General features: G+C 39.8%; 12 protein-coding genes across 20 annotated transcripts in view; 8 read left to right on the top strand and 4 right to left on the bottom strand.

Annotated features, from left to right (window-relative positions):
- Nucleotides 1-318, bottom strand: part of LOC120111726 — a 4594-nt gene extending 4276 nt beyond the window's left edge. Inside the window, exon 1 of the mRNA XM_039129595.1 lies at nucleotides 1-318. This exon is cut by the window's left edge and continues 2889 nt beyond it. Coding sequence (XP_038985523.1) covers nucleotides 1-318 — 318 coding nt within the window.
- A 2393-nt stretch (nucleotides 319-2711) lies between these two features.
- Nucleotides 2712-22467, bottom strand: LOC103702467 (guanylate-binding protein 2-like). Of its 3 annotated transcripts, none has more exons than XR_603313.3 (15): nucleotides 21923-22467; nucleotides 18625-18786; nucleotides 17723-17788; nucleotides 17398-17541; nucleotides 17153-17266; nucleotides 16899-17000; nucleotides 16612-16797; nucleotides 12196-12285; nucleotides 11986-12120; nucleotides 7880-8002; nucleotides 5393-5478; nucleotides 4510-5122; nucleotides 4357-4434; nucleotides 3038-4230; nucleotides 2712-2932 (listed from the first exon to the last, which is right to left on the bottom strand). XR_603313.3 is itself a non-coding variant. In XM_008784906.3 (14 exons), the coding sequence occupies exons 1-14, from the start codon at nucleotides 22250-22252 to the stop codon at nucleotides 3181-3183; spliced, it is 3279 nt and encodes a 1092-aa protein (XP_008783128.1). In that variant the 5' UTR covers nucleotides 22253-22467; the 3' UTR covers nucleotides 2988-3180. The 3 variants fall into 3 exon arrangements, 1 of the variants encoding a protein (XP_008783128.1); XR_003384752.2 differs by having other exon boundaries at nucleotides 2824-2943; XM_008784906.3 differs by lacking the exon at nucleotides 2712-2932 and having other exon boundaries at nucleotides 2988-4230.
- A 5414-nt stretch (nucleotides 22468-27881) lies between these two features.
- Nucleotides 27882-30839, top strand: LOC103702466. Its single transcript, XM_026802743.2, has one exon. It carries the CDS (start codon nucleotides 28214-28216, stop codon nucleotides 30629-30631), a length of 2418 nt encoding a protein of 805 aa, XP_026658544.1. The 5' UTR covers nucleotides 27882-28213; the 3' UTR covers nucleotides 30632-30839.
- A 947-nt stretch (nucleotides 30840-31786) lies between these two features.
- On the bottom strand, nucleotides 31787-39487 carry LOC103702571. Its single transcript, XM_026802742.1, has 4 exons — nucleotides 39037-39487; nucleotides 38701-38934; nucleotides 33707-33732; nucleotides 31787-33620 (listed from the first exon to the last, which is right to left on the bottom strand). Exons 1-4 carry the CDS (start codon nucleotides 39400-39402, stop codon nucleotides 33377-33379), a joined length of 870 nt encoding a protein of 289 aa, XP_026658543.1. The 5' UTR covers nucleotides 39403-39487; the 3' UTR covers nucleotides 31787-33376.
- Nucleotides 39488-55742: 16255 nt separating this feature from the next.
- LOC103702465 (auxin response factor 3-like) lies at nucleotides 55743-69721 on the top strand. 2 transcript variants are annotated; one of them, XR_603311.4, is made up of 12 exons: nucleotides 55743-57043; nucleotides 57149-57205; nucleotides 57681-57860; nucleotides 58092-58176; nucleotides 58751-58841; nucleotides 58926-59084; nucleotides 64246-64365; nucleotides 64444-64519; nucleotides 67842-67998; nucleotides 68085-68962; nucleotides 69068-69233; nucleotides 69325-69721. XR_603311.4 is itself a non-coding variant. In XM_008784904.4 (12 exons), exons 1-12 carry the CDS (start codon nucleotides 56678-56680, stop codon nucleotides 69395-69397), a joined length of 2433 nt encoding a protein of 810 aa, XP_008783126.1. In that variant the 5' UTR covers nucleotides 55743-56677; the 3' UTR covers nucleotides 69398-69721. The 2 variants fall into 2 exon arrangements, 1 of the variants encoding a protein (XP_008783126.1); XM_008784904.4 differs by having other exon boundaries at nucleotides 69043-69233.
- A 1263-nt stretch (nucleotides 69722-70984) lies between these two features.
- On the top strand, nucleotides 70985-72368 carry LOC103702463. Its single transcript, XM_008784903.4, has 2 exons — nucleotides 70985-71620; nucleotides 71814-72368. Exons 1-2 carry the CDS (start codon nucleotides 71093-71095, stop codon nucleotides 72255-72257), a joined length of 972 nt encoding a protein of 323 aa, XP_008783125.3. The 5' UTR covers nucleotides 70985-71092; the 3' UTR covers nucleotides 72258-72368.
- Nucleotides 72369-77087: 4719 nt separating this feature from the next.
- LOC103702570 (MLO-like protein 12) lies at nucleotides 77088-87437 on the top strand. Its single transcript, XM_039129594.1, has 14 exons — nucleotides 77088-77201; nucleotides 78037-78094; nucleotides 78203-78348; nucleotides 78456-78572; nucleotides 78881-78941; nucleotides 84836-84924; nucleotides 85021-85095; nucleotides 85215-85321; nucleotides 85383-85432; nucleotides 85509-85549; nucleotides 85634-85807; nucleotides 86556-86591; nucleotides 86664-86792; nucleotides 86903-87437. The coding sequence occupies exons 1-14, from the start codon at nucleotides 77088-77090 to the stop codon at nucleotides 87221-87223; spliced, it is 1518 nt and encodes a 505-aa protein (XP_038985522.1). The 3' UTR covers nucleotides 87224-87437.
- Nucleotides 87438-101920: 14483 nt separating this feature from the next.
- Nucleotides 101921-103014, top strand: LOC120111725 (MLO protein homolog 1-like). The gene is made up of 5 exons (XM_039129593.1): nucleotides 101921-102185; nucleotides 102264-102321; nucleotides 102552-102709; nucleotides 102806-102922; nucleotides 103003-103014. The coding sequence occupies exons 1-5, from the start codon at nucleotides 102072-102074 to the stop codon at nucleotides 103012-103014; spliced, it is 459 nt and encodes a 152-aa protein (XP_038985521.1). The 5' UTR covers nucleotides 101921-102071.
- Nucleotides 103015-103295: 281 nt separating this feature from the next.
- LOC103702569 (MLO-like protein 2) lies at nucleotides 103296-106283 on the top strand. Its single transcript, XM_039129035.1, has 7 exons — nucleotides 103296-103405; nucleotides 103774-103862; nucleotides 103960-104034; nucleotides 104138-104229; nucleotides 104321-104370; nucleotides 104567-104607; nucleotides 104687-106283. Exons 1-7 carry the CDS (start codon nucleotides 103345-103347, stop codon nucleotides 104927-104929), a joined length of 651 nt encoding a protein of 216 aa, XP_038984963.1. The 5' UTR covers nucleotides 103296-103344; the 3' UTR covers nucleotides 104930-106283.
- Nucleotides 104873-124914, bottom strand: LOC113462437. Of its 6 annotated transcripts, XR_005512853.1 has the most exons (5): nucleotides 124658-124885; nucleotides 123877-124584; nucleotides 113773-113845; nucleotides 109890-110013; nucleotides 104873-107109 (listed from the first exon to the last, which is right to left on the bottom strand). XR_005512853.1 is itself a non-coding variant. In XM_026802741.2 (4 exons), the coding sequence occupies exons 1-4, from the start codon at nucleotides 124146-124148 to the stop codon at nucleotides 107028-107030; spliced, it is 528 nt and encodes a 175-aa protein (XP_026658542.2). In that variant the 5' UTR covers nucleotides 124149-124914; the 3' UTR covers nucleotides 104873-107027. The 6 variants fall into 6 exon arrangements, 1 of the variants encoding a protein (XP_026658542.2); XR_005512850.1 differs by having other exon boundaries at nucleotides 123877-124912; XM_026802741.2 differs by having other exon boundaries at nucleotides 113773-113822; nucleotides 123877-124914.
- Nucleotides 124915-134681: 9767 nt separating this feature from the next.
- Nucleotides 134682-135806, top strand: LOC103702460 (fasciclin-like arabinogalactan protein 6). Its single transcript, XM_008784902.4, has one exon. The coding sequence runs from the start codon at nucleotides 134822-134824 to the stop codon at nucleotides 135581-135583; it is 762 nt and encodes a 253-aa protein (XP_008783124.2). The 5' UTR covers nucleotides 134682-134821; the 3' UTR covers nucleotides 135584-135806.
- Nucleotides 135807-142161: 6355 nt separating this feature from the next.
- The window catches only part of LOC103702459 (monothiol glutaredoxin-S3-like), a 1091-nt gene continuing 307 nt past the window's right edge, over nucleotides 142162-142945 (top strand). The window contains exon 1 of the mRNA XM_008784901.4: nucleotides 142162-142945. This exon is cut by the window's right edge and continues 307 nt beyond it. Within this exon, the coding sequence (XP_008783123.1) occupies nucleotides 142477-142945 (469 nt within the window). The 5' untranslated portion in view covers nucleotides 142162-142476.

Below are 142945 nucleotides of genomic sequence, written 5' to 3'. Positions count from 1 at the left end.
ACTCGGTCTAGTGGCAATTCGGGGCTCTTCATCGGACTCCCTCACACTATAAGTCTCTTCATACTCCACACCTCTTCCAAACCGGTCCACACAAACCCCAAATCCTTCCACTCTACTCCCTCTTCTTACTCTTTCACTCCTTCTCTCCCTCACTCGGCAACCACTATGGTTGCTTGCTAACTCTTCCTCACTTCCCCTCTCTTGGTCCTGCCCATTGGCATGCGGCCAAGTCTCCTTGTTCATATTTTTTTCTCCACTCGAAATCCTCCTTTCCAACCTCTCCAAACTATGATTGGTATCCCTCCTCATTTCAGCCATGGAATGGGAGATTTCTTCCAAGGCTTTGCTGATTCGGTTGGACTGAATTTCAAGGGCTTCAAGCCTTTGGTTACCCTCGGCTTCTATGATAATTTTGATGTAGATTCAGAACAATCCTTCAAAGGTATTCAAAGGCAATGGCGCTACCTTCAAGATGATCTTCTTGTTGAAGTGATCTCTCAACGAAAGCACCAAATTGGTGGGGACCAAGTGTCGGTCATGCACTTCCCACACCAAGGGATTTCCTCTTAGCCTTTGGCGTTGGCCTAATCAAGGTGTGCCGCCTTGACCGAATGTAGATAGCGCCAATGCAAAGGAAATAATCGGCACTTTGCTCCTCCAAACTCCAAGTATGCTCGGCTATGGATGGAGTCTTGCACTCCTCTTCGGAATCTAAAGTCTTGCTTGCCAATGAAGACAACTCATTTGAGAATGCAGAGGCATCAAAGGCAACTTTGATTCAGTTGAAAAGGAAATACAATATCTAAGGAGGGATTGATGGTTCCCTTCCTTAGCCAAATCCAAGGGGGGTTGATTTACCCTGCCTTGGCCCAAGTCCCTTAGGACCGAAATTAGGCAATAATGCCTACCCAAGCCTATGGCCGAATGCACTTACAAGTGGCTAACTATTCAATGGTTCAAAAGTCCCTCCCCCCACTTCATTTGGCCCTATTTGTAGACTCCCTACAATGGCCTACAAAGGCTTCCATCCGGCTGGCTGTTTGCATGCTGTGGCAACTCCTTGGGAACTTCCCTTGCTTGGTTTGCTGTCTTGATTCGGTTGCCATTTGGTTGGCTGCTTGCTTGGCTTGGCGGTGGTTGCTGGCGGTTTCTGGCTGTTGTTGGCAATGGCCTGCAACTTTGGATGTTGGCAGTTTCTTGCTGTTGGCCAAGCTGTGGCCACTGCAGAGACTTGAGTTGGCTGCTGTTGGCACTCCTCTGTGCTTGTCTCTGCAGAAGGATAATCCTGCTGTCATGGCCCGGCGCACTGGTTTTGCCCGTGCCGCGCGCGGTCTGGCGGGCTGCGCGTGGGCATGGGCAGACCAGGCGCTGCCTTGGTTTTCCTGCGCCTGACCCTTTTGTCGGTGGTTGGATCCTTTGGCTCTGTCGGTCTGGGCGCTGGGCGTTCCGTCGTTGGGCGCTCTGCCGCTGGGCGCTCGGTCGCTGGGCGTCTGGGCGCTGGGCGCCTGGCCGCTGGCCGTCTGGGCGCTCGGTCGCCCGCCGGTTGCTGGATGTTGGTTCCCGCGCGCGCATGGACTCGGTCGGTTGGTGGTTGGCGCGCTCGGGCGGTTGCTGTCTGCGGCGCATGGCACGCGCGCGCGCTGGCGCTGGCGGCCACGCGCCTGCGCGTGCCAGCGGTTGCCTGCCGTTGCCACTGGCGCGTGCGCGCGCCGGTCTTGGGCGCCAAGGGCCCGCGCGCGCTGGCGGTTGCCGGCCGTTGCTCCAGGCCTGTGCGCGCGGCGGTCTTTGGCGCCAAGGGCCCGTGCGCACGGTGCTCCTTGGGCGCGCCTGGGCGGTTGCCGCCCGTTGGTTCCCTCTAGCCCGCGCGCCTGCTGTGCCTTGGCGCGCGCCCCGTTGCTGTCGGTTGGCCCTCTGTGGCTTGCGCGTGCCTTGGCCTGTGCTGGGCTTGCCTTGGCCGCGCCTGTGCCCGTCCGGATATTGTTGGCTTGCTGGTGTGCGCGCGCAATGGCTTGGACCCGGGGCGTCCAATCCTTGCGCGCGGCTGGAATTTTGGCTTGGCCCTCCCGGCCAATGGCTTTGCCTTGTGTTTGGTCCTTGTGGCCTGTCGGATGCCTCGGTTGCAGTGGCGCCCCAGCCAAAGGTCTGCGGCCTTGGGCGCGCCGCTGCTGTGCCCGGTCGGTGTTGCCAATGACTCGGCCCTTGCTTGCCAAGGATGGCCGAACCTCGGTTGTGCCCCAAGGAATGAAAGAAGACCTTTGGGCGGACATGAGCCTTGCTCTTGCTCCGCCTTGGCCTTCGTGATTTGGCTGATTTGGTGAGGTGAATTAGGAGGAACCTCACCAAACAGCTGCTACTAAGTATATACTTAATTGTTGATCAAACAAGCAGATGATTAGAAGTAATTATAAGCCTGAAAGATGGCATGATTAACCAGGCCACTGATTATTAGCCAAAGAAGCCAAGGATCCACCTTCAGTTGAAGGAAGAATAGCATATCCATTGGTTGAGCACCACTAAATGCTCCATAAATTTATAATAATTCTATGGATCACTAAAAATATAATACAACATGAGGAATGCAGGGCCAAAGAATCTCATCATTTAAGCTCAAATCAAACTATTTAAAGGAGTGACTAGCGAGATTATCACATGGTGCTAATACAGCAGAACATTTAGTGACTAGGGTGTCGCTGCACCAAGACTTTCACTCATGGGAGCGAGAAAGCTGTTATAAATCTCATTTCAAAGGTGAATCTTCTCTCCCCTGACAATGCACCCTCTTTTTACACGGATCATGTCATTGTTCCATGTATCAAACCGGACTAGCTGAAATTTTAACATGGCCATAGATGGAAAAAATATGTACTAAAACCAACAGACTATTCCCTTTCGGATGCACAGAAACCAACTGGGAGAATACACAAGCATACTTCTGTACAGTTGCTTAAACAAAAATGAACCATCAATCAACAGTGTGAAAGTCAATATGAACCCAATGATGACATAATTGCATTAAAAACATGAAAATGGCACTTACCTTAAAATATAGAAGGCTCTGTAATTACAGAACATCTGTATATGGAGCAATTTGCGCAAGTTTAGATGATTCCACACCCTGTGAACAAACCATGCACAGCTTTTATGCTCTCGTAAGTCGCCAGATGGTTACATGATAAATAGCTACTTTTGAAGGACATGCTTCTCATAAAGAGCAACAATCTCCTTTTTGTTAGGATTCCTCAGCTGCAGCAGTTGTCCACCAAACCCATGCTTGGTGAGCTCCTGCTTCAGTTTCAGAATTGTGAACTTTGTATGGTCATCGGATTCAGTTTCTTGACGTTCCTGGCTCCGGGTTTCAATTTCTTCTCCTTTATAAACAGAACCACCATCTTCTGTCTGAGTATTCTTTAAGGGGCTTGTAGTACTCTTGGATCTCTTTCTACCCCTCACCAACCCCTCATCAACCTCCATATCTTGGACAGATCCTGTGCCCGGATAATTATCTACTCTTAACCGTTTCCCATGAGAAGCAGTCCTAAGCTTACTATCAAGTGCGGTCTCATTTAGACGAACAGATGTCAGTTCCTGATGGAGTGCATCTAGTCTGCCTTGAGTAGCTTGTAGCTGCAAGGACAAGGCCTCTGCTCTGCTGTTGGCCTCAGTTCGAGCTGAACGTTCTGTTGCCAGAAGACTCTCAAGGACTTGGACTGTGTTGGACCTTTGTTCATTGCTCCGACTCAATAGATCCTCAATCTCTCTCTCTCTCTCACCAACTCTCCTCTCAAGTAGTGTAACCTTGGACACGGCATCCATTTCAGATTGACGCAACCTCTCTACTTCATCCATCAGCTTCACTTTCTCTTGCTCCATTCTATCAACTTGCCGTTCAACTCTTTCAATTATTGCTAGTCTTTCCATTGCCAAGTGCTGCATTTCACTCTTCTCCTTCTGAGCAGCAACTACTTCTGCCCGAGCAGTATCAGCCAACTCAGTAGCTCTCTTTGCATCCCTTTCAGCGACCTTGAGCCTCTCTTCTGCATCATCAAATTTCTTGCACTCAGCAATGTACCTTTCTTGGAGATGGTTCTTTTCTTGTTCCAGTATTTTGGCTTCCCTCTCATAGGGCTGAACTTTAGCTTTCACAGAATCTAAGTTTGAATTTAACTTCTTTACTTCATCCTTCAGGGCCAAAGTTTCCAACTCGTGATTCTCCAGCTTTGTCTGAGCAGCCTATAGATAAAATTGGATGAAATTGCAATCATCATCATATACTTGCATGTCATAAAAGAAACACGGATTTCATTTAAAAGAAAAATGAAAGAACACACAAAAGTTCTCTGAAGATCTAAATTTTACCTCCAGGCGTGAAACCAAAGTACTTGCATGGTTCTCAGAAGAATCAAGCTTTGCATTTAAGTTCTTGATTTCCTCTCCCTATCATCAACAGCAATATATAAGGATTGAACGTAATATGTAGGATGGATGAAAGGCGAAGAAACAATGACCGACCTTTTCCACCAACTGGGCAGAGAATTCTGCCCTTACTGCATCTTCCCTTTCTTGTGCTTTTTTATTAGTGCGCTCCTGCACTAATGCTGCTCTCTCCAAGGCTGTTTTGGCTTCTCCAGCAGCAACAGCATACTTCCGCTTCCACTCTGATGCCTCTTCCTGAGCAGATTCTGCCTGTTCACGAGCAGCAGCCAGTCTTCCTTCAGCAGCACTTAACCTTGACTCCAGAGCTGAAAATTTAGCTTTAAACCTATCTTCCTCGGCCTTCAGCTCTAAACTGCTTTCGTCATACTTAATTTTCCAATCAGTGGATTCCTGTCTTGCAAGATCAAGAGCTTTTTCGATACTCATACAACGCTCCTCCAATGTGCTGCATTTGCTCAGCAAATTTGCAATACGACTGTTGTACTCCTCAGAAAATTTTTGCTTATCACTGATAGCTTCCTCATATCGCTTCAAATATTCAGCTCTATGCTTTTCATTTGCCTCAAGCTGCTTCTTAAGCAGCCCCAGTTTGTCTTCATTTGACCGGCATTTCAATGTGAGAGCACTCCGTTCAGATTCAGTTTGATCTAATTGCTTTTTAAAGAGGTCCAGTATGGGCCCCTCCAAACTACAAAACACAATTAGAATAACAATAAAAGCTTATAAAACTTAAAAGTTCAATAAAATTATCAAGAGCTTATAAGATTAATTAAAACTTGGGAAACCCAAAGTTTATGAGCCATCTAGCAATGCAAATGTATGAAATTAAAACTATGGAACCATCAGATCAGTGTCAGGTTTAAAAGTTGGACATGCAAATACAATTGTGTCATCTTTCCCAATCAACATTAACTTCATTCAGCCAACATAATTGTGAAACAAAAAGGCAGAGACATACCACTGTCGTAAAAAGGCAGCCAACATTTTCCATTTGCCTGGACCATGAGAAGATGACTCGAACTCAGAAAGCAGATCTTCCAGAACCTGCAAAGATAATGCTATATCATAATCTTTCAATCACACAACATAATTCATTAGACACTTGGATGATGCAACCATCCATCAATAAAGCCAGCAATTTTGATCATGTGGAGCTTGGGACTAATTGCATGACTAAAAAGCCAAGAGTGATGTATATTTAACTCCAAAGTGGACACTAAAGAGAATGAAGCAGTCAGGTGCAGGTGTCCACATGTGCTTATGGTATTGGACACATGATGACAGTCACCAAATTAGTGTTGCATTGAGTCAAAGAATTCACTAATACACCTAAACTATAACATAAAACAGACATCAAGTTTTTAGTCACATGATTCAACAGAGTAGTTGTGTCTAAAATATTTGAATGAAAAGGCATGGAGATATTAAGAAGAAAGATATTTGTAGCTGAAAAATACTGAGATTAATTGGAAGTTTTACTCTTATTGTATCTAATCACACTCACAAGACAGCACCCATAAACAACCCATAATTTAACGCCTTAATGCTCACAAATTTTCATCCAAATGTCTTCATATTTCCAAACATTGGCCTACATGGTACCATGTAACACACAATAAGCTATGTCAAACCTGACGTGGTAATATCGTAAAAAGAGGTTGGATGAAGTTTCTAGGAAATGCAGAGACATCCATGGGTGACCAGCACAAAAATTGACAAATCATCACCAACCTAGGTAAAATATCTAATGGGCATTCATTGATATCTGGTTATCCATTATTGAATCAGCCCCGCAACTCACCTCCTACAGCTATTTGCATTTGATAAAATCCTTCCCATGCTACAACAACTGGTGTCATATAATCTAATCCACTTGGTTTGATGATAAAATAATGGGTAATGCACCTGACTAATAGGTCAAACACCAAATATACGTTTCCTAATTAAGGATGTTCACCAAACAGAATGAAACTCACAGCCATGAATAAGACAAAATACTAGAACAAGTTTCATAAACATGACTTCTCTTAAATGCTGCATTTCTTTGTTTGCGGTGGAACATGATCACCAACTGCATTTTTCTTGCTTAAAAAAATAACTTTTTACCCAATCTAGTATCTTTTATCGGAATCAAAACATCAGCTCTCCAGAAAACATTTTTGGTTGAAGAATGAGACAACCATCAGCTGCCCCAAAGCTGGGGATGCTGGTTTCTCTGATGTTGAATGGTAGCAGACAGGCTGTTTCCATCTATGATTTGCAAGAAGTTTATAAATTTGAAATATAGGCATTCAATTAACATTTTGTTCTTTATTATAACATTTTTCTATAATAAAAGCATTTAAGCTGTAGCCGTGTAAAAGATGACATCATTCACCAGATCCCCACCAGAATAGCAAATTTGCTAAAAAGAATGAACATAGACCATATGATTATGATATAATGAGTTCAAATGATTGGATAAGTATTTCTATCAGCCTTTGATGAAAATGAAAATATTTCTAGCTCACGTTAACCTTCAAGCAGCTAAACTGTAAGCTGGTGAATTGGGGCTGGTCCTAGTGGTCACACCCCTTTGCTTAGCAAGAAAAGTTTCTGGGTTCAATTCTTGGATGTGCATGTCCAAAAATCTATAGCTGGATAGGTAGGGGTGATGGTACAGTGCTGATGAAAATATTATAATTTTAAGAATAACTTATGCCATGAAGGCCAACATTAAAAGTTATTTTTCGTAAAAAAAGGCAACTGATGAAATATTTAGAGCAATTATATGACTACCTCAATAGAAAGTATCAGTGAACTGACAGATGGTACAAACATATGAAACAAAGAAAAAGACACCAAGGAAGAGAGATCTAGAAAGTGTTTGAGGCTTACGGAAGAGGAGGGATACCATGGGTTGAATATTTAAGAAAAGGCTTGCAAAAGTTCATGTAAATATTTACAAGTTTTTTAACAGGAAAGACTAGTGAAAAAGGATGTACAAAATAGAGCCAAAATAGCTGGGTAAGGCTTGATCGTTATGCATATGATTAAAGCCAAATGCATTTGAGAGAAAATGTAAAAGGAAATTTCTACAGAACAAGGTACTAGAAATCTCAGGATCAAAAGAAATGGGTTTTGCAGCATCCTATTTAACACATATTATTAGTGTTTGCAGTATCTTCCTATACCAGCCAGTTCAGGGTGTATCATGCCAACAGCATACCATGTTTTAGTAGAGGGTGTACCAGATCAACCCAACCCCTATCTATAACTACCTAAACTGAAAACATTGCACATTATTCCTTAATAATTATAGTGTAATGTCCTGTAATGTCCTATGATAACAAGAACGCTTATTCTATGCTGCAGCTTTGTTATAACTACTTATGTGAATAATATGCACATATAGGCACATGCATATACAACCAGATGCGTGCTGCCACAATAAAACTGTTCGTACCTGAATCACACTATCAAGTTTCACATTTGGAACATGACAAGCTGCTCGTAGCTTCTTTTCCATGCTCTGTATGGTGTTCGAACATTGCAAATCAGCCTCCAAAAAGGCATTCCTTTTGTAGCCCTGCATCAGCATCCAAACAACAATGAGAAATATACAACAAAAATCCCTAGAAGCAAAACTTGATCATTTATATGGATATGACCTTGTAGTCAGAAACAGATGACACCAGTACCAAGGAAAAAAAATGAGTGTTACAAACCCTGATGACCAATCAGTAACCTAGTTGACCTTAGGAAAACTTGTAGTAGCACTCCGATTCTTCTTTAGAACCATCTGGCAGCCAGCTATGGTTCTGATTAATTCAAAGATTGGTGGGACCAATTAATTTAGGAACAGTGTGATATCAAAGTCAGTGCCCTCCATTCAGTTTGTCTCTTAGTCTTCCTAGTCTCTTCATACTCCACATTGATCTCCATAGCTTTGAGCTTCCACATGGTTGTTGCCAGAGCTAAAGGCAAGAAAGTAAATACTGATACTAATATCATATCTAATGACCAGCAAACCCCTAGATTTCTCATGACATGATTTAAGCTTTTAAGGTTGATCTCACTCCATCAAAGTTGATCTGATATACTCCTTGAATTAGAGAATCACATAACATCAGCATAAGAGAATCAGTCTGCTCATGATTCACAAGGACTAGATGAGTGTTCTGTTATGTTCCCATAGCATGAGTAGCATTTATGGTCGTCCTAAAGACAAGAAAAGGAGGGCATCAATATCATCGATACAAGTTCAGAAATCAAACAGTTATGCTTTTCTTTTCCAGGTGACATATCTTGGGAGGCAATGACATCAATAGTGGTAAGCTTAATTCTATGAAGAACAATGCTTGTAGGTGTCAAAAAAAGGTGGTCATTGGAGGCAGCTGAATGGTGGTCAATTTTTTGGGAGGTGAAGAGATGAAAAAAATGCTGACTTGCAGAAATGGGCAAATAGGCAAGAGACCATATAGCGCGCATTAATGTCAATTTAGGGAAGCAGAAGGGAGAGAGCAGGCCAACTAAAAAATTTGAGTTTCAAGCTTATCCCAAAACATACATAGCTACATATAGACAGATGCACATCTTACCAATTTGTATGTGCCTCTGTCTCACAAATGTACAAGAAATACCAGAAAAAGGACAGATAAGAACAGCAAGAATAGAAGTTGCTGCATGAAACAAAAAAATAGTAATATTGAACAAAGAAATTGATGGATGATAGGAAGCATGATACTCTTACTGATACATACTCAAGGGTTACCCAGGTTATATTAAGCTAACTTGATGGACTTGCACCAGCAAAAGGATTGAAATCATACAAAGACATTTAAATAAAAAATTGGAAGTACACCAAAAATATTCACAATGATCTTCAGTAAATTACAAAACCCTAATAAACTTTATTTTTGCATGAAGCAACTAAGAAAGTTCAGATCTCAATATAGCTGCATCTAGTTCAAACACTATTTGAACAAATAAGACAACATGAGACAAAGCTATAGAGATTACTCAGTATCCATTACAAAAACAGTTAACAGCCCCATATATACACAATTATGAGCTTACCTCTCAGCAATACAGAGACTATCCCCCCAAGTAACAATAGACATGTAAAATATACATTTCATTTCATGTACACCACACAAAGTTGGAATTTGAGGTTAATTTGCCAAATAGCAAAAATTGTAATTCCACAAAAGCTCAGGAGAGTTGGGAAAACGTTTATTTCAAAAAAAACAAATAAATAATTTTTAAATATGATAATAGGAAAATAAAATTAAGTTAATTATTTGAAAATACCTGAAAAGTACACAAAAGCATGTTATTGTAAGAAGTCAAGGAACACCACTGAAAATAGGTTTTGGCGAAAATTCGTAAGACTAATTGGCAAAGTTTTCAGTAAGTTGGATAATCTAGCCATTGAGACACAAAGCAAAAGTTGTACCTACTAATTTGAGGGGTTCCTGCAGATATCTGGATGGCTGTCTTTCAGAAACAATAACAGGTTCTGGTGTTTATTAGCTTAAGTTCTAGTTGGACTATGGCTAGTCCAATAGAATTAGAAATAAAGATAGGTGCTTAAGTCAGTGACATCATGGGAATTACCTTGGAATTCTAACAAAAACCCAAATCTATATTATTGGCAGCTTTCAGTGCATAACCAAGTAGAATCAACTTGCACTGCCTGACCAGAGCATGTGGTTCCCAATTAAATTCTGCAGAAATAAGGTTCAGCTATGCAGCTTATTCCATTATTTTTTTCATCCTTTATTCATTTATTAAACTACAGTGTATCAGACAGGTTTAAGAGAATATTAGATTATTATCATTGCAGAATCAATCAACCAACAAAGATTAGTGCTGTCAAAGGCATGCAGCAAGGTTCGCCCAAGGCGCAACTTCGGTGCCTTACCTTCCACAAGGCAAAGATAACTTCATCAAGGTGCTCAAAAAGCACACCTTATGTACACCTTGTTACGGTGTGCCAATGCACAGAAAAGGATCACCTTTATGACTGTTTGTGTTCTCTGTGTATATGAAAGTGGATGGATGCAAGCATGTTATGTGTGTGGTCTGCTGGGTTTGTGTATATACTGTGTGTGTCTATGCAGCGCATCAAGAAATTATTCCGAAGCATCAATGGTTACAATAGCAGCCACCTCTAACTACTGCGGTCAAGACTCAAAACACAGATAAATATGGTCATAAGATCCTGCTATAGGATGAAACAAAACGCTGGGCTTGTCTCACCAACTGGACCATAGTTTAAGTCGCCAAGTTGGGCATCAAAGAAGGTTATTTGATAGACTGAGCTGTATATATAATAGTCAAAAAGAAGGGGAAAAAGATGTGGGCTATCAAAAAAACTGGAAATAAAACAAGCCCAAGATGACCAACAGCCCCCAAGAGAACCTAATATATGCGGAAGCATTTAATACACTCTGGTTCTTTAAGCATCTAAACATGAAAGATTACAAATTGTCAACAATTTAAGCGTTTCAACTGTGGAGAGTTGAATTGAGCTTTTCTCCTACATCAAAGAGAGAATATCTATCAGAATTACACAGAGCAATGCAAGAAAGATGAAACACACTAGTTATGACAAGGTAGAAGAATGTGAAAAAACATTACACATGGAGATGAATAAGTTTGATGAACAAAGTATTCTATAATTCAGGGAAACACTAGAAATTTTATACAACATTAAAGTAAACAATATGACTCAAACTTCAAAGTTAGATAAAAAAGACAGCTTGCAGAAAGTGTGAAATTTCAGTAGCATAGCCTTGCAGATTATATCATCACAAGTATGGTTTCAAAAAACCAACAGAATGGGATGGTACAGGGATGGTATGACCAGTACCGTAAGGTTCCAGCAGGAAACTGGCACCATTACAGGTGCCGGGATGTCGAAACAGCTGCATCCGTACATACTAGACGTATCAATGTGTACTGGTGCACATTGGCAGGGTGCCATACTGACCATGCCAATTGGCACCGATGGTTTTTTCCATTTTCTGGAAGTTGTCAGTTACAGCACATACTATCAGCACCGGTACTGCACCGATGCTGTACTGTTCTAATGAAACAATAATATGGGATTCAATATCGGTATTTAAAATCTTGATCACAAGCATGAAATGCTCATAGTAGATGGAGCAAAATGTGCTGATATAATATAGCTGGAATATGTTTTCAGGTAAAAATAAAAGATTCCGACATGTGCTTCACCTAAACCAGAAATCCATGCAATTTTGGGATCGCAATCAAGGTTAAGCTAAAAATGTTAAGCCCATTGTTCCTCAGATCTTGAAACACACAGATTACAGAAGTAGTTCCGCAGATGTGCCAACAAAGTGAGACCATAAAGAGGACACTTGCCATTTTATTCTTGCTCGAGTTACAGAATTAAGTTGGTAGGCGACAGATGTCAACAAGACCATACTGCAAGGATCTCAGTAGAGATAAATTTCCATCATAGTTTGTTTGCAGTAAATGAAGGAAGTGAACAGATGAAACGGTTTATTATGATGGCCAAAGAACAGAGTTGACCCTTACTTCATATGCCTTTCTGAAGAAGTTGTGAAGTAGCTTTTCATAGTTCATACGTGCTGAGCCAGATCCCACGGCAGTTTCCTTAAATACAGCCAGTGATTTTTGAACAGCATCTTCATGCGCTTCTCTTAAGAAAGCCTAAACCATATAAGTTAGTAATGACTCATGTCCACCAGCAAGTTCAATGCCTATCTGGTATTGATGTAACTTTACCTCCTCAGCTGGCTTTGTGCGATCAAAAGATGACATGTAAACCTCAACAGCAGAATCATATGCCCTACGACATTCCGCTTCTTCGACACACTGCAAGATATCAAATAGATACACTTCAAATAATGCGGTGGATCTATGCTCATATCATTTGATTACCTATTAGTTTCCCATTTTGGATACCAGGTCTGCCTCGTTGAGAAGCACAACTTTAACATCATAAACACAATAAAATATATAAGACAATGAAACTAAGGGCACAAATGTTGCCATATAAGCTACTACCATATCAGATTAAATAACTCACTCATGCTCACTTTTTGCACTTAAAACTAGAATTTCCTCAAAAAACAGAAGGAGAAGGGGTAGCCAGTATAGTTCTCATATGCAAAGCATTGATATAGCCTTCTCTCCCAAAACTATGAGAGCTTCATGAATGGATTAACATCAAAAAGCATGTCTACCTTTTTGATTAAGGAAACAACAAACTTTATACCGAAAAGATGGTTCACAAGTCCTTCCATAGGGGCTAAAATGAAAAATTTTGGTGATGGCTATTGACATCGATATGTACATACATAGATACATGCATACATAAATATACATACATATACAAACATATATACAATATATATGTTTATATATGTTATGTGGGTATGCATGAACACAAGCGTACATGCTTGCACACATATGCATTAATGTTGGCATCTTCAAATTATACTAGCATGAAAGAATTTTTGACAAACTGCTTGAAAATTTATCATGCAGTGATAGTTTGCAATGTGCAAGATTTGTGCAACCATATTGTGATAGTTTGCAATGTGCAAGATTTGTGCAACCATATATACAAGGAAAGGGCAGAAAAATGATATGATGTCAAATCGAACATCCTTAGAACTACATCCTACAGCAAGTAAAAAACCTGGGAGTTTTTTTAATTATATATTAAAACAACTACAATAGGAAATACCTTCCCTTCATTTTAGAAAGATCATCACATTATGACCTTAAGTCATCTGCCTAGGAAAAGAGATAGCACTGTAACTAAAAAAACACCCTAATAGCACTATAACTAAGAAAACACACTAACACCACCAAAAGATTGTTCAATTGAGTATATTGCCAATATTACCATCGATACTTTGTTTCCTCTTGAAGTTGGAAGGGTTACAAAAACTCATCTCACAGTGTTCACAAAACTTGCATGCAAACCATCTTCACTCCGCTATATATTAACTTCAAAAGTTAAAACAAGGTACAACCACTTCACATCCCAATTCCAAGTTTACTAGTTTCCATGCTTATCTCAAAAATTGGTACATTAAGTTGAGTTCAAAAAAAAAAAAAGGTACGAGCACTTAACACCTGAATTCCAAGTTCGCTTGTTTCCATGCTCCATCTCAAAGATTGGTGAAGTGCTTTCTTTTATGTGTGTTATATATCTTCCTCAATCATCCATTAAGTTCACTTACTTTTATTCTCATATACTGGTTGAAACTTATCCATAAGAGATAAACAATTTCCTCAGTAATGAGCAGTGACATACTGGAGTTTGCACCCATTCTAAGTGGCAAATTTGCAGCCTGTTTGGTGGATAATAGCCATCATGCATCAACAAGATGTTACAGCCAAAAAAAAACTTAAAATCCAGGCTTGACACCAATGGTTTTATTATGCAGACACAGTTTGGAGCCAATGTTAAAAAATTAAACAAGACAAACAACAATTAACTAGACTTTAGCCAAAAAATGAAGCCACTCAATTGACTAAAGAAATATCATGAAACAATGAGAATTATCCAGAATAATCCAACAGCATGCATGTGGATTGGTGTGAAAAGTGAAGTCTAAGGCCGAAGCTATAGGCAATGTACTTAAATAAGAGCTGCTAGATTGATGGGGAAGATGGTCGACCTAGCAATATACTACTCTATGTATTATAAGTAACTTCGCAAGCTACAGCCTAATAGAAGCACAATCTAGATACCAAATGACATTTGCTGCGCTACATTAAAAAGGTAAACACCAAATAATTGACAAAATTACAATTATCGTTTTGCTAATTTATATATATATAAAAAGATGATGCTAAAGAATGTCAAATTTACCTCTTGTGTGTCAATTGGAAACCTACAAATTTCATATTTAAATTTGTCAAAGAAGAAGTGTATCAAAGGGGTTTGTTACTTGTTTTTTAAAGAATAAATGGCGAGTTAATTGCTGAGAAAAAGCTGACTCCTCATCATGGATGAATGCTCAAGTGGTATAAGTAGCAATATGGGTTAGAACATTTACTTTTTTGAGAAACAAAGTGTGTCAAGGGTAGATAACAGCAAAATGAATTTCAACAATAGTACAATATCTAAGTACATGATAAAACTTTGCTTGAATTAAATGTAATCAACAAGTTAACTACAACTATAAAAGTTTAGGATGGAAGCCACTTTCAGAGGGATGCCTAGTGAGGAAGAGACTAACAATGTTGCACATCATAGTCAGCCAAAACTAAACAATTCAACCCATGGGCAGAGTCGCCTTCATCCCCATTGCTCAGTGCTCCCTGCAGCTTACCCGCATGACGCAGGCTTCTATAAGAGAATGAGAAGCTCTCTCTTAACAATAAAATGCAAATTGCACCGAGCCCACCTGAATTCATTTTCCATTGCCACTGGGTGGCCGCTGGGGAAACACAACCAAGAACCCTTGCTCGGCAAATTGGTTCATAGAGTCGTTGAATTGTTGCTTTGGTGAGAAATGAGCCATGTTAGGGAATCTTTCTCTCTCTCCTAGAAATCATATAGCAGCATACAGAACTTTTTTTGGTTTCATTTTTCTTCCAAATCACAAAGGAAATAGTAGCCCAGATGCTTATCTTAATAATTAGTAACAAATGACAATGAAAATTTTAGCTCTTCAATCCTTGTAACAAACCCCACAATTCTTCCAATAAGGCAGGCTTCTCAACTTGCATATTGGTCTTCTGGGCCATCTCTTACCGAAAATTGATGGATTGTACTTGGATCTATAAGATGGCAATTGCACAAGTGTTGGCAGTTTATGTAAGATTGTGGACAAGTTTATTTCTTTATGAGTTCAAAAGGTTAACATGTGGGGGCAAACTGTTAATTTACAAACAATACATTTAATAACTTCTTACTTCCCCATTTCCTTTTTATTTTTTCAAACTAAAAGTTCTAATAGTTGATGCTAGTCAACCTGTCGCAAACAAGGTTCTTGGCCACAGTTCACAAGCAGCTGAAAGATTGCATAGTGCCTAGGTGCTAGACAGGTGCCAGACTGATAAGAAAGAAGGGAAAACAAAATATTAAGCATGAGATACAAAAATTGAGGTAAAGGAAGGAGAGGAGATCAAGAAGAGGAAAAGAGGAGACAGGAAATGAGGTAGAGGAGTAAAGGAAGAAACTGAGGCCAGGAGTAAAAACACAGCCATCTCCTGCTGTCTGGCACCACCTCCTTGTGTCGTTGAAAACCACCCACCATCAACCAGGCCGTGGTCCTCCTTTCTGGTGCTTGATCTCAATCAAGATTGTCTCTGAACCTTCGAAGTAAAGCCCAAGGGGCTTTACAACCTGCACTGACATCACAAACAGCCAGACCCACAGACAATGAACCTATGACCCAACCAGCCCGAACTGACTTGCATATGCCTGCCCCCTTATGTGGAAACCGAAGTTTATACAGTTGTCCAGCTGCCTATTATGCGGCCCAGCTGCATTTTCAAGCCATAAGGACTTACATGAAGTGCTCAGGGGGCTGCCTCCACCTAAGTCAATGTAGACCTTTCAACATAAATATATTCTTGGAATGATCTAATAATTGCTAAGAAGATCACTTGAGGTTATATCATAGTATGCCGTACCGGCCCAAACCGTACAGTACGACCATACCGGTTCAATACCGGTACTCGGTATGGGTGGCATACTGACACTCGATGCGCTAAAAAAAATCTGTACCGTACTGACACTATATTAGTGTGACACCAGTACGGTGTTCGCCTGTTTGGTACCGAGACAGCGAACCTTAGGTCATATTGATGCTTCAGGCCAATCCTATTGTTTTGATCCTATTGTTACCTCCTAGCTGCTTCAAGAACAATCCTACGTAATCTTATGCTTAATTACTTATATGAAAGCATCAGGATTCAGTTAACAAGATATGCAATAATAGATGTGCTTAGGAACAGTTATACTCTTGTTTTAGAATCAAACAGGCAAAGAATCAAAGCATCCATGCCCCCCTTCCCCCAACCCCCCCAAAAAAAAGAAAAAAGGAAAAAGAAAATAAGCATAGCAGTACACCATTCCCCTTGACCAATTTGATATAAATAGAATTACATAATGACAAGAGCCATAAAAAGAGCAGAAAACAGCAAAAGTAAAACCCTAACAGTTGCACAAACCTGCCATGAGGAGGATATTGTAGGCACGGCTCCATTGTTGATGGCATCCAAGAATGACTGTGTGACACCAGCAACAATTGGACCAGTCATAACAGTAGACCCTATTTGTTTAGGTCTAGTTCGCTCGAGAACAAACTTTGTCAATGCATCCAAACCTGATCTAAATTCTGGCCTTAATCTGTTTAGCTGCACAATGAGCAGAGAGCAAAAATATGATAGAGGTTGGAGACAGGCAATCTACAGAGAACATAAAATGAAACATAAGCAAAACAAAGGATAAGACTCACGGGGATTTGATCAAGGCGTTGGAGATCGTTTTCATCATTCAATGGCCGCACAAGTGTGAAACATTCCCTATCAGGGAAAAGAGATCGAATGGACTCCCGAATCTATTAAATGGTGTTTATTGAATGAATCAGCATACCAACTCCAAAAAGAAAACAGTGAATGGAACAGCATATAGAACTGCACCCAATGGCAGGCTATCATTTCGCCTAACCCAACACATTTTAGTGAATGTAAAATGACACACGCATGATACCTCATTCCTCGCAGATAAATCTTTCCCTCCACCTTGCATGGGTCTCAAAGCTAACTCTAGGTAATCACGTGGAGTAATTCTTCTGTTATCCTCAACCAAATCTAAGTAGAAGTCCTACAAGTCACAAAACAACAATATGCATCATTTATTGGACAGGAAAACAATCATGCAAGCTGTCAAATAAACTGATTATCAACAAGTATGGAAACTGTCAGCTTAATACGATAAACATCAAATACAATTACCCTCAGCAGCCAGATAAAGACTGGTGAAAATTGCCCAAGCTCAGCTGTTGCAGACCTTCCTCCAGTCGCCCTAACACGAATATGCTTAGTCATTTCTGTAACCAGAGAAAGACGATCAAGTGCAGCTTCATCTATACCACCCATCTGAAGAAATCAAGAAAATCAAAAAGCAGATAAGCAAGTAATTACTAAACACCTGGTTGGAAAACTAACCTAATTGCTTCATCATGAAGTAGAAAAGAATTGAAATAAGTAAAAAGACCTCCAGCTTCAGTTAAGCCAATTGGGTCCCACTTGAATCTTTTTCACATAAGTAAATCTTTACCTGGTTATAAATAAACATGCTTGATAACAGAACAGCAAGGGAAAATATCTGGGTGCTGTAAGTTCCCTGTCAAAGAGAGTGGAAAACTTAAATGAAGTCAATGAGACCAAAATCACTATCATAAAAAAAGAAGAATCCCACAACAGTACTGCAAAAATTCAACCACCATGTTATAAAACAAAGAATTAATCGAAGATAATATCCATTGGGTACTTTAACCTGAAACATCAGACATATGGTGCTGAAAAAGTTACCACCAAGGCAATATGCATATCATGCACCAGCCTCATTGCTGGGTGTCGGACAGGTCAATATAGGTTGATGCCTTATTAGAATGAGAACTCATCTTGATGGATTATCTATAGATATCCAGACAGTATTTAATTTTCAAATAAATATTGATTATTAATCTTTTATTGAGTTAGAATTAATATATAGTTAGTGTTAGTAACTTCTTACTACCTATATATACACTTACTACATATACATACAGAAAATGCATATTTATGTGTATCAGTGTGTGCATGCACACGTGCTGAATGCTGATAGAAGTGAGAAAGTCAAGAAAATGATGCCATTTCAGTGTAGGTTCAAGACATCGACCAACAACAAAAGCAGCAGCCTTAAAACATTAAGCTACAGTGACAGCATAAACATCCAGCAGTCGTGTTCCAAACACTTGTGTGTTCAAAAGGCTGACATGCACCAATATTACAAATTAAATATCCACATATCAAATGTAAGGAGAATTTACTGGAAGGAAACACAAAATGATGTGTCATCTTGGAATGAATAAGATATTTGCAGAGCCCATGTGTGGAAACAACATCTAATTACATATACATAATCCAAGACCAAGTGTAATCATCTACTGGATAATACTAAAAAGAATCAATTCTAACCGTTTGATCATAGGCATCAATTCCTTCACTATCCAGCAACAAAAGATTGTATTCACTTCCATCAAGAGCAGTTCGCTTTATTGGGGCACTCCACATCCAAAGCCCCTTAGTGCATGGTCGGTGAGTGGAAGCCACCTGAAATCCACTGCTCCTACCTAACAGCTATGACATATAACAGATGTAAATGTTGGTTAAAGACAATAATTCCCAAGCATAACAAGCTAATGCGAAATATATATTTGTCGAATTGATTTTATAGTTGGCAAGTAGATAACAGGATGAGAAAAAATCCAGATAGAGAAATTTGATATATCAATCAAATAAGGGTCTAGAAAGAATCAGATGATAATAATAGAACACATAATAACTGAGATAGACATGGAAAGGAGAAATATGTGTAAAGAAATTTCTGGTAATACTGAATACCTAAGAGACAGCCAAGCAGACATCCACAGTTCTGGTGTCAAGTTAAAAGGTATTCCTAGTTAATAAAGAGAAGATTTGGCCGTGACTAAGGGTGGGAGAGCATGATGTCAAGAAGAGTTGCATAGGCATACTCTACAATATTGATTATACATTTTTACACATTTATTCCATTTATTTTGGTGAGGGATATTAGCAAGGTTTTTTATGTCTTAATATAGAATTTTTGAAAGCCAGGAGTTTGAATCTAGGTTTAGAAATAGTTTTGTATGAGTAAAGTAAGTATCTAATCTAATCAGCAGCCTACTTTATTGGCTAGTGACAGCAATAACCTAGTCTGGCAACAAGTATGATGACAAAAATTCTGAGTTGACTATAACGGTCATCAGTGCCTTCTAAGTGTTCAATATATAAAAGGCAAAGATTACCTTTTCTTTTCAGCTAGAATGACATTTATGTTCTTCCCATCAATGAGATAATAGACAACATAATATTTCCTTTGGACATCTTCAATATTTTGTAGCACCTTCATTCCTTGCACCAAATTAAAGCACGATTATCGTTACAACGGTACAGATGTCATGCTCCATTTAATAATTATACCATATCCATATGGTATATCGGCTGAGGAAAGGAGGAAGGGAACTCCCTCCCATGTTTCCATTCTTTATGTTATTTCTAACTGTGAACAAAATAAAACTCATCACACTCTCATTGAATCTCATTTCTGCTCCAAGATTTTAAGGACAGAACCAAATCACCCTCTTACGACAAATTTCTTGATAACTGGATCAGCAAATTATAGCTAGACTATTTCTACAGGTTGTCTCATTCCATATAGGCAAAGTTTCAATCAACTTACTTAAACATGATTATAGCAACATTATCTCCTACCCTCCTGTAAAGTGCAGACAAAAGTATCCTCAAGATCTTGCCTGAAGCAAAAATCACCAACCACTTGGTCAAACCTCTTCATGCATCTCCAAGAGGCTTGCCACATGTCAGAGATCGATGTGGTGAGCATGGACATCATTCACTCACTGAATTTCCTTGCCCGGCATATATAGAAGTCATCATCCAATAATCCACTAAAAGATATTATTTTACCTTGACTTGCCACACCTTGTCATATGGTCAATAGACATCATCATGACAACGAACAAGTTTTACTTGTGACCTACTACCATAACTTAAGTGTAACCTTTTGCCATAACTCTAGACTAAAACATTCACCTTCCCATATATAGATTTGTTTTCTCTTAAGATCTTTTAGCACCAAACAAGTTTTATTTTGTCCGATGTAAGTACCAATCCACAACAAATCCTCTGGTACATGCTTTGTCGGTAGTTCATAAGCACCTATTTGCATTGACCACAGTGGCTGATATCATTGCATATCAACTTGTGTGGTCTGTAACTTAAGTAGGCTATCTGAAAGTACAATCATATACCCCGTTTTCTGTTTCTAAATCCATGTTCAACTATTACAAGTAGCATATTTTCTATTGAGGACAGTCCAAAGCTCTTCCAACTGTACTTCTTAAATTCATCTTCTAAGGATTTGAAAGCTTGATATATGAATCATGTAAGGTAACAATGCAAAATCATCAGGCTACATAAGACAAATGATAAGAACTAAGTCACTCAATCCATAATTTCACAATTTTCTATAGAATATTAATTAACTCATGATGTTCTTCTTACTTTAAACTCACATTGAATTTTGGAAATCAAAGAAGCTATGATGTCGGAGACATCATGCAGCAAGGTCCCCTAAGAGACATCATGGATGCTAGCGAGGACCTTTAGATCATTCAAACAGGAAGAATATGGGTTCATGATAAAAATAATCCCAAGTAAAAAAAAAAAAAGTTATACATATATAGTGTTTTTTTTTTCACAAAAGGAAGTCTAACAACTACTCCACAAATATTTCATAGTTATAGAAAAAGTAGTGTAATTTGGTGTGCCAATTGCTTTCGATACGCTTACATATCTAGCCATGCCCATGCATCCCAAGTTTTAGCATCTTGTGACTCGTGCATAATAGTTATAGAAAAAGTAGTGTAATTTGGTGTGCCAATTGCTTTTGATGCACTTACATACCTGGCTATGCCCATCCATCCCAAGTTTTAGCATCTTGTGACTTGTGCATAATAGTTATAGAAAAAGCAGTGTAATTTGGTGTGCCAATTGCTTTTGATACACTTACATATCTAGCTATGCCCATGCATCCCAAGTGCATGTTGACTTGTGCATACAAGTGCACAATAAACAGAAGAATCCAATGGCTAAGAAAGGGTTTTAGAGATCTCCTTTGATTGGCCAGAGTCTTTTTCTTTTTTTTCCTGTGGCCCGTAATGGGTTAAACCTCATTCTTTGAGAGAAATTGTGTTAAAACTTCCAAGGGCTTGGCCCAAGATAAGAGTTACTAGCTTCCAAGATTGCTACTAGATGATCATGAACATGGAAGGGTGAAGGCTGTGCCGAGTTGTCTTGGTCTGTTCCAAAATAATCAAAGGATTCTATCTTCCATGACATTGGTCGGTCATTAGAGGGCCTGCTAAGTAGTTCGAATTTCATCCTCAAGAAAGGAAAATAGCATACATGAGAAAAAAAATGCTGCACTGAACCCAACGACAAAAAGTAACTTGAACTCGCAAAACCCTAACTTTTCGAGAAAAGGGCTCAAAATTATTATTTTTCATAGAAACTGCAAATTCTTACCTAAATCTCCCGTCAGATTAAAATAGAGCCATCCCAACAACAACATTAACCATAATTTAGATAAAAAGAAGAACAAGAACAACCCTAGAATCAAGAAAATAACACAAATAGGAAGAAAGGTGGAGAAAGAAGGGGAGGAGGATGCAACCTGGTTGAGGATGAAGCTCTTGCCCTGGCGAGCGCGGCCACAGACGGAGACGATGCCGATGGGGCCTTTGACGAGATGGAGGGTGGCGACGGCCTCGGGATCCATCCGAAACTTGCCCTTCTCGTCGCAGTACACCAGCCGCAGCGGCCTCGCCGGGCCCACGGATCCCGGGGTGATGGAAGAAACAGGAGAAGAAGAAGTACCCGGGCTACGGCTAGGGACAGGGCTAGGGTTCCGGGTATCGGATATCGGAGGCGCATCCCGGCCCTTGGCTGGCGACGAGGACGAGGAGGCGGCCGAGCCCCCTCGGAATCGAAGAATTTGCATCATCTTTCTTTCTCTTTCTGTGCCCTATCCCTTTCTCTTTATCTATCGTTTGTAATTTTCTTCCCCTTTCTCCGAAATCAAGAAGAGAGAGCGGAGGCGGTGGTGGCGAGGGGATGGGGGCAAGGAAGCTTCGCTTCCGAATTGGGTGCGGGCGAGTGGGATTTGAAATAGGAGTGAAGTGGCGCAGTCGGGGTGGTCGGAAGTCTAGCAGCGATCGTTCCCTGATTCAACGACTGGCTTCTCGAACACGACACGAGGTTTTCTTTTGACAAGTATGCCCCTGCAGATCGGCGGACTATTTGGCTGGTGGGAAGGGTAGGTCATGTCATTTTGGGTTGGTTTAACGGAACCGGTTGGTCATAGACTCGTAGCGGCCAACGAAGGATCCTATGTGAGAACTGAGAAGCTCTTTTTAGGGCTAATGAAATTTTATGGAAGTTTTATAGGGGCACTGGATCTGCTTTTTGGAAGTTAACCTTCTTGTTACATGCCAGTGAGGATAGCAATTGGGTCGGAGAGCCATATATGGATCTGGTCATAATTAGCTAGTTTCAAATTTAATTTAAGCTCAAGTTTGGCCCACATTATAGTTGACGGGAACTTTGCTTGTCAGTTGACAGTTCTATACCCAGTCACCACTGCTTGGTCTTATTCCTTTGTCCTTTTCTTTACAGTATATATATACTTTTTTACTCCTGAGGGGTCTTGGTAAGAATTTTAACTTTTAATTTTTTGAACACATTGCAGTTGGTGAATATCTTCTTGAAACCTAACCTGTTAGTTTTTGTGAGCTGGTGAATCTGAGGATGCTAGAAGCCATGAACCCGCTCAAAAAGGAATTCTCAATTCAAAGAGTATCATGCCAAGGCTCTGGAATTGTTTGGAATATTTAAGTGTAGGGAGTAACATGAATTTTCTCAAGTTAGATGGCAAGTCCCTTCTTGTTGGAGTCATTTATTGGCACTGATGATTTTGGACTTGGAACTTTTGGATCAACTAAGCTCACAGCGTCCTTAACTGCGACTGTGAAGAAGGTTTAGTCAGCATGGGGCCATGGGCCAAGGCATTGCAAAGTCTCACCATGGACCGAAACCCAAGGGTTTATGCATGGGCTCGGCTGGAAACTGGCCCAGAGGTTAGCAATTTGTATGGCCGAACCCATCAAGATAGAGTACAAGGTGGGAGAAATCCTAGATCAGTTTGGTACTCCTTTGATAAGTCCACAACATTCAATATATTAGATTGTCTTATAAAAAAAAACTTATTGAAATGATTATAAAACTATAGAGTTACAACTTATGACGGACAGCAGCCTAAAATATCTTTTTTTTTTAAAAAAAAAAAACGATGGTGGTCACCACCACTCGTATTTAAACCTAAAACCTCTCAGGCAATGAGAAAGGTATCAATCAGCTGAGCTAACACTTGTTTGCTCAACAACAAGAGAGGAGCTAGAAGGCTATATCTGTTGAGATCTCCAGCTCTAACGAACTTGCCATCACTTTTTATTTAAATACCATTCAATTTTTGGAAGACATGAGGCCCATTAAAGAGCTTTGCATGGGCCCAATAATATTCCTGACGCTTTATGGATCCCCATGCTACAAGTACCAAGTTCACTTGTACCACGAAGAAGTTGGAGGCCTGGTGAGATTGGATTCATATTTTGATTTTAGAAAGCAAATCCAAGAGTCGTATCGATTTCCAATGTACCTTGGGAGCGGAAAAGGAGGTGGTCAGCGCGGGGGATGGAATGGCGACAGTGATGCGTTGCTGTCGCGGCGGAGGCCAAAGCCAGCGCCGTGTCTGGTCTCGCCTCAAAGAACGTGCCACTCACGTGCGCCGGTGCAGGACCACCGCACCCACGCCTGCCTCTTCTCGGCTTCTCGAGCTCCTTCCATGGAAGGTACCCGCCGATCAGCTGTACCATCAGATGTACGAATACGTGTCCGCCAATGGAATCAGAGCGGGCTAAGGCTTGACACGTAGCCTTATAAAAGAAGTCTGCTTGCTGTTGTACTTGTGGCAGCTAATCGAGCCTCTCCATGGCATGTTTTTGGTCAAGCAGAAATAAGTACCTTTCCGTTGATAAATTTTCGGAAAAAAAAAATTTGTGGGCGTGAACGGGCCTCAGGTCCTTTGCTACGTAGTTCCCTTTGCTTGCTCTCTAGGTTTTTTTTATTTTTTTGACAGAAAAATAAAAAAAAACGTATTGTGCAACAGTTTCATGTCGGTGTCTCACATTTGTTGTTAATTAAAACTATCTCCTAAATAGAGAGTGGTTCACCTACCAATATACTTACCACATAAAATGGTTTGCTGGATTCTTTTTTTTAAATTAATGTATCTAGTCTTTGTGAGAATTTTCTATACCCAGTGATGACACAGAGAACCGGATATCACTTGAATGTAGTAAAACAGCCGGATATCAGATGTTTTTATTGTTAATAAGTAATAATTGTTGTGCAATAAGATAGTAATCGAGTAATGATTATTATTTAAGATTAAAAAGATTGTCGCACTAACCATCATAATACAATGACATGCTGCATTTTGATGTTGCACAACTCATTATTAAGCCATGATTATTTAGATATCCAGCCAAACACTATCATTTTTTGAAATGATAATTTTACCCAATCAATGCCATTTTAGCTAATTAACCTGGGTAAATTTGTTCTGGGGAGGAGGTGAAATAACCACTACAACCAACTCATGCCACTTCTCTAATTTTACCTATCTCTTTTGTCCTTCTTTCCTCCTTTTTAGATTAGTGTACTTTGCATTTTTGTCCTTATAGCCCAACCCCAGTCCATGACTGCTTAACTCATGGCTTCTCAACCAAATAATATATATATATATATATATATATATATATGATTTAGTAGATTAGTGGTTGTTAAACTTGGTTCAAGTTATCAACTTTAATTACTTCAGGAATAATATTACATCAAAACAAGAGTAAAAGTAACTTGCGAGGACTCGCAAGTTATTTTCACCTTGGTGAGGTGCCTTTCTTGAATAATAAGTTGCTGACTCTGAGATGGCCATCCAATAAGCACAACCTGTTTGGCTCCTGTTTTATTTACTTCAGCATTAAAGTGTGGCAGAAGACGAAGTAGAGCGAGGGAAGGGTAGAAGAGTTAGAAGAGGAAGGGAGACGGGCTCATCATCAATCGGCTATAAAGGATCAGCTTATTTTCTGGCTTTGAGCTGGGTCCCTCACAAATGTGGTGTCCTTTCTCAGTCTTTTGTCGGCACTTGTAAAGGACCCGGTCAAAGTCCCAAAAGGAGAAACCCATATCATAGTTAATTGAAGAAGGGAAGATTGCTGTCATTAGCTCTCCTCTTGTGGGAGTAAGGGCTGTACTGTAAGCATCTTTTATAATTTAGAGATGGAGGGCCGCAGATCGGGGAGACCGCACCCAGTTTCCGCTCTAATGTCACCTCTCTATCCCTCCCCCAATGCACACATTTCCTTTCTCATTATAGTTTTTTTATGAACATCGTATGTTGCATTCATTAGCCTTCCGCTCGCTCTCTTTTCTCCCAGCCTCCCTCATGTGCGAGTCCACAGGCGTACAGCCTTTTTGGAACTCTCTGCTGGTCCTTTCCTCATGGCACGCGCCCTTATGTTAATTATCTTAACCCATCATGCATGTAATTGTATTTTCTTATCCTAATACATTTTAATGCACTCTAATCTTTGCTTGCAGGCCATCTAAGAGTGAGTATCGGCCTAGACCAACTCATTTGTTTAGATTGGCGGCGTTGTTGGTAATGCCCAAGAACGACGAAGCAAGCAGTCAGAGCCGATCCAACTCTTAGGTAACTGAGATGGTCGTCCAAGGCTCCGGCCCAAAAAAGGCCTATCATGGAAAAGACATTAAAGACAAAATAGAAAGGAAAAAGACTTCCTTAGTGAATTCACCTTAGGCTGACCCACTGCTAGAAAAGCCTGAAAGACAAAACGGAAAAAAAAAAAAAGCTCCTCTTAGTAAGTTCGTCTTAGCCCCTAAATGCATTAAACCGCTCCTGCAAGTAGTGCCATGCACTTAGCTACGTACCACCACCAGAGCCTAGTTGTATAATTTATATGGGCAATCAGGATTTATCATTTCTTTGACTAGCAATATTGTTGGAATCCATGAAAAGAGAGAGCTACGACTGGATATGAAATTTTTAGTTGGATCAAATTCATTGTAGAGCTGGTGAACCAATTCAACTGTAAAGTAGCATCCACAAAGATGGATTAAAAAAAAAAACGATACACATGTTTTTATAAGTTTTGCTTCGTGGTTGGACTGATCCCTCTAATAACCATTTCTACTAGGTAGGTCATATTTCCAAATTGGAATGAAGAGCGCTCTCTCTCTCTCTCTCCCCCCTCTGTTGGGAGTGATTGCTATGCATTGATACAATTGTCTAGAAAGAAAGTTGAACGTACACAACCAAACCTACCCCTTCTCGCTCCAAATCAAAGATTCCATTCCGTCATTTCGAGTCAATGACTTACTTACATGCATGGGACGACCCAAGCTGTTCGATGGAACGTTGCATTAACCATGCCAGGACCATCCGTTTGGTGGCTTTCTTTTTTATATTTTTTGGTGTCCTCCACACGCTCTCGCTTGATTGGATCCTCTTCTTTCTTCAGGTCAAAACGTAACGCAGTTGGGACCCTTCATACTCCCATCAACCGTCTCCGCCTTGTGCGCTCGTAACGTGGGCTGTTGGGCAGCTGGAAAGGATGCATCCATTATTTGCCGGTTGGACTATCAGACAAGAAAAGCCGTGGTTCCCATTTTAACCCCGGTCATGGGGTACCGATTGAAACCTTTAAGACTGCCAAAATAAGCGATGCATTCGGACTTCCAACGCCTTTGCCCGTCTCATACATTTGTGGCAAGAGAGAATTTTAGTAGGATTAACAGCAGATATTATTTTCTTATTGCGGGGAATGATTGATTCTGACTAAGACTCCAATTAACATGAGTATTTGTGTATTTGTGTAGGAAGCAAAATACTCACTACTACTGAAGGTAGATCTAATGCTGCTGCAAAAAGCAAAAGAAGCTCGCAGATACTAAGAGTAGTCATACCATCTACATCTCCGGTCAAAATCGCCTAATCTTTTAGAATAGTAATAACTCATCATTCTGATATCTCTCGTGTTGTTTTTTATTTCAGGTTCTACCATTTCTCATTAAATTAATTATAAAACTAAAGTAAAAGTATAAAAATTAAGGGTCCTTTTGCATTGATTTTGATTTTTAAAAAGCAGAAAGATATGAAAATATTTTTATTTTTTTAATTTATTTGTAAAACTTTAGGGTTTTTAGGAAAAAAAGTTTTATTGCTTTCAAAAAAAAATGAAAACAAAATGAAGGGATAGGATAAGTATTATGTAAATGCCATCTCCAACATCAAGTTTTATATAGTATTCCACTATTGTAGGAAAAAAAAATCAAAAACAACAATAATACCAAACAAAATATCTTTACTGATTGATTAAAAAATAATAGGTATATGTAAGTATTCTTTTGGACTCATTTGAGAGGCTAGCCAGCATCTAACAAATACTTGCTCATCAAACATGTTTAATAAGGTAGGGTCATAATTATTAATTATGTGTATTGCTTGATAGGGCCATAATCATTCATCCAGTACTACTTTCCTCTTGGATCAATCATGATAATTTCACCCGCCTAATGCTAGAAAGTTAACTTATAAAAGAACATTGCATACAAGGTTGCTCTAGTAGCAAGCATTTAGAAAAGGTGGTGGCCTTGGTCATGCACAATTTTCTTCTTTCCTCTCGCTGTGCCCTAGCTCCATCTAATACAGCTCCGCCGGCATCCAGCGCCCTAAAAAAGGCAGATAAACCCTAGTCTTTTATGCTCGCTTGCTTGGTCCCAAGAAGGTCTCACACTCTTCTCTAATGGTCAGATAAATGCGAGATAAATGAGGAAGAAAAAGACAACGGAAGCAGGAGAGAGGGCGCAGTCCCACCGGAGCGGCGGCGGAGGCGGGAGCGAGCTCTTCATCTGCTTCACCGCACGTCATTCGTCCTCCGCCACATCCGCCTGCGCCGCCACTGCCATGAGAGTCCCCTCGTCCAAGTCCCTCCTCAGCCCCGGCCGCGGCCGGGAACCGCCGGCGCCGTCGCTGTCCGCGTCGCTGAGCAGACGCCTTCGGAGCAGCGGGAGCCTCAAGGGCGGCCAGTCCCCGATGTTCCCCGCCGGAGTGGCGACCGGCGGCGGCGGGGGGAGGAGGAAAGGGTGCGCGTTCGAGGCCGCGGAGCCGTCGTCCCCCAAGGTAACGTGCATCGGCCAGGTGAGGGTGAAGAGCAAGAAGAAGAAGGCCAAGGCGAAAGCGGCGGCGGCGATGGCGAGGTCGAGATCGAAGAGGGGAAGCGGAAAAGAGGCGAGCTTTAGGAGGACGGAGGAGTGCCTGCCGAGAAAGAACGAGAGGTGGATGCATCAGCTGCCGGCGAGCATCTGCGGGGCGCTGCGGTCGTTGGGATCGGAGCTCAATTGCTTCTTCCCTTGCGGAAGCTCTCCCTGCTCTTCCTCGAGAACAGGGGAAGAGAAGAGAAGGGAATGCGAAGAGAAGAGGACCGCGAGCTCTTGTGGGCAAGTGCTCGCGAGGTGGCTGATGGCGATGCAGGAGGGGGAGGGGAAGAGGGGGAAGGTGGTGGGTTTGGTGCTCGAAGGAAGGGGGAAAGGAGAGCTGGATCTGGTGATTGGAGAGAGGGAGAAGATAGGAGTGGCGGGTTTGGAGCTGGAAGTGGCGAATGGAAATGGGGGGGAAAAGAAAGATGAGGTTTTGGTGGTGACAGATGAGGAGGAGGTGGAGGAGGTGGCGGCGGCGAGGGATAGTGTGTGCATTCCGCCGAGGAATGCTCTGCTGCTGATGAGGTGCAGGTCCGATCCGGTCCGAATGGCAGCACTGGCTAACCGGTTTTGGGGTTCTCCAGCTGCGAAGGTCGAAGAAGCGGAGGAGGAGCAAGAGGAAGAAGATGGCGTTGAAGTTGGGCAGCATCTCTTCGGTCGTGTAGAAGTGGACAGAGAAGAGGTTGGAGCGGAGCGAGATGAAGAAGCCGGCGCTGCTGCTAAAGTTATTCCAGAAACAGGGGAAGTAGGTGAAGAGGAGGCAGAAGAAGAGAAAATTTCTCCGGGCGCGACCTTGGATGGAGCTCTTGTAGAAATGGGAAGCTCAGCAGAGGAGGAGAAACAACAGAGATCTTGTGAGGGGAAGCAAGAAAAGGAAGGGTCTTCTGCTGACTGGGTTAATGTGCAGAGGAACTCGCCAAGAGAAGAAGCAGTGGATGCTCATTTGCCGCCGAAGTCGGAGGAGATAGTGTTGAAAGAGGTGACCTTTTCGCCGGAAAGAGAAGAAGAAAAGGAAGGGGAAGAGGAGAAAGGCAGAAGGTCCAGTAGCTGCTCTTCTTCCATGGGCAAGGCAGAGAGGAGATCCCACAACCACAAATGGCTTTCGAAAGCAAAGGAAGGAGCGGGGCGCAGCTCCTCTTCCAAAAACAAGGAAAGGAGGCGGCACAGCTTTTCCACGGAGAGGGATGTAAGGAGTCACAGCTACTCCAGCGAGAAAGAAGCGAGGAGAGCCAGTTTCTCCGTGGAACGTAGGAGAAGATGGAGCTTCTCCGTTGACAAAGGAGGCCTCATTCCCGAAGAAGAGAATGCCTTTCGTGAAGGGGAGGAGGAGAAGAAAGAAGAAGACAGCTCAGCGGAGGGAGAGGAAGCGAGAGAGACCGAGGCAATAGAAAAGCCAGAGGCTACAGAAGTGGGAGAAACCGAAGTAAATGGAGAAGAAGGAAGAATAGAAGAGGCGGACGGCAAGGGAGAGGAAGGAGTTGAAGGTGAGGAGGCGGGGAAGAGAAGAGAGCTGCCGGACTGCCTTCTACTAATGATGTACGAGCCCAAGCTTTCAATGGAGGTCTCCAAGGAGACGTGGGTCTGCAGCACCGATTTCCTCCGGTGGCGCCCTCACCACCACCGCCGGCACCACCCAAAAGGTGGCGGGGGCGGCAACGGCGGAGGAGGTGCAGGAGAGCGAGCAAAGACCGAAAAGGTAGAGAGAAGCAAGGACATGGGCGGTGACAAGAAGGAGGCGACCGCACCCGCTGAGCCGGCGCTCCTCCAGGCCTCGCCGCCGCCTCCGCCACCGGCGCCGCCCACCGCGACGGCCGTCGAGCAGAAGTTGATGAGCGCCGCCGCCGTGCGGAAGCCGGCGGCCTACGGGCCGTTCGTGCTGACGCGGTGCAAGTCGGAGCCGATGAGGTCGTCGGCCAGGCTGGCGCCGGACGCCTGCTTCTGGAAGGACCGGCATCGGCCCATCGGCGCGGCCGGCATCGGCTTCTGAGCCGAGTCGCCAAGCCTCGGGATATTTTGTCGGTTTGTGTGTATACGGAACTATGAACGCTGGTGTTGTTGCGTGTTGCTTTAATTGTGTGATACAGTGAAATCGGCTTCCTGTCCTTGTTGTTGCTCTTTGCGTAGAACTTGAACAGCAATAATAGTTTGTTTGCCATTGGAGATCCCTTGTAGTTAAGCAATGTTTTAGCTCCTCATGATCATTGTTTGTGCTGGAAAAGTGAAGGAAAAGAAACGAAAACAAGATATATTTTGGCAGTCTATGCGCAAAATATTTTTACTTCATTCTTCTCTTTGCTCTCCAAGCATGGAAATTTTAATTTATTTGAGGACTACAAAACCCAGCTAGTATTTTCCTACCTAAGAAAAATATGATTTTCATCCTATTTTACCATCTGTTCTAACTTTCTTATGAACTATAACTCTATGAGAGCGTAAATAAGCCTAATTCCAGCCAGCCAAGCTAATCTTAAGCATGGATCATGACAAACTTGAGCCATTAACTTTTGTGAGAGGTTGATTCAAACTTGCATTTTGAGCAAATTTCTGCTGTCGTAACACAACTTTATAAGACATCATTCCTCATGTAATGTATGCCATAACTTATGGATAATAATTTTTTATTTGAAAATAACAATCAAGATGATATTAATGTCATTAATTATCATTTTGTATTTTGAAATGAAATGAGATGAACAAAAGTAATACTCTTGGACGAACTGCAAATTTGATAGCCCTAATAAGCTCTCTTTGGTATGCCTCTTATGATGATCAAGCTACCGTGAAGGACGGTATGGTTGATTGATGCTTCATTGAACTTGTGTTTGTAGACCTCGTTGCAGCATACCCTAGGCTATTTGGTTATAAGTTTGCATCATTCATAGAATACCCTATGACCAAAGAACCTAATTTTGCTCTCAATTCTCAAACAAGCTCGACGTTTAGGAATAAGAGTGTCAGTCTACCGGCCTTTGGAACTTTCATAGGCAAACTAAACTATCTTCTGCTAAAGCCTGCTTCACTTATGCAAAAGCACAGCATTGACAACCAAGAAAGCTTGTGGAATCTTTGGTGAAACTGTCTTTTTTCAAAGGATTAATCACATTAAACTCAAGTAACTTGAAATTTCATGCCAAATTGCACATATCATCTAACTTTGCTAAAGTTCTATATCATTTTTAAAGCATTGTACAGGAATCGGGTTTACAGAGATGTAAAACAACCGATCGTATCTGAATTTAGAGGTAACTATTCTAACAGCCATTACAGCAAGCAACTTCGAGTTGTCAATCAATAATAATAATAATAAAATCTTATCCGCAACCCCACTGTACACAAGTACACTAATTCAAAACTAATGCCCTTTCTTTCACAAACAGTGTGACCCATTTAAGCCACAACTAGTACAATAATGGCGTAATCTTGCCCAAGATCTTCCCAGAAGGATGTGACTTTAGCCACTAAACGAAATATCCGCTCGCCTATGGCTGTCCCCTGCCGGCCACTGAATAAAGGGCCAAACAAAAGAAGTTGGAGGGACCTGTGACTGACATCCATGATTGGGAGGTGATGCATAGTATCCTTCTCTACCATCGTCATCACCCTTCTCCCACATCCATCCCCCTTTACCAGCTTTCTTAACATGATTTGAAGTGTTTCTTGCCCATAACCAGTTTCCTATGGCCCATGCATCTCAGCAGCAAGTCAAAAGAAAAGGAACCCATACCAAACAATGCAGTGCAGTGATTCAACAGCGTCTGTCTTCCCAGGATGGCTACGGCTAAGCTACCTGTTGGATGCTTAGATCTGCTTTTAAGGCTTTGGACAGCATTATTTGGACCCACCACTGCACGGATCCAAGCTCTGCTAGGTCCCATGCCAATGCCAAGTCCAACTCAGCGGTGCCGATTGCTGTCCTATAGATTTTGATTAATTGTGTCAGAAAGCCAGCACTTAACATCATCCACCCAGTAATTAGTATGCAGCTGAAACTTTGAAACGAGGCCCTGCTTCATTCGGTGCTGAAGGTAAAGATGTGCAAGTTTCCAATACGAAGTTAGAAGGGTCGATAGCTAGACAAAATTTGCAAACTTGAGAAGGGGGCTCTACTAGGGGAATTTTCCAAGCCAATGCTCCCTGGAAAAGCAACATATAAGGGTGGAGAAAATTCGCCTACTACTGTTTTATTGAGATATTTAGGCATCTGAGGCTACAAAAAGCCCTCGGTCCTACCAAGGTAACGTGACTCCATGACATGACTCCATGGCCCTAGGCACAGCCCGCATAGCTTCATAAGCCTTCATGGCCATGCGCATCATGCCATGAGCTCCTGCAGGAGCACTTACAGCTGCAGTAATCTGAAAATCCTGGATCACCCTCTCTCAGTATTTGGACCATGACATCCTCTGAACAATAGAGAGGTAACAATCACTCGATTTCCTATGATCACCCTCTTTCTATACGAGGATGGCACCATAACTTGATACTGTACTTCGTTGCATGCCCTGTCTGCAAGTATGAGAGGGTCTTAGAGAACCGGTCTTATTGCTGTACGATCTGATGAATTATACCCGTTAGCATTTGAAGCATTGGTGCAAGCTACTTCGAAAGTCAAAACTTGCATTTGTTTTTATTTATCTAAGCAAAGGCTATGACAACCAGAAGGGAACAAGAACGGATTCTGCACAGGGGAGAAAGAAATCAAACCTCCCGCCAATCATATTCTCTTGCTGTACTAATCTTTATTTTCACCTGAATTTTGCTGCATGTCATTGCTTCCAGATTCCAAATCAGCTGTGGAGCTCTCTGCAGGAGCCATCGTGTTTGGCTGTCCACCTTCTTTCTTAGCAGATGGTGAGTCACCAGAAAAAGTTTCCATGAGAGAACTGATGGTAAGCTGAATGGAGTAGAGCAGCAAACCGATGGAATTAATTCCAAAAACACAAGTTGCAAGGTAGCACAAACCATTCACGATGGTCCTGAAGAAAGAAGGTGAGAAGTTTGTGAGAACTCTAAAGGAGTCCGATGTGAACAAGTTGCCCAATGGAAAATGATGAGGGCACACCTTATTGTTATGGTGATTTGTCGAACCTGAAAAATAACAAAAATAAAATCTATTAGGCAAATAGGAAAAAATTCAGACAATCTGATTGTTTGTTCTCGATCATTAAATGATAACTTAACAATGGATTACTCCTAATAGGCAAAATGAATATGCTAGTTGAAACAATGTTGCATGGACACGGAGATGAGAGTTGAATTTGGATGTCTTAAGTGTTTGAATCGGCAAGGAAGGAAAAAAAAAAGGAGATATAGGGATATGTGTAAAATAATTATAATTAAATTATTTATTTTTCAATATTGTATAAAAAATATTAGAATATATATTATTTGTTATGGTCTTTCACTACATGTATTCTTCAAACTTTCTTCTTTGTTGAGAGATACAAGAAAAGGGATATTTTACAAAGTTATTTCAATATCTATAACCTCGACGAATCTTTAAAAAGGAAAAAAAAGATCACTTCCAACATTATTATAGTGGGTTGAACTCATTATTGGACGAGTCAGACTATCCATCCATCTATAAAAGCTGGAAAACAAAAGAACTGTTTGACATGAACCCGGTTCGGATATGCATGCCGCATGTATTGATGGAGCCGTACATGAGTGTGTAACACAAGTTGAAAGGGCATATGCCCCATATAGAACATAATATCAAGATATAGGCATGGAGCTGACTGAAGTTCACAGTATGGCAAAGGGCACAGTGAATGGTGGCCTGTACTAAAGGATAAATCCAATGAACTATTAAGATCTGCATTTTGACATTACAGGAAGTGTCGGTATTCACATTATCATGCTAGCAGTGAATGGATGAAGCAGCAGATATTATTTTGTTTGCCCTGAAATTGTATCTATTTTATGTCAAATTATCAGGACTACTTAATTGATTTCTTTGAAAACAGGCCTCTTTCTCTTTACTTCTATTTTGTGTGACGAAAAAGTGTGAAGTTCCAGGCAGGATATAAATGATGTCACCACAAGAAAAGTTAAATAGAAGAACATTGTACAGGCTAACAACATAACTTACGGCCTCAGTGGAAGATTAAAGGATTCTATCTCAGAGCTTGCAAAAAAAAACTATTCAAGTTCAACCTTTAATATTCTAGTGAAGACTAGCGTTCAACCAAATCAAGATTATCTATTTAAACGTGAAAGAGGCTCCTTTTGCCGTTTATTGGTTTTCTTGCTTGTCATGACACTCTGCCTTTATGTTTTTATTCTCATATATACTAACCAAAAGAAATATTATGACTAAAAATCATCACGCAATGGAGAATACCAGTTTTCTTTTTAGTTCTTCCCATTTTGCAGTTCTTTTTGTTCTTGTTAAAAATTACACTACTCAATTTTAACCCCTTCCTTAATATATTGGAAGTGGAAACTGATAAATAATATTCCAGATATACATCATATCATTGTGAAGTCCATTCATGAGTAACAGTATAAATGCTTGATAAGTCATCACCCACCCTTAATGTTCATTTCCTGAGTTTCCAGCTATTTAAGAACACTCTTTTGCCTCTACGTCTGAAGACATGCCTTTTGCCTTCATGAAATTACTGCGTCATTTGTCTGCCAAGTTCTCATGCATGGTAGTAGAAGCATGCCACGCTGCGTGCAGCTACATTCTGAACCTTTGGTTATGTATAATTCTTTTACCTACATGGACGTGGATGCTAATCCAATCCAAAAGGAATTGATTACCGCTCATTTGGACCTAGTCTCGCTACTCATTAGTCTTGTTTAAGATCAACAACTAATTTCATCATACCTGCTAACAATTTGATCTTATTAGTTGTTATTTTTATTTATTGATCTGTAAAGTAACAATTCAATAGTTAGAGTTATATTTGTTTTCCTCATCATTGAACAAAAAAAAAAAACATGGTTTAGCTTCAGTATTGGTATCTATCATGAGGGCAAGAAGCCCTTCACTTGCTTGTAGATCAGACAACTTGATAACAAAGCTCAATCAGTTGCTTACTGAGTAAAAGAGCAACGATCGCGAAGAAAAATAAACTTAGATATGCCAAAATGACTTTGAATCAGGTCATTGCCATTTCGCATCCTCATAGATTAGGTAAAATAATTCATTTCTTTGGAGTGACATGTGAATGCTCCAATATCTAGGCTTTCCTTCCTGTCAACTGTCTTCTAGATTTAAGATCATCTTTTTCTGATACAAACAAATAATACTGTGAAATACATGAAGCAATTTTCAACTACTGATTAAGATCTTGCAAGACCATCAAAAAAAGCATGCAGATCTTAAAGTTATTTACAAAAAAAAATTTAGCATGATATCATATTAGTCATCAAAATTGAAGTACAGCACCCTGTGCAGAAAAGACATCTCTTTGAGGGGGATATGAAAGGTGTATTATCTACAACAGCTAAAGATCTACTTGGTTAAGGAAAGTTGAAGATGATTGGCATAATAAAACAGATGCAGCAGCACCGAAATATACTTAAACATTGCCACTTCTGAGACACAAGATTCATGCACCGAAAGATGAAATTAGTAGTAACATGTCAGGTTACCTAAAGCCAAGGGCTACTCAAGTCATAATTTTGCTATTAGAGAAAATTGATCAAGGGACCAAGAATACTCATAAAGTCACCAATTCGCATGCGAGTTTTCTTTAGATAGAGAAACTGCACTATAAAGTCGTCAAATTCGTCAACAAGCGAAAAAAATTAGCAGGATATCAATTTGAGCATATGATGTGTCAGAAATAGGTAGTGGTCTTTTCATCAGAGTCAGTCAAAATGCAAAAAATTGGCTAACAAAATTTCATGAGCTAAATTTTCCAGTGAAGATGCTTTGTTAAGATTAGCAGTAAGGAGTTTTAAGGTTTTGTACAAGTGTGATGCCCATTTTTTCAGAGATTGCCAGTTTGGGTCCACTGTGATAGGATTTCATGTTGAATGACAACTCATCAAATGAAAGAAAAAAAGAAAGGAAAAAGAATAAAAGCATGGGGCCCAGCTACTGTAGAGCTCGAAAGGGAGTTATTGTGGCAACACGTTGGAAGATACATGGAAGATGTCCTCCCAATTTGACAGGATTAATGTATTCCGATGAAACAAACATATACCCTGTATTTCTGTGCTTGCCAAATTTTTGTGACATAATAGCCCCTGATTCCCTTACAAAAATTTTATTTAGATTACAAGTGTTGATAGAATAACATAATCATTTTTTGATGTTCATGATATTTGCCTCTCCAATCACAAGGTCAAGCTCATTAAACAATCTATAAAGCTCTTCCACAAAGAATTCTTCATATCCAACTTTTCTCCCTCAACCTCAATGTGGCCCCTCCCCATGGTAATATTTTATCCCATGCTAAATACGTTTGACCTCACTGTCCACATGGTTCTTTGACAAAGTCAGATGATTATAATTTTCATGTCATGGAATTTCTACTCCTCACTCAGTGTCTGTAATCTCTATACAACATTACTTGGAGTTTCAAATCCAATTAAAGATGACCAATCAACATGTCTACATGAGCCAAAACATGCTATCGTGTGAATTGTTTCGAAATACTGAAAGCACAATGTAAAGATTGAAGCTATAAGGCTGGCAAACTATTGTAGAATAACAAGATTTTTACAGAAAAATTGCAGTTGCATTCTTTTCATATTTATGAACTTACCTCATGATCATTTACCAATAATATTTACATAAAGATGGGAGATACTTTATCCTTGAAGCCCATCCATCTAGTTGAAATATGAATTATAAATGACTATATTCTTAAGGACAAGCTTCTAGATGTAAATATTGGTTTATAGTTTTAATCTTCAAAAGTGCTGTACTCCATATCCCATCCACATCCATGCAAATACCATCCATGGGTCTTCCCTTTATCATTTCCTCCATGTGCTTTACAGAACATATCAGTTCGACATAAATTGGATGTGATGATTTTGATTTGACTTACTTTGAAGTTTGAGCTGATAAATTATGTTAGGCATAAGGAAAAAAGGATAAAAAGAAGTTCCATGGATAGCATTTGGATGGACATGTGATCCAAATCATAATGCCTTGGAAGTTGAATCACAAAAAAACAAAATCCAATTTACTTTAAGCCACAATTGTTCGAAGCCAATCGCAAAACATTTTCTCGCAAAAATATTATTGTAACCCGAAACTGCTTTAGTTGTTTTGTAGAATAAATCAGTGATCCTATGGGTTCTAATGATGACATAACAGTACATGCTTTGGGCACCTTTACTATGAACTACTAATAGATTTACTAAGATCAACTTGATCCAAAAAGTAAGATTTAGTAAACTATGGCATCAAACATAAACCATAATGTAAGTTGCTCCCATAATACTGGAACTCTACAGCAAAAGAGTTCTCTAATAACATGCTGACCAGTTTGAACTGAAAGAACCAAAGAGTCAAACATTTTGTCTTCTCTTATTATTCCTTCTTGTTCTCTTATTATTACCTAATTTTCCATTACATTCTTCCGGATCTCTTCCTCGTTTTATCACTCTATGCACATGTTTATGCCACTATAACTTAATTAACATGACATCATCATGTTAATTTTTCTCACTAGAGCAAACTACTACAGAGGCAGTGATTATTGAGCAAGCAACCCATGGTTGTTACAAGGTTAAGCCTATGCATATGGTCACTTTGGTTCCTAACAAAATAAGTTATCTTGCAAAACACACATGAAATGGAAGCCAAATGAAAGACTCTAATTTAGCTAATGCAATGTATAATACTATTTTCCCGCTCTCCATTTTCCAGGGTACGTGTCTCTGTTTGGTGGGAAAAACATATCACAAGTTGGAGCATCATAGAAGATTCTAGCTGAACTAATAAAGGCCCAATTCAAAGAAAAAAAGGCCAACGAAATAACTTTGGAATTGATTCTAATTATTAATCAAATCAGCAAAATGGCACAGAACAGAACAAATTCAAACACTAGAGAAGCTCATAAAACATGCAAACGCGGCACTGACCGAGAAGCTATCCGAGACTGCCTGGCGATTGAGAGCAGCCTCTATGGTGGTGGTGAACTTGTAGAGGATGACAGCAATGACGCCAGCTGCAATGGAACCTAAAAAGGCCTGCACAGGGGAGGGCGGGGCCCCAGCCTCCACCGGAGCCACCGGAGCCACCCCAATGGCCTTCAAGTTATCCAAAGCCTCCTCCTTAAGATCCTTCGTCTTCTTCATCCCAGTCGACCTCACCCTCTAGACCACCAAGCAAGTACCCCCTCAGATAAGAGTGTAATCAAACATACGCACACACAGAGAGAGAGAGGGAGAGAGCAAGGGAGGAGGGAAAAGGGGTACCAGTTCCTTGGCGCGCTTGGCGCGGCGGCGGAGGGAGCGGTAGAGGAAGACGGAGATGGCGCCGGTGAGGAGGATGCTGGTGGCGGTCTGGAGAGAGGAAGGGTTGTCGCCAACGGCAAAGAGGGTGGAGGTTGACGAGGGCGGGAGCTCGACGGGGCCGCCACCATCGTCGGAACCTTGCGGCGGAGGGGCCACGGCCTCGGGAAGCTCGGCGAGCCACCGGCGGGGCCCCGCGGCGCGGACGGCCGTCCGGCCGGCGGGGGCGGGGCGGAGGCAAAAGAGAGGTGGGGAATGGGGCGGTTGGGGTTGGTGGCGGGACGGAGGGAGAGGGGAGAAGCGGGAGAGGAGGTGATGAGAATGGAGCATGTCTCGCTGCTTTGGAACCGCGGGGCGCGTGCGGAGGGGAAATGGGAAGAGGTGGATAAAGGAGGAGTCGGCTGATGCCTAAACGTTGGGCCGGAAAATTTTCTCCGTGTTTTCTTGGGCACGGTTTTTCTCGGCAAGCCGGTGCGAACTTTGATCTCAATACACGGCAGGTTTTGAGATTTGCGCGTCCCTCTGATCATTTTAGCTCAAACTCGGAACATCCAAACTAGGATCATCTCACAACTTGTCTACGTGTGTATTGCGGCAAGGCCGGCTTATGGAAGTAACAAATTCTGACCTAGACTTGCCAGCCAGAGCCAGTTTGCCTTCATTCTGATAAGATATGAATAAATTTGGCTGAGAATTTTTATACTTAATTTAAATTTATACTACGTAATTAAGATTTATTCGATTATAATTGGGTTAGATTTGGCTATTTAACTTGGATAGATCATTATGTATTAATTAAATTATTAACATCCATCATGCAATCTGATTATTGTTATGCGATGAACCATGGCTTAAACTAAAGATCTATTTAGATGATAAGAAAGTCTGTGCAAATAATGACCAAAAAATAGAACAAAATAAAATAGAGCGAAGAGAAGGTGGTCTAGCCAATGTCTTTTTTGGATTTATGATTTTTTTCCCATTTAAATTAATTTTCTATTTTAGTCTATGGACTATGGCTAAGATAAAAAAAATATATGGATTTATTCTTTACAACACATATAAATATGATGGGTTTTTTTAAAAAAAAAATTATATAAATGGGATGGGTATGAGCAAAAGAGTTCTTGATTCAAACTTGACATGATCTAATCTGAATCCAACTTAACCTGCCCAATTACCACCCCAACTGACATGCACGGAAATCGTGTATAGAGCCATGATTGGTTGGAAATGCTAATTGTTGCTTAGTGGGAGATTTTATATCTAAAACCAACATAAATTATTTTCTAAATTAGAATAATAATATAAATGAGATTTGGCTTGTATACCATTGTATAATTCCCAATTGTATATTTACCATTGCAAAATTATAATTTATAAAATTATTCCTAGATCAAGTTCTTTTTACATAGTTAGTTTTGCCATCACTCACATTAGACAACATTATTAAATTACAAATAAAATGTTAATAGATTTATGAAATGATATTTTTACCCTCACATGAATGACTCTGGAAAAATTAAATTTAAAACAATACAAAACTCTAAACTACTAAGACAACACTCAATGACACCTTAAAGTAACGGTTCATTAGAAAAAAATATCATAAATCATGTAATTTTTAAAAGAAAAACTTTCATGGAAAATAATATATGATGTAGAAAAACACATAGAACTAACAGTACTTTTTAATATCTTTTGATTATTTTAAATAACAAAGTTTTGAAAAAAAATCCAAAAAGACAATGAAGTTTGTATTGCATCAGTTTTCATAAGCTAGTAGAGATAATTTCATTCATGGCAAGTAAAATGAATCAGCATTTTAAGTTATTACCAAATATTATCTTGGTGGTTAAAAGTTTTATGCTTTACTAGATGGTAAGGGTATGATTCAGCTTTTAAACAACATCTTAATTTTAATTTTAATATTTAGAGTCAGATTTGAGAGAGTAAAGGATTATTTCATAAATTTAATAACAATTTAACCACATCATCTTTTGAATAATGTTTTAATGTTAATGTTTAGAGCTTCTTCTATGAAAGCAAAAATAACATTTCATAAATTTAATAACACTCTGATGGTTATTTAACAACACCATTTGACGTTAAGTTACTGCAGGAATAGATATGCAAAAAGAACTCGATCTAGGAGTAAATATGCAGATTTCAACTTTATAAGAATGAATATGCAATTGAGTATTTTCAAGTGTTATATATGCAAAAATCCTAATATAAATTAAATGTACATGATCCATTATGCTATCTAACATTTTGATTTAGGGTTCAGGTTTGATCGAAAGACCATCTAGTCTTTCACAGCAACGGGGGACCTTAGATCTCGTAAATGCTTTAAGATGGATACATCGGATGGATTAAAGGAGCTAAGCAACAACTATGATGGTGCCTACATGGCTATCGCAATGTCTTGGTAAATTACTATGCCTAAAATGAGGTTTGTAAGGTTAATGAGATCCTTGTTGGCTAATAAGAATACTAATTTTTGTTGTCAAAAGATGCTACTCTAGATGCCTGCTAAGTAGCTTGGCTATGCTTGCCGGTTCTTAGTTATAGTAATCATGGATCTCAAAGTAGGTAGTGTGAGCGAATTTCTTCTTAATGGTTAATAATTTTGTTTTTAGGTTAGACATCCTGTCTAACAATTATTAGACAACAGTGCAATGTCTTGGTAAATTACTATGCCTAAAATGAGGTTTGTAGGGTTAATGAGATCCTTGTTGGCTAATAAGAATACTAATTTTTGTTGTCAAAAGATGCTACTCTAGATGCCTGCTAAGTGGCTTAGCTATGCTTGCCGGTTCTTAGTTGCAGTAATTATGGATCTCAAAGTAGGCAGTGTGAGCGGATTTCTTCTTAATGGTTAATAACTTTGTTTTTAGGTCAGACATCCTGTCTAACAATTATTAGACAACAGTGCCGATGTGGATAGGCAAAGGCGAGGGTGTTAGTGTTGCCCAGAGATGGTCACCCAAGAGGGGGGGTGAATTGGGTGTTTTAAAACTTTTGTCTAATTAAAAAATAAAACACACAAATGTATGAGCTAAAGCTAAAATAAAGCTATGAAGACAAACAATCGCAAACACAAGCTTTTATAGTGGTTCGGAGCCTCCACTGCTCCTACATCCACTCCCCAAAGCACCTTTGGGAATTTCCACTATAATCCACGATTACAGTACGGTAGTTTTGCGAGTTCACTACCCAACTCGTTGTTTTACACCGGACTAACAACAAACCCTAAAACCCCCAATTTTACTTAGGCTTGGGACGCCTTTCCCTTGTTCCAAGTCCCTTGACTGGAACAAGCACCACAATGAAAGGTTTTACAAAGGATTGAAAAGCTCTAAATAAGCAAATATGACAATGATAAACAATAGAACCCGGAAGAATCCTTTTGCCGTTGGAAGCGTGGGAAATGATGATTCTTCCGATGTGGATCGCGTAGGCTTGAGTATGAGCTTTGAATCCCGAGCGAAAGAGAGTGGTTGAGCTTGAAATCACTTGGGAAGCTTGAAAGCACTTGATTTCTTCACTTGAATGCACTCACTCCCTTGAACTTCTCTCTCTTGCTTCTCTCTTAAATGATCTAGCTTTGGGTTGGTGAAGAGTTGTTGAGAAGCACTTAAGAGGTCCCTTTTATAGCCCAAAAAGCAAATATAGCCGTTAGAGATAAAGTAAAAGAGATTTGAAATTCAAACCAAACCTGCAAAAGTTGTCAGTCGCGTCCCAGGCGCTCCGGAGACGTCTCCGCTTCAACGCGAGACGTCTCGGCTGTATAAATTTACTTTTCACTTTGTTTGGGGTCGACTCGGCACTTTACGGGGACGACTCTGGAATTGTATCATTTGAATCCTTGTTTTTCTGTTTTTCTGAGAGGGTCGTCTCTGTACTTTACGGGGACGTCTCGGCTTGTTTGCACTTTTTGCATGGGGACGACTCCGCTGCCTTGGGGACGACTCCGCTGTTATAACTCCGAAAAACATGTCTTCTGGAATTCTCTGAGAGAGTCGACTCCGCTCTTTCAGGGGACGTCTCCGCTGCCTTATCACCGAAAATGACATCCTCTGGAAAACCCTGAGAGAGCCAACTCCGCTACTTCGGGGATGACTCGGGAAGTCTGCTTTTTACGTGCGGGGACGACTCCGCGTACGGTGGGGACGTCTCGCGCATATCTCTTGAAAACTGCCTTTCTGCCGCCACTGAGAGAGTCGACTCCGCTACTGAGAGAGTCGACTCCGCTATTGCGGGGACGACTCGGCAGGTGCCGGGGACGTCTCCAGACGTGCCAGTTCTTCCTGTTTGTGCCAGAGACGTCTCTGAGACAACCCGGAGACGTCTCGGCTGTCCCTGAACTTTTTCTTTCATCTCAAAAATTCTTCAATAAGTCCTTAAAAAAATCATGGGAACTTGCCTAGACATTTCTTAACAATATTCTTAATAAAATACATGAAATCCTCAATTAAATTGTTAAGATAAATGGAATTATACTCTAGTGTTTTGTATTCATCAAAAATCCATTAGGGGGTCAACAATCTCCCCCTTTTTGATGATGACAAAACACTGAGTATATGCAAAATTTGAAATTTAAACATATACACAGTATTTGATCAGATGTACAAGCATAATGTTTTGATTAGAGCTAGATACAGTGTGCATAATTCAAAATAGTCAATTTTCAGTTCTATCATTATACATAAGATTGATCTTTATAGCTCTTAAGCAATTTTAGCATATCAACTGAATTTGAATTAAGTTAAAATTTGAAAGCTAAGTTCTTTTTGACTCCCCCTTTCTTTTCCAGAAGGGCAATTATCTAAAAGCCAATATTTTTCAATTTTATCTTTTCTAATTCAACTTTGGAGTATGAATTTCGTATTTTGCATTCCAATGTATCCAATATCCATATTGGTTCTACTCCCCCTTCTATATATCTACTCCCCCTTTTTGTCATCAACAATGAAGGGGACAAATTATCCTTCTATGAACTACTCAAGGAGATTCAAGTTGTGCTCCCCCTGTCCAAGTTATTTCTATTAAAGAATTTTAGTCATTCATATCTCTCCCCCTTTGTTTTGGAATTCATTTCAGACTCCTCTTTTTGTTTAACATAGTTATCACAAGATGTGCTCCCCCTGTGTCATATGCATGGATAAGTTGTGTTGAATTTGAATACTTAAGGTATGTTATGAGATTTTTATGGCACATCACAAGAAACACATACACAGTCACAGAATCACATACACAGTAGCACATACACAAGGTTTCAAAAGAAATTGTATTCATGTATCATTGTAAAACTTTGAAGTCAGTACATAGTTAAAAGAAGAAATCATTACAAGTATTGATTTCTACTACAAAAAGTGTTTCAAAATAGCCTAGGGTATACAAAAAGAAGATCCCTAGATGTCTACAAAAAGTCCCTTATCGGCGACGTTGCTCATAAGCCCTACAAGCTGCATCTATAAATGCATTGATTGAATCCATTAGGGTCTTGAACTGATCTCCCTGTGACTTATGGAAGGCTGCCATGAGTGCTTCAAATTCTATGGTTGCCATTTCAATTCTTCCTCTAAGTTGGGCAACCAAGGTGCCCACATTTCCTCCTGGGCTTGTCAACTCTTTAAGACTCTTTGAAATGGTCTTCAAGCTGTCCTTTAGCTCAATTGATCTGATTGTTTGGGTGGCACCCACACCAACTATTTCTTGCGTTGTAGCTTCAATTTGAGCTCTAATTTCCTTCAGCTCTTGTAGAAGTTCTTCATGTGAAGCTCTGATGGGGGCCAACTCAGTAGAGATCATGGATCTCATTTCCTCCCTCATCTGCTGGCAAATGACAGATGCTAAGGTACGCATCTGGTCTTCTGATAGGAAGGAGGGCCCACTGACTGGAGGAGGTGGTGGCATGGATGTGGAAGGTCCAGCTGAGCTGGAGGGTATATCAGGGAAATCCATGTGGCTGGGTGGAGGAGAGTGGTGGTCAGACTCCTGATGTGGGATCTCAGGCTCTAGGGTTTGAGCTTTTCTTTTTGGTACCTTGACCCAAGACCCATCTACCTTTTGAAACTCCATTCTTCGCATTGTGCCCTCATTATAGTAGTCGGTGTTTCTCAAGGGTTTTGCAGGTTCATTTTCGGGAATGTGAACCTTAAAGTGTTTAAATACTAGGGTAAATATCATGCCATAGGGTATACTAAACCTAGAATACCTATGACATAGAGCAATGTAGTTTAACATAAGTCTAGGGAGGTTTAGAGGAATCCCTAGTAGGATATGGTGCATGATAACTAAATCTCGCTTCGAAACAAAATCGAAGCGACCGGTTTTAGGAAACAAGACCCGGTTGACAATACTTAAAAGTAATCTCATCTCGGCATTTAGGTCTTGTGAGTTCACTACATCAAGAGGGCCGCAGTCCTCTCGTCCTAAAAGTAAGTTTAGGGCTATTTTCCTTTGGGGATGTGAGGTTGGAGCCTCACCGTCCTTAGGGATTTGCAAAACAGTGGATAAGATGTCCTCATTAATTTCTACTAATGTCCCCCGGACATATGCAGTGTACCCTAAGTCCCCTAAAGCCATATTACTAAACATTTCTCTAACAAGGCCGGGGTAGGTCGAGGTATTGAGGGTACAAAGGTGCTCCCACCCTTGGGCTCGGAGTCTCTCTCCAATAGAGAACCCCTCATTATCTAGAAAATGAAAATCTATGTACCTCCCGGTTGTCACTGTGCGATTTGCACAGGAAATGGTTGTGGTCGGCGGAGCAACCGGAGGAGACGGCGCGGAAGGTTCTTCCCTCCGTTCCTCACCGTCGGCCGCTGCCCTAGGACGCCTCCCACCAGTCCTCCTAGCTCTTTTGGGTGCCATTGAATGGAAATCCTAGGGAAATGAGGAGAAAGAGGCTAGGGTTTGTGTTGGAGAAAAATGGAGGCTAGGGTTTTTGTTTTTGTCGGGAATGAAAGGGAAAGCTCGGGTCGGCTCGAGCTGTTTCGACCTATTTAAAAACCCTCGTTCGGTCCCCGAGACGTCTCCGCGACTAAGGCGAGACGTCTCGCCTGGAGGGACGTCTCTGCGATTTGCCAGAGACGTCTCCGGCACTGAAAAATTTCAGACTGAATTCTATCTTTTCCCAATTTTTTTATTTAATCACCTTAATCAACATGATTTCTTTCGATAAACACAGAGTGAATTTGTTTGTGATCTTCCCTCTTAATAATACATCCTATAATAATTTGATAATGATTTTTGAATTATTAATATTGAAATGAGGAATGTTTGACCAAATTTCGAATACCTATGAAATAGGCTCTGAAAATATCTCCATGAAGAGTCCAAGGGAGGGTAACCATCCTCCGGAAAGTCAAACAGTTCGTCATTTAGCTTAGATGAATTCATGCTTTCACTTATGTTTACCTTGAGGTGGATTACTAGTTTGAGTAGCAAGGCAATGCAATACAAGTTCAATTTATTTGCTAGGATCATACAAGCTCAAAGCATTCCTTAAGAAGTTGAATCTATCTTTACAAAGGGGCTTTGTAAAGATATCGGCCAATTGATTTTCAGTACATACATATTCAATCATCACATCATTTTTCAGCACATGATCCCTAATAAAATGATGCCTAATCTCTATATGCTTTGACTTAGAGTGTTGGACAGGATTTTTTGTTAAATTAATTGCACTTGTATTATCACATTTAATTGGTATATTATCCATTTTGATACCGAAGTCTTCAAGTTGTTGCTTAATCCAAAGAACTTGGGCACAACAGCTTCCAGCTGCAATGTACTCAGCCTCAGCTGTGGACAAGGCAACTGAATTTTGTTTCTTGCTAAACCAGGAAACCAAATTAGCACCTAAGAATTGACATGTGCCACTTGTGCTTTTTCTGTCGAGTTTGCACCCGACAAAATCAGCATCGGAATAAGCAATTAAATTTATGTCAGATTGTTTAGAATACCATAAGCCTACATTAGATGTCCCTACCAGATATCTAAAAATTCTTTTAACGGCTTGCAAGTGTGATTCCTTAGGACATGCTTGGTATCTAGCACACATACAAACACTGAATAATATATCTGGTCTACTAGCAGTAAGGTAAAGTAATGAGCCTATCATACCTCTGTACAATTTGCAGTCTATATTTTTACCTTTTTCATCTTTGTCAAGCTTGCAACTTGAGCCCATGGGTGTGCTGATTTCCTTTGCATCCTTCATCTTGAATTTTTCCAACATTTCCTTGATGTATTTGGACTGACTGATGAAGATGCCTTCCTCTGATTGTTTTATTTGTAGCCCAAGGAAGAAGTTGAGCTCACCCATCATGCTCATTTCAAATTCTCCCTGCATAAGCTTGGCAAACTCTTGACAAAGACTATCGTTAGTAGCACCAAAAATTATATCATCCACATAAATTTGCACAAGCAATAAGTCATTTCCTTTTCTTTTAATGAAGAGGGTTTTGTCTACATTTTCTCTCTTAAATTTATTTTCAATTAGGAAATTACTTAATCTTTCATACCATGCCCTAGGAGCTTGCTTAAGTCCATACAATGCTTTATGCAATTTATAAACGTAATCTGGATGTAAGTGGTTTTCAAAGCCTGGAGGTTGTCCTACATAAACTTCCTCCATTATATAACCATTTAAAAATGCACTTTTTACATCCATTTGATAGAGTTTAAAATCCATGAAGCATGCATATGCCAAAAGTAGTCTAATAGCTTCTAATCTAGCAACAGGAGCAAAAGTTTCATCAAAGTCTATTCCTTCCTCCTGATTATAACCTTTGGCAACTAGTCTAGCTTTGTTTCTTATGACTATTCCATCTTCATCTAGTTTATTTCTATACACCCACTTAGTGCCTATAATTGTAACATTAGGGGGTCTTTTCATTAGAGTCCAAACTTCATTTCTTTCAAATTGGTTTAATTCCTCTTGCATAGCATTCATCCAATTATCATCTTTTTCGGCTTCTTCTAGTGATTTAGGTTCTATTTGTGAAACGAAAGCAAGATAATTACTGGTATTTCTTAGAGAGGATCTTGTCCTTACCCCTTGCGAAGGATCACCAAGGATTAGATCCCTTGAATGACCATGTGCATACCTCCATTCCTTAGGAAGATCTTGATTTCTTGATGGAGGTTGATCTTCTTCATCTTGCTGAATTGTATCTTCTTTGATCTCATCCTCATGTTGTTTGTCTTGTATGGAGAATTCCTTCATTCGGTCTTCAAGTATACCTGCATCACCATCTTCTTCTTTTCTAGAAGAATCTCCGTTAGCTTCATCAAAAACAACATGAATGGATTCTTCAACAACAAGAGTTCTCTTGTTGAAGACCCTGTATGCTCTACTAGATGAGGAATAACCTAAGAAGATCCCCTCATCTGATTTAGCACTAAATTTGCTTAGATTGTCCTTTCCATTATTTAAAATAAAGCATCGACAACCGAAAACATGAAAATAGCTTATATTTGGTTTCTTACCTTTTATTAACTCATAAGGTGTTTTCTTCAAGATGGATCTAACTAATGCACGGTTTAAAATGTGACATGCAGTATTTATTGCTTCAGCCCAAAAATATTTTGGTAGATCCGATTCGCACAACATGGTACGAGCCATATCTGCTAGTGTGCGATTCTTCCTTTCTATCACCCCATTTTGTTGGGGTGTCCTAGGTGCCGAGAAATTGTGATTGATACCATTTTCGTCACAAAACTTTTCAAAGTGCTGATTTTCAAACTCAGTACCATGATCACTCCTAATTGCTTTTAGTTTAAGATTGAGTTCATTCGAAACTCTATTATGAAACTTGATAAAAGCGGGAAAGGACTCATCTTTATGTGCAAGAAATGAAACCCATGTAAAACGTGAAAAATCATCAACAATTATAAGACCAAATTTCTTACCCCCTAGACTAGCAGTTCTAGTGGGTCCAAACAAATCCATGTGGATTAGTTCTAAGGGTTTTGTCGTTGAGACTATGTTTTTAGACTTGAAAGAGCTTCTCGTTTGTTTCCCTAATTGACATGCAGCACAAATTTTGTTCTTTTCAAAATCTATCTTTGGTAGTCCTTTGACTAGATCTTTTGTAATCAATTTAGAAATTAAATCCATGCTAGCATGTCCTAACCTACGATGCCATAACCAACTAGTCTCATTGACTTTGGGACTCATGGCTACAAAACATTGGCCATCCTTCATGGTGAGATCATCAAGATCAACCATGTAAACATTTCCATGCCTATGTCCTGTGAGTATGATCTCATTGTCAATTGGACTACTAATTATGCATAGTGATGATTCAAATGACACTTTAAATTCCTTGTCACAAAATTGACTTATACTTAATAGATTATGTTTTAATCCATTAACTAATAATACATTGTCAATAAAAGAGGAGGGTGAAATGGAGATTTTACCAACACCAATGATTTGACCTTTAGCATTGTCTCCAAATGTGACTACTCCTCCTTCTTTTGATTTCAAAGTGACGAAGAGACTCTTGTCACCGGTCATATGCCTTGAGCAACCACTATCAAGATACCACATTCTCCTTTTATTCCCGGCTGTAAGGCATACCTGCAAAATGATCATGTGAAGCTCTTAGGTACCCAAGTTTTCTTGGGTCCTTCGTGGTTAGTGTAGTTGGTTCCCTTAGGCACCCATACTTTAGTTATGTTTTTAGCTTTCACAAATGTACTCTTGTTAGTTTGGATCTTTCTTTGAATACAAGAGTAGGCTTTATGTCCATTCTTTCCGCAATGAAAGCATGTAGGTTTTTCAGTTTTTACATCTTTTGCTTTTACAAAGAAATTCTTTAGATACTTTTGTTGTTTGTTAGTTTTATATCCTAATCCGGTTTTATTAAAAACAGCTCTTTGATTTGAAAGAATAAGATTTAATTTTTCAGAGCTTTGTGTGAATTTTTCAACAATTGGTTTGTATTTATGTACCTCATTCTTAAGATTTAAATTTTCTTTAACTAGTTCTTCCTTATCCTTTTTAAGGGATTCAACATTTTGTGCAAGTGAGGTATTATTATCGAGTACAGATTTTACTTTTAGATTTAATTCCTTAATTAGTGTTTTTTCCGTTTTATTTTCAATGCTAAGTTTTAAGTTTCTATTTTCTAGGTCAATGGTGTTAATATTTTTAACGCTCTCCTTCTCAATCAATAGGTTTTCAATATCTTCTTTCAGTTTTTGATTGGAGGCTTTTAACTCTTTATTCTTTGCTCCTAACATACTACAATCACCCATAAGTTCTTGAAAAGCTTCATACAATTCTTCTAAAGTAAAATTTATAGTTGAGTTTTGACATACCTCGTCGTCTTCGAATGCCATGAAGCACAAATTGGCGGTCTCTTCCTTCTCTTCCTCAGAGGATGATGTGTCACTATCATCCCATGTTGCCTTCAATGCCTTCTTCTTCTTCTTTCCAAAAAACTTCTTTTGTTGAGGGCATTCGGAACGAATGTGTCCCGGTCTCTTGCAATCGTAGCATATGATTGGGTCTCTTTCTTTTTTTTTTTCTTTTTTCCAATCATTTCTCCCTCCAAACTTTTTCCTTGGAAAGGGTTTCTTTTTCCTCATGAATTTTTTAAACTTCCTAACTATCAAACCCAAGTCCTCGTCCTCACTTTCTTCCTCACTCTCACTATTTTCTTCTTCACACATACTTGAAGTAGCCTTGAGTGCAATTGTCTTCTTCTTTGGCAAATCATCTTCATGTTGCTTCATCGTGAGCTCATGCGTCATCAATGAGCCCAAAAGTTGTTCTAGCCCCAAGGTGTTGAGGTCTTTGGCTTCTACGATCGCCGTGACCTTTGCTTCCCATGCTTTCGGCAAAGACCTGAGAATTTTACTTACAAGTTCCGGATTAGTATAAGATTTACCCAAACTCTTTAGACCATTAATTATATCGGTAAAGCATGTAAACATGCATGTGATGGTTTCATTGGGTTCCATCTTAAACAACTCATATTTGTGAACTAGAATGTTCACTTTGGACTCTTTGACTTGATTTGTACCCTCGTGGGTAACTTCAAGCCTATCCCATATTTCCTTAGCGGAACTACATGTGGAGACTCTATTAAACTCATTTACATCTAGAGCACAAAATAATGAGTTCATGGCTCTTGAATTGAGTTGAGCCATCCTATCATCATTCTCATCCCAATCCTCCTCAGGTTTGGAAACTTGAATGTCATTAACCATGTGTGATGGTTCTTGTGGTCCCTTGACTATAACCCTCCACAAGGCATAGTCTTGTGCTTGAATGAAGATTCTCATTCTAGTCTTCCAATAGGTATAATTTGTCCCATTGAAGAGTGGAGGTCTATTGGTTGCTTGCCCCTCAGCAGGAACATTGTTAAAGGGTGTTGCCATCTAGATCTTTGGCTAAGACGGTTAGGTCTTTCAAGAAATACACAGAGCACCTGCTCTGATACCACTTGTTGCCCAGAGATGGTCACCCAAGAGGGGGGGTGAATTGGGTGTTTTAAAACTTTTGTCTAATTAAAAAATAAAACACACAAATGTATGAGCTAAAGCTAAAATAAAGCTATGAAGACAAACAATCGCAAACACAAGCTTTTATAGTGGTTCGGAGCCTCCACTGCTCCTACATCCACTCCCCAAAGCACCTTTGGAAATTTTTACTATAATCCACGATTACAGTACGGTAGTTTTGCGAGTTCACTACCCAACTCGTTGTTTTACACCGGGCTAACAACAAACCCTAAAACCCCCAATTTTACTTAGGCTTGGGACGCCTTTCCCTTGTTCCAAGTCCCTTGACTGGAACAAGCACCACAATGAAAGGTTTTACAAAGGATTGAAAAGCTCTAAATAAGCAAATATGACAATGATAAACAATAGAACCCGGAAGAATCCTTTTGCCGTTGGAAGCGTGGAAAATGATGATTCTTCCGATGTGGATCGCGTAGGCTTGAGTATGAGCTTTGAATCCCGAGCGGAAGAGAGTGGTTGAGCTTGAAATCACTTGGGAAGCTTGAAAGCACTTGATTTCTTCACTTGAATGCACTCACTCCCTTGAACTTCTCTCTCTTGCTTCTCTCTTAAATGATCTAGCTTTGGGTTGGTGAAGAGTTGTTGAGAAGCACTTAAGAGGTCCCTTTTATAGCCCAAAAAGCAAATATAGCCGTTAGAGATAAAGTAAAAGAGATTTGAAATTCAAACCAAACCTGCAAAAGTTGTCAGTCGCGTCCCAGGCGCTCCGGAGACGTCTCCGCTTCAACGCGAGACGTCTCGGCTGTATAAATTTACTTTTCATTTTGTTTGGGGTCGACTCGGCACTTTACGGGGACGACTCTGGAATTGTATCGTTTGAATCCTTGTTTTTCTGTTTTTCTGAGAGGGTCGTCTCTGTACTTTACGGGGACGTCTCGGCTTGTTTGCACTTTTTGCATGGGGACGACTCCGCTGCCTTGGGGACGACTCCGCTGTTATAACTCCGAAAAACATGTCTTCTGGAATTCTCTGAGAGAGTCGACTCCGCTCTTTCAGGGGACGTCTCCGCTGCCTTATCACCGAAAATGACATCCTCTGGAAAACCCTGAGAGAGCCGACTCCGCTACCTCGGGGACGACTCGGGAAGTCTGCTTTTTACGTGCGGGGACGACTCCGCATACGGTGGGGACGTCTCGCGCATATCTCTTGAAAACTGCTTTTCTGCCGCCACTGAGAGAGTCGACTCCGCTATCGCGGGGACGACTCGGCAGGTGCCGGGGACGTCTCCAGACGTGCCAGTTCTTCCTGTTTGTGCCAGAGACGTCTCTGAGACAACCCGGAGACGTCTCGGCTGTCCCTGAACTTTTTCTTTCATCTCAAAAATTCTTCAATAAGTCCTTAAAAAAATCATGCGAACTTGCCTAGACATTTCTTAACAATATTCTTAATAAAATACATGCAATCCTCAATTAAATTGTTAAGATAAATGGAATTATACTCTAGTGTTTTGTATTCATCAAAAATTCATTAGGGGGTCAACAGTTAGCATGGGGCATAGCGGGCTAGACGGGAGCAACGACTAGGAGGGCAATGGTGTTGAAAGAGATGGCCCCATGGTAGATGGGCAGACGAGAGTGAGGGTCGGGGAAAGGAAGGGGATGAGGGTGTTGAAGTAGATGAGACATGGTGCGGCTGCGGTAAAGGGGTCAGTTAAAATTATATCAAAGAATTTTAGATTAGGAGGATAAGAGAAGAGGGCGTGCATTCGCAGAGATAAACATTGAAAATCTATATTAAATTTTATTAATTTTGAAATCGACCTCAAATTGTTTCTCTATCAACCCACACAATGCATCCATTTTAAAGTATTTACGAAATCCAAGGGCCCCCCATTGCTATGAGACCAGATGGTCTTTCGCCTCAAAGGCCTTTTCCAAACCCTTTGATCCGTTGCAAGGTGGAAGTTAAGATTCACCTAATATTTTCTGAGGTGAAGATTCACCTAATATGTATGATAGATTTTCAATTCGAAAATAATTAGCCATCAGCTTATCAAGTAATGTACTAAAAGAATCACAAGAAAGTTGCTTCCCAAGCTTGATATCTGCCATTTAGAACAAGCAAGTCCAAATCAGCAACTCACAACAAACTTAAACTGTATCTCAATAGTCAATAGATAAGCTTGATTCTACAATAAGGCCTTAAAAAGTAAGAGTTCTACTCCAAGCAGGACAAAAGAACATGATCTAAATCATATAGGGGAAGAAAGTGAAAGCAGAAGAGAATTAATTGCTTGTAGATATACATATACAACATTTATAAATAGAAGAAAGTTTTAATCAAATTGTATTTTATGAGCTTATAAAAGAATGACCTTTTATTACAAATCATAAAAAGGGTGATAACTTGGTGAAGCGATGGCGAACGACGAGTTTTAGGGTAGGAGATGGAGTGAATGATTTTTTTTGTATGCCTTCATTAATATTCTCGTATTCTTCTTGGATTCTATTTATTATCAATATTCCCATATATCTTCTAGTCCTCTCTTATTTTAATTTTTTTTTGAAAGTTTTTTTAATTAAAGTTCTATTTATTACTCTAAATAGATATACTTTCAATCTATGCGGTATAGAGAACGATAGTGTTTGGAGCTTCTTAATTTTTCCAAAATACTTATACATAGAATTTTCAAAAAGATGATTAATAGGTAGTTTCATCTTCAGAATTTTTTGCTAAATAAATAGCATGTTTTTAAAAAATTTTAGAAGTCTTTCAATAAAAATTCTATTATTATATTAAATAGATATTTTTTCAATCTTTGAGGTATAGAAGACAAATATATTTGAAACTTTTTAACTTTGCTAACACTCATATGAAATTTTCTAGTAAAATATTAATATATGTGGTTTTATTTTAAGAATTCTTTACTATATAGGAGTTAGACTTTTATTATGTATACTCGACAATTTCTATAAAAAAGCCAATTTTTTATATATATTATATATATATTTATTTAACTCTCTCTCTCTCTCTTTCTATCTATCTATCTATCCATCTTTCTAATAAGTCCTAGCACACTAAAAGGAAAGTTATATTACTGGTAATCACGACGTACATGTATAAGCTCTTCCATTAGCTTCGTAGTCGCGCCTTCTCATTGAAAAGCAATTGACATCGTGTTCTACGGCCATGTTTGGCCTCTTCTCTAAGACCATCTCCTCAATTTCTGGAGCAACAAAATGTTAAAGAACTCCGCTCAACTACTCCTCTTAACGCTCCACGTTTTGGAGATCGAACTGCTGAATCCGAAGCCTATTGCTGTCTTGATATCATAAACTTGGGGCAGCGGCTGGCGAGGGAGTGGAGTGCGAGAATTCGTGGTTATTTAGTGCAGACAAACCCACACTTTTCCTTAAATACAGGAAAAACGGAAGAAAGGATTTTTCCAACATGCTTCTTTTCGGTTCTCCCAAACTTACATGAAAAGATCGGAATGGGCCTAGCTGTCTTTGGCTCTCCATCCTTTGCTCCAAGTCATATTGCTATTTGACAGGATGCTCCATTCACGGAGCTTGCAGCCCTGCACCATGACACATCCCCCATATGCGCCCAAGAGGCAGCAATGACCAAGTTCTTGAATTACTGAAAACCCAAGGAGGCCAACCCGGGATTTCAGAATTGGATGACTAGCTTAGCCCCAAAACAAAGACATCTATTATCTCATGGTAAACCTAACACCCAACTACAGGAGTTGAGATCCAAAATTACCAATTAAACATTTAAAATTTAAAAATATCTCCAAAAATTTAACCTTTCTTGGTGAGGATGGAGGTAGGCTTTAATATTTTGCAGAATGTAACCTCCTAAAACTCTCCCAAGTCCGAAGCAACAAACCGCAATCAATTAACCTGCGATCGTGAAGGGAACCTCGGCAACACGCCGAGAAAGCCTACGAGCCTACAAGGGACGCCCTACTCCGACCCTCACGAGCACTGCTGGCCTCCAGGGCACGACCGTAATTTCCTGCCCCTCTCCGTACAATCCAAACATATCCATGCCGCCATGCCATGCCATGCCATGCCATGCCATGCCATGATGAACACAGGCAATGGCGAGACACGGCATCCGGAAAAAAAGCAGAACGGCTTCACGTCTTGTCATCTGTACTCCATTAAATAATCCCGCATCACAGGTTTACAGTACGCACTACACAAAAGCACCCGCACAAATACAAAATTAAACAGAAGTAAAGAGCCCCAGCAACAGCAGCAGGAGGGTACGGCGACAGCAGCAGGCCACTGCAGCACCAGCAGAGACTCACCAATGAGAATAAGAGAGAGAGAGAGAGAGCGAGCGAGCGAGCGAGAAAGTGGGGTTCCATCGCCTAACCCAACCCATCTCAACCCGCTTCTCTTTCCCTCATTCTAATCTCATTTGCTGATTCCCATTATAATCCCTTGAAAGCCCTGCAGCAAGGGCAGCATGCCATCATCGAACCAGAGACAGCAGCTCCGAAGAGGGAAATAGAGAGATTAAAATAGAAAAGAGACAGAGACTGGAATGCAAGACTGATGTACAGAAGGACACGGGGAGAGAGAGGGGAAGAGAGAGAGGAATGCCAGAAAGATGGAAAGAGGAGGGGGGGGGGGGGGGGGGGGGGCAATGGTGAGATAGTACGGAACGGGCATTGTTAGCTGGTCGCTTTTGACCCCCCCCGCTTTTGGCAAAGCTGATGTTATTATAGGAGGAGGCCGAACAAGACACAGGGATAGACACAGGGAGAGAGGAAGCCAAGGGGTGGGAGGCGGGAGAGAGAGAGAGAGAGAGTGCGTATTAAAAAAAAGAAAGAAAAGGAAAGAAAAGAGAAGTTCTAAGCTCTTAGCCTGGGCTACTCCGCCTTCCTCTGTAGTCTCTTGCTGTCCCTCCACGCGAGCAAGACGATGAAGGTGCATCGCTCCATCCACGCAGCATTGCTTGCTCCGCCGAAGTTCTTCTTTTAGTCCCACACCGGAGACCCCACCCGTTCTCTCCCCTTTTCTTTATCTACTGCACCTTTGGGCTTCTCCGTTCTTCTTTCTGCTTCTCTTTGGCGTGGGGTGTTGGGAGGGAGAGGATGGGGATCGATCTGAACACGATCGAGGAGGAGGAGGAGGAGGAGGCGGCGGAGCACCCGACCTCACTCCAGCCACCGCAAACCCACCACCACCACCGGCGGCAGCCCCCTCATCCTCCGCCCCCGGCTGCGGCGTCGGGCGGAGTAGTAGGGGGTTCTTCTTCTTCTGGGGCCTCGCCGCCGGTGTGCCTGGAGCTCTGGCACGCCTGCGCGGGGCCGTTGATATCCTTGCCGGGGAAGGGGAGAGTGGTGGTGTACTTGCCGCAGGGGCATCTCGAGCAGCTTGGAGACGGCGGCGGAGTTGGGCTCCTCCGTTACGATGTGCCTCCCCACGTCTTCTGCCGCGTCCTCGATGTCAAGCTTCGCGTCGGTTTCTTTCTATTTTATTTCTTTCTCCCATTCTTAGGGTTTGGGAAGCCTTGTGTTGGGCGTTCTTTCCTAAATGTCATTTTTTTTAATTAAAAAATTCAGGCAGAGGAGGCTACAGATGAAGTCTACGTGCAGCTATCCCTCGTTGCTGAAAGCGAGGTTAGGATACTTCCTAGAGATGTTAAAATCCACTTCCCCCCTTTCCTTCCAAATATTTTCGTTTTTCTGAATAAATGCAGGCGATCTTTTATGGAAAGATCAAATTTTGACGCTTTTTATCCTTTTTTTGGTAAATTCGGATTTATTATACCGTTCTACAATAATATTTTTGGTCCTGTTTTGTATCCTGTTTTCAACTACTGAAATGTTTGAGTAACTTTCCATTTTTTTTATATAAATATTGGTTTTATTGTTTATAAACTTGGAACTTGAAATCCATGCTGATGTTTGTGTACAATAAGATTTATTATTGGTTCCACGATGCAATTGGAAATGATTCTTATTTGTGAAAAAAATGAAGCTTTTCTCCAACGTTCTTTTCTGATAATGGTATAGAAGATGTAGAAATGGGTTTCATTGCTGCAGTCCACTTCAGTGTCTTTTTCTTATTTTAGAAAGATACAACTTGGTTCAGGAAGTTGAGCGGCAGTTGCAAGAAGGTGAGGTTGAAGGAGACGAGGAAATGGAGGTTGATGGGGCAAGCAAGACATCGACGCCTCACATGTTCTGCAAGACTCTCACTGCTTCTGACACAAGTACCCATGGTGGATTCTCTGTTCCACGCCGAGCTGCCGAGGACTGTTTCCCTCCCTTGGTAAGTGTGGGGAAATTGTACCTGGTACTCTGTCCATCTGTTGGTAAAAAAAAACATGGAGTCCCTTTTGGGTAAATTAGTACGTCGTTGAAGTTGAAACATGGACAGCCTTGCTCCATGTTTTAGTTTTGTTTTAACTTGTTCTTTTGTAATAAGTTTAATTTTTTGTCCTTCTTGATGTTGAAGAGGTTCATATGTTCTGCCTAATTCTATTTTTCTTTATGTTATTAGGACTATAAGCAGCAGAGGCCTTCACAGGAGCTTGTAGCCAAAGATTTGCATGGCACAGAGTGGCGGTTCCGTCATATCTACAGGGGTATGTTCAGGCAAAGCCATATCAAGTAGTTTACATCCATTATTTGGGAAGAAAATTTATCACTTGTTAAAATAAACTTCATGTTTGTAATTTCCATAATTTTTACCACTGAAAGATGGAAGGAAAAAAGTCCTTGACCATGGTAGTTTCAGTTTCAATTATTTGGCTTGTTTGGCTGCATTAGTTGGTTGTAGATGTTTGATTGACTGCTTTACAAGATATCGTTGTCTTGTTTGGTGGCAAGTATGCATTATAGATCTTTGAACCTTCTAGAACACCTTACATGCAGTTTCTATCATTATATGCAGTTCCCACTTCCCTGTTCGATATATTATATGTTTCACACACTTTAAAAATGATCAATAGAGTGCTGACTATTTTAGATTGTTCTGAAATGGCGATTTGGAAAACTCATGAATTACCAGTTACAATTATCGACCTGTCAAGCATGCTTCCATTAGAAATTTGTGTAGACACTCTTATGTTGTGTTATGAATATGGTGTCATCTGCTTTGTAGAATCAGCTGTGAGATTCAATATTTGCCTGATTATTTGACTGGGCATGATTCTACAGGACAACCACGTAGGCATCTACTCACAACAGGATGGAGTGCATTTGTGAACAAGAAGAAACTTGTCTCAGGAGATGCTGTGCTTTTTCTTCGGTATAGATATTAAGGACTGGTGGAGTGCCGTACGCCTCCATGCCTTTTGTACCTCCTTTTAAATTAGTGTTTCCTTGTTTTTAGGGGTGATGATGGGGATCTCAGGTTGGGCATCCGCAGAGCTGGGCAACTCAAGAGCAGTATTCCTTGTTCAGTATTAAATAGTCAGAACCAGAACACGTTCAGTGCTGTGGCTAATGCAGTTTCCACAAAAAGTGTGTTCCACATTAACTATAACCCAAGGTATGTTGAATATGGAGGAAGTTTTTGCCATGAGGATCTTTGTATGTTTTTCTGTCAGTGCTTCATTATGTGCAAACTGTAAAGTTAAAAATGAAACATGCATTACTGGTAGCATTTACTGATAGTCTGTTTGGTAATAAGTATTTTAGAAACTGAATGCAGCAAACCAAGGTTTGCCATCTTGTTTGGTACCGGTGTGTACTGACCGTACCGTCGCATACCGGTATATGTGGTAGGGGGCGTACCAATTCTCAGTACGTCAAACCAGCTTCCATATCAGATGTACCGATAGTGTAATAGGATGGTATTGGTATGTGGTTTGGTATCGAGATGGTGTACCTTGCAACAAACTCTTCCGGTCCTTATTCCTTGTTAAATTATGAGTGTTATAAATAAGTTAAAATTTTAATTCCAGAACAAATCCATGAACAGAAACTTTGAATTAGCGATATCTTTTAATGTTGGAAATCCACATTTTTATGCTCATCATGTAAATTTATGTAGCTGAGCGTGTGCTTAAAACTCTGAAAGCTGTTCACTTTGTTTGGGAAACCAATTCAAGAAAATGCGTCCAAACTTAATTTTGTTGATGTTGCTTGGGTATGTCTCCAATTGTGGGTATATGCTGAAACTATAAAGGTGAATCTGAGCATGCCAACTAAAATCAAATTGATGCTGACAGGCCTCAAGGCATTTGGGGAAAATGAGAGTGAGTTAGAGGATCCATTAATATAGGAAATTGGAGGCCTATAATGCTTTGTCATGGTAGTGATGAACTTAGTTTCCTATATCAGATCTTCTCTGTTTAAATGGATTGTTTCCAAGTTTACAGGGACTTTGGAGTTTTCACGGTTCTTGAGCTTAAACTGTGATTGAAGGTCTCCATATGTTCCAGTTTTCTTTTAGTATTTCATGACAAGTGCCTCTTTTTTGGATCTTTGCCAGAAATTTTAGAACAAATGTTCAAGAGGGTATACAGTAGGCTGATTGTCAATCATAATATGCTTGCTCCTGCAATAAAGTCTTGTCAACTCGGTACTTCATAGCTGACATAGATGATGGTGATGGTGAGCGTGAGAAATTTTGCTTATTGTATATTTGCTTTAATTCTCATAATCATGCGAAATGCTAGCCTGTTCTGAATCCTCATGTTGAGAACAGTCTTCTATGTTGAACAAACAACATCACGTATCTATTTTATGGTTTATTATAAAAAGTTCTAAAGAAATATCTTTTAGTGTGGCGCCTATTATTATACCAGGTCATAATGTAAGTTTAGCTTCATGTGGGAATGTCATTTACAAGAAGGGTGCCTTTTAGCTCAAGAAATGCATTAATGAAAGAAAGAGAAGCAATTGAGGTAAGTTGAATATGAAGAGTTAAGTAGAGAAGCTTTATAGCAGTCATGCATCGATAGTCATGAATGGGACAAGGGGAATAAAGGGTTTTCCATATGAGGCTACTAAAGCGAGAGACTCTAGATCAAGGTTGGCGGAACCGTTTTGGGCCGCCCGGTTTGGGGCGCTCAGGTCATATCGGTGGTTTACCGGGACGGTTCCAGCAAAGAATCCGAAACACCGCGCTAGAGGAGAAGGGGAAGGAAAGAGAAGAAAAGAGAGAGCAAGTGGGGGAGGGAGGGACAGGGAGAGGGAGGCCGGTGCTGGTGTAGGTGGCAGAGGCCGCAGTTGATCCCCTGTTTCGTTCGAAACAAGAGTCCGGCCGTAAAAAATTTTGCTTGCCGACTTCACTTAAAAATTGCAATTTTTTTTACGTCTGGACCTTTGTTTCGAACGAAACAGGGGTTCGGCTGCAACCTTCGCCACCTGCACCAGTGCTGGCCTCCACCACCCTCCATCGGCCTCTCTCCTTCCCTCCCCCCTCCCTCTCTTTTCCTCTCTCTTACGGTCTCCTGTGTCGGTACAGGCCCGACACTGGACTCGTACCGCCGGGCAACCGGTACAGTATCCGATACCGGCACAACAGACCCTGCTTTAGATACTATGTTAATGTTGGGTTTATGGTGGTAGTGGAGCATTTAGAGAATAAGATGGGGATGAAGGCAAGATATTTTGCTTTAAAGTCTTAGGGTTGAAGTGGCATTATAGGTTTTTGTAATGATTCGAAATAGGAAGAGTAAAGGAGATAAAGATGTTCTGATGTCCTTGCTGTCTTGGATGAAGGTGCCAAAGAGGTTGGTTGATTTTTTAAAAAGAAAATGATTGATATAAGCTAATTAATATAGATCATGTCCCATTTTAGTCATATAGCCCTGATATCGATAGGATCCATTATCTTTATATGTTCTCATTATGATCATCAATTACTCCACCCTAGTTGACCATATTTTGTATCTCAGTATTGAGGCCAGGGGGATCAGAACTTTGCAAGCTCTTCTTTGAGTAGTGGAAGCTCAGTGACATCACCTACATGTTATATAGTTGGTTAGGATTGACAAAAAAGAACATTAACTTGTCTACATTGGGACAAGTCTTCTGTTGGCCCATTGATTTATAATTACTGATCGATGGCTGTAAAGATAGTGGTGTAAACACACATCCATTGTTCAGATGGTATAGGAAACCAGTATTTTTCACAGGGATGAGACAGATTAGGTATGGCGATTCACTATTAAGTGGTATGGAGATTCACTAAAAAATCTGACTTCAGCAGCTAATATCTAGAATATCCAATACAATGTTCCAGCTATCTTCAATGTGTCGGATCTGCTATTTTACTTGATCCAATCATAAATCAAGTATATTTTTACTGCAGATCTCGATCTCTCAAGGCCAAGTTCAAACTATCTGATTGCTAGAAGAATCCAGATTAGTATCCACCGTTAAGTTGTGGAAATCCAAAGGTGGAGTAAATGGCTAATGACCATAACTATGATAATGAGGCGGGATGCCTGAACAGAAGTGAATGGTGTAAGCTACAATTACATTATTCCATTTTAGATTTTTTATGTACTTTCAAATTTATATAGAGGCTGGATATTGGAAAGGTGTGTGGTCTTAGCTAATTTAACACTCTTCAAGCGTAGGATTTTATTTTTTAGTTGTTTTGGAAATACCTTTGATAAGGATAGTCAATATTTAGGTTTATTTGAGGAATACTTTTAGTACATTTGTTTCAAAGGGTTCTATTAAAAGAAAATTCTTAGATTTATTGGGATTGTGTTTTGATGCCATTTTAGTGTCTTTTTTCCTTTTTTTCCAGAAAAAGGGTAAAGCTATGAGATATTCAAAAATTGTAATTCAAGAATCGGGAAAAGATGTGAGGATTCCTTCCTCTTTTCTTCCTCTTCTTCCTTGTCTTCTACCTCACTTTCCATTTTCTCAACCCCCACCCCCAAAAGAAGAAGGGGTTCTATAACCTCATTCTCCTGTCTACACCTAAGGGGAGGGCAATTAAGAAAGTTACTTTAATTAATCGAGTTCATATAGGATAAGCAAGGTAGCTTAGGTCATGGATGTCAATAAACTGTGTGTATAAGGTAATGTATAGAGCCAAGACTAACATTCAATCAATTTGTCCAAACGAAGCATTTTGGGTGATTGAGATGTATTTATTTTGGCTAGTATATTATGTCAAAGGGTATCCCAAATGAATGACATGCATATATTGACTATTAATATATAATATATTGTATCAAATATCTTTGTATTTGTATGAATCCTGTTTTAAACCATTCCTATATTTGGATAAAGGAAGTCATTCAAGGAGCTTTGTTGGTTGTTTTAGCAACATGGTTGTAGTCATGGGAGACGAACAACCAAGCTTGGTAATAGGCTAGCAATTTGTTTGTTTCTGACTTGTTCTTGTATTTCCCAACGTACTTGCCTTTTTCATTAGAACAGTTTAGTGGCCTGAGTATGACATCTTCACTACATGGCTAGTTTCTGTCCTCCCATATAGTGTTGCTTCCAGTGATTGCCAGAGGAGTTGAAGCACATTATCCTGAAACCATACGAGGTTAGAAACCTGCTAAGCCATTAAAGGCTAGAGAAGCTTGTGTTGCAATATGTGACAAAGGTGACCCATCACATAGGAGCCTGAGGAGTGTGGCTGCTTTGACCTAGTTAGTCTTGAGATGATATAGGACAAGGATTTATTCACTGGCAGATTCTGAGAGTGATTGGCAAACAGTACCTTCAGTTGGATGCAGTAATTCGTCTACCAGGTACAAGATAAGTGTATGAGTTGTCAGGTAGTGGGTGACAGCTGTCATACCTCATGAGCCTCTGTATTCATATTCTCAGGCTAAGGTCAATTGCTTTTAAGCCAATTATTTTTGATATGCCCATAATAGCATTTTATGCAGATCCTCTTAACTGACAATTTCTGAAATTATTAGTTAATTATGAGGTTTTAAGTCCCAGTTTGTATCAGCTTATCCCAATCATCCTGGATGAGATTGGCGAGATATAGGACCTAGGACGGGCTTGAGACACTGGTACTTCTAGATGTGGATCATCCTAGTTGTACTAGTTAGTACCTGCTGGTACAATCTGTCTGTTGACCAGCAACAGATGGTACATGCCAATACTAGCTGGGTTGTGTAATAAGTGGTGCTTGAGCCTCTTTTCTTTTCCTTGCTTGCTTGGCACAGGAGAGGTAGAAAGAGAGAAGGGAGAGAATGGAAGAAAGACAAAGAGAGCTTAGATCTAGGTTCTATTGCTCTATCTCCGTCATGGGCTCAAAAACCTACCCTTATCTTCAATTATGACATAAACAAATGTTAAAAATCTTTTAAAAAATCATTAAAAACTACAAATAAGATAAATAACTTTGTCATCCCAGTGAATTATCAGGATGCCAAGTCATCCCGAATTTTTGTATGATAACATCCCTGTACCATTGTAAATGCTACCAGTCCAGGATCGGGATTTGAAACCTCAGATTTCATTAATATGACCAACTAGAATTTAAAAACATAATGGAAAGTTTCATGTTTAACCCTGAAAACATTCTTCACTTTAGAGCAATTCTTCATTCTTTTTTAATAATGTTTTCTGTGGTAATGAATCACAATACTTTGGTGGACACATTGTTCAACTTTAGTGTTGGTACTAAATTGTCATTCTGTAGTTGCTAGCAACAAGTCACTTTTAAGTTCATCTATAGTTTACTTTCTACATTTTAAGTTAAAATCTTGCAGGTCAAGCCAGTCAGAGTTCATCATTCCTTACTGGAAATTCAGAAAGAGCTTTGGTTGTTCGATTTCTATTGGAACAAGGTTTAAAATGAGAATTGAAAGTGAAGATGCTGCAGAGAGAAGGTTTGAAACAAGATAGACTGAACTAAAACATTTTAATTTATTTCTTGAATAAACTTTTTTTTGCACCTTTTTTTGTAGATACACAGGATTGATTGCTGCGATTGGTGACATCGACCCAATTAGATGGCCTGGCTCAAAATGGAGATGTCTTTTGGTATGTCTTTATACTCCATTATAGATGCAATGCTTCATTTACAGTGTATACAAGTGGAAGCCTTCTACATCATGATTTTGCAGTGGAAATTATCCTTTTTAATTCTTATTTCTCACTTCATGGCAGATATAAAAGTATATTACCCAATTACGGTCTTAACAATATGAGATCTAGGAGGAAAAAATTGGGGACAGATGTAAACTTTGTTATCTTTTGCATAAAGTGACTGCCCCAGGACTCGAATCCACACCATTACGCTTGTCAGCCCAAACCTTTTATTATCGTACCAAGCGATGACCCCTTCATAACAGATATCCTCTACCAAACTATCAATTATTCATTTACATAAGAAGGGTGATTTGAACAACTATAGTAATCGAATTTTTGAGCCATTAATGCTGAACAATGAAAGAGATGAAGCTTTGATGGATATAGAAAAGGTGAAACAGAGATCGTTAGATTTGGGAAAAAATGAGATAGCAAATGCTAAAAAAATTTTAGTGGTTGGAAGTTACAATCAGATTCAAGAATTTGGCCTGAAACTGTGCTGATGTATTCTTGATAGGATTCTTATGATGGATTTCTTGGGCTTTGAGTGCATAAATAGGGGTTATTTTTAGTGCAAAGGATATTTTGTGGAACACATTAATCACCGGGTTTGCTGAAAGTTTACAGCAAATCTGAGGTTCTGTTAGTCCTATTAAGGATGAGAAGAAAATAAAAGAGTAGTGCTGGGATTCATGGGAGTGATTAAGGATGAAGTATTACGCTTTGCTAATATTATAATGTGTTAATATGCAAGGAGAGAAGCTTAATAAAACAACAAGAATATATAAAGAGAAAAGTGGATGGGTGCCATCACGTCAACAAATTACTTAGGTGTCACATCTAGGGTTGCTATAGTCAATACATTTGAACATGGTCTACAGTAAAAAAGAGAAAACCTTTGCTTTATTTCTCAAACTCTGATGTATGAATTACAACAGAGTTGTATTCCATATATGGGCCCTCATGGATTCCATGCAGCCTCAGGTGTAGCAAACATGAAAAGAAAAGAATCCATTTCCTTAGACGATATGTAAGGACTCTTATTGTCCTCAAAAAAGAAAAAAACAATCTGTCCTTCCTAAATTTGACACAAGAAAGAAACAAAAAGAAAAAGAAAAAGTCACAAGATAAGTAATTTGAATTCCTATAAAACACCATGTAGAAATGGCATCTAAACTTTTTAAGATGTATGAATTAAAAGAGTTGTATTCCATATCCTTAGACGATATGTAAGGACTCTTATTTTCCTCAAAAAAGAAAACTATCTGTCCTTCCTAAATTCGGCGCAAGAAAGAAACAAACAAAAAAAAAACAAAAAGTCACAATAGTAATTTGGATTCCTATAAAACACCATGTAGAAACGCCATCTAAACTTTTTAAAAGTTAAGAATTTTATAAACCAACCTACACAAAAACTATCCAAAATCAGGACTTAAAAAAACCAACTATAAAATTATTCCAAAAAAAAAAAGAAGTTGACTTGACTGCTCAAAGAATTGCAATTTGCACAAAAGTTTACATTGTGTAAAATTCCCGAGATAAAAATATAAAATTTAAATTGCTGATATACTCCTAGTATAACTTACTGATGAGATCTTAAATAAATCTGACATTTCCAGATCAGCAATATTATGAGGTTAAATGCAGAGGGGCGATGGAACAAAAGTAACATAATTGACAATAGTTTCAAAAAACCAAATTGAATGCAGAAAGGTTAAAAATACTTAACCCCCCAAACCAACAAAATACTTGAACCCCAACAGTCAATAAAATACTTAGAGAATAGATACTTCAGATGGTCCTCATTGGCTTGGTAAAAATCTGCTGTAAAGAACTAAGAGATGTGTTCTATTTGTGTTAAGAACTGTGCATAAGCAATAACCCAAATGGTGAAACACACATATTGGAGTGCTGAGAATGAAATGTAAATGTTGCTATCTAGTTTTGGTGCATTGAACTTCCACCTCTTTCCCTACTCTTGAAACAAAATTTCTATTATTATTGTTATTATTTAAGAAGATATATTATCTAATAGGATACAAACATGGTACATGGAGTTGCTAATTCATTGGAAATGAAAATAGGGCTTAATCACATTTGATGGCTAGAGATAATGACATGGTGGGAGATTTCCTTATCTTGGATATTTCTAAGCTAGGTATTAAAGATTTGTGATATATGAAGAATTGTGGTATTTCAGGGGCCTATTTAATCTAAGCATGCCTTTGCGACTCAAAGGAAAATATTAGGAAATGGCAATATGGCCCACTGCGTTGCGTGGTTCAAATGCCTAGCAATAAAGATGGCACAAGCATGCAAGATATACTATAAGTAGAATATTGAAATGGACATGGTGTAAGCAGAACTAATACAGTGAATAATACAATAATAAGAAGGCATAGGACTTGCACAGAACATGGATAGATTGATAGAGAACTGAATATGTAAGGGTTGTGCAGCACAGATTTGAGGAAGCCCCAGTGAGGGAATGTGCACTGGTCTGTGTTAAAGCATCATGAAAGAGCAAGAATACCTAAGCTAATATGGAATTTAGTTTTGAGAAAGGATTTCCAAGCTTGTAATTGCATCAAATGTACCTCATCAAAGGAATTATCAGTGAAAAAAAGGTCTGTAGTTGCAACTTTAGTTGGGACAAGACCTCATGGGTTTGGATGTACATACATGTTTTTATATTAATGCAGAGATACATTGTGTATAAGTTAAACTACAAGCTAATTTGTTCCAAATCCGATTGACATATATTACCGGCCATCTAGAATGTGATTCCTACATGAAGACAATAATGATTTGTGGGGTGTCTACCAATCCATTAAATGGATAAACTGGTAGTTACTTGTGGACCCATTAATGGAGACAATGAATAGTAGGTGTGGAATGCATGCCAAGTTTATTAGTAGGTATTGCATATCCAGATTCCACATTATTGATAATGATCTACACCTCTTAAAGCATGTAGACAAAAATTCAGTTAGTTTGGATATTGGTGAAAACATAAATTAGTTAGAATCATTTTGTCTTGCCAATATAAACAGTATACCTCTTTGCCAATTTGGTGTGCCATACCCACTGATACTCCTGAATCCTCTTATTGGAGTTTTGAGTATCGATATCTTGTAGAACTGCTTGACATTGATGCACATATGAAAGTATCCATCAATTTCCATCTCGAACTACATATTTTCACTCTATTAGCTTCTGATATATACTTTTTCACTTGAGGAGCTGCACTCTATTATTCTGCTTGTTTGGCTAGGTGAGGTGGGATGATGACGCCAGTAGGCAAAACAGGATATCTCCCTGGGAGATTGAACCTACTGCCTCAGTTTCACCTTCTAATGGTGTGTCTCCACCTGGCTCAAAGAGAACCAGAATTTGGCATAACTCAGTCAGTCCAGATTTTTCACTTCCGAGTAAGTTCTTGTTGTATAGTGGAAGCTCTTCCCGTGGACAACTTCTTATCGTTGTATAACATTCGATGGTATATCTTTTCCTGCAGATGGAAGTGGGTATTCAGACTTAGAGGAGCCTGCCAGGTTCCACAAGGTCTTGCAAGGTCAAGAAATTATGGGTTTGAAAACTCCTTATTATTGTAATGACTTAATGAAGTCTCAGATATCCGAAGTAAGAAATCATCAGCTGTCTGAAATTAAAAGATGCATCGCTGATGCAAGCAGCTGCATGCTAGCCGGTTCAGGAAATGGTTTCAGGATTCCAGTTGGCAATTCTGATTTTCCCTACAAGAGCTTTGGAGAATCTGTTAGATTCCATAAGGTCTTGCAAGGTCAAGAAATAGTTTCATCAATTCCGGCATATCAAAGAGCTCCGGCTGATGCCCATATTGAAAATGGTGGATTAAGAGTCTTCAGCCAAGCACCCAGTGCTGGAAGTAGATGGCCTGCATCATTTCAGGAATTCAACAATTTTGGGACGTCATCTACTACATCGTCAGCTCAAGTTTCTTCTCCATCATCTGTGCTAATGTTTCAGCAAGCAAGTTCGCAGCTTCCAGGTCCCAATTTGGTGTACGCCGTTAACAACCATGACAACGGAGAGAGAAGCAATTTATCTGGTTTGTCTGACGCAGGGAAAAAGGCATCCTTGACATGCCCACCCTGTCACATGGGATGCGATTGCATTAAAGAGCATTTTGGAGTAGAGGAAGTTCTTACTTCTGATCATTCCAACAGAAACATACTCCCTAGCAGCAGAAAGAGCTGTAGACTATTTGGTTTCCCTTTGACTGAGGTGAATCCTGTAGCAAATGGAGTGGATGGTACTCCAATGGCAGCTTCGTCATTAAGGAATTTTGAAACATCTTTCGCACCATTAAAGCCGCAAACACCAGCTAAATTGGATGGGCCTAGTTGCACGAAAGTAAGCTCTCCTTATGTTCTGGGTTCTACACCACTCTACAGTACGTTGCTCTTTGGTTTGTTTTAAGATTAATATTGCAGGTTTACAAGCTTGGGAGTGTTACAGGCCGGGCTATTGAGCTCTCGAAGCTTGGTGGATATGATGATCTGATGTGCGAGCTGGAGCAGCTGTTTGATATGAAGGGGCTTCTGAATGATCCACAGAAAGGATGGCAAGTATTATATACTGCTGCTGCGGATGACATGATGCGTTTAGGTGATGTTCCTTGGCAGTTAAGTGTTGCTTTAACAATCAACTTATCAGCTATATAATACCTGTAAAATGTAATGTATATTAAATTTAATATTTTACTTGTTCTGCAGAAAATTTCGTAATATTGCATCCAGAATTTTGGTATACACTCGTGGTAAGGTGGGAGTGGTGGCATGTCGCTGATGCATGCAGTTGCTCTGCTGGACCTTTTTCTGTTGCCGAGCCTCTTCATTTATTTTATGTTTATGCATCAAGAATTCACTAACAGGGAGATGAATCCAGTATTGGATGTGGAATTAAATTATCCTTTTTCTGTAGTTTAATGCTCTTCGTGAGCTTCGTGATATCCTGGGTTATATACTGGAATATAAACCTTTTATTCCTGCCACTGGAATGCTGTATTTATGTTTGCTCAAGGAGCATACTTTCCGTTGACACCTATGGCTATGTGATGGTTGCACGTCTACAGACTGATGATTTAATTAGATACATGTTTTTTTTTTTAAATGACGTATAGCTTATTTCACTTTGGATGTTGGCCAGAATTGCATTGCATGCATGGGGCATTTGGCTTTACTGGCCCCAATGTTTTTTTTTTTTTTTTCCGTCTTCGCGGTCGTGACCCCAAAACAGAAGCGATAAAGATAGACCCTATTGCAGCCTTGGGAGTTGAGCAGGACCATTCTTCGAGCAACCATCAGTCAAGCCGCTTGGCTCGCCTCGCGAAAAGCGTGGGGGGCTTCAATTCCCGGAGCTCAACTGTTGAAGACAGGACCTGATGGATGATATCAGTGAGAGAGGTTTACTTGTTTCTTCCAACTCATTTGTCCATGCTTAATTTGTTAATTTTTTTACATATATTTTCATAAGTTTAACTGAAAAGGCCACCCCACTCAGCCTTACTTGCATCCGCTCTGGCCAAAAGAAAAAAAAGAGTTTTTTTTTTTTCTTTTCGCCCCCTCTGGTCTGGGAAAATAACAATTTGGAGAGAGCTAGAGGTATTAATAGCTCTGGCAGCTAACCATTGGAACTTATCGGACCATTGCTCTGCCCGGTGTATTGGTGAGTACCAGTGCGAGGTACGGGAAGCTCCATACCGGATCGAATCCCAATCCCAGAAAGCAGCCACCGCTCTCATTATTGCTCCCCGGAAAAATGAATCACTCCATGATTGCCTCCGCGAGTTGCATCCCCCATGTGACCTTGTCGGTCCGCACCTCCTTGTTCTGGGGCCCACTCAGATGTTCCCAGCGGAACCCCCTCTCTCTCTCTCTCTCTCTCCTCTCTTCCGACAGGGACCGGTCCACCCCCTCCCCCCGGCCCACTCGAACCGGAGTCCACGATGGCGGTCGGGACTAGGAACGGATAGGGCTCGCCTCCCAGTCGTACGTTACTATCTTGGATGCCCACGGCTAGGATGAAACATCCTGCTTCCATCAATTATATCCTAACACGTAGCCAATTCACAATGATCCAGTTTAGATGGAAGAATAGTTATCCCTGAGATAGGGATAGTGATCCTGATCCATTGTCCTGGATAAACTGGTCGTTTGCTTGGTTGAACGCGTTTGGCATAAACGACAGATCTACTCTTAGGAAATATACTGTTATTGCTATAAGACGGCCGGTCGGATGGTAGGTCCAAATATCCGCTTTGAATGGTGGCTTGATGTGTGTGCATTATATGCTCACCAAACATCGACGCTGTGCAATTAGAAAATGCCAGCTGCGAAGGTGGCCAGGCATCTCTCGGACTTGGTTTACTCGGTGGACTGGAAGTGGTTATCCTTGTGTACGTGGATGTGTCGCCCAAACACCGAATCTCTCTCGGCTCTTGCGTTGCACAACTAACGGTAGAAAAAGAAGGGGAAAGGGCAAATGCCACTCGCGGCCCAGCCAAAAGGTTCCTCATGCCCCTTCTCCTCCCTCTCTTCTTCCGCTTTTTTGTTCTCTCTCTCTCTCCCCGTAGCTAAAAGGATGAGTCTTGATTTAGAGGAGGAAACTCCAAGTGAGTCTTCTACATCTGTAGCCAAGGATGGCAGACTGGTTCCCATGGACCTTTTGGACGAGTACTGGTTCTTCCACAACGCCCTCAATACAAGAAGGCTCCCTCCAAGGTCCCCACCTTCTCCAAACAAAGGCAAGGAATCGCGTGTAGGGGCTTCAATTCAGCAACAAGCGAGGCTGGTCTCCACGCCCGAGAAGCCCTCGGAGGACAACCGGATTGCCCCTCGTCGCTTGCTTCCAACTCCGTCGCCGCCTCCGCCGCCGCCGCCTCGCGTCGGACCGGACGAGGCTGGCCGAGAAGATGCGGCAGTCCCTTCCGAGTCGAGCAAATATCCCAAGCTGCGTCACTCTCTCAGTTCTTTGGATGACCGTCGCCGCCCACAGTACTCCTCTTCCAAGGTAAAAGAACAAGCTTCACCTTTATGCCTTGAACTCTATTTTGTCTGGTTGGTGCTTGGCATGGAATCTGATGCTTCCTTTTTGACATCGCGTCGCGACACATAATCCATATTTAACAAACAAGCTATATGTATATTAAGACATAATTAAATTGTTCTCCCTAAACTTCCAATTAATGTTTGATTGTTTCCAGAGAATGATGACACCTATTCCAAGCATTTCGAGACGCCGACCGCCACGAGACATCCGGGTTGAAGGGATCATCAGCAAGTATTGTGCCGACCAGCATTACCTAATCCAAGAAGCAAACCATAGGAAAGCATTCCAAGAGAGGAAGTGGAAGAGCCTAAGCGATCTTGAATTCATCGAGGTGCAAGGATTCAAGGACTTGGGCTTTGTGTTCGACGAGCAAGGGTCGAGCGCCAGCCTAGCAAATGTGATCCCTGGCCTTCGCGGCAGGAAGGCCGGCGAAGGCGACGACAAGGTGAGGAGACCGTATCTTTCGGAGGCATGGTTCGTACAAGGATCCGCCCCTCCCATGATCCAATGGGTGGATAAGAGATCGGCGGCAGACATTAAGGAGCAGCTGAGGTTTTGGGCCAGGGCCGTGGCGTGCAACGTCTGGCAGGAATCCTAGCACCATTTCCACAAGACGCATCCATCCAGCTGTAATCCATCCTCACTTGTAATCAAACAGTTTGTTTACTTTTCTGAACTGTCCTCTAAGAATAGAGTTATACCCTCTCAATGGCCATCCCTATATATAAAACACCCGGAGGCCGGAGCTCGACGCACTAAAGCCAGGCTTGGCGTTCGAGAAACAGCAAATTTTATGAAATTGGTTGTAGGATGCTACGTGATATAGTGTGATAGGCTTAAACATGAGTTAACTGATCAGGTCAAGATTAGACATATGAATTCATTTTAACTTTTGGATAGAAATTACAAGGATAAAACTCCGTTCTAACCCTCCTTTTCTTTCATACAACACTTGGAGAGGCTATTTTCAACCAAAGCAGGTACAATGCTGCATATGCTAAATCACAATAAGGGTTATTTAACGCTAGAGACTAAATTGAAATGTTCAAGGAGATAATCGATATTGGACCAGGTAATCTTCATGCATGGAAGCTCTATACTGAACACCTAATTTAGATTTTTGTAGCATTCCAATGTAGACTTATTTGCTTAGTATGGGAGTGTGGATATGCTTTAGCAGAGAGCTAGCATGATTTCTCATCGGATATAGATATGATAAACTTGTGACCCACGTAGAAATTTCATGTTAGTGCCCCCCCCCCCCCCCCCAGTGTAGTTTTCCATCAGAATTAGCGAAGCAAAATGTTCTACACGTACAATCTGTCTCATTTAATTATCATGGTATTCGATTAAGTAGCTGAAGTAGTCATCATTTTGTGAGAAAGCTGGCATCCACGAGTTAGGTAGTTCACTTATTTTACCCAAATTATACGGTCACTGGTTAATACTTGAGTGAAGGTCATTGCAGCCACTGGTGAGGACGCTCAACTGGATTTGCTCCACTGTCACCGTACATTAGCTGTAAAAGCTCAGAAAGAAACCGCTCCATTCAAATCACGGTTCTTGCTGACGCCTAGCATCGTAACCTGCAACAATACCAAACAAGTTTATAAGCGGTTATGCGAACTCCAATCTTACGGACGTATGAAGTCTCAATGTATGTGCATGTCAAGCTTTTGGTAATACCCAAGTGGGGACCGTTGGATGTGGTGATATCAGAGTTATTGCAGGTGGTCGTGATTTTTCATTCTAATTATAATAGAATTACTAATATAATTTGATGAATACACTTGTAATTTTGGGTCTTGAGATTCTTTTAATTATTTTTTCCGTCTGCAGATTGGCTAGTCTCTCATGTGGCTAACTACTTCGAGGATACCATTTGGATAGAAGAAATGGGGTTACCTCTCATTACCTAGGGATATCCGGGCTATGATCTATAGCGTGTTGGTAAGCATGTCTTTAGAGAGGCTAACGGGCAATGGTTTGGGTGGTCTTTCATGTGGCTAACCACTTCGAGGATATTTTTTGGATGAGAGAAACGAGTTTATCCGGTGCAGTCTAGGAGTTATTATTTTTCTATTTTTTTTGGATACATTTGTACTCGTATTATATGATACATCCGCTTTAGCAAAAAAAAAAAAAAAATCTTATATTTAGAATTTATGATAATCGAAAGGATGAAAAATGTGCAGTTTGTGAAACTAAAAAACAAAAACAAGGAATTCGAAACCTATTGGAAGATCGATGATGTTTGTTTCTTTTCTAGGTCAAAAAGACCAATTAGAAAGATTATCAAAACTTTCTTTTACGTGTTTGATTAGTGAAATTTGTATCTAAGCAGATCAGATTTTAAAAATAATATTTTACTTTAGTCATTATTTTATATATATCTTAATCTGGCTCCCATGTCATGTTCATGCAACGAAGTACGAGGGGCTATTCCCCAATCTTTACCCCAAACACACACCAACCTCATATGGGACGAAGCCCGGGCCCTCGGTAGACAAAGCTAATGCTTGTAAAACCAATGGGGGCCGGAGTGAGCCGATGCCTTGCAGAACCGAACCCTTGTCCCTTGTGCCGACGGTCTGTCCCATCCAAATAAAAATTGCTGGGTTGTCCATAAAATATTGGTTGTGCTAAGGTGCCCCACCAGTTACATTTAAAGTGATTTAATTTTAATCGGATAGATTCAAGATTGTATCCAAATGGTTTGTATTTCTAGGATTCCTATATGGTGAATTTTGAACTATTTTTTATGTTATCAATACCTGTATTAGATGTGTTTTAATTCTTCTAAACTTTCAATTGAATGAGTTGAAGAAAAAAAGTTGAGCTAAGGAGGAAATCAACCTAGCCAGCTAAGGTCTTGTTTAGGAAAATCCAGGATACTTCACAGAGAGAAAGAGGAGAGTGGGGTTGTGTCGAGCGGATGAGGGAGAGAGAGACAGAGAGAAAGGCAGGGATTATAGAGTTTTTGGGATTTTTGCTATATATATATATATATATATATATATATATTAGAAATTATTATTTGCAGAAATAAATTCATCATCTACTTACAGCAAAACTCATTTTGTTAGTTTTTTCGCTTATGTTGTTAAAAGGTATCCATTATAAATGTAAAATAACACTATTAACCTTTTGCATTAATACCTTGAAAACAATTAACATTTAATTTGTATTATAAGTAGTTATTTTTGTATAATTTTGTAAGAGTATTAATGCAGAAAGATAATAGAGTTACTTTACCTCTAAAATGAGTACTTCTTAACACCATCAGCCAAAAATTTATCAAAATATGTGTTGCTACAAAAATAGGATGAATTAAAAATGTATATGCAAATAGTAATTTTGGAGTGGTAAATATGTAATTCCAAGGGTACGCATAAAATCTTTTTCATGGATTACAAGCTCAGTCGTAACATTATGGTTCTTAGACATTTTTTTTATTTTATTTTATAAGGCAGGTGTCATTGATTATTACTAATCTTTGTTCTTACTTTTCTCTTTTTAAAAATATATAAGAAAATGTTTAGCAAAAAAAATATATAAGAAAATCAAAAGTATGAAAATTTTATAAACGACAGTTTTGGTAAACTCATTTATTTAATCTCGTATATTTCCTTCTTTAGTTTTTAAATCAAAGAATAAATATATAAAAATATGTTCCCAAACTGGCACTATGCGGAAAAGCCCACCATATGATCGCTATATTTTTAATAATATTAGCAGCGGTTGGTCAACCGTCAACGTGACGGACGAGACGCAAATTGAAACTTAAAGAGCTCTCGAAAGGATCCAGCTGGACCGTGCTTCGTTTCGATTTAAGAATCTATATTTTTTTAGCAGAAGCAACGGGAACTTTGATAAATAGAACAGCTAGAATTCCAAAGAATTTTGTCGGAAGAAGAACGTGGGAGGATGGTATTATATGAAACATCGGGTAGTGGGATGGCTGTCAGGAATTGGACGAACCCGCTTACTTCTTTTGCAGTGGCCTCACGTTGAAGCCAAATGAGCATCTCTCGCCTGACCACATGCAGTGGCAGGCCAGAAATCATCAAAGGAGGAGATGCAGTGGATTGGTGGAAGCTTATGATAGAGGCTTTTTAACTTGGAGGGTGCTTATATTTCTCTAGAAAGTCAATCCTAACCCAACTTGATCTTTATATTCGCCTTTCTTGGTGCAGCTCAATTCAGCGTAGGGTTGAGGTTATTCCGACCCGATTGAAGTCTAAGCCAAAATTGGGTCGAGTCAAGTTGACAAAGCATCGGGCTTTAGGGTTTAGGATTGGGTTTTACGCACATGGATGGATGATATAGATGCATCACAACATTCTGTGCGGATTAAACTAATATGCACTTTAAACTATTAAGAAATTGTTTCTGATTCATTTTTTTTTAATTCAGCGTGCATCGTATATGTTTGACTTTCTATTGGGTTGCAAGGGGTTGTTGGCTGGGTGCCTCGTGAGCACTATCAGCCCGGCCCTCAAGATAGTGGCCTTTTTCACCTCTCACATTCCAGCCCGGCCCATTTGCATCACCTACCCATGTTTATGAGCAGCCTACCATTAAATGCTCAATCCGTAAAATAAACAAAAGTATCAACCACATGTGGTAAGATAAGATAAAGCTGGCAATTGAACACGAGGTGAAGGGAGAAACTGAACTTTTCCATCGGTTCTTCAAGTCCAGAATTGGTCAGAATGGGCTGCATGGACTGAATACATCCCCCACGTACGTCAATGAATTGGTAACGTAGAATAAAAATAAATATCTGGGTAAAAGAAGCCATGGATATAATTTATAGGTAATTGCAGATTAGAAAAATGACCAGATATTATTATTTATTTATCCAAGAAGAGCTGCTGTCTTGCTAGAGGATTTGCCTTAAAGATTATTGCCTGATATTTATTGGGTTGTTGGAAACAGGTAGCACACGATATTTGAATATCTCTTCAGCACAAACTTGAATTGCATGATATTGCACAGGAAAAACGAATACAACGTTGGCAAATCTCAGTGTAAGCCTGCAATTATCAAAGTCAGACGGTGTGAGATCTTTTTTTTTTTTAAAAAAAGGTAGATATATAGGATGATGGCATAACCCATCGTAAGCACAGACCAAATCCATTGGACAGAGCCATCAGAAAAGTGAAGTCCTCCCTCCTTTTGTTTGCACCTGTGGATCGTTTTGTTTCAAACCAACAAAAAAAGAAAAAAAAGAACACCAATAGATGAAGTCGAACTCTTCTCGGCACTTTCCCTGCGTATTTTTTAATTTTTTAAAGATGGCGACGCCCGCCAACCTGAAATTTTTTTGGATCAATGCACGCCATGGAGCTCACATCTCGTATAAATATCCCCATAACACTACCAATGACAACTATCCGGCTCCAATATCCCATGTAGAGACGTGATGGCGCTTGAAGCTTCTCTTGAATCCACTCCGACTTGGGCTGTCGCTGGCGTTTGCTCCGTTTTGATCTTCATAGCCCTCCTTATAGAACATGCCCTCCATCTACTAACCTCGGTATGCTCTCTCTCTCTCTCTGTCTCTGTGTGTGTGTGTGTGTGTGTGGGTGCAGGGGTGGGGGGGTGTGTATGTGTGCGTGCATGCTCTCGCGCCACACACGCACACACGAATCCATGCTCTTGTGCATATTTTGAATGAAGCCTAGTAATCACACCCGTTGTCCACTTGAAGGAGGTTTTCGAGTGCTTTTTTCTTTTTTCTTTTAGAAAGAATATTGTTAAGGAGGTTTTAAAGTCGAATCAGGTAATTCCTTCGGATGGGTCATCTTGTAGGCTTCTCCAAGAAAACATGTGTATGAACACACATAAGTGTGTCCAAAACAAGACACAAGTGGGTGTGAAATCGACTTGGGACTAAAACTTTAGTGAAACATTGAAATTGAAGTCAAATGAGGGGTTTGATTTTCTTGATTTCTTAGAAGGCAATGCACCGGAAAAAGATGCTTCTTTATCAAGCACTAACCAATAAAAATTGCTGTTTGTTGATCATAATCATTCATCGGATTTAATATAAGGTGTGGCCCTCACCAAGCATATGGTGGAATTTCATCATCCTCTGACCTTTGTATGGATCTCACATGAGTGGAGGGCTGTGACTTGTAGAGCAGCAATAATTAATTGTTGTTTGCACGTGAGCAAGAATACACTGTGCACGTATATCGTTGACTGCAAGAGCCACAAAATCCACACTCATACACTAGGCTATGCATCAGATTTAAGCAGAAATCCGTGCTGCATGTAGATTTCTTTTGTCTATGGACATGCCAAAAAGATTTCACAGATGGAGATGCTGTTGAGCTCTATGTATAACTTTGATTTTGGTGCATGATCAGTTCGTCAGAAGAAGAAAGAGAAAGACTCTTAACCAGGCTATCTATCAGATAAAGGCAGGTTGGTGTTAGAAAGAGCGCAATGTATCGAACTTGCTCATGATATGAGATTCTGCTTCTATCTCACAAATGAAACTAATGGAATATCTTTGCTCTTGTTGAAGTACAGAACTTAGGAACTTGGGGTTCATGTCCTTGTTGCTGACGGTTGCTAAGCAACCCATCTCAAAAATCTGCATACCGAGAAGTTTAGGGGACTCCCTTCTTCCATGCAAAAATGCCCCAGTTGAAGAGATGGATTCTTGTGAAAAAGAGGTGATATCTCAAACTATATGTCGATAATCTTTTTCCCAAGTATAACAGTAGAGAAGAGAGGGAAGAAATTGAGAAAACGAGATTTTAAACATCTGTCCATATGGCAGGGGAAGGTTCCTCTTTTGTCTGCAGAAGCTACCCAACAGCTGCAGGTACTGATCTTTGTGATGGCTGTGCTCCATGTCCTCTGCTGCCTTCTGACTTTGGGACTTGGAGAGGCCAAGGTAATGTTGATACTTTGTTTACAATCATAACTCTGTTATTACTGCGACCTCTTAAGTATTGTACTTAACCTCCAATATGTTTCAAATATTTGAACGCATTAAATAATTTTCAGTAGGAAAAGAATTACAATGGTATGAGCCAGTTGGTATTGCTCAAATAAGACTTAGTATGGTTTGGCTCATATTGACATTTGTTTATGGAAACTGGAAGGAATTATATATTCTGCCCCGGGTTGGGTGTAACCAGCATTTACTAATTTTACTTGTTATACAAGATCGCGATAACTAACAGCTCATCCTTTGCTCAGATGAAGAGATGGGAATCATGGGAGGAAGAGACCCGAACTTTAGAGCATCAGTTATCTCATGGTGAGCCTATGGTTGTTATCCATAAATTTCATATGTTGCACTGAAGCGTACCAAATGGGTATCATGCATGGGTTATTTTCTTCCCTCATTAAGAGCTAACAATGTAAACTTCATAGTTTTCCTCTGATAAATTGATCACAATAGTCGATTAATTCATGGTGCCAAATTGATGTTTTAAAAGGAAATATTGTAATTCATAACGATCAGTTTTACCAAGCAAGTACGAGGTCGATTTAGAGAAGGTCGATGATAAGTTTTCATTTTAGATACCTAGGAATACCAGTAGTGACAAGAAACTGCCCAAAAGTGCTCGACTCTTGCAATGTTAGAGAAGGTTTGATGGTAGATTAGCATCATGCATGGAGAGGCAAATCGTGTCTTATCCACTCTTCCATCTTATTACATGTTAATTACAGTCTATCGAAATGGGTGATTAGAAGATTAGACATGAGGAGAAGGGCATTTCTTTTGGAAGGGTAAGCAACAGGTCAGCGGATTCAGCAATCTTGTAAACGTGCAAAATATCTGAAAGGCAAAGTGAAAAGGAGGCTTGAGGATCGTTAACCTAGCTAGAAGACTTCAATACAGCCATGCCATCTAAATGGGCTTAAAAATAACCTTTGCAATGATGACAAGTTGTGGAGACAATCTGTGCATTCGTTGTTTTATTATTCGAGGAAGAAATTGGAAGAGAGAAATTGGCGCCGCCTTATTGGTTTATCGCAGATATGGAAAGACATTAGTAAGAACCTGCATGCAATTTGGAACTGTGTCAGCTTCAAATTAGGTAGCGGCGCCAACGTGCATTTCTAGGAAGATGAATGGCCGGGGAACTCTACCTTGAAGCTTCTGTTTCCAAATCTTTATGGCAACATTAGCAATGTTAATGTTGTTGGAATGAATATGAACTTTCTTAAGAGTTCCACTCCTATGAAAACAGAAACTTGAGAAATGGATAATTAATTCCTCTGCTAAAAACGATTACAAATGTGAGTATTTATAGAAATATGTAGACATGAATAGGTGCATCTCTTCATGTAGAGTTGCAATGCTTCAATCATAGGTGCATCCCTTCATGTAGAGTTGCAATGCTTCATGAACTGGTACACTACTTCCTGAACAGTCACGATGCTTTAATTTTCAATCTCATTAACTTTTAACACTCCCCCCATAATGAGATTGCCGGATATAATTCCGAGCTTCTCTCTTATCTGAAAAAATCTGTCCCGAGGTAGTGCTTTTGTAAAGATATCTGCAAGTTGTTCTGCTGACTTGCAGTACTTTAGCTTCACTTCATCTTTCTGTACAGCGTCACGAATAAAATGATATTTTAGTTTGATATGCTTGGTGCGCTCATGATGAACTGGATTCTCAGTAATGGCTATTGCTGATCGATTATCACAATGAAGAACAGTAGCTTCAGTTTGTGGTAACCCAATATCAGAAAGCATTCTCCTCATCCATATAGCTTGTGATGCAGCTTTTGCTGCTGCTATATATTCAGCTTCTGCAGAGGATTGAGCAACAACACTCTGCTTCTTTGAAAGCCATGAACAGGCTCCCGAACTTAGCATGAATAAGTGTCCTGATGTGCTTTTTGAATCATCAATGCTTCCCCCCCAATCACTATCTGTGAAACCGAAGAGAGAAGACTGCTCCTTGTTGTTGTAGAAAATTCCAAACTCGAGAGTCCCTTTTAAGTAACGCAGAACTTGTTTAGCTGCTCCATAATGCATATTCCTTGGATTCTGCATATATCGAGAAAGTAAGCTAGTAACAAACATCAAGTCTGGTCTTGTTGCAGTCAAGTAGAGAAGGCTCCCAATAAGTCTTCTATACTGTGTGGCATCTACAAGTAGAGATCCATCTGATTTACTCAGTTTCTTTCCAACTGGTAAAGGAATGTCCACTGGTTTACAATCATGCATGTGAAACTTATTGAGAAGTTTTCTTGCATAACTGGTTTGTGACAGAAAAATTCCTGCGGCTGTCTGATCTATCTCCATGCCAAGAAAATATTTGAGATGTCCAAGATCAGTCATCTCATATTTTGTGTTCATCTCTTCCTTGAATCTTCCAATTTTCTGTTCATTGTTGCCTGTAATAATAAGGTCATCAACATAAACAGCAACCAATATGATAGAATTACCTTCCTCTTTCAAATATAAAGTTGGTTCATTCTCACTTCTTCTGAACTTGTTCTTGAGGAAGTAACTGTCCAACTCAGAATACCAGGCTCGTGGAGCCTGTTTTAGACCGTACAATGCCTTACTTAATTTACAGACTTTCTTTTCTTCTCCAGGAACTTCAAATCCGGGGGGTTGTTGTATGTAGACCTCTTCTTTTATCTCTCCATTCAAAAAGGCTGATTTCACATCCATTTGGTGAACTTGCCAATTTCTTTGAACTGCTGAAGCCAATATAAGTCTCACTGTTTCCAAACGAACAACTGGAGCAAAAGTGTCAGTGTAATCAACTCCAGCCTTTTGTGTAAAACCCCGAGCAACCAATCTGGCTTTATGTCTCTGAATAGTGCCATCTGGATTTAATTTAAGCTTATAAATCCATTTGACACGGATCACTGCTCGATCTTTTGGTTTATCAACCAAAATCCAAGTTTGATTTTTGTTGATCATATTGATCTCTTCTTCCATGGCATGCTGCCAAACTTGCTCCTTCACGGCTTCTTCAAATGTGGCAGGTTCAATCAACATCATTTGACATTGCTCATAAATTTCATGTAGTGATCTGAACTTTCTAGGAGGAGATTTTGAGCTTGAGTCCCTTGTAGATGAGCTAGGAGAACCCGCTGATAAGTCTGCTCTAACAGGGGTTCCTGCAGGAGTTTCAGTAGGTGACCTTGTATAAATATCATCGCCCTCCTGCTCTTCAAAAATTTGTGGCATATACTCTGTTGATGGCCTTGCTGTGTTATTACTCCAGAAGTGATCTTCATCAAAGATCACATCTCGGCTTACCACAACCTTTTTGTTTTCAGGATCAATCAGACGATAGGCCTTAGACTCAACTGAATAACCAACAAACATCATCTTCTTACTTTTTGGATCTAACTTGGTTCTCTTCTCTTTTGGAACCTGCACAAAAGCAACACATCCGAATACCTTTAAGTGCTCCACACTTGGTTTCTGTTTGCTCCAAGCCTCCAAAGGTGTTCTGTCATATATAGCCTTCGTTGGACATCGATTTAGAATGTAAACTGCAGTGTTGACCGCCTCCCCCCAGTAAAGCTTTGGTAATTTAGCTTGATTAAGCATGGAGGAAGCCATTTCAACAATGGTTCTATTTCTTCTCTCTGCTATACCGTTCTGCTGTGGTGAATAAGCAGTTGTCAGTTGCCGCCTTATGCCTTCTTTTTGACAGAATTCATTAAATTCTGTTGATGTAAACTCGCCTCCTCGATCCGATCTTAGAGTCTGAATTTTATATCCACTTTCTGCTTCAACTGCTGCTTTAAAGATCATAAACTTTTGGAAAGCTTTTGACTTCTCCTTAAGTAAATAAACCCAGCATTTTCGAGAAAAATCGTCAATAAAGGTTAAGAAATAGAAATGACCTCCAAGGGAAGGGACTGACATCTTGCCACAAATGTCAGTATGAACTAATTGAAGAGGAGCTTTTGCACGCCATTTTGCTTTGTCAGGAAAAGATGCTCTTGAATGCTTGCCCATAACACAGCTCTCACAAACTTCCTTCAGGTCATCAATATAAGGAAGTCCTTGCACAAAATTTTTCTCCTTCAAAAGCTTTAAAGATTTGTAATTTAGATGGCCAAATCTTCTATGCCATAGCTCGGATTCATTTTCAGTTGCTACTAATCCAGAGTTGTTTGTTACTTGGAAAGGAAAACATCTCTTTTCTGTCATTTGAACAGAAACCAGCAATCTTTGATGCTTGTCATATATCAAGCACTTATCTTGGGCAAAAGAAAGAGAATATCCATTTTGCATGAGTTGTCCCACACTAAGCAAGTCTGCTGCCAAATTAGGAACATATAAGACTTCTCTGATATGCTTGCTTCCTTGCTTGGTTTGAATTTTGATTGTGCCTTTCCCATTTGCTGTTAAGAAAGTCCCATCTCCAATTTGTATTTTTGGCTTGATGGATTCGTCGAGCTCCACAAACAGACTTCTTTTACCACTCATATGATTACTACAGGCACTGTCTAATTGCCATTGTCCTGTAGTTTCTACTTTGGCTGTCATGGCGGCAACAAAGAGAAAGTTTTCTTCCTCTGCTTCTGTCATCTTGGCCTGTTGTCCTTCTCCTCTCTTTTTTCTGCAGTCATGTTCTATGTGACCAAATTTTTGGCAAAACCGACACTGGGGTTTACCCTTGTACCAACAATCCTCAGTTTTATGATTGCTTCTTCTACAAATTTTACAAGTCATCTGCTTGCCTTCTGATGCCGGAGCACTTCTATCTTGTTTTGCGGAGTTCTTTTTCCATGAAGATTCTGGCTTCTTCCCTTTGTTTTGTATTCTTGACGAGAACACACTTTCTACTGATCTGCTTTCTCTTCTAAGTTTTCTTTGCTCATGCATATGCAAAGAATACATGAGTTGTTGAACTGTGAGAGTTGACAGGTCTTTAGTCTCTTCGATCAAGATTACTGAATCATCATAATTTGGAGGAAGACTTACTAGGATCTTCTCCACAATACGTTGTTCAGTAATATTATCTCCTGCGGCCTTAATTTGATTTATGAGCTCAAATGCCCGAGAAAAGAATTCGGACATAGATTCTGTTTCTTTCATCTGTAGCATTTCAAACTCTCTGCGCAAATTTTGTAATCTAAGTGCAGATTGTCTCTCATCTCCTTGGTATTCAAGGCAAAGACGATCCCAGGCTTCCTTTGCTGTAGATGCATACATAATTCGTGGAAAAATTGTGGGAGAAATTCCTGCTTGAATACGAGCCAATGCCCGAGCATCTACCATTCTACTCTTGTCTATTTGCTTCTTTGCTTCTTCTGTGAGTTGCACTCCTTGTTCTGGTTCTTGGAATTTAACCTCCACGGCATTCCACACACCCTCTGCCAACAAAAGAGTTCTCATCTTAATACGCCAGAACTCATAGTTTTCTCCATTGAAAATTGGATAGAGAGTATTTAATGAGTTTGATGTCGACAGCTTCTCCATTGTAGATGAAAATCCGGGCTCTGATACCACTTTGTTGGAATGAATATGAACTTTCTTAAGAGTTCCACTCCTATGAAAACAGAAACTTGAGAAATGGATAATTAATTCCTCTGCTAAAAACGATTACAAATGTGAGTATTTATAGAAATATGTAGACATGAATAGGTGCATCTCTTCATGTAGAGTTGCAATGCTTCAATCATAGGTGCATCCCTTCATGTAGAGTTGCAATGCTTCATGAACTGGTACACTACTTAATTTTCAATCTCATTAACTTTTAACAAATGTCACAGTGGCATCTAAGTAGAGATGGCGAGATCATAAATGGCAGTTGCATATTGTCAGACCCTAGCAGCAGATGGAGGAGAAAGAGTTTAATGAGCTAAGAGCTTATTGGTCGGGCTGCTTGTGTCCTGGAAAGGATGCTGGAAGTCGCACAACATTGTATTGCTTGATCTTAACAGGCTTTTCATTTGCTAATGTCGTTGCTGACTGTAGCAGCTAGTGTGAGAACTTGTATGCTTAATTTTTTTAATAAACAAGGGGGGGCCTCAAAAATTATACGGTTGATTTCAAAATACCTCCATGACTATTTCATTCATACGAAAATATTTCCCCAGATATTTTTTTTTGATTAAAAGGGAAGCTAAGCGGCTATCCGAATTTTTATTTAGAAGATGAGAAGAAAATATTTTCTTGATTTATCAGTAAGATACTTGAATGCATGTTATGCAGATCCTCGAAGGTTCAAGCTTGCGAGGCAAACATCATTCGGGAAGCGGCATCTGAAGTTCTGGAGCAATCACCACTTGCTTCTTTGGCTCGTTAGTTGGATTATAACCTTACAGTTATCTCTCGACATAAAGGATCTGACTAGGATTGCTTAACAGTAATATTCATGCTGCTTTCTATATTTTCAGGCTTGCTTCAGAAGACAGTTCACCGATTCAGTCTCGAGAGCTGACTACTTTGCTCTACGTCAGGGCTTCCTTAGGGTAAGACATAGGTACAAATCAAAGTAGACATGCTAGAGTTTCCTCAGGGAAAAAAAAGTAGTCTGCAAAAATTCGCACCTAATTATTGGTAATGAATACTTTTTATTTTGGACTTCTAGCTTCATCTTACTCAGAACTGCAATTTTGATTTCCACAAATTTCTTCAAAGATCTCTCGATCAAGACTTTGTGACGGCAGTCAGAATCAGGTATCCATCCAAGAAAACATATTCATCTAAAAATAATCCTAATTCATTTGCTTAATGCACATATTCTTATTGGTTGCAGTGATTGGGTCTGGGCATATGTTATCTTGATCATATTTTTCAGTGCTCATGGTAAGACAATTTTGTAATAGATGTAACAAGGCAGGCTTGAGTAATACCCTCTCTCATGTTTGTCCTTTTTATTCAGGATTTTACAACCATTACTGGCTGCCCTTGATCCCCTTGGTGGTAAGAACATTAACTTTAGTCCATGATAGTCTTCAGGAAGAAACAAAAATAATTGAGGACAGAAAATTTATGTTCTTATTGCAGGTGCTATTGGGTATTGGAACCAAGCTAGAGGTCATCATAACCAGAATGTGTTTAGAAGGCAAAGAACAGGCAACTGTTGTTCCAGGGACTGTTGGCGTCGAGCCCAAAAATGACTTATTCTGGTTTGGAAAACCTCAATTGCTTCTGCATGCGATCCAATTTATTCTTGTTCAGGTATTTCTTTCTGCACATCAAAAGTTTTTTCATTTATCATCTCAGTCCGACGATGCATTATTTTTCTGAAACCTTTTTACTTTTTTTTTTTTTTAAGCAACGAGACTAGTTGATTTCCTCAACAGAAATTGCAAGTAAAGAAGTTTCAGTTGTTTTTTCCAAGAAATAAACTACCTTAAAGCTTTTACTTAGCATTATTCTGTTTAGTAATCTATTATGAGATTAGCCCCTCAGTACAAGCTACCTATTTTAAACCCTGAAATACAGTTTTCAAGTAACGAAAAGATGTAGCCAACTGGAAATATGATGGACTGTTTAAATAAAACATAAGCAACCCACTGGACTTGGGCAATGCTCAAGAAAGCGTTTCTTATGTTAGCCAGTTTGAAGGTTGGTGTCACAAACTAAGACTGGAGAATGTTTGAGTCAACTCTTTTCCTTACAACTCAAAAAGCAAAAAAAAAAGTGAACTCTTTTCATTTGCCACTTAGGCGGGTAGATATGTTGGATATGCGTCCAGTTTTAGCAAATAATATCAGATTTGGCTCATTCTTAAAAAATAAATAAATTGAAAACCTCAATATATTTTAAAAAAATTCTTGCACATCAAACCAAAGTAGTAGTTTATTGAGACCATGAGCTCTATAGCCTCTGCTATAAAATTAAGATAAAATAACAGTCATTCTGCAAATATTTACATATTGTGCAACAGCAGTGTTTTGATCAGATAGTTTTTTTGGCATTGCAGAACTCTTTTCAGCTTGCATTCTTCGCTTGGACATGGGTGAGCATATGGAGGTGTTCTTTAGTTCATGCATATTTGTTGGAACACCGTGCTAATATTCTTGCCATGCAGTACAAATTCGGGCTCCGATCTTGCTTCCACAAAGAAACAGCGGACATCGTCCTGAGTTTTGGAATCGGCATCGTCGTTCAGTTCTTGTGTGCTTATGTTACGTTACCTCTATATGCATTGGTCACCCAGGTAAAATCATTCACAAATGTTTATCTTACACAAAATTATCCTTGGTACCTACCTTGATCACATTTGTTTCTCCCCACTACTTGTTTAATGCTTGCTTATCCTTGGATCAGATGGGTTCATCAATGAGAAAGACCATATTCACAGACACAGTCGTTCAGGGTTTGAGGAATTGGCATGAATTAGCTAAGAAAAATCTTTCGATGAAGACATCCATACCTTCGAGTTCTTCGTTGCAGCCCTTACCATGTCCCCAGAAATCAGGTGTCTCACAATTTAAGTATCCATCAGGAAGGAGGGAACTATTGGAGATCCAGAGAGTTGCAGAAGAGATGATTGAGTGCTGTGTTAACAATGTGCCATACGATGGTGAGATTTCTTTCAGGATGTGGAGGAAGCAAGAAGTGATTTCTCGACAAGGAGAGCGTCACTGACAATGTTATGAGTTTGGTATTAACGATGTAGAGAATTCTATTAATTCAGCCAATATTTTTTCATTGTTTTCAACAGATGCAATAAATTCTTAAAAGAGAAGACTCGTGCAATGGAATTTCTCTTGTGAATATCTCCACATGACAGCTTAGAATCTGTGCCTGGCCTATTGTGGACTTCTTTTGTATATTTCGAAAAAAAAGGGTATAAAATTGAGATAAATCACTTCCCCTGCAGAGCTAGCGTGGTATATGACTAAATGAGCTTTGGCAAGATTTGTCAATCCAGTTGCAAAGAATTATTAAAATAGTGGACCTATACAAAATTGTGGCAGGCAATTAAATAGTTGATCGTGAAAAAGAAATCCATGCAAATAGCTCCTCACCATATCTCCAAAAAAAAATTTGCATGGTTTAACTACGACATGCATTAGCTCGCACTTGCTCCAGTGGTCATATCCTTTTCTTTAGCAACCAAAGATCATGAATACAAATCTTGGATGGTATATCCTTAAGAATCTGGGCTTAGATAATTATAGTGCGGGTGGGTCTTCCTTTCCTTTCTATCAAGAACAATTGACACTTAATTGCATAGATTTAATATGAAAATAAAGGCCTAACAATAGAGAATTATTGAGATAGGGGTCAATGAGCACTTCCTTTTTTTCTTTTTTCCTTTCTATGAAAATAGGACCAGTTAAGCTACAGGCCTAGATGGCACCACCATTTTATCAGCTTTGTAGCCCCGCTTAGTAGTAACTCAAACTTGTTTCTTGTTATATGTCCATTTGTAATTCAAATTTTAATTTGAATCAGTGTAACTCCTTTCAAATATGTAAAATTAGGTGAAGCCTGCAACTACGAGATTAGTGCAAGAAGCAAATTAATGGAGATTTGTCTGGACTAAATGTAGACCAATTTAACTCATGCCGTTTTATGCCGTGGCAAGCATAAGCTGGTTTTTGCTCTACCAAAACATTTCAAGAATGAAATTGAGTCCAAGATCACCCTTGATCTGCCCTAGCACGATATCCCACGTAGGAAACTGTGAGGACCCGTGCGGGCGTGTGTTTAGTCCCACATCGGTTATTCGTTGGGTAGATCTTGGGTACTTATATAGGATCAAGGAACCCAAACAATACCTTCCGGCTAGCCATTTTGGGTGAGGTCCTGGGTTGTTACAAATGGTATCAGAGTGGACCGGGCCCATAACTTATGTGGACTAGGGAACACTGCAGCACGGATCCATTGGGGTTGACCACGGAAAGATCGTGGTGTTTGTGATTAGATTTGAATGGATTTGAACCCTTAGCCTGACGAGGACGTCAGGGCTTGAACGGGGGGAGTATGTGAGGACCCGTGCGGGCATGTGTTTAGTCCCACATCGGTTATTCGCTGGGTAGATCTTGGGTACTTATACAGGATCAAGGAACCCAAACAATACCTTCCGGCTAGCCATTTTGGGTGAGGTACTGGGTTGTTACAAATGGTGACAGATTTATTGGTATCAGAGCATAGGTTAAAGATCACTAGAGACATTAAAACAAAATCATAATAAATATAATAATAAATAATAATAATTAAAAAAAAAACTTAGGAATATAGGGACACATGTGAAGAAATGAGAGTGGGGTAGAAAATCTTATGGGTGGGTGGATCTAACACTAATGATGTGTTATTCGTGAAAAAAAAAACTTAGGAATATAGGGACACATGTGAAGAAATGATAGTGGGGTAGAAAATTTTACGGTGGATGGATCTAACCCTGAGTTGTGTTGTTTGTGTATGTATCAGCATGCCGCCCCGCCGTGCACGTGTGGCACCTCGCCGCCTGATCGAGACTATCGGGAGTGATCCAGCCACTTCTCATCCGATTGAGAGAGTCCAGGAGGACAAGACTGATCAGACAGTACTGGATGGACCAGATCATGGCCAGGAGAGCAGGATCCAGGTGATGGAGCTGATCAGAGAGGTTGTTGGGTTAGTTCGGCAGCAGAGGGGACCACAGCAGCTATTTCCCTCTGCTAGTTCTTCAGATCAGGGGAGGAGTATAGCAGAGTTCAGGAAGTTGGCTCCTCCGGCCTTCAAGGGAACTACCGATCCCCAAGAGGCCGAATGTTGGATAGATGAGATGGAGAAGGCCTTCAGGGCCATGGGTTGTACTGAGGAGGAGAAGATCAGATTTGCCACCTATATGCTTCAGGACCGGGCTCATCATTGATGGGAGTCTGTAGAGAGGACCATGATGCAGGATGCAGGATATGTGACCTGGTCGGCATTTCGCATGGCCTTCTACTCCAAGTATTTCCCTTCCAGTCGTATCAGGGAGCTGGAGAGGGAGTTTCTGAGCCTCTCTCAGGGGAGTATGATTGTGGAGGACTATGAGGCTGAGTTTGATCGGTTGTCCCATTTTGCACCATCTCTTGTCCAAGATCCTAAATATAGGATGAGTAGATTTGAGGAAGGACTGAGGCCTCGCCTGCGTCAGGGTTTAGCTGCTGTTCACTCGACTGATTATGATGACCTAGTTGACAGAGCTAAAAATATGGAGATCATCTGGAAGGAGACACAGAATGCTTAGAAAGAGAAGTCGAAGAGGACCAGGGACTTTGATTCTGACGGTGAGCGGCATCTGCGCCGACCTATGCAGTTCCGTCCAGGAGCAGGGCAGCGAGTTCCACATGGGAGGACTGCACCGAATCGCAGGGGGATATCAGGAGTGTGCTTCAGGTGTGGTCAGACTGGACATAGAGCTGTTGAGTGTCTTCAGACACGGCCTGGTATTGGGGCATGCTTCAGGTGTGGTCAGCAGGGCCACCGGATAGCTGAGTGCCCTCAAACTCAGACTGTTTCTGGAGTTTGTTTCGAGTGTGCTCAGCCGGGTCACAGGATTTCCAGTTGTCCTCGTACTAGATCTGCGCAGAGGCCACCGAGTTCTGTAGCTCCTCAACGACAGACTTCCTTCACTCTAGTACAGGCTACCCAGTCAGCTGTCCACAGGCAGCAAAGGGGAGGAGGGTCTCGTACCCAGGGACGAGTTTATGCGCTGACTCAGCAGGATGCTCAGGCATCCAACACTGTAGTGACAGGTACACTGTTGGTATCTTCCACTTATGCTTATGTGTTATTTGATTCTGGTGCTACGCATTCTTTTATCTCATCTTCATATGTGCATAAGTGCGATTTACACTACTCTTCCTTAGAGAGGGAATTATGCATTAGTACTCCAGCTGGGGGTACGATGACAGTTAGTCAGATCTGCATTTTCTGTCCAATATTAGTTGAGGGTAGAGATTTGAGAGCTAATTTGATTGTTATGAATCTGCATGATTTTGATGTAATCTTGGGTATGGATTGGTTGGCTGCATACCACGCTACCATAGACTATTTTCTGAAGAGGGTGACCTTCCGGATCTCGGGTATTGATGAGTTCAGATTTATGGGTGATGACTGGGATGTCTCTTCTCAGGTAGTGTCTGCTATGCAGGGCATAAGATCTCTTAGAAAGGAGTTTCCCATCTTTATGGCCGCAATTGCAGATTCTGAGCAGTCTGAACAGAGAATTGAGGATATACCAGTAGTCAGGGAGTACCCTGATGTCTTTCCTGATGATTTGCCTAGCTTACCTCCTAATAGAGATGTTGAGTTTGTTATTGATTTAATCCCTGGTACTGCACCTTTGTCTAAAGCTCCTTATAGAATGGCCCCTGCTGAACTAAAGGAGCTGAAGGACCAATTACAGGAGCTATTGGATCTGGATTTCATTCGACCTAGTGTCTCTCCTTGGGGTGCCCCAGTATTATTTGTAAGGAAGAAAGATGGTAGTATGAGACTGTGTATTGATTACCGGGAAATCAATAAGGTGACTATTAAGAATAGATATCCTCTGCCCCGAATTGATGATTTATTTGACCAGCTTCAGGGTGCTCAGGTATTTTCCAAAATTGATCTTCGATCTGGATATCATCAGCTGAGAATAAAGGAGTCTGACATAGCCAAGACTGCTTTCCGTACCAGGTATGGACACTATAAGTTCCTTGTGATGCCTTTTGGTTTGACTAATGCTCCAGCAGCATTTATCGACCTGATGAACAGAGTGTTTAAGCCTTTTCTGGATAAATTTGTGATAGTATTTATTGATGATATTCTGATATATTCAAGGAGTCAGGCAGAGCATGAGCATCACTTGAAGATTGTTTTGGATACTCTGAGGCAGAATCAGTTGTATGGTAAATTAAAAAAATGTGAATTTTGGCTGGACAGGGTGATGTTTTTGGGGCATGTTATCTCTAAGGAAAGAATTACGGTTAACCCAAAGAAGATTGAAGCTGTGGTTGATTGGAGCAGACCGAGTAATGTGTCTGAGATTCGCAGCTTCCTTGGACTAGCCGGTTATTACAGAAGGTTTGTGGAGGACTTCTCTAGTATTGCTGGACCCTTGACTCGACTCACTCGCAAAGGAGTGAAGTTTGAATGGTCGGATCAGTGTGAGAAAAGCTTCAAGAAATTGAAACACCGTCTAGTATCAGCACCTATTCTGACCCTACCAGTTACTAGTACTGATTTTACCATTTACAGTGATGCTTCCAAGAATGGTTTGGGTTGTGTGCTAATGCAAAATGGGAAAGTTATTGCTTATGCCTCACGACAGCTCAAGCCCTATGAAGAGAATTATCCCACTCATGATCTTGAGCTTGCAGTTGTGGTTTTTGCCTTAAAGATCTGGAGACATTATCTTTATGGAGAGACTTGTCAGGTATTCACTGATCATAAAAGTTTGAAATATCTCTTCACTCAGAAGGAGCTGAACATGAGACAAAGAAGGTGGCTGGAATTGCTGAAGGATTATGATTTATCTATACATTATCATCCTGGGAAGGCAAATATAGTAGCAGATGCTCTAAGTAGAAAATCTTCAGGAAATGTTGCAGCCTTGATTACTACTCAGAGAAATATCCTGGAAGATCTGAGGAGAGCAGAAATAGAGGTATATCTGCAGGATGCTACCCTGAAGTTGGCAAACTTGCGGGTCCAGCCTACACTCATTGACAGAATTAAGGCAGCGCAAGTGGATGACTCTCGGCTCCAGAAGATCAAGAAAGACATTGAGTTTGGATCTCAGTCTGATTTTCATATACATGAGGATGGCTCATTGAGGTTCATTAGCAGAGTTTGTGTACCAGATGATCCTAGTCTGAAGAAGGAAATTATGGAGGAGGCTCACAGTACGGGATATATAGTGCATCCTGGTAGTACAAAAATGTATAGGGATCTGAAAGTTGTGTTCTGATGGAACAATATGAAGAGAGAGATTGCCCAGTTTGTATCTCAATGCTTAACTTGTCAGCAAGTTAAGATTGAGCATCAGAGACTAGCTGGTATGCTTCAGCCCCTGCCGTTCCCAGAGTGGAAGTGGGAGCATATTACTATGGATTTTGTGTCAGGGCTACCTCGTACCCTCAGAGGTAATGATTCAGTCTGGGTGATTGTAGACAGATTGACCAAATCAGCACATTTTCTAGCATTTAAGACTGGGATGACACTAGAGAGATTTGCAGAGTTGTACATTGAGCAGATCGTACGGCTACATGGAGTTCCGATATCTATAGTGTCTGACAGATACTCCCGATTTGTGGCTCATTTCTGGGGCAGTTTGCACAAAGCTTTGGGAACCACTCTTAGCTTCAGTACAGCTTTTCATCTACAGATAGATGGGCAGTCCGAGAGGACCATTCAGATTCTAAAGGATATGCTGAGAGCCTATTCTATTGATATGAGGAGTTCTTGGGATCATCATTTGTCGTTGGTAGAGTTTGCTTATAACAATAGCTACCAGGCAAGTATTCAGATGGCTCCTTATGAGGCGTTGTATGGTAGGAAGTGTAGATCACCTATCTGTTGGGATGATGTGGGGGAGAGGAAGATTCTGGGTTCAGAGATTATTCAGCAGATAGTGGAGAAGGTTCAGCTGATCAGAGAACGACTTCGGGCAGCTCAAAGCAGACAGAAGAGTTATGCTGATATCAGGAGGCGGGATCTGGAATTCCAAATCGGAGATCATGTTTTTCTCAGAGTGTCCCCTTCTAAAGGGGTAATGCGATTTGGAGTTCGGGGTAAGATCAGCCCGAGATATGTGGGACCATTCGAGATTCTCGAGAAAGTTGGAGCTGTTGCTTATAAGCTAGCACTTCCACCTGCTTTATCGGGGGTTCATTCTGTTTTCCATGTCTCTATGTTGAGGAGGTACATTGCTGATCCTAGTCATGTGATTGAAGTGGCACCTTTGCAGCTCCGCGTAGATCTTTCTTATGTTGAGCAGCCTATCCGTATAATGGATAGGAAGGACCAAGTTTTGAGGAGGCGCACGATTCCTTATGTAAAGGTGCAGTGGAGCAATCACAGTGAGAGAGAAGCTACTTGGGAGCTGGAGGAGGAGATGAGAGAGAAGTTTCCCGCCTTGTTCTCGGATTGAGGTATGTTTTAATTTCGAGGACGAAATTTCTTTTTAGTTGGTTAGAGTGTGAAGACCTGAATTGGGCCCGTCCTAGGGCCCAACAAACTGAAGTCGGCAAGGGGTGCTGACTTCAGTTGGGTCATCGTGGGGGTGACCACGATGACCACGCCGGCCGAACGGCCAGCGAAACTACCGCACCACCCCCCTCTTCCCTCTCCCTCTCTCTCTCTCTCTCCCTCTCTCTCTTCTCTGAGAGCCCCATCCCAGCCCCATCCCTTCCCCACCTCTCTAAAAATTTGAGTTTTCCCCTCATCTTTTTCCCTCTTTGTGAGAGAATCGCCGGAGCCCCGTCACCGCCGAAGCCGCCAACGTTGCCGGGGATCCGCTCGTCGACGACCGGAGGTGAGAAAGACAATCCATTCATTACTTTTTATGGATCTAAGGGGGAGAGAAATGAGGGATGCCAACCAGTTTTCATTCCCCTGTTTCGGAGGATTTTTTTTTTATGGGATTCGACCGGCCGACGGTGACCGGCCGGGGTCAATCCGGCCGAAACGAGTTCGGCCGGAGGTGGGCGAACGGGGGCCGGGCTTCCCAGCCCCGGTCCCTCTCTTTCCTCCCTTTCTTCCTCTCCTTCTTCTCTTCTTCTTCTCGTCCACGCCGCTTGTGACAGTGGCGTGGCCGACGGCGGCTGGCCGAGCGCCGCCGCCGAGGGCCACGGTCGACTGCCGAGGGCCGACCGGAACCACCAGCCACCCTCCCTTCTTCCTTTCCTCCCCTTCTTCTTCTTTTTCTTCTTCTTCTTTCTTCTTCTCTTCCTCTTTCTTCTTCTCTTCCTTCTTCTTCTTCTTCTTTATTCGTCCTGGGTTTTTCCTTGCTTTGAAATCCGTGCCTTAATTGGGAACCAGACTTTGAACCGGGTCTAAACTGTGAACCGATTCCACCTATTCCGTGAATGGGGTTGATCCAAGTTTGAGTGAATGGGTTTTGATTAGGGTCTAAATCTGAGTCAAGAATTTGGGTTGGAGAATCTGTGTTGGGCTGAGTTGAACCTAATTGGATCTGTGGGCTGGGTTGGTTTGGGCCCGAGATCTGATCTGGATCTGTAATCTGGTTTGGTTCAATTGGGCCTAATCTGTGTTGGGCCACAATTGGTTTTGAGTTTAAAGGATTCTGATTTTTGGAATTTAGTTTACTTATTCTTAGGGTCTATGCTTGATTTTGGGGACCCATTCTTGGATCTTTGAACTTAGGAGTTTAAGGGGTTGGAATTAGTTCAAATTATGTTTCTTAATTAATTAAATAATTAATATTTATGTTTAATCAGGGGTTCGTGATATCTGTGGCAGGAATTTTTAAGCGAGCCCAGGTAGGTGACCTATTGCTTTAAAGTAGAATTTTAACATGTATCTTGCATATGTTGATGTTATGATTTATTATTGGCATTATGTGTTAGAATTAGAATTAAGTATTTAATTTCATAAACTGTTAATTTATTATTGGCATTATGTGTTAGAATTAGAGATTAATATTTAATTTCATAAACTGTTATGTACTTTACTATTGGGAGTATGATCATGACTTGATTTGGAAAGTTGATTATTGATTTTTTTTAAAATCCGCGTGACTATAGTCTAGGCCCCGCCAATGGGATGATACGTTGACTCTGTCGACTTGTACCGAGTAACTAGTTCCGACACCGCGACCACCGGTGATAGAATAGTGGCGGCACAGGGGTGCGTTTTGCTCTTCGGAGCGGCTCGGTGGAGCGTGAGTTTGGCACCAGGGGGTGCGGCACAGTGGTGCGTTGGCTCAGTGGAGCGGCTCTTCGGAGAGTTGTATTGGCACTTTGGTGTAACCATGCCACTGGGTGATGTGGCCGTAGTCATGCGGTTGAGTTATTTTGAGTCTCGGATCGGGTTTACGGATTATCGTGTGGATTTTTGGATTCATGAGTTTAGTTGCTTTTTATATGCATCACGACATGTTATATGACGACTTTATTGCATGATGTTGCCTACTGAGCTGTTAGCTCACTCCTATTATTTATATTTTTGCAGGTGATGACATATGATTATAGGGATTACGGGATGGAGTGATCATGATGTATTTAGCTAGTAGATATGGACTTTCTTTTGACTTATGTATATATATGGACATTTGATATGAAAACTGGAATTTATCTTTAATTAGTTATTGATGGTTGATCTGATTTATCTGCCTTGCGTGCCTGCGAGGTCCGCCCTGCAGGTGCGCGGCGTCTGCTCGCGCCCCGGGCTCCGGGTTCGGGGCATGACAGAAACGGAAGAACAGGTATTGTTTTGTCTTCCTGCTTGTCCACACCTCCAGATCTACGAATTCATCATCTGAGGTTCTACGAATTAATTAGTCCACTTGGGACTCATTAAGAAATTAGAGAGCACGTCTCCTGGATGGCTAACATCCTCGGTCAAACTACATTAATTACAGATCCTTTTGGAAAAATAAATGCTTTCCTGGTCTTTAAGAAAGTTGAGTTCTAATTGCTGAAACATGGGTAGACTAGAAGGCACCTCATCTTTAGGTCATAATATTTTTTGATACTAAGGGAGGCAAATGCGCTACCTAAGACTTTATTAAAAGAATTGATAATTATAGAGGGGATGAGTTATAGAAAATAGAGAGTATGTCAGATCAAAACTGTAGGTATCAGTTGTAACTAAACAAACCTATGAGAAAGCAAAAAAGATAGCCACATGTTACCTATGTATAAGTTAAAACAGAAATAAAAAGAAAGAACTGTGTCATCTTTTGAAGAGCAGACCAGCCAGCCACTTTAGCGAAACCAAGCCGATCTTTCTGATTGCAGAGTATAGATCAATCCTTAAACAAACGCATTTAAAAATATAGAAGAATACTTTTGATGCCCTCAAGTTTAATTTTTTTTCACATGCCCCCCTCCTTTCAAAATTTCCAATTGAATCCCTTACCTTAGTTTTTGTTTTTTTTGATACAATAGGATACAGCCGGATCATGAAGCAATCAAGGAGGCAATGGGCTAGCTCCCCCGTGCATTGCTGGAACTATAGGTCAACATCCATAATTTTTGCTGATTGAACATGGATCAAAACAGTAGAAGAGAGGCATGGCCATGATCAAAATTTAGATCTATTGTGCCCTTTGATTTCTTGATGCTTTCTAGAGAAAGGGAAGAAGGAGAAACAGAAATTGAAAGGAAAGAAAGGGAAGAGAATAGAACTATAGAAATAGAAGAATAATTTTTATTAGCATTAAGGGATTCTCCTATATTATCGGTGTTAAGAGGCTGAGAGCACCATACAATAAGAGGATGGATTGCAAAATTTTGAATGCTGAGACACTATACAAGAGACTTGAGAGGACCAAGAGGTATTTTTTTCTCAAAATATAAATATACTTATTATGCTTTTCTTTGATCTTGGAGTCACTACTCTAACAAATGGGAATCAGGCAAAGCCGATACGATGCATGTAAGAGACAGGACTGATGGTGTCGTTTTATTGTAATTAAAGACCTCTTTTTGAGTGTGTTTAGATGCTCGCACAAGTTACTTTTGAAGTATTTTTTATATGATTGATGTTAAAAAGTTTAGAAGGATTTTTTTTTTTCAATTGAGGAGATCTTGGATGATAAAATTTTCAAAAAAATCAAAACGATCGTCATCATTTTTCACATAAAATATGAAGTTCCTAATTTTTTTAGATTATGCAACCGTTATGCTTCTCTGTTTGTTCTCCTCTTCTTTTTTGTCGCTTCCTACTCACCTAAACTTGGACGGTGCATAATATCTGTAATATAAACAGTAATCATGGAAATCGAAAAAGCTCTTAATATTTATTTTCAACTAATTAATGCTCATATATATTTATATATTTATATGAGTATATATGATATTTATTTATACTTGCCACAGAGAGAGAGATGAATAGATGGACATATCTAGAAATAAAAAAAGATATTTATCATTGAGCTTAGTAAATCAAGATAATGATCTTAGAACTAGACTACTGATTGCTCTATGAAAATTGGGAAGGGGTAAATCCATCACAAATTAAATGAGGGTGGGACTCAAATTCATTTGCTTGGTACCAACCCTAAAGTTGGTTGAACTATAATCTATTTCTGTATTCTATCCTATCAATATCTTGCTTGTCATGATGCGCTAAAAGCTTCATCTTTATGGTCTAAAATAGAACATTATTAAGATCAGCATCACGATCGAGTTAGTTAATATCTCCTCCAACAACCCAAAGTTGTTTAATGTCAAAGCAAAAGGAAAGTTTCGGATCATATGAATTGCATCAATTTCCTCCTGTCACACGGGATGAGTAATTTTTTTGTTTCATTACAAAAGAAAAAGACATTGCATGAGTAACCAAGCCAATAAAAAATGGAGAACTATTATAGTATTCAAACCTCGAGAAGAAAGTAAGGGGTCGATGGCGATTGTCAACTGCCTCGTTCCCGCGGTGCCAAAAGATGGCTCCTGTCCAACGTTTCACGTATATGGCAACTAGTTATAAAATAACTCATGGTCAATAAATAAACATGATCTACGCAAGTTGGATCTGGCAAAAAATCAAACCATGCTTTAGTTACGTTTAATGGACGTTGACTTACGTTTTGCAGGTGGCAAGTTGGAATACAAACATGGCGGTGCGCTGAAATGACTCTTAACATTTGGTCACTTGTTTTACATAATTAATAAGTTAACTATTTTAATTGTGGTCGCCTATCTTGGACGCTGGGCCTACGAAGAAGGTCTACGTATCCCATACAAGAGGATCGCTATTCTCAAAGATGGGATGGAGATGGGTTCTTTTTTTATTTGTTTGTGCATGTGGAGAATTTCCCCGTATCATTTCATTTGTCAATGGAAGGAGGTGACCATTTTGCTCAAGAAAAACAGTCTCCTAATAGAACTTGAAATCCATCTTTATCCAGCTAGCAAAAGTTTGTTATTATTTACAGCACAAGCGAACCTGACGCACGCTAATCGCACCCAAATCCACAACAAGATCCGACTTAAACCGAGCCTGTCCAAGTCGAATGCCTGTGCTCATCTTGAGCTTGCTAGCGACGATTTCGTTTTAAAGTAAGATAGCATTTTTTAAGCAGTTGATATTGGACTAAATCAAAGTAGTGCCTTGTTAATGGCTTTAATTTTATCCGTCTTAATCTATAGCGATCAACATCTACCTGTTATTCACTTATTCTCCACCCTCCAAGGTTTCTAGTCGAAACCTGCCTCTTTCATAGTTCCTGCAGTCTCTCGCCTCTCTCTCAATCCCGTGGTCTTTTGCCTCTCTCTAAATCTTGCGGCCTCAATTCCCTTGCCTCTCTCTTAATCCCGTGGTCTCTTGCCTCTCTCTCAATCTTACAGTCTCAGTCCCATGGTCTCCAACCTATAGAATTTCCTCTCTCTTGCTCTTCGCCTTTTATGCTGCGAGAAAATATGAGGATCCGTATGGACGTGTGTTTAGTTTCACATCGCTTATTCATCAAATAAATTTTGGGTATTTATCAATAAATCTACATAATAACTTTCAGCTAGCCATTTTGAGTTTTGGATTGTTATAAATAATATCAGATGAGGCTTATCCTCACTTAAGTTCTGTCAATCACTTATTGTACTATGAAAAAAATAAAATTACTAAGGGTCATTTGACTTTTCAAATATTAGTATTTTTAGTTTATACACTTTTTTACGCTAACGGAATGAAAACATGTGGCATCGCTGGTTCATTAATATTAGAACACGTAATAACGCAACGTAGGACGGCAAATGGCGTGGCGTTGGTCATGGATAGAGATGAATGAATCCGGAAGTATGATCCTTTCCGCCGCCTGGAAGTGGATGAGATAAATTGATCGGGACTTCCCCAGTTGACGGACAAAAATCTACGTAAAATTCGATTCACCGTGTTCGACCTAAACAAAAATTGCCATCGAACTTAAACGCTAACACAGCCGTACCAGTTGTGACATCTGACAGTGCACCAACTTTGGAAGCGTGAGGGTGGCTCACATACAGCGTACGGAATCCTTTTCGTACGTGTCCGGCTGCACGTCATTCTTTTCGATTTCATCCAATCAAATATGACTTTTATTGCCACAACTTATTTTTAATTATATGAGCGTCTGGACTTGAATGCACCTCTAAATGGTATAGCTTTCATTTGCTCGTCATATCTCTGACTTCGTCGACAGGTACATGACTTCGTGACTCGTAGTTCGTTCCGCTCGCTTCTCCATCTGATGCATATCACAGCAAGAAAAACAGGTTACGTTTCGCCTTTTAATAAAACTCAGGTGAATAAATAACAATTACTCGATAGTAACATAATCCGTAAAATATAATAATCTTTTTGCTATCATATTTTCAGGTCATGGCTTTGAATATCTAGAAGGTTATCAATTTATGCTTTAACTCTTTGCAAGACGCATATTATATAGAAAAAAGAAGCTAGCTTTGATTGGGAAATAAATACCAGACTGCGAATGTGCACGCAACCTATAAAGATATTACAAACAATAATTGCGGTGGCCATGCTTTTCGAAATAAGTATTTATAGCTATTGTCTATATGCACTAAGTGACTCGGCATGTAACGTTCTAAATGTGATGCTTCGTTCACCACTGACCTTCACTAGGTCAAATATGGAGTTCAGCGCCACGCTCAAGATGATCAATTGCGGAGTCACATAATTATGAAATGCTAAGTGATTTCCTATAGAAATTAATGAATAGATTAACATGTCTAGCTAGTTTCTTTCTTTCTTTTTTTTTGTGAGTAAAATATCCTTAGTTAATAAGCTCTATTGCGCTTTTTCATTTTAAAACAGGCCTAACTCAAACCTCATTTAGAGCTTGATTTGTAGATGAGCAAAGTCTAGACATTGGGCTCACAAGAATGATAGAAGCTTAATATCGGCTTGATAACATAGTTGTTCTAGCCCGGTTAGTTCGAAAATAATCCATGCTTGAATATATATAGTCAAACTCAACTCAAGTTTGGGCAACTTTTTTATGTAATAAGCAATTTGTTAATTTCTCTAGTCAAAAGATGCTACTTTTACCTCCATGAATTGCTTTAGATAATTATATTTGTATAAGGTACATAGATCATTCCACCCATATATCAATACGACCTTTTTTAGCAATTCTTGGTGGTTAATTTTGACCAACATTTTTTTTTTTGATACAATAATGATACAGGATAAATTAACTAAAATTATCCAATCCAAATATCTAAGAAAATCGATGGGATTAAAAAGTCACTTAGAAAAGGTAATTCTAAAACTCAGTGCTGCAATCATTGTTTTAAGAAAAAGAAAAGATGCCTGCATGTACTATAATTACCTAGCTCCTGCTGCTTGAATATGCACCATCAATCCAAGATTTATATCCAAAACTTTTGGTTGCTAAGCAAGCGACCTTTGGTTGCTAATTAAGCAAGCGGCCTTTGTCTATTAGGACAAGCCTTGATTCATGATTACGGAAATAGAACTATACATATACTTATAATATATGTACATATGCACGTATATATAAGTCCACATATCTAGAGATATTTTTGATCAAAATATAATTTTTTTCCTATCCACACACAACAAATGAAAGCTGACCAACCAGCAGGCGGCTTCATGCACTATATTTGTGCAAATGTCTAAGCTTGCCAATCCATCATCCAAGATGTCTCAATATTTTTCTCTCGTCAGTATCATCATTTCGCGATAGCAAGATTATTTCAAGAAGACCCTTGCAGCATCAAGTACCTATCGAGCATCCGGTCAATGAGCTTGGATCAGCTAGTTGGGACATCTCTCCTCAGTGCCTGCGTTGGAAAGGTTTAGCTCAAACCCAAACAAAAGCATTCTCACCATTGTTCAGAAAATTCAAGCTTGCATCCAGATAACGATTTCTTGGTCCAACTAGGAGGCAGTCAAGCCTTGTCCAACTACTCCCAAATTTGTACTTCCCAACACCTTGCGGTACGGAAGAAGTTTCCCTGCTCAACTTGTTTATTTTTCCCTTCTCTTAGAAAATGGTTCGCTTCTCAATAAAATAACAGTGTAAATTATTTTTAACCATATTTGGCTCTATGATGTCAAAGAAGGACGGCTTTCCCACCATCACCACGTATGCTATAGGCCCTCGGTTAGGGCCCTCACCTTTATATATTACACCCTTCAGAGTTCAGATCAGACTCGTCTGACCACTTCCAAAGCTTTGGCCTTCGCATGCATCTTAAGAGCTAGCTAGGTAGCTTCCAGGGAGAGAGAGCACAAAGAATTCCACGTTGCGAGCCTTCAGATCCTGATAAAACTAGCTACACCAACTATATCCGAGCCCATAATACCGTAGGATACTGATATCATGGAATCGGAAGCTTCTCTGGAATCCACTCCTACTTGGGCTGTAGCTGGCGTTTGTGCTGTTTTGATTCTTATAGCTCTCCTCCTTGAACATGCCCTCCATCTGCTAACTCTGGTTATATTTTCACCGTCTCTCTCTCATATGCAAAATAATGCATGAATGTCTAATATAAATGTTGGTTTATTCGTTTAGTTACTTGAGAGGAGAAAAAGGAAGACAATCAATCAGGCTCTCTACCATATAAAAGCAGGTGCGCGAGGAGTTTGATCTATTTCTTTAGGTCACAACATTGTTTTTTTTGGCGGATCAAAATATTAAGGCTTTGCTTTAGTCATCTATTATCTTCTGATCTAGGATTATCATTTATTTTGAAAGGTGTCTTCTTTTTTTTTAAAAAAAAAGGGAGAGAAAAACTCTTCTTCACAGTGTTATGAAGTTAATACCTTCAATAGTTCTCAAGGTTTTGTTGGTGTTGTGTAGAACTGAGGGATTTTGGATTCATGTCCTTGTTGCTGACTGTTGCCCAGCAACCAATTTCAAAGATCTGTATACCGAGAAGCCTAGCGAACTCCCTTCTTCCATGTAAAGATGCTGAGCCCCCAGGCACTTTCACTGAGGAGGAATCATGCCAAAAGGAGGTCAGAACCAAGCAATTTTTTACAGAATGGATGTTTTTTTAAAATTTTTTTAAGAGATTTGATCCATTAGGATTAAAACTTTCATCTTTTGGGCAGGGGAAGGTGTCTCTTGTATCCTCGCAAGGTGTTCTACAGCTGCAGATGTTGATCATTGCGCTGGCTGTGTTCCATATCCTATCGTGCCTTCTTACCTTCGGTCTTGGGGATGTTAAGGCATGTCTACCCATTTCCCTAATGTTTTAGGTGATCACAGTTGTTTATGGTTATATGTTTCTGCTACCTTCTATTGTTAGCTTAATCCTTAAGTCTTTTCAGCATTGACAATCATCTGGAAAAAAACTACCCATAAGGTGAGCTTTCAAGTCAACCGAGAGAGAGAGAGAGAGAGAGAGAGAGAGAGAGAGAGAGAGAACGGGAAGTAGAAGATACATTAACGGGCAAAAAAATGCCCGTAACCCAGTAGTTGCACCCCTATTACATTGGGTGGAAGTTTCATGTACCAACAATATGTTTCATACGGATCCTTCTTCCATATGAAATAATGGGTGGCACTCCAACCAAAAAAGGGGGGAAAAATATTGCTATATTATATATATAGGTTACTAAGTTGCTTGGTTATCTCCTGAATCTTTCAGATGAAGAAGTGGAACTCTTGGGAAGAAGAGACTAAAACTCTGGAATTCCAGTTATCAAATGGTAAGTATATGTGGCAGCCAATTCAGACTCCATGAGAGAGGTCCAGTATTTAATTTCCTAAAATGTAACCTGAAAATCACATCAGAAAAGAGACACAACCTCAAAAGTTACTGAAGCTAGGAGCTGTTTCACAACCTCCAAAGCCCATGTCTTTTTTGTGCATTAATACAGTGATCTGAAGCAAAAGTGCACTTTAATTTTATGAGTTTTTCAGTTGATTATCTGTGAAGAATTAAAATTAAATAGGCTTCAGTAAATATCGAATGCAGCACATATCCATTTTAATTTGTTGTTTCCATTACATGATTGCTTTATTCTTCAAATGTCCTTGTTCCTTTGCTAAGATGACTTAAACACAATACATGCAGATCCTCGTAGGTTTAAGCTCACCCGACAGACATCCTTTGGAAGAAGGCATCTGAAGTTCTGGAGTAAATACAGATTGCTTCTCTGGCTAGTTAGTCTAACTAAACACCTAGAACTGTAAGCTCATAGTGGCTGTCTTGGCCATGTCTCCATATTCATAATTAATCTTGCTGTTATCATGGATGCAGGTTTGCTTTGTTCGGCAATTCACTGGTTCGGTATCCAAAGCTGATTATTTTGCTCTTCGGCATGGTTTCGTTGCAGTAAGACCTTAGCAGATGGCTGTAATTAAGTATCCAATAGTGATTTTAGCAACGAAAATAATTACATCCCTATACTGACGTGCTAGGCTAATATTTCCTGCAGGTTCACTTTCCTCAGGACCACAGCAAGTTTGATTTCCGCAAGTTTCTTCGGAGATCACTTGATCATGACTTTGTGGTTACTGTCAGGATAAGGTTCTATCCTCTCATCATGTTCAAGAATCCTCATTGCTTCAACTAGCTCATGGATTCTAATTATTATCTCGCACTGCTCTAATCCTTGCAGCTTTTGGATATGGCTATGCGTTATCTTCTTCATTTTCTTCCATGCACATGGTAATGCCAAATTGCAAATATGTTCCCCAAATAGCAGCAGAAATAAGTACATTTGTTATTAACGCAATGTAGATAAGAATAATTACGATATCATCTTTCATAATAATTGAGGGATTTAGGATTACTCTCAAATCAAATTATATAACCTTATTGCCTCGAATGACACTTTCTTTCTTTTGTTTTAATTTGGTTACAGGATTCTATAACCACTATTGGCTTCCTTTTATTCCCTTGGTGGTGAGCTCACATAACTCGTTATACCGTGCCTATGAATATAGGGTTTTAAGAAAGGAAAACGATTTCACTCTTGCTGCAGGCTCTTTTGGTTGTAGGAACGAAGCTAGAGGTCATCATAACCAAAATGTGCTTAAAGAGCAGTGAACAGATTGCGGTTGTTCCAGGGAGAGTATGTGTGAAGCCTGATGATAACTTATTCTGGTTTGGCCAACCCCAATTGCTATTGCATCTCATTCAATTCATCCTGATTCAGGTGGATTATTATAAGAAAATATTTAGAGATCAAAAGTTACTTCCCTGTTACAACCAATACATAGCCTGATGATATTAAAGAGAACAAGAAGTTACATCAAGTTTGATAGAGATATTTAGCACAAAAAACTTTTGAACTTGCCAATTTGTTATTTTTTGGTTTAAAGCACTCAGATAGGCTACTGCTCTTTTCCACCATTGTAGTTACCCTACTGACTTGGATTGTTGGCCGATTGCAGAACTCCTTGCAGCTTGCATTCTTCACATGGACATGGGTGAGTCCGCAATGCAGTACAATACTCATCATTAAGGATGTGACTGTATCAAAACCATTCTAACTTGCTTGCAATCCAGTACAATTTTGGACTCTGGTCCTGTTTCCATAACAACGTGGAGGATGTCGTCTTAAGTATCGGCTTCGGCATTATAGTTCAGTTCTTCTGCGCCTATGTTACTCTTCCACTATATGCATTAGTCACCCAGGTAGAGATACTAATACATAAGCAGAACCGCAAGCTTTCCTGCATGGCTCTTCTTGTTCACTGGTTGCATCTCTTCTGGTCAGATGGGCTCTTCGATGAAAGAAACAATCTTCACAGACCGCATCATTGATGGCCTGAAGAACTGGCACAGGACAGCAAAGAAGAACCTGGCCAAGCAGAGATCGCTTTCCCCAAGCCCTTCAGCAGCACCCTCACCTTCTTTCCCAACTGTATGTTCTTCATCTCAGAGACCCACAGCAGCGGCACCCTGCTTACCTTCTCTACCTTGTCTCCCAACCAAAGCTCCATCATCTTATAGCAACACGGCAATGGGATCCTCGGCACCTTCTCACCCAGCAAAAGCTCCAACGTCTACTAGGCATGCGGCAGCAACTTCCTCATTAACTTTTCTACCAGCCAAAGCTTTGCCATCCTACAGGCACAAAGCAATGGCACCCTCCTCACCGTCTCTCCCAACTAAAGCTTCATCATCCTACAGGCCCACCACACGGGAGACAGAATTCAAGTATCCCTCAGGAAGGCTAGAACTTTTGGAAGTCCAGAAAGTGGTAGAAGAGATCATTCAATATGGTGCCATGCCCAATGATGGTGAGATTTCTTTCGGATTGTGGAGGCGGCAAAGCAGTGAGCTCTCTACAAGGAGTCGGCAGTCAAAGTGAACTGCTTGAGCTCACTTGGACGGCCTCCTGATTTTATAGAACTTCCAATGCTGGAAGCCCAAGCTTCCAAAGGAAATTGCTAATCTGAGACAGATTCATATGGTAGTTCAGATGTTCCGTGTAGGAAAATACTGTTGGCATTTCATTGTTTTTCTCTAAAAACTGCTTTAAGATGAGTTGTAAAAAGAGTCTCAGCCTTTCATTTTTGCTGTACAATATTGAGGCAGTATCATGTGTATCAAAGCCACCAAGGCATTTATAAGACTGATGTCCTTTCCTAGATCGCTCTCTTCCCTTACCAGCATCAAATTCCTACGTGCTCAGTGGTGAACGTGCAAGTAGGGGCTGCAACTGCAGCTGGGTCAGGTTCCTCATCTTATTGGTGATGATTTGATCACATGAGATTGACAGCAGTTCAATAGAGAGGGCCTAAAACTGCTGATTTTCAATCAGATCTTCCAAACTTGTTTTACTTCAAAGTCCATTTTCGAAACCTTTTGTACTTCCATCATCCCACCCTATAGTTCAAAACTCTCCAATGCATACTTAATCATCATCTGATTCAACTTGAAAAGACTTGATTATCATCTGATTCAACGTGAAAAGAAATTTTACCAATATGAGGATTTGAAGTGCTCCTCCTTGCAGTAATCTGAAAGACAACACCATCAGCGAGCAAATGTTGAACCAATCTTGCTATATCCTTAGTATCATCAATACCAAGATGGTGACTTCCCAAATCTCAAGCTGCTTCATCATTGTCACCATTCCTGTTGCCTGACACAAACGAAGATGGAACAAAGACATCAATACGGGTCACACATATAGAATTAACTGAAGGAATACCCAATGCCTCAAGAACCATTTCCAAAACCACAAAATATTTGAATTTTGATGCTTGCACTGTCCCTTGAGAAAAGAACAAAAGTGCCACGTCCATATAAAGGACTACCAAAAAGTACACCTTTCATTTGTAAAAATTGAGGTAAATGTCCTTTACATTAATTCACTTCATGAAGCATGGGGGTATCTTTATCCTCAAAACCATGCACTGATCAGGGATCTTTATCTTCAAATCCCAATCCCCACTGTCATCAAAAGAAACTGATCAGTGTATATAAAGTTGCACATAAAAAATAATATTCTACATAGTTGTGAAAATGAAAGATGGCACATGCAATGTGGAATCAGACAGTTAAAAAAAAGGGAAGGCCATGGGACAATCTAATAGATAATGCTCTTAGTTATTCCATACCAACCCCCCCCTCCCCCCCCCAAAAAAAATAAAATAAATAAATAAATAATCATCTATTGTTCTTTTTTATTCAAGTTCAGATTCATAAGTGGTCTGACAATGAATTGGAGGAACATGATACTTATAAGGTGCTAAGACTTGGCAGTCAGCAATTGCTAGACATCATGTACAATATTTCCTGAGTATTTAACATCTCACATGGTAGATAAGTTTATACACAGAAGGAAGAAATAGAGCTGATAGGAAGAACTGTATCCTGTTTGTTTAATGTGAACAAAAAACTCTGATGCATCATGCTTATTGATTTGTGTGGGCATGCATGCGCACCACTGAAGAATGAGACATGCTTTTACAGTGTAGCATTATTTCTATTACTAACAAATTATAACTTTTGATAGTGGAAGTTTTTTCCAGAGTTTTCAGAATTTAGCTGAGGAAACAGCACAAATATCCCCCTCCAATGGTACAAACAGACGAGTTAAACAAGTATGGACACTGAAGCACCAAGCGTACCATTTATTTCGGAGGATAAGCTCTAAGAAAGAGAGAGCGTGAGAAAAAATATTGCCAAACAGTCTAGAAAGGGTGAGTCTGGCTAAAACCCTGAGAAAGAAATTGTATGTATTATGCATCAGTCAACTATATAATCACCTATTTCTTGTCTTATGTTCCAGTTCTTTATCCCAGTTGTCTTTTAATTAGTTCTTTATATGTTCTACTATGATTAAATATCAAGTACAACTAGTCCAAGTTCCAAGATGAGTCACGAGTCAATTAAGGCTTAAGGCTCATCCCAACCTTCCAAGCTATGATTTTCAATTCTGCAATACAGAAATAAAAGCATCTGGTAACCTTATAGCGCCAACCTCTTTTGCTTTATATTTTATGTTTTGATGTTTTTGCTACAACCGCCCCATGGAACAATAGTACCTACCAACTAGGCATCCTAAGATTCAGCTAGATGCCAGCTGATTATAAATATTAACTGCTTGTAAGGAAATCAGCCAAATTGTGAAATACATGGAACTCCTAATTTAAACAGAAAATACCATCTCCACCCTATGATCTGCATTAAAAACCCTCAGAAATGTCTGATCCCCACTTCTGTCGTCCAAAAATTTTAAGCAACCTTGTTGACCAATCTGTAGCTGCATTGATTTCAGATGGAGTGTGGGTGATCCTGATATTGTTACACTTGGTATAGTTAGAAGCACATATGCTCAAGCATATTCCACATTTCAAATGGCTAAAACATGTCGAGTCTCATAGTCTTATGTAACCTAAGAATGGAAAGGCTAGACATTCTCCTTCTATAAAGTTCAATATCCCCTCTGGCCACGACAAGTTCCATAAGAAAAGAAAAAATGTTCCGCAACAATATTAACAAGGAAAGGGAAGAAACTGTCACCATGTATTATGGCCCTCTCCCCTATGTTGGAATGGATTAATCAACTAGCAGGCTAATTTAAGAAGGCCTTTACTCATCTCTTGTAAAATCACATTCGTTAGTTACACGTTCTCTACCAATGCAATCAAAAGCCTTTTTCAGACCCACACTTAACACCGTCACTGTTGAAGCCTTTTAACATAAATCCCTTATTAGTGTTGGTTCTGGGTATGTGACTGATCTTAGAAAACATTGATTTGGCAGGACCAATCACTGTGGCGACGGAGTTAAGTTATTCTTTGACAAGTCAAATCTAGTAATGTAGCCTACAAAAAATACAAGGCATATGTGCACAACCATTAAAAGATTAAATTAAGACTGCATTTTCAAGATCTTTACTATACATAGCATTTAATTTTAAAAAGAATAAGACTAGAGTGCATGGTTTTTATTTTTCACTGGCCTAATAATAAAATTCTTCACCTACAAGAAAGTTCTTAAAATAATCTCAAATTTTCAAAAAAAAAAAAAACTTGAATAAACCTCTTGCTTTCTGTTGTTTATATCCACATCCGAAGACTTGGATCTCAACCTATTTTTTTCCACATGTAACGCACAAGAAAATCTTTTTTTTTCTATGTATACAAATTGAAAATTCTAGATCATTAAAGAAAGATAATCAGCAAGAACAACATGCAAGTTACAACGACCAATATAAATGGTGGATGCACTTATAATATAGGCAAACAAATTTAGAGAACTCTAGACCAAGCAAATCTGATGTTTGAAACCAAATCCCAGAACAGTATTAAGAGTTTGCACTGACCCTATGAAAACATATAAATTAGTTGTTTGAACAATGTTGTATGCTACTAAAACAGTACAAATTTGTCATTTACCATGTGCTCTAAAAAAATCAACACGTGACACATTTAAGGCATCTGAAATGACCAAAATGACCCCTTTGCTTCAGATGCATGTCACATGAACAAACAAAATTGTGTCTCAGACAATTCATAAAACCTAGACATTTTCGTATACTACATCATGCAAAATATACTTGGACACCACAGATGTAACAAATAGACGAACGGACTAAGAGCGAACTAACAGATAATATTACAGGAGATGAACTTATAACACAGCAAAATTATGAGGTAGAGAAAGATAAATGATAAGTCAAGATGTGTGGTAGGCAGATACTACAGTTTCTAGCACTAACTAACCAGGTTACAAATGCCGCATGATTAAGTGATCCTCCTTGTTCTTTTTTCCATAAGTGATGATTACTCAACCATACCTCAAACTCTTTGAGCACATCTTTAAATGGGATTGCTGTCATGCCATAGTCTGCACAACAAATAAGTAATGACTGAACATATTTTATTGGTTTCAGAATTATCTTCCAAAAGATACTTCCTCTGTATTATTTAGTATATATAAAGCCAAAAATGAGAAACAAAAAAGCATTTTTTAATGCAACTACCACTAGGACTGACTGCATGATGGCTGAACTTTTGATATGGTCAGAATAGCTCTGGAATAAATATGGGGGATGTCTGGTGGTTTCTGCCTAGTAAGAGGCAATTCAGACCTATATGAATCCTGAATTATTGAACACTAGGGGTGGCAGGTCGGTCAGGTCAAGTTAAGACATAAGTGTTAGTGAAAACCTGTCAAACTGAACCAAACCATTTATCAAACAGGTCGGAGATCCAAAACGAAACCCATCCTGTTTATTAAACAGGTAAGCCACCCTGACCTGCATAACCCATTCAATAAATAGGCCGGATTAGGTCAGGTCCATGAGAAAAAGGATAAACAGATCTTAAATAGTTTAAATGGGTCTTTAGTGGGTTAGGTTGTAGCCAACTCAACCTGAGCCAATTATTAAACGGGTCAAAACAGGTTAGAAAGGTATGGCCTCCAATCCTGAACCCAACCCATTTAATAAATAGGTTAAGTCTGAGCAACACATTATATGACCTAAACCTGTTTATGCCACTTATCTCAGGTATGGCCTCCAAACCCTCACCCACTTATCTCAGGTCGGATCATAAATTGCCATCTTTGATGAACATAATATTGGCAACTTATAGACAAAGGTAAACGATTCTTAATTTAGGAAAAAAAAAGAGGGGCAATCAAATGAACATAAAATTGCCAACAAGGAATCTCATGAGAATGAATACCCCTATCCTGTTTTCTTTGCAGATCAATTTCATTGGTTCCTCCATTGTTCTAGAGATATGTATAGGAGGTGAGCATGTTTTCCATCTTAGTGGATTTTCATAAAAATTTTCTTGTAGTCGCCAATTGAACTATCAAGAGACTAAGAGACGATTGAGGCAGAGAAAACTAGAGAACATATTACTGCCTTCCATAACAACTTCTCTGCAAAAGAAGAGAGAAGAGATTCTATATAGAAATTAAGCTAAGAGAACAGTATAATTTGCTTGGTTAAATTATCTAGCCTTTGTAAATGGAGGACATAAAGATGGTAGTATCTGAACAACAAGCAAATAAACAATCTAGCTGGACATGTTTCCTATGTCTTCTATCAGATTTTCTGGTATCTCTTTAAGTTTGATCTCTTTGAGATTTTTAATGATTGTTATAAAGGCAATACAAGGATCAACAAGTTCCATTACAGTCAGATAGAACAGGCTGCCAGTATCAGATATCTTATAACCAATAAGATTGCTAATTACAAATTTAGATTATCACTAAGGTCCTGGTCAGTGTGTGGAGATCGCCAATTACAGAACTACTGGACTGCTTTTATACGGTCTACCTGACTGCATGGCCTATGCCCAACAAACTCTTAGTTGGAGCAAAAACACAGTAGAACTAATGATAGAATTTTAAAAAAAACATATGACGGAGTTAATTAGAACTTATTGATTTTGAAATGCAGAGACTTTGAAGAAAGATGGATTTGGACTTGCATTAGCTCTTTGAAATTGCCGCACTTATGAATGTCATGCCTAGAAGCGAATTTATCTAACAGGGGGCTATAACAGAAGGAATATTTACTTCAGCTGTTTTCTGTCTTAGAATTTGATGAATTCATTAGAATGTCAAAGACAGAATATTGGCTTGCCAGTTTTGGACAAGCTTGAAAATTGGGTGTCTGTGTGGGTATCCACACACATAAGTGGACGTATGGCTAACATGTTGCTGATGATACTCTTTCACCAATTATTTGGTGTATATATTTGCTGATAACAATAAATTTAATGAAACTATCCATTAGATTTTAGAAAGAATTTTACAAGGATGGTAAAGCCATTATTTAATGTATGCAGGACAAACACGAAAAATGCGCATCCATAAGCTCATTATCAAATGAAGTCTCCTTATTAGAGCTCACAAGAGGCATTTTATCTTGATTGGTACAAATGAAGCAATAGATGATTGCTTATGATACAACATGCTAGTTAAGAGGCATGACACACCAGAATTAGGCACAAGCGTATTGGAGTGACAAGGCAGACTCAAGTGCTAACTAGGGAATGCAACAATTTTTAATATTGCTGCAATTGATGATCAAGAATATGAATAATGGAAAGGACTTGGGTATATTGGTATATGAATAATGCATAACTAATTTATATTTTGGAAATATTTCAAGAATGTTTCTACTTGCACCTTGTCATATAAGGTATCAGGTACCCTTCACATATTGACCTTTGAACCAGATAAGGAATGTCTCTTACAGGATATCCAACTGGATGATTTGTGTTCTGGAAGGGGAGAATTAGACCATTACAGACATTTGAAATCTATTCAGAGCTACAACTGAGGTTGGGCATAACACTCATACAACTAGCATTGTGTACAATACCTAAAGATTAAAGTGGTCACTCCTCATCTTCATCTTGCTTTCAGATCAACTCTACGAGTATTGATCTGCTCCAATATCTATGTTAATGTGATTGTTAGAGAAGATTTTCCTATCAGTGCTATCATACAAGTGATACAAAAGGTTTTCCATGAGAAGAGTGCCACAGATCTCCAAATAAATATCATGAGAAGCTATAAAGGAATGTCTCATGGTACCCCCAAACTGGGTGTGAATTGTTTTCAATAATGTTATGACTAGAACACACACTAGGCCAATAGCACATTAGATTGACTAAATTAGAATGGAAAATTTTGTTATGTAAAATAATAAAGTGTCAAGGACATAGTTCCCCTATGGAAAATGGAAAATAAGCATTTCCCAACTTGTAAAACGAATACCTTGCACCTCCGTGGAATCTAGAACATGTGAAATAAGAAAGTCTTGTATCCATGGTTATAAGTCCAGCTAACAGCATGTAAATTCCATGTAACAGAACTAACAAGAATCTAGTGATGAGATTTCAGATCTGAAAACATGATGATGATCAACAGTAAGTCTGTCCAACCATATCAATTATCTTAATGCTTTTTAACACATAAGTATGTCACATATAACAAGGATGTGTAACCCATAGTCCAGCCAAAAAATTTTTTTCCAAAAATTGGATTTAATAAATTAATGAGGAACATAAAACAAATTTAAAAGTTTTACCATGGTTAATATCATGGAGGAGTGGCTCTATGGTTGACAATGAAGAGCGCACGTTCATGATATGCCACAAAATGTGAATCAATAAGAGTCACAACATGTTAAGTCATATTTTATGTAACTCAAGTATTTTTTATGGTGAATGGTATCTAAAGGGTGGTAATAGCTGAATGTAGCACTCCTCCAAAATGTTTAGTTGTTTGACCTACTAATCCTAAACATAGATCATCTGGTTTGATAGTAAAATTTTGGGCTCATCCAAAGTACATAATTTTAAATATACATAGCAAACAACTAAAATATAATAACAGTCTCCTAGTCATGATATGCAAAATGTTAAATCTCAAAAAGCATTCAATCTATGCGATAAAATGTTTGATTTATGATATATTAAATGCACATTTACTTTGGAGATCCGCATTAATAAGTTACATGTGAATGAATGCGATGTCAATTATTCACAAAAACATGAATACAAAGGGAAACAATCAGTAGTTGGTCCATGATAGACCCAAACCACATATTATAATAATTACAACAATGATTAGACATACTGGTCAACTCCAAATTTTCCATATTTTCCTTCAATATGTTCCATAATTTCCTGCTCGCGCATCAAAATTTGGCCTTACAAACCCATGCAAAGAGTTGTATAAGATAACCCAAAACAAAATTCATCTTGATGTAATAATTCACGAATAAAGTTGACCTTAAATTAGCTGATATAAGGCATGATGGTTATGATAGCTATGGTAGCGAGAAGATTAAATAAATGTGAAGCAAGCCCACTAAAGCATAAAAGCATAAACAATGCATACATCCTATTTGTTTGGGTGCGTCTATAAGCACATATATAGATACAAGATACAGATATGCCAATATACAAGAGTGTGATAATGATATGGATAGAATACAAGAATGAACAAATACCCATGTTTTAAACATATGCAAAAAAAATCTACAAAGAATAGTAAATAAAATAACAGTCATACTTTGTACAATAGCATTAACATACGCAAACTCCATAATTTAGTCATCATTCAAACCAATAGACCATTAAGCATCAATATCACAAACCACAAAACTAACCATTAAAAGGTCAAGATTCATCAAAAATGAAGGAAAATAAAACCCTACCCCTCCCTAGGGTCTTAGGGAAGTATCTTGGGCACATCTCACAAGTATTTGAAGTCTTTTTCAAAATCTAAAAATAGGATGCTTAAAATAAGTATCTGTCAGATATCCTAGAAGAATTTGAGGGGCATCAGTATCCAACACATACCCGATACAGACACAACATACAATTAGAAGTAACCTTACTTCCTAGGGTGGGCTCTAATTATTCTTTTTCGCCAATTACAATATGCCCAACTTTAGCTGAACTCAACCAGCTACATTATGGATGGAGATGGGTAGATCCTACTGACCTGACCTAGTGTTACAACATCTCATGCCTTTGGCCATTTTCTGAAGAAATGAGGAGATAGAATTTTTCTGATGGATCTAAGGACTAGTTGTCCTGCAACAGAACAAATGCAAGCTAATGTTTTTTTTTTGGTTGTTGCGGCGGGGGGCTGGAGGGGATGAATATGAATTCTTAATGACCTCGAGTCCACATGCTCCACAAGATTCTAAAATTGTGCATAGATTTCAATGTTACAATGAAACAGAAAGTGTTACAAGGCTGGGGAGTTCACTAAAGTAAAAACGAAAATAAGAGCTCTTCATGAATGTTTGGCTGCATAATCAATCAAATGATGATTAAATCTAAGCTTAAACCAGATCTTCACAGATGCAATCTGCAGAAAGAAGTACACGCCAAAGATAAAATATGGAAGGAGGAAAAGAAATAGAGAAATAAAGAGTGAGAAAAATCAAAGCCAAAGGTGAGCTTCTTCCTTCTCTTCTTCTCTTCAATTTATTAGCATCGTGTCATTCAATGTGCACATTAAAAAGTCATAATTATTGAAACCTTTGAAACCAAGTGTGACATCACCATGCTAAGAATCAGTTAGTTACTAATAGCTTAGCAATTAATAACAAAAGAAGTAATTTTCCAATTATCCATAAGATGGATTGTCCAACAGATATTACTTTTAGACATGTTATTATATGATCTAATCAAACAGTTTAATTTACAAAACCTTATATTTTCCTACATTCCCCATCTCGCTCTCTACCACGTGCTGAATCACACACTAAAATCCTTATTCAAATTCAATTTTTGTGTCCATGTCCATGCAAGAAAGATGCACAACATAGGAAGAAGATAAGGCAGGAGTTGCCATGCAAATGCTGCTCCAGCTAAGGTAAAAAAAAGGGAAGGAGCAAAGAGGAGATTGGCCAAGAAGAGGGAAGGAAGAAGATAAGAAAAAAGGCATGTTTCTTGTTGTACCGTAAAATAAAAAGGAAAGAGACATTAGCTAATTGAATGGTTCTTCTCATTTTCAACCTTCTAGTACTATTTTTCTCTCAAGTCACATTGCATCTTATTTCTACAGAAGTCTCTTCTATCAAGAAAAGCATGTAAATATTATTTAGAAGATATCTTATTACATCTTCTCCACTTCTTTTTCTACTTTCCGCACAAATCCAAGCCCCTTTATGCACCAAGGCCTCCTCCATTCTCTTTTCCACATGATCATACCATCTCAATATGTGTTCCATTAAATTACCCTCCTCCAAATCTTTACCTCCATTAAAGCTATTATCCAAACTTGAATCTTCCTATACTAATCTTGAGTGAATATAAACAACGTTCCTGATCTTATTATTATCAAAGAATTAATACATACCAACTTGTGGCAATCCTGCAATACCTCAAAAACAAATCAGCGCTTCATCCACCCTACTTAAAATTACTAGAAATGTAATTATTTAGATCCCTCTCTAGATTTTTTTTAAAAAAATTCCACTTGAAAGTCCAAAGCATTTCCTGGCCATTGATATTGACATTACAATAGTCTACCTTATTTGTCCACAAGAATCATATAGTACTAATGAATGCATGATGCTAAACCTATATAATCAAAACTTCTCTGTTATGGTGATGGTCACAACTGATATGCTCTCTTTTGGTTGACTAGAACCTACCCTGCTATACTTTAAAGCTTCCTTACATAAATCCAACTTCAGAAACATACTTATTTAGAGGAATTCTCCTAGGTTTCACAGATTTGTGGACATTGGACACTAATATAGAAGCATGTATAGAGCACATGACCTCATTATAATATATTGGTTAAATTTATCCATTTTCCCCTTCTAATAGATTTAGATAACAAATAACATTCATCACAAAGCATAAGTTACCCATTTGTTTTGATGGTACCAGAAGTATCCTTCACTAACAACTAAATATGATGTTGTAGAAAATAAGGAAAATTTGACTGGTGAAAAAGGTCTTAGTTAGGGGTTAACAATTAATACTTGTTTGCTACAGGGATGGTTACCAAAATCACAATTTATATGCTCTCTTTTGGTTGACTATGAATTACATCCTCGCTCTCCAAAAACCTCCTACAAATTCCAACTCAATATTCATCCCTATCTTAGTTCAATGATTAATACCATTGTTGCCATGAATAGAAATTGGCGTGGGAAACATTTAAATAGCACAAAATGGGAAACAATGGCTAAGGAAATTTCTAATTTTGGAAACATGATATGTGATCCTAAAATAAATGAAAATATTAAGTATCTACATATAAATATAAAAAATTCATGAAAAGGATCTAATTTTCTTTGAATTTATATTAGGTACTTATAATAATTTCTCAAACATGTTGTAATTTAATGATACCTATATATTTAAAATATAAATACTCTTTTATTTTTCATACCTATTATCTTTCGTTCTTACAAGAGAAAAATAGTAGAGGATGAGACTTGGCGCAACCGTCGGGTTATTCCATTGTGACCTAGATGTCACAGGTTTAAAATACGAAAACAACTTCTCTGCATGTGAGGGTAAAGCTGCATGTCACGGGTTTAAAATATGGAAACAACCTCTCTACATGCAAGAGTACGGCTGCATATATCTAACCCTCTCCAAACCATGCAGTGGTGGGAGGATTATGCACTAGGCTACCTTATAAGAAGGAAAAAAATAAAAGGATGTGATAATGTCGTGATTTTGGCCTCAGCATATAAAGAAATATTTAACCCCTCACCAAATTAATAGAGAGATCATTTAATCTCTCTATTTCCACAGATTTCTTTTTATCTAATATTCTCTTCTCTTCCTCTCTCTGTAGGCTTATTCCCATCCAAAATTCCTCCTCCTCCTCCTCTCCTCCCCTCCCCTCTGGGTGTTTTCACATCCAAAACTTCTCAAGTTTCCCAAGGTACTAAGTGGCACTTTGGAGTGCATATGTGGAATGAATCAATCATTTCTGGATTTAGCCTCTCCGGTCAACATGAGTGACAAACCTCCCTGCAACTATGATTAATACTACACAAATGGGATGGAGAATCGACGGTCCAACTTGAGAATCCAGGCTTTGCAAAGCAATCTAAACTAAGCATGTTCAAGCCATTTCTGATGAGAACCCCATTCATAATAAACATAGAATTTCCATTTTCATATTCAATCACTTCTACAGCCACAAACATCTGCATTCTAACAGTAAAAAGAATTGGAATATCACAGGAGAATAGAACACCTCTTCAGGTATTATATAATAAACCTAACAGACGCCACACCGAATATTGTTGGCATGAAAATTAGTGCCTGACCTTAGATAAAGTTGTAGCAGAGAAGTCAATATTATATATATATACATATATGAAAAGAAGCAAAAGAGTTTTTTTGCAGATACAAAGATAAAATGTATCAAGAATCAACAATTAATTAATCTCCCGCCCATATAGCATTTTCAGAAGAAATTTTACCTATGGAATGAATCAATGAATTCGATAGTCTTGGCAGTTGGCATCAATCATCACAACAGGAAATTCAATAATCTCAACTTGTCCCTCCAGATCAAGAAACAATAGGTAATCTAGATTTTGAGTCCTCAATCATTTAGGCGAGTAGCATCCACTTTAAGGTCCGGTGAATAATTGTGATTGAACTTCTCAAGGTGTGTAGTTTCTTCCATCCACAAAGAAAGAAAGGTCAGTTATTTTGACAGTATTTATTACACTTTTTGTATCACAGGTACCACATTCAACTACTTTTATTTCTATTTCATGGTTTAGGATACAAACTAAGGATAAAGGCTAGTGGACTGAACCATAATGTCGCAGAAAGTCAGTTGAATATAGGTTTGGGAATTATTTTTTTTTTTGCTTATGTTCATAATTTCACATTAGTGTATATAATTTATTTCAAGATAACACAGACATCTAGAATAGAGCAAAGAACCTCTTCATTCTTGCAATATCCTGAACAAGCAATGCATTGGCCAATAAAATGCCATAATTCTTTGTAAATGCTGACGCCAGCTCTACTAATAATAACAATAGATGCAAACCTTTTGCAATAACATGGTATTCTTCTAATTATCAGAATGACATGTTTTACAATTCAAAACCAATTAGTCTTTACACCAGCTTGTCATAGAACTCAAGCTATATAAATAAGACTTTCCTTCAGAAGTTGGAAGACCAAGACCTGTCTAGGCATCTGTAGCCATCCTTTCTGACAAGCTAGTTGAAATCTTCTCTTCTTCTCAATAAGTGGTGACACCATCTCACTTCCTAGAGAAGCAAACCAGCATTATGCAGAACAAGGTCATTCTAAGAAATAAAGTTAAGTCATGCCAAGCTACTGAGGGTTTTTATGAGTCATTGTCTGCTTAGGTTACCAACAGCAAGAACCTCAATGACACGTACAATATCTTCCCTACTGCCCAACTTGGTAGAGACTAGAGACAAAGTCATTAAAACAAAGCTCTGAAATCAGCTTTATCATTACTGCTAGGCACTTCCTAATAACTGGTTCAGCCACTAGCATCCTGGTATTTTAGGTCCTTTCTACTGCTGAACATTTTGAACTACATAAGCCAAGAAGAACTCCACTGCATGCACTAAGTTATCGCCACTACTGGATATAAAATATGAATGTAAAATTATAGATTTATCCCTCTAAAATCATTTTAACTGAAGTCCAGGTCTATTTTTTCTTCTTGATTCGACTTGCATCCTCCAAAGTTTTTCCCCACAATTCCAATCTGATGATACTAACTCAGTGAACAATGTATCACTCTAAAATAACATAAGAAATCTTAGACATGTCTTTAGACAACCCTGTAGTATGGTTGGGCACTGGGCCGGGCCGCCCACGGCCCGGCACGAAGAGGGCCGTGCCTGGCACGGCCCGATAGCTACAGTGCCGGGCCGTGCCTGGCACGGCCCATTTAAAGGGGCCGTGCCGGGTCACAGGTTACTGGCCCGCGGGCCGACCCAGGCACGGCCCGCTTCGGGCCTGGGCCGGCACGGCCCGCTCTAGGCCCGCGGGCCAAGCACGGCACGGCCCGCGGGCCAGCCCGGCACGGCCCATCAGGGCCTGGGCCGGGCTGGCCCGCGGGCCTGGCACGGACCGGGCCTGGGCCCGGCCCGATAAAAATTAATGCTTCATAAATTTTTTTAATAAATTAATAAATATTGAAAACTAAGGATTTATGAATATAAAGCCACCTTAATGGTGGGGGGTTTGGCATAGACCCCTACCAGTTTATTAATTTAAATCAAAATGGTACATGAAGGGAGGTTTGGACCTTGGTCTGACCTCCAGAATACAATAAGAAAGGGGCCAAAGGGCCGAGGTTTGGACCTTGGTCTGATCTCCAGAATACAATAAAAATGTACAATTATAAAAAATTAAGAAATCTTACTAATCATCAGTGATTCAGTGAATCAGTATTCACTCTTCAGTCTTCAGTAGTGTTTGTATCATCATCATCAGAGGATGTTGTATTATGTCCACCTTTATCTTGAAGTCTTGCCTCAGCATCCAACCAATCTTTGAAGCAGAGAAGCATCTCCACCGTTTCGCCCGTCATCCTACTTCTCTTTTCGTCAAGAACACGCCGACCTGCACTAAAAGCAGATTCCGATGCTACCGTGGACATCGGCACAGCTAAAATATCGCGTGCAATTGCAGACATAACAGGATATTGATTTCTAACACTCTTCCACCAAGATAATACATCTAGATTCTCTATTTGATTTTCATCATATGCAGACTGAAGATCATTTCGTAAATAAAATTCTAGTTCACTACTTAAAGATGAAGAAGATGAAGATAAACTTGAAGCATGTGTGTGTCTTCTCTGTGCAATGAATGAAAAAATAGATGACGAACGAGAACTACTAGAAGAAGGAATAGAGGTTTGTATTTGTGTTCTAGATCCACGATTTTTTTCATCATATATAGCATAAATATCATAAAGAAGTTGTTTTACCTCATTTTTAGCAGGTTCAGGATCTTTAATCATATTTTCACAGTATGCATCAAGTAAAATTAGCACGCCATTTAATTTAACTCTAGGATCAAATACAGCAGCTAAGTTATGCATAGGACATATCTTGTCCCAATACTCATTCCATTTAGATTCCATTAGGTCAATAATAGGCATTAAAACATCATCATATCTATGTTCTGCAAATTTTTGACTAATTATATATGCTTGTTGTAAAAATGAACATGAAGTTGGATAATAAATACCAGAAAGAACATTGGTAGCATTATAAAAACTAAGCAAAAAATCTTCCAAAATTTTTTCTTTATTCCAATCAGTTTCAGTCAATATAAAGCCTAATCCACGATCATTAATATATGCACTTAATAAGTTTCTATATGGGTATGCATCATGTATCATGCTATATGTTGAGTTCCAACGAGTAATTACATCAAGTTTAAATTTTTTAAAACGTTTACCATGATTTATACATAGTTCCTTAAATTCTTGAAGTCTTGATCTTGAAGCATGAATAAAAGAAACTGCATTTCTAATTTTACCAATCACATCTTGAATCATACCCATGCCAGCTTGAACAGAAAAATTTAAGATATGACATGCACATCTAATATGCAATAAATTTCCATCTAACATGGGATGCAATGAGTCTTTTAATAATGCAACAGCAGAATTATTATTAGATGCATTATCAAAAGTAATAGACATAATTTTATCATTAATATTATATGAACATGCAGTTTGATAAATGATATTTGAAATTTGTTGCCCAGAATGTGGAAAATCAAAAGCACAAAAAGCAAGAATACGTTTATTTAATTGCCAATCATTATCAATATAATGAGCAGTAATGACAATAAAACAATTACTACCTACAGATGCTGACCAAATATCAGAAGTTAATGAAATTTTTACATTTAAAGTAGAAAGTGATTCAATTAAACTTTGTTTCATTGCTAAAAAGTTAGTCATAGCTACTCTTCTAAATGTACGCCTACTAGTTCTTTTGTAAGCAGGTTGTAGGTTTAATTGAACATATTCTTCAAAATTAAAAGATTCACATAAACTAAAAGGTAATTCATCCTTAACTATCCATTTTACAAGTGCTTTTCTTTGATTTTCATGATTATATGCAAAATTACCTACAAGTAATCCCCCTTGTATATTAAGGGTACTTTGAGTTTGAGCATGAGAATCATGCATCCTATGACTCTCTTGATGTCTTTTTAAATGCCCTGTTCCCCCACTACTACTACAACTATAAAGTTTGGCACATTTTTTACATTTAGCTTTCCAGACTCTATCAACCATAACTCTATCAAATTCAGTCCATACAGCACTAGTCCTCTTACCAGAAGAGGTTTGATCTTCACTCGGTTCACTAGTTCTAGAGGAACTAGGAACATGGGGTTGGGGATTAGTTTCTTCTCCCTCAGAAACAGGAGGAATGCCAAACTGACTTTCCTCAAAAGATGACATATCTAAATTGATGAATTAAAAAAATAAAAACTAACCACAAGGAGGATTGGAGGAATTGAGTAGAGGGTCGGAGGGCAGAGGCAGAGCCGCAGAGCCGAGATTCTGAGCTTCCTCTTGTGCTCTCAACAGGAGAGACCTTCTCTTCTCAACAGGAACCTCCTCTTGTGTAGCACTTGAACACTTGCTAAATGCAAACTAAAAATTAAATTGCTAGAAGAGCACTTTAGAAGAGAGAAATAATAGTATTAGAGAAGGAGAGAATAGTTGGTTTGGTGTGGTGAGAATGAGGGAGGAAAGGGCTATTTATAGAAGCCCAAAAATTTTTTTCCCAAAATACCCCTCAATTCAGCCGTTATTGGACTGTTGGGAGGGGTAAAACCGACTTTTTCCCAAAATAGCCGTTGGAAACGGCTATTTTCCTCACCCCTCACCGTTGCGGGCCGTGCCAGGCACGGCCCGCAACGGTTCCAAACGGGCCGTGCCAGGCACGGCCCGTTTGGAGCCGTTAGGCACGGCCCGTTTGGAACCGTTGCGGGCCGTGCAGTTTGCACCCGTTACGGGCCGGCCCGGCACGGCCCGATGCCCAACACTACCCTGTAGTATGAAAGATTTGAAAGCATTACATTAGTTAATAAAGTTTTATTTGCTTTTGGCCTTTCTTTGATAATTTTTTCACTTGGTATCACAATGACAACTTTGTAACATCAGCAGCACGTTCAGCAAGCATAGCATGACAAGTCATAAGAACTGATCTTGGCAAATGAATCCTGAAGTGGTCAATGTTTTATTTTAAGATCAAATCCAAAAAAAAATAATGGATGAAGAGTTTTGATCAAGTCTGTGACATCCAATCCACCTTGCATTGGAAGGAAGGGAGAAGACGATAAAATAAAAACAGAAATTCTAAAAATCTTCTCCAACATCTTGGCACAGCCTTTACCCTCCAAATTTAGCCCATAACAACTTAAACCCTGAGAAACCTATAACCGAATCACAATGACTTGTCTAACTAAACAAAATCAATAGATTTACATCACTGTAACACCCCAGAGTTGTAAATGATACATAGCTAAAATGGACGGAGTTCCATAAAACTTGAACCCTCAAACGTATCATCTACAGTACATGCCACAATGGGGGAAATTTTCAAATTAAGTTCTAAAACTCAAGACTCATCACTGTTGCTTCTCTAGAATTTATGATAGCTTCTTTTTATACTATTTTGAGTACACCTTTATTCCTCGATACCCATAAATACAACATCTCTTATAGTACCATACCATTCGATTTCTCCAAGTCTATAAGGACCAAATTCGAGTCTCCTTCTGGCAATCTATGTTGCGCGTTGAATAACCAAGAAACTAGCTTCCGTAGATGACAAAACCATAACGGCTCTGAGTTATCTTGTTTCATCACACTCATCCGTATCATACTCTATCTCGTTAATTTAATTCCACAATAATGGGTAGAATTATGACATCAGTCTAACAAAAGATGACATGGAAATTGTTATCTACACAACCGTAACCATGGTATATCAAGAAAATCAAGATTCTTGAATCATTTTCTCGCCAATGATCGGACAATCTGCGAACAGAAATTTTTACCAAAAAGAGATAATATTGCACCTTTAACAGGAAAATAACAAACAAAAAATCCAACCTTTCTTTTATTTAAACATCAAAAAGCAAAAGGAACGAAAGGGGACAACAGAAAGAGAGGGGAATTGGAACAGATTCGGAGCTCCAATCGTACCTCGGTGCATCTACCCTGCGTGTAGTAGAGTCACGAGAGGCCTCCATCGATGGGTCTTTGGAGCATCGATTTCCATTAAACCAGAGGAATTCCGGGCCGAGAAGGAAGCCAAGACGGTGAGATGACGGGTGGATCGAAGGTGGAAGAGAGAGAGAGAGAGAGAGGTGGGAGATTGGGAGGAAGAGATCAGTGGGACGCGAGAAGGATGAGGGAAGGAGAGGAACAAAAACACCATCCCCACAGGGACTCGGGACTCTTTTGCGTGTGTGCATGTGTTTTTGGGTACAAGAACTCTTGGTTTGCTACAGGGTTCTCATATCATAGGTCGCCGACTTCAAGTTATATGTATCAAAGAAACTTATTTCGAGGTCCCTCGTCAAATCATCAAGTTCCTCAGATGCAAGAATTCTTGTCAAGGAAAGCTCTAATTCACCCACACCAGGTTCGTCAAATCATTAATTACTTATAAATTCCTGAGATGCAAGAACTCTTGAAAGGAAAACTCTAATTCACCCACACCGGGTTCAGAACCATCAGGATCCCTCTGTGCGTCCCCCGTGACCCGGCTGTAGTAGTGCCCTAGGATTAGGGACCGAAAGCCGGCACGGGTTCAGCTTCGCACAGGCCAAGAAATGCTCCGCTCTTCTCCCCGTGTTGCCTCGATTCCTCTCCATCTATTCCTTCCCCTCTCTCTCACAAGAAGAGACCCTAAAAACAAAACAAAAAATCCATAAAATTCACCAAAAAGAGATAAACTCGAGAGAGAGGGATTGGAGGCTACGAGATTGTAGTGGGTTCGGATCGGCGCTTAGGGTTTGCTGCAGTTACCGAAAGAGATGGTCCTCCATCTGCGAGAGAAGAGAGGAAACGGGAAGAAAGAGGGATGGGAAAAGATTGGGAGAAGGGGATTGCAAGACCTGTTTTTGTCTTTTAGGATCAATACAATTACGATGAATGGGGCGAACGTTGTTAGGGACGTAATATATACCCCATTTATTTGTTATTGATTCGCAGAGGCGATACAAAATAATCGTGCATGACAGAAACAGGAGTGCAGTTATCAACCGAACTAAGGCAGCTCTAGTCACGCTTTGCCCTTCTCATGTTAGAACTACTCGCTGTCTCTTCGCTTGCTATTCACAGTTTGGTCGACCTTCGGAAGGGTAGGGAGACAAATTATAAAAGATAAAAAAGTAAATAGAGGAGAGAGACTGCTTCGTTTCCTTTTTTTTTATTTTATGAGATAAAGTAAATAGGTCAATTTTATTTCACTTTTTCTTACCGGATAAAGTTAAGTAGATTAGCTTTTTTTAATGTTGACCTATCTGTCTGTTTGACGTCATTTTTATTTTCATATTTTTAAAAATATTTTCTATTTTATTTTAAATAAAAATATGGTTGATATACCCAAATACTTTTAGAAAAAACTTATAACTTTAGGCATTTTCTAGTGACACCCTTTCCAACTTTAGTAAGTCTGTTACAAATTTCAAAATCATTTTCAAACTGATTTTACTGTTCATCTCCATTAACAGAGTGGTATCATGTGACCATCATATTATAGCATAAAATTATACTATGACCAAAATATCCTTCAATTATTTGTAGAGTAAAATTGTAGCACAAATTTTAAAAAATACTTAGTATATGTGTCATAGTTAAGGATCACCCACCACACACCTCTCAAAGTATTCCGAACTTTTTCATTCATCTGTTTGCACAATATATGACCCATAGTTAAGTATCACCCCCTATGCAGATCTCAAAGTACTCCAAACCACTTCATTCATCCACCGAATCAGATTTCAAAGCATCATTAATATATGACCCATAATTAGAGATCACCCGTCATACAGTTCTCAATGTACTTCGAACTCCTTCATTCATCTTCCTGCACAGATCTCAAAGCATATTTAATATATAGTCCATAGTTAAAGATTACGATTATATAGAACTCGAAACACTCCGAACTTCTTCATTCATCTACCGAGCCAAAAGACATTCAAAGATGTGTGAGGATAGTAAGGATATTTTGGTCATTTGAAATGACAGAGTTAGAAGATCAATTTAGAACCATTTGCATTTAAAAGTTAGGTTTGAAACTTTTTAAAGTCGAGAATTATCTATTGGAAGCATCCAAAGTTGAAAGGTGCTCACTACAATTTTTTTTTTCTTTTTTTTTTAATTCCTTAGCTGCTATAATCATAAACATGCACTTTCTTATACATGCGAGGATGCTTGCGAGCAACGATAAAGAGACAACCACCAGCTGTTACTTAATCCTACTGTAGTCGTTACTGTGCATGCATTTTTGATATCTTGTCACTTCCAAAGCATATGATGGAGATACGCGTGTAATCATAATTCTTTTTTTCCCTGTTCTTACTTTAAGATTGTAACCTGTGTTGGTGGACCTAATGGTTTCTTTATCACGGTTTTGATTGCTGCCGTGATATTGAAGTCTAATGATATTTTACGGAAACAGGCTGCTCTAAAGGTTTCTTTTCGAGCTAGAAAAGGTCATTTATTTAATTCTTGTATAGTAGAAAGCTGCAGCTACATTATCATGTTATGTTTTCTCACCTGAAACTGCTGTGTTTTAATAGATTGCACTTTGTTACCTTACCATGGGTTCTTTTCTCACTGAAAGTTGTTAAGTCGTTTAGATGACTTTTTTTTTTTTTTTTTTAATAAAACACTGTTTTACAACAAATATGGGATACTTAGTATTGCTTAACCTTGGGTTGGCTGTAACTTTTTTTAATTCCTTAGTTGCTCTAATCTTAAGCATGCACTTTCTTTTATATATATATATATATATATATATATATATATATATATATATATATATATATATATATATATATATATATATATATATATATATATATATATATGCGCGCGAGGATGCTTGTAAGCAACAAGTATTTTTGATATGCTCTCACTTCTGAAGTATACGATAGAAATATTGTAACAACCCATGACCTCATCCAAAATTGCTAGAGTTCTTTGATTTTATACAAGTATCCAAGATGTATCCAGCGAATAATCGATGTAGGACTAAATACACGCCCACACGGATCTTCATATACTCTCTCGTTTAAGCTCCAATATCTTTATCAGGCTAAAAATCCAAATCCATTCAAATCTAAATACAAGGACCACGATTGGCTTGTGTTTAGCTTCAATGAGCCCGTGCTACAATGTCTCCTAGTCCAGATGGGTCATGAGCCAGGTCTGTTATGATACTATTTGCAACAACTCAAGATCTCACCCAAAATAGCTAGCTGGAAGAATTTATTTGGATTCTTTGATTTTGTATAAGTATCCAAGACCTACTCAGCGAATAATCGATGTGGAACTAAACACGCGTCCGAATGAATCCTCACAAATACACCTATAATTATAATTTTTTTATTTTCAATTTCTATTTTTAATTTTATATCCTTCGATCACCGGTGGACCTACAGGTTTCTCTGTCACGATTTGGATTACTATTGTGACGTTCAAGTTTGATTATATTTTGTGGAAATGGACTGCCCTTTTCGAGTTAAACATATGTACCAATTCCACTCCTCTGCAACCTTATGTTATACTATCATTTTTCCCTGGGTGCTTGTATAAACTTTAACAATTTACCTAGAGAAATATCTGATTTGTTTTCTGATTATGCTTGCAGTTCCCCTCATGAATGGGCTAAAACATTTCATGGAAACTGCATGTTGAATTAAATTAGTTTGTCACCTAGTAACCTGTTAAATTGAATATATTTTTTCGAAGTTCTGTGTTATTAAATTAATTTTAGTTTTATTAGTTTGTTCCGTAGTTTTCTATAAATTGACTAAACTTTATTATGTTTCTATCCAGAGATGAATGGAGATGGTGGCTGAATTGAATGAAACTTGGGGTAAACAACTGTTTGTGCAGGGAGCATCTGACGCATGGCTGGAAAGCTGCCAGCCTTCTTGAATTGGTTGAGCCCTCTCCTCATGTCTTTTAATGGTCTTTTTAATAAATTTTTAGTTAAAGAAGAGTCATCTGTCTGGGGTCTTGCAGAGAGCCTTTGATATATTTTGTGCACCTGGTGAAGATGTAATTGTAAGATGTAAAATTTGATAATATTTGTACATGAGACGAAGTTGTAAAACTTCGTGGCCTTGAAAGGATCCTTTGGTATGCTTTGTCCATGCGGTAAAGTTCTAATTGTAGGGGACAATTAGAGATTGCAGTGCCTTTCAAGTAGCATATGCATACCGGAAGGCGAACGGGACAGCGGACTGGGTTCCACTAAATTAGAGCCTCCATTTTCGTATGCATAGTAGCAGTCAGGAACATCTGGTGTTATGCAGTTACATTGAGAAAAAAATAGTTATAGATCGCTTGTTGAAAAATAAATAATGTTTAAGTTTTTTTATTGAGATAATATGTAAGTTATATTTTTTTAAATTACAACAGCTTTTTATATTATGCAAAGAAAAAATATTTAGAAAGTCATGAATGAGTAATAAAAAAACTCATAAATATCTTCATTACAAACTTTAATTTACAAGCTCATAAAGAGGGTAGACAGATCCATTTATCCATAATTCCACTAAGTCAATTTGTTTCATTCTACTCACCACTCATTAGTTCCTTCTCTTATAGCTCCTTAATTTTTTTTCTGAACTTCATATTTTTCGCAGCACGGTGCAAACTTCTATCCTAGACCAGTGACTAGATCCAATCCTTGATGCTCGCTATTTCATTTTCAAAGCATTAGTAATCGCGAGAAGATCGAGGATAAGTTTATCGACCAGTGAATTGATTAGCATAGATGTTATACCTAGAGGATTTGTAGCAGCCATCCTTAACATCATTTTTTGCTACATTGCTGCAACAAGGAGGAATTTTAGAGATAACTTGTTTTATTTCCAGCCCCCCCTTTTTTTTTTGTTCATCGACTTAGGTGATATTGATACTTTCTAAAAGAATAAGCTATTTTGTCTTGTAAATAGACAAGTTTAAATTATAGTTGGTCCCATGACAAATTTACTAGGATCTTCTATTTACTTGGTTACTGAAATATATTAGGGCTTTTATCTCGTTTCCATGCCCATGATTTTGCTTAGCTGATCTTAGGCAGCAAGTGCTCCTGTAGCTGGAGAAGACCCTCTATTTTGCGCACACAGCTCTCATAACCTGTCCAGCAACCTCATCCCGCTCCTCCTCGGGCTTGGTGGCCCTCGATTTTTGAGAGCAATGGTCAAAAACCAAGGAGCTGCCTTGTTTTATTTTGTTTTCTTTTTGATATGTGCATAAAATTTGTTCAAACAAATCATTGAAATATATTTCCATGAGTTACATTTGAACTAGTCTCGGCAGCTGAACCCGTTCAAATGCTGCCAATGTGAAATTGAATTATCGTTCCTACAATTGACATAATTTAATTTAGACTAAAAAATAAATGGCATCCTATATTTTCTATTGATTTGCAAATACACTCCTGCATCTTCAATTGCTGTAATATTAATCTTATATTTTTTCAGTTTATTGCAATGTTCACAATCGACTTTCCTATTTAGACTAGAGCTTGCTGACGGTATCTACATGGCAAGTTAAGAGAGGTATTAATCTGATATGGTGAATTTCTGTTATTTTTCAATAGATGGAGAAGCCGACGTACGTGGCAAGGTATTAAACTAATATGAAAAATTCAAGAGTTTGACGTCGCCATTTCCTCCCATCCCTCTTGCGCCCTTTGCATCGTTGCCCCAAGAGAAGGAGTCTCGAGAGCAAACTATCTCAAGGAGACGACCAAAGGAAGAGGCCCTGCAAGAAAGGCAAGAAGTGAAGAATTGAATGATCAAAGTGATGCTTCTACGCTGGAGAAGAGAGAGAGGGCTGGCAGCTCTCGCACCCCCGATGTCTCCGTGCCCTCACCCATGTCAGGGGCTGCTTGATCAACTTTGGACCATATCGATCCTCTTTTCCTCAAGCCTCCACCATTGTACGGAAACATGATTCTTTAAAGTCTTTAACTGAAAGCCGCCCTCAGAACCACCCCTTGAATTAGGTCAATTCATCTATACATAAGAGGGTCCAATTTTGCAGATGGAAAGGAAAACTTAAAACTGAAATAAAGAGAAATTTGGCCTGTCGGTAGCACCAACCACATACCTTCACCCATCTCACCCACAACCCATTAAAAAAATATGCAAAACATGATCACCCAACAACATTAGAGAATTGATCAATGAAAGAATTGAAGTATCTATCATCACCATTTTCATCTTCATTTCCCTCTAGATTCAATTCTATTCAAATTAAGAAATCTAGTATCTCTACTTTCAATTCTATTTCCACTTCCATTTCAATTCAATTTTTTGCAAATAGTCTTTTACGTCCTTTGTTTTCTTACATCTAAAACTATTACTTATGTTTCTCATTATAGTCCGACTATAGTGCATTTCCTTCACTGAAGGGCAATAATGAGTTAAAAAAATAATATCCCTTGACATTTTGTATGAAATTGCGAATACTCTCTGCATGTCAAATTGCTACGATATCAATTTTGCATTTTTCATATTGCTGCGATTTGGTCTACCCTTCTCTAAATTCGGATCAAGGCTCGTCGGAGATGCTTACGTGGAAGCTAGCATGGAGAAAGTGCATGGATATGTTTTTTAAAGAAGAAGAGAATCTGATGTAGACTTAATTCCTAGGTGCTAAAATATCCATATTCAAAAATTTCAAAGGGCAAGAGTCACAAACATTTGAGCTAGATCTCTTGGTGATCGATTGGTTGGCTACCTCCTCCATTGATCGAGAGAGGGAGAGATGATGGCCGACCTCTTCACCTTTTTCATTGCTAGCCTTAGCTTTTCCCTCACCACTGCCCTTGAATCCCTCTTTCCCATTCTCTCCACCCTCCTCTCCCTTTGCTTCCTCTTCATCTCCGCTCTCCTCCATTGCCCTCCTCTTCAGTTGCATCTCGTCTCTCTCCTCCCGTTGCCCCCTCTCTCCTGCTCTTTCCCTCTCCTCTCTCGCCATCATTGCTGCCCTCTTTCTCCTCCACTCCCTTGCCGGCCTCCTCTCCCTCCCCTTGCCCACCTTCTCCCTCTCCCCCTTCCCTCCTTAATCTCCTTGATCTCCTCTGGCTCTCGCCCTTCATTCAAGAGTTCCTTTTCTTCTATCTCTGACGCAAGGACCACGATGGTGTCCAGAATTACTACTTTGACTTACCTCTCATCCCTATCCTCATTTGTGCCACTCTACCCTCCTCACCCTTGCCCTCCCCTGCTCTCCCACATCTTGCCTAGCCCACATCACTGGCCTCGCCCTCCACTAGATTTCCTCCAATGGGACTTGTAGACAGTCGCATCGTAGCCGACAGCGTGAAGACTATCACTGAATTAAGGCAAAAATCCTTCCTTAATAAAGGCAAAAATAGTAGAATTGGAGGTGGGAAAAGAGTCGAAGGAGAGGAGAGAACTCACCGGAGCGGTCGAGGAACATAGCACCTAGTTCCCAATCCCTATCACCACCATCATCAACACCATTGCTGCCACCTTCGCCTTCTACCATAGCTTCACTTCCACATCCCCGACGCTTATCCAAGTGCGCATTCCCTCACGCTGGCATTGCTAACCCCTCCTCCTCGGTTGCATATTGCTAGCCAACCGGAGGACAATCGAATCGAGAAGCCAAAACCCATTCCTAGGTTGTGGCGGTCGGAGGGCCACTGCGATTCACAAAGACAAAGAGATTACATGGTGGTGGGTCTATCAGAGGTGGTGATCAGATAGGAGAGATTAAGCGGTGGTGGGAGGAGGGGATTGGGAGCTGGGGAGCTTGATGGAAGGAGGCGGACATTGTTGTTGTTGCCTTGGAGATTAGAGGAAAGATCAAAGTGAGTTTAGAGAAATTATTTTATTTCTTTCTCAGTGATAAGTCCACATCAGTTATCTGAATTAAAAAGAGAGTAGATCCCATCATAGCAATGTGAAAGATGTAGGATTGACATTACAGCAATTCAACATGCAACGAGGAATTTGCAAATTCTTCTTCCTAAATAGGGATGGGGTTGTATCTTTTGCACAAATGGAGGATTCACCTTTCTTCGCCCAAATCCACCATAGGATCATCTACTAGTACTCTGAGATCTATGTGTGTGGGTGAATGACAGAGTTTAGAGTACTTTGAGATCTATGCAGTGAGTGATGCAGTGGTATATTCACATGAAGAAAGATGAATCCTTCTTTCATGCAAAAGTACTACCCCGCTCCTCTTAAATATCACTCATCCTTCAAACTATAAGAGGTAAGATACTCTCAACTCTAAATCAATGAAATTCAGCATGGTGCTTGATGTGGAGTAAATCATTACTCAAAACTTCCACCATTCCTTGGTTCTGATTTCACTACTTCTCAAAAGCGACAAACTTTTGCTTCCAAAAGCCTCTAAAAATTTTCATTAAGCAATTTAAAAATATAAAACAGTCTCATCATATAGGTTGCTGGTCTAGTATATTTTTCTTCTCGATCTTTTTAAAACAAAAATATAAAAATAAAAGCAATATCAAACAGATTCTTACGATGCGTTTGGTTCGCGATCGTAATCGAAATGAGATTTGAATATTAGAAGAGAGTTGGAATTATATTTTGAGAAATTGGGGCACGTTTCTATTCTTTTTTGGTCGGAACGAAAATAGAGCTCCTCTCAACTGAAAGTTACTCAATTAAGTCCTCATTTCATATCTTCATTCCTTTCAGCCAAATATGCTTTTAATTTAATTTAAGAGGATCTTCATATAATCCAAAACAATCTTAATCAAATTGTGGTCCTCTCTCTTCTTCTTCTCCTCTTTTTTTTTTTTCCCCTCCCCCTCCTCCTGTGATGACGAGGACGTGTCACCGGAGCCAGACTGTCCCTGAGCCATGACACCATGCTCCAAACCGATAACATTAGTTGTTTGGTAGGGTGGGGCCTCCTTTTGGCATTGGAAATGAACTACAGGAATAGGAAGCGAAGGAATGCAATACGGTGATAAAATTTATGAGGAGAGAACCTTATCGAGGCCTCAATCAGTGTCGAACACCGTCGCCACATGGCATATGGCGACGGGGCAGCCAATCACGACAACATATGTAACAGCTAAATATTCCACTGTGGTATCAATTTGTTTGTCGAATTCCGATAGCTGATTGATCGGCTACATATTTTGGTGGTGCAACTCAAACTTAATTAGCGAGGCTGTGGTTAATTAGTCCTTCTTCTCCAGTGAGGTTATCAGAATGATCCCTTTCTTTCTTCTCTTGTAGTAGAGTGAAGAATTATATGTATTTCTATTACATTCCTACATTTTCACATAGCAAGGTATTTGTATTATGTACTCAAACCGTATCCTAAATTGCTCTATACATTTTCTAGTAATTTCTGAAAATCTAATGAAAATTTTATCCCCGAAAACAACCCCAGCATCACAAGAGTCGTGCTAAAAAATTTTGTAGCTTTGTTCTTTCTTGTATACTCAAGAATTTTTCAAATTTTGATGAATACTTGATCCATCCAGGTCACAATGAAGGTGCAATAATCAAAAGCTGATCGAGCAAGTTTCCAAAGTGTGAGGCCCAATAGTCCCACATCGGAAAGACTCGTTCCAGAGCCTGGGCATATGAGGCGGATGTCTCCTAATCCTGCAGACGCGTTTTGGGTGGAAAACAAAACCGGGGAGGGGTGAAGGACGCTTGCGTGAAGCCCCAGAACCGGACAATATCTGGCAGGGGAGCCCCGTGTTCCCCCCTCATGTGGCCCCCACGTGGGCACTAGGTGCCTCACGTGCCTCGCAGAGGCGGGGGCGTGACATTTGGTATCAGAGCTGAGGACGGCTCTTGTCCGATGGTGGGAAGGGTGTGAGGCCCAATAGTCCCACATCGGAAAGACTCGTTCCAGAGCCTGGGCATATGAGGCGGATGTCTCCTAATCCTGCAGACGCGTTTTGGGTGGAAAACAAAACCGGGGAGGGGTAAAGGACGCTTGCGTGAAGCTCCAGAACCGGACAATATCTGGCAGGGGAGCCCCGTGTTCCCCCCTCATGTGGCCCCCACGTGGGCACTAGGTGCCTCACGTGCCTCGCAGAGGCGGGGGCGTGACACAAAGACTCAGAAACATTAGGTAATCCGAAGACTCAGATTTCTTGCATGAAAACTAGACGTGCATTTGTGCTGTTTAAAAATTTCAGAAAGTTTTATATTTGGAACTGATAATTTTTCTTACAATATGTATTTCTGCATAAAATAATATTAGCATAGGCAGACTGCAATCAGGAGAAGATAGTACCATTTTAATAGTCTGAAGCGGGCCTTACACCTTTCCGACAATACTTTTTTAGCGTTCATAAATCAATATCAAGACTAAAGACCGGCATCCATGGCCTGCACGACAGGGGACGCATTAAGCTGGTGATGTAGCTCGGCACAAGTCCTGTTCACTCCAATCCCATGAACCAAGCTTTCCTCAAAATCTCCCCACTTAATTGAGGAATTCCATTCAAAAATTCAAAAAAAAAAAATCACGAGAATTTAATAAATTTTTATAACCGCAACGCCACACTTAATTGATAATAACTAATATGCTTTAATAAAATTGCATGAAATCATTATCGTTTTATAATAATACATCAAACTTCCACTTAATTTCCCATTAGTAGCTATTAATAAGCAGTTGGTGGAAAGGCTGCCATCTCGGTACCCTTCCGGGACCCCACCCTCGTGCCTCCTCCTAATCTATAGATTTCATTAGATGGGGAAGTAATTTCCCAAAAAATTTAAGGCCAGGCATGAATTATACGAACGGATGGAGATATCACCCATCCGTTCTATAAAAGTCCCGAAAGGCCCTCTCTCTCCCTTCAACTCCAGGGGCCGGTCCGCTCCCTCCCCTAGCTCCCACCGCCAGCACCACCTCAATGGCCTCCTCCCTGGTCCCCCTCCCATCCATGTTCATCGGCCTCACCGCAATATTCCTCCTCATCACCGCCCCCCACGTCCTAGCCCAGGCCAAGGCCCCGGTCGCCCCCGGGCCGACCGCCGGCCCTCTCAGCCTCACCGCCATCCTCGAGAAGAGCGGGCAGTACACCACCCTCCTGCGCCTCCTCAAGGTTACCCAAGTAGGGGAGCAGGTACAAAGCCAGCTCAACAACTCCTACGACGGCCTCACCATCTTCGCCCCCACCGACAACGCCTTCAGCAGCCTCAAGTCCGGCGCCCTCAACAGCCTCAACCCCCAAGAACAGGTCTCTTTAGTCTTGTACCATGTCCTGCCGAGGTACTACAGCCTGACGACCTTCCAAACCGCGAGCAACCCGGTGCGCACCCAGGCCTCCGGCAGCAATGGAGCAGTCTACACGGTCAATGTGACGACCAGCAGCAACCAGGCGAACGTGTCGACCGGCGTAGACGAGACGCCGATCAGCAACGCCCTCTACTCCGAATTCCCTCTGGCGGTCTACTCGATCGACAAGGTCCTGCTGCCTTATGATCTCTTTGGGCCTAAGCCTCCAGCGCCGGCGCCGGCTCCAGTCCCGAAGAAGCACAAGAAGGCTCCAGCTGCGGCCTCGGGGCCTACGTCGGAGGCAGAGACCACCCCGTCAGCGGCTAGTTTGAAGGGGAGTGTGGGCTGGGGTTTTGTTATGGGGGTTGGGTTGATGAGCATTGCGAGTCTTCTCTAGAATGCACTGCATGACAATGTTATAGCTAGGTCCTTCATCTGCTTGTCTGGTGTTTGCCATTGGGCTTGCCTGCATTCATCTTTTTCTTTGTTGTTTTTTTTTTTTTTTTTGCTGTTATTGTTCTCTCTTTCATGTTCTTTTAATCTTTTTTCCATTCTCTTTGTTTCTTAAGCAATTGATTGATATTTAATACTTTCTCCTTTGCTGGATTCCTTCAGTGAAATGGATATATTCTCGCAAAATCTATGCTGCTATTCTTTTGGGACATACCGATTCTATTGTTAGAGCCTTCATTTTTTTTACTCGCAAAGTACAGAAAGTGACACAAGATGGACTGTCGGAGGGATTGCGGAATGACGACGGCTTGACAACGGTTTGATGCAGATGGAAGGATTCCAATTGGTGAAGCTAGCTGGTGGGGAATTGCTGTCATCAGCACTGGCATCAAATAATTCAATCGCGTAATATAATTAATAATTCGAGAATGTGACCAAATGGAGCTTAGGAGAGCTGGAATCTTACAACCCATGCATCAATTATGTGATTATTTTAAGGATAATTATGTGTTTTTGACTGGCTAGTTTATACACCTAAATCAGATCGATAGGAATATATATGTAGATAGATAGATAGATAGAAAATGGACGAGGACACATAGATTCTCAAGAGTCTCCCTGCCAAGTGTGCATAGCCATCTATCTTTTACAAGCTCTATCAGCCCAATGCATCCATCCATTGCAAGACTCCTGCATGATCTTACTGCAAATTAATGCAGCGACCCCTCACGAGAGGTCCACCTAAGCAACCGATGCGACAGGAAAAGGAGGTTGGGGCGCGGGGTTCACAAGAAAAGAGTAGATGGACAAAGACACCGCAACCACTGCGGCTCGGCCCTGCCCACCTCCCATTCATGAATGGGAGCCCCATGCACATGCTCTCTTCCATTTCATACAATTATCCTTTTGGGCGGGGCGGGCACAGCCTCTTAGTTCCTCGTGGTGGGTCCTGATGCTTGTTGATAATGAGTCATTAGCTCGCATCCATCATCAATGACGCATCCACTCCATGTCCTTATTCACCTTCCTAATATGAGATATTTTTCTTGTTTTTCAAGTATATTTTTGATCTATTACTCAATATAAAAAAATATAAAATATAAAAATAAATCTATCTCATTCTATTTGTTTAAGCTTTTGGGACAAGTGGTGATTGTTAACATGGTATCTTAAAAATTTCATTTGCTGGGCTCACTCATCCTACTTTGGGCCTAGTAACATTGTCCAGTTTTTGTAGTGGCTACAAGATAGATTTGGAGCATCTAATGTACAATTAATGTGGAAGGAGCTACAAAGTCATATAATCAATGTAAACTAGCTTCGCCATCATCCACCGCTGATTGATGTGAAGCACTTCTCGATGTTTTCATGCAAAACAAAGTTTGCTATCTATGAATTGTTGGGCTTAAAGTTTGCTGTCTATGAATTATAAATGATGCTCTCAAAGTAAATAAAACAGGAAAAAGCAAATCGTTTCAAGTCATTGGGGACGGCCGGCCACTTGGAGATAGCTTGATTTTTTGTGAATGTCCAAATCCTTTTCTCCCTTCACATCATAGAAGCCTATCTATTGATCTTTAATTAAACTCGCTGCACTTGGATTCTCCTGTGCTTAATACAATTGCTTGTTGAATATTCATTACATAGCTTCATGCTCCTTTTTGAGAAAATACACAACTATATGCTCTTGTAAGCGATTGTTTAGCATTGTTCCAATGACAGCGGCTATCCAATTTTTTTCATCTTATAGGCAACATGTTGATTGAATAATTAAATTGTTAGACTTTTTTTTTGGACTTCTTAATGATCTATTGTGAAGCTTTTTTGAGAGAACAAATTACCATACAATGTAAGGTAGTTCGAGTACATTATTAGAGAATGCAACAATGTTATTGAACTGTTGTTTGAAGTTGGTACATTAATTATTTTTATTAGAAACGAAAGAAGGGAAATTTTGCAATCGAACATTCTATAGCGTTTCACTTAAAAAGAGAATTTCTTGTTCATATTCAAGGGAAAATTCTTATATCTATATATTTCATTCATTTTTTCACAAATAGATGGAACATCTTAAAATGCCATACGATACTGACGGTTCCCACATTTTCATAAAAAGTTCAGGTATCATCAACAGCAAGAGAAAATGACCATTTTTACCCCTTCTTTATCTCCAAAGACAACTGCATGGGCACCATTGGTCATTGGTTGATTCGTTGCAAACTGCTCATGATAACAAACACATCCAATTGAACTGAAGAGCTCAAACAACATAAAACAGGAAGAGGAAAAATTATGGATAAGTGGCTGATTTAGAACTTATTAATTAATTCGTCTTCTATCCATCATGCTTGCATCTTCTCTTTGGGCCGCTTGTGCCTTTTAAAGCTTTTTGTGCTGTTATTTGTTTTCGATTCGCCTCTGATGGCACAGGAATCCCATTAACTCAACTACTCTTATACTAACGTCTCATTAGGAAATGCAAGTGTTATTTCTTCTTCTTTTTTTTTTGCACAAGTTGCAGAATATGCATCAAGCGATCAGAAATTGGACATCACAAGTTCTACGAGGTGTTATCTTGTAGGTGCATAATTTTCAAACATATACACAAAACTCGAATAAGTTTACAGCATCGTCACACATTTCAAACCTGCATGCAATGTGCAACATTTTCCATAGAGATTTTGTCCATCCACTGTGGATGGAGCAATGTCAACCCCTCCACTTGAGAGCTCTTAGAAAACAGGAATAACCCACTGATCAGAATTGAGTTGGTATTGGCCTTTCAACATTAGTCGTGATAGTATCAGCTCCATATGGTTTATTGAACAATAAGCTATATACATTGAACGGAGCTCAGGTAATCATGGGGATTATTAGATGAAGACAGACATCCGTATCTCCCAAGTTCAGCTTGAGACCCCAATTGTAAGGTTGCACCTCGCTGGCCCGCTAAGCTTGAGATCAAAACTCTTCCGCATTTTGCCTATAGCCATGGGTCCCCCCACCTGGGCGTGTCCCCATCGCCGGCCCCTAACGTGGTGGCTACTTTTATATATTATATTATGCCATTATTTTTATACAAGATTGCTATGGGCAAAAACTTGGATAAGTTCGGATCCGAGCCTTATCCATTACACGCCACATGCTCAAAAGACCAATGATTAACGTGAATGACTAACGAGGATGGGTGCGAGCGTATGTTTAGTTCCACATCGGTTATTAGTCGAGAAGATTTTGAGTAGTCATACAGAACTAAGGAACTCAAACAAATACCTTTCAACTAACTATTTGGATGAGATATTAGGCTCTGACAAATAGTATCAGAGCGAACTCGACTCATAGCCTACATGGACTAAAGAACACTGCAGCATGGGTTCATAAAAACTAATCACAGGCTCCAAAAAATATCTTTCATCTACCTATTCTGGATAAGGTCTTATATATATATATATATATATATATATATATTCATCAAAAAAAACAAAAAAAAGACAAGCTTTGTCTTCACCCCCACACGTTTATGGAATGGGGCTGGCAACAGGAAAGGGAAGGAATTTTTTATAATTAACCATATAGTTTTGGAGATTAATTAAAACGATGACTTCACCAATAGGCATTAGTTTGAGTTGGATGGCATCCATTGCAAAGCTGAGATATATATTTTTTTAATTCCTTCCCTTTCTTGTTCCCGGAACAGAACGGAAATACATTAATTGTCAGGACGGGATGGCTCTTGATTTTAGCCTCATTGCGAGGTCATTGGTTCACATGATACCTTGGTCCAGTTTGGCAATAACAAATATCTAGCTTAAACTAGTAGACTATTGAAAAAGATGTTTGTCTCCTTAGCCGCACACATATTCTATACAAATTTGTGGTTCTTGGATGCAAATGCGCAGGGCGTCCAAATGCTCTAATCTTATCTGGTTCCATTTTAATGGCTTCTGCTAATTGTCTGCTTCCTCTCAGAATAATTTATAGCTACATCAATTTAATTGTCTGCTTTCGTAACCTGGCTCCGAGCGTGACGTATCACAACCTGGCTATTTGAATCCATTTTTGAGCCGGCTTTTTGGACTGGTCTGTTTTGCTGCTGCGTATTTATTAATGGATGTTTAGACGAGCTGGTTAGGGTTCCACGTCGTGCAAAATTCCCAAGGACGTGGCAAAAGTCAAGGTTTTGCTCCTGGTGCTCAAAGGTGTCGAATGAACGCGTCCACTTTTTATACGGCTGTCAACCAATGACTTGATCCAATTAATCTGAGATCCATGGATCAGATCGAAGTGAAAAAAAAAAAAAAAATCAATTCAGAGACCAAATGAGGTCAAGATTTGAAATTTTCTAACCGAACCGATCGGTATTATATCTGAATCCAATATGGATCAACAAAAAATAGTCCGGTCCAACCTGGATTTGATCCGGTCTAACCCAAAACTTGATTTATATAAACCCATTTTCCTTCACTGTAAATGTCTTTTTCAATGTTTGAAGAAATATTATTTAAACTAATCCCTCTTAACTCATCCCAACAATTCCATCTTCATTATTTGTTTTCATGGATTAAGGAACTAATATTTATTTTTTAATTATAATTTGTAAACTTGTACCTTTTAAAAATAGATTTTTAAAAGTTTTAAATGTTTTTACTAGATATTCATGTCTAAGTTGTCTTTTTCCTTCTATATCAATTATTCCAATAACTAATAGTTATTATATTTTTAGCAATAAAGTAAGAAATAAATGTTTGATCCGACCTAATCTTATGCGGTCCTAATCTGAACCTAAATATTTCAACTAGTCCGGATCATATTTGACCCTAACCCAACCATAATAACCTATTGGATCTAAAATCTTTTCCATGGGGCCTATCCATCCAATCGGAACAATCAACCGATTGGGTACATGTCCAAAATTAAAATCGGGATGAGAGAGAGAATTTTTAATCAATAGATATAGAGTTTTAATCAATAGAAACTTTTTAATCTAATAGAATGTTGCTCTTGTATCCTAAGCCAACCAATTTTGCCACATCTCGAAAATAAGGCTTTCCAAGTTAACTGAACTATGGCTATTTTTAACCATGTGGTAAGAGCAATATTGCATGGTAGCTAGGGCTGCTAATTCACCAATAGCCTCGAAGGTTGCTTAACGACCTTTGGTATTTTGTTAATGCTCAAGCCAATGATGGTTGTGTGGTTGCTCATGATCCATGATTTCCTCATACTATATACTTTTCAAGGTAGAGCTCATATATGAGGATGCCATGAATGTCTAGACTTATCAAGGAGCACCCAATGTCATGCGTAAGATTCGTAGGCTATATTCGTAAAATATACATGGTACTAACATCACAAGCATGTAGATGTTGTAAAATTTTTCGTTCATTTTTTCAGAAAACGAGCACTCGGAACAAACTAGACTTGGATCCTTTATGTGGTTGATAAATTAATGGCCGGATGGAAAATATATCTACTAGCCTTCTTTGATGGAGTAGAAAGATGCTTCTTCCTTGTTTCCTTAACAATAAAATTTGAAAATTTTACCAATTGTTATTCACTCATTGGCATTTTCCTCATAATAATAAATATAGTCGCTAATATAGCAACCATTTAGCGAAAGGCCCCTTAAGTAAAATTTATTTTTTTCATACTTTTAAATAAAAGAAAACGTTCATCCACATATGTATGGAACTCTATTTGTCAGTTTGCTTTCTTTTTTTTTTTCGCCAAGATCATTTCCCTTTTTGAGTAACGTAATATGAGGAAACTTTCTCAATTTCACCAAGAACGAGTTTCTTTACTGCCAAAATTTTAAAAAATTGATTCTTACTGAAAGAAGAAGAGAGAGGAAGAAAGAAAGAAAGAAGAATTTTTGAACTTCTTACAATTTATAAGTGACCGATTCGACCGCGGTTTTTCATAGGGGAAATGGAAAAAACGTGAGCTCCACCCGATTTTGTTCCGAAAACCGTGTAACTCGTCATGGGGCCAACGTGCATTTCCTGCGGTACACTGAATGGGATGCGTGACATCACGTTAGCGTGTACCGAACGCGTGCCACGGACCGAGACGGCCGACCTGGCCCTCAGCGACTCCGGGCCAGCAAAAACGAATTTAAAATATGAACGCTGACGACGCCCGTGGGGAGCCTGAAGACGAGCGTGCCGACGGCATCATGACATCAATCCTCTCCGGTGGCTCGCGTTTGCAGAAGGGAGGCCATGCGTTGGCCGGCCAAAAGGGGCTCGATAGTTGACTAGTATTCTTCGCCTTCAATTAAAAATAGAACGTTTTTTAAAGCTAATCACTCGATTCCAGAAGAATAATGCTGCAAATAGAGATGGTCGTGATGCACGTTTCTCGTGTACGGTTAGAGCTTCAAAAAGCATGACTTGGCTCGCGACTGCCTGTCACGATAGTAGGTGTTCCTACGGGATAACAATGATATCCTGAGCGGTCACGTGGACGCGCACGGCCCACGGGAGGGGTGGGGCGAGGTTGCATCATGGAGAGGTAGTTGTCGCCAGTCGGCGTAGCCAAAGCGGCCGGATTCGAATCAGCAGGTCCACCCAATTCGAAGCATGACGCCATTGGACATCATCCACCGGCGCAGCGCGACGCGTTGCTGGCTGGGAGCGATGCGTAACTGCCACTGACGTGAGGCGACGCATCGTGCGACGTCACCCTCCGGGCTATATAATTTTGTTCCTACCCCTGGTCTCCGTCCCCCTTGCTGCTTCCCTTCCCCATTCTTTCTCTCGCTCTCGCTCTCTCTCTTTCTCTCTCTCTCTCTCTCTCTGAAATCCGAGTACATAGCGAAAAAGGCACGTAAAGAAGATGCAACAGGCGATCCCGTACAGCAACGGGAGGGCGTGGGCTCCGCGGAGAAACGGCGGGGGAGCGGTCATCGGGGGGCGGACGGCGGTCGAGCAGGTGGTGGTGGCGGCGCGGTGCGCGACCAGCGGCGGCGAGATACGGAGGGTGGTGGAGGAGAACCCGGTGGTGGTTGTGGGGCGGCGGGGTTGCTGCATGGTGCACGTGGTGAGGAGGTTGCTGCTGGGGCAGGGGGTGAACCCGACGGTGTGCGAGGTCGGGGAGGACGCCGACGAGGCGGCGCTCATCGCCGAGCTGCCCCCGAGCATGGCTGCCTCCGGCGCCGCCGGCAGCGGCGGGGACGTTGTGGGCCACCTCCGGCGGCAGGGGATGGTGCTGCCGGCAGTGTTCATCGGGGGAAGGCTGGTGGGGGGGCTGGACCGGCTCATGGCCGTCCACATCTCCGGCGAGCTCGTCCCGATCTTAAAGCAAG

This window comes from Phoenix dactylifera, chromosome 8 (assembly GCF_009389715.1).
Source record: "Phoenix dactylifera cultivar Barhee BC4 chromosome 8, palm_55x_up_171113_PBpolish2nd_filt_p, whole genome shotgun sequence".
NCBI classification, from domain to species: domain Eukaryota; kingdom Viridiplantae; phylum Streptophyta; class Magnoliopsida; order Arecales; family Arecaceae; genus Phoenix; species Phoenix dactylifera.
Note: the sequence above shows the minus strand (reverse complement) of the source record. Positions and strands in the feature narration are given on the sequence as shown.

Coding starts and splice junctions, on each gene's coding strand:
- LOC103702463 (XM_008784903.4), top strand. CDS start 71,093: ATGCCACTCGCGGCCCAGCCAAAAGGTTCCTCATGCCCCTTCTCCTCC. Junction 71,621..71,813: donor CACAGTACTCCTCTTCCAAG/GTAAAAGAACAA, acceptor GATTGTTTCCAG/AGAATGATGACACCTATTCC.
- LOC103702571 (XM_026802742.1), bottom strand. CDS start 39,402: ATGCTCCATTCTCATCACCTCCTCTCCCGCTTCTCCCCTCTCCCTCCG. Junction 33,733..38,700: donor CAGTCTCGGATAGCTTCTCG/GTCAGTGCCGCG, acceptor GTTATTTTTCAG/GTTCGACAAATCACCATAAC. Junction 33,621..33,706: donor CAAATCACCATAACAATAAG/GTGTGCCCTCAT, acceptor TTCTTTCTTCAG/GACCATCGTGAATGGTTTGT.
- LOC103702460 (XM_008784902.4), top strand. CDS start 134,822: ATGGCCTCCTCCCTGGTCCCCCTCCCATCCATGTTCATCGGCCTCACC.
- LOC103702569 (XM_039129035.1), top strand. CDS start 103,345: ATGAAGAAGTGGAACTCTTGGGAAGAAGAGACTAAAACTCTGGAATTC. Junction 104,035..104,137: donor TTCGGCATGGTTTCGTTGCA/GTAAGACCTTAG, acceptor TATTTCCTGCAG/GTTCACTTTCCTCAGGACCA. Junction 104,608..104,686: donor TTCCTTTTATTCCCTTGGTG/GTGAGCTCACAT, acceptor CTCTTGCTGCAG/GCTCTTTTGGTTGTAGGAAC.
- LOC103702466 (XM_026802743.2), top strand. CDS start 28,214: ATGAGGAAGAAAAAGACAACGGAAGCAGGAGAGAGGGCGCAGTCCCAC.
- LOC103702465 (XM_008784904.4), top strand. CDS start 56,678: ATGGGGATCGATCTGAACACGATCGAGGAGGAGGAGGAGGAGGAGGCG. Junction 64,366..64,443: donor GAAGATGCTGCAGAGAGAAG/GTTTGAAACAAG, acceptor CTTTTTTTGTAG/ATACACAGGATTGATTGCTG. Junction 68,963..69,042: donor ATGGGCCTAGTTGCACGAAA/GTAAGCTCTCCT, acceptor TTAATATTGCAG/GTTTACAAGCTTGGGAGTGT.
- LOC113462437 (XM_026802741.2), bottom strand. CDS start 124,148: ATGCACACACGCAAAAGAGTCCCGAGTCCCTGTGGGGATGGTGTTTTT. Junction 113,823..123,876: donor CGCAGGGTAGATGCACCGAG/GTACGATTGGAG, acceptor ATGCGCGAGCAG/GAAATTATGGAACATATTGA. Junction 110,014..113,772: donor GGAAAATTTGGAGTTGACCA/GTATGTCTAATC, acceptor TTTGTTGTGCAG/ACTATGGCATGACAGCAATC.
- LOC103702467 (XM_008784906.3), bottom strand. CDS start 22,252: ATGATGCAAATTCTTCGATTCCGAGGGGGCTCGGCCGCCTCCTCGTCC. Junction 18,787..21,922: donor AGAGCTTCATCCTCAACCAG/GTTGCATCCTCC, acceptor TATATGTCATAG/CTGTTAGGTAGGAGCAGTGG. Junction 16,798..16,898: donor AACGCCTTGATCAAATCCCC/GTGAGTCTTATC, acceptor CTCATTGTGCAG/CTAAACAGATTAAGGCCAGA.
- LOC120111725 (XM_039129593.1), top strand. CDS start 102,072: ATGGAATCGGAAGCTTCTCTGGAATCCACTCCTACTTGGGCTGTAGCT. Junction 102,322..102,551: donor TCTCTACCATATAAAAGCAG/GTGCGCGAGGAG, acceptor GGTGTTGTGTAG/AACTGAGGGATTTTGGATTC. Junction 102,710..102,805: donor AGGAATCATGCCAAAAGGAG/GTCAGAACCAAG, acceptor TCTTTTGGGCAG/GGGAAGGTGTCTCTTGTATC.
- LOC103702570 (XM_039129594.1), top strand. CDS start 77,088: ATGGCGCTTGAAGCTTCTCTTGAATCCACTCCGACTTGGGCTGTCGCT. Junction 77,202..78,036: donor CCCTCCATCTACTAACCTCG/GTATGCTCTCTC, acceptor GTGCATGATCAG/TTCGTCAGAAGAAGAAAGAG. Junction 78,095..78,202: donor TATCTATCAGATAAAGGCAG/GTTGGTGTTAGA, acceptor GTTGAAGTACAG/AACTTAGGAACTTGGGGTTC.